This window comes from Argiope bruennichi, chromosome X1 (genome assembly GCF_947563725.1).
Source record: "Argiope bruennichi chromosome X1, qqArgBrue1.1, whole genome shotgun sequence".
NCBI classification, from domain to species: domain Eukaryota; kingdom Metazoa; phylum Arthropoda; class Arachnida; order Araneae; family Araneidae; genus Argiope; species Argiope bruennichi.
In genome coordinates this window covers 123,180,851-123,325,029 of record NC_079162.1, presented here as the reverse complement: position 1 = coordinate 123,325,029, position 144,179 = coordinate 123,180,851, and the positions used below count along the sequence as shown (strand labels likewise).

The 144,179-nt window shown below is 30.3% G+C and overlaps 1 protein-coding gene, 1 long non-coding RNA gene and 1 other non-coding gene across 4 annotated transcripts; all 3 read left to right on the top strand.

Moving 5' to 3' along the window:
- The first annotated feature begins 4,400 nt into the window (after positions 1-4,400).
- On the top strand, positions 4,401-4,482 carry Trnas-aga (transfer RNA serine (anticodon AGA)). The gene has a single exon. It is a non-coding gene; the product is annotated as a tRNA-Ser (tRNA).
- A 41,319-nt stretch (positions 4,483-45,801) lies between these two features.
- LOC129958143 (protein sprouty-like) lies at positions 45,802-110,918 on the top strand. 2 transcript variants are annotated; one of them, XM_056070361.1, is made up of 2 exons: positions 45,802-47,342; positions 110,788-110,918. In XM_056070361.1, exon 1 carries the CDS (start codon positions 46,226-46,228, stop codon positions 46,952-46,954), a length of 729 nt encoding a protein of 242 aa, XP_055926336.1. In that variant the 5' UTR covers positions 45,802-46,225; the 3' UTR covers positions 46,955-47,342; positions 110,788-110,918. The 2 variants fall into 2 exon arrangements, with proteins under 2 accessions (XP_055926336.1, XP_055926337.1); XM_056070362.1 differs by having other exon boundaries at positions 45,802-47,068; positions 110,788-110,895.
- A 2,458-nt stretch (positions 110,919-113,376) lies between these two features.
- Positions 113,377-131,235, top strand: LOC129958144 (uncharacterized). Its single transcript, XR_008783164.1, has 2 exons — positions 113,377-113,633; positions 130,922-131,235. It is a non-coding gene; the product is annotated as an uncharacterized LOC129958144 (long non-coding RNA).
- The last annotated feature ends 12,944 nt before the right edge of the window (positions 131,236-144,179 follow it).

Sequence of the window (144,179 nt, the reverse complement as noted above, 5' to 3'; positions counted from 1 at the left end):
GGTTAAGATGGAACTTATAAACGCAATATAAGTTTGCTTACTAAATCACGCCTCACAAACTAGAATATAATCGAAGTCCTTACATTATTTTAAAATCTTTAAATAAAGAAATATAATTCTTAAGAAATTTTACTTTTTATTTAGAAAAAAAAACCACTTCATAAATAAGAATGGATTTCCTGGTAAGATCTGTTGAGCATTGTTTGAGATTTTTCAGTTGTCTGCTACAAGATGGCGACCGATACCGAAATAAACATTAGTAATCCTGGGTCATTATGCCCAGAGTACACAGTCTCCTCTATATATTTTCATTTAAGTTTTGTTGACTTATAAATTAATTTATGCTATCATAAGTTAAGCACAATATCCCGGATGCATATTAACCAAGGAAGGAAAAGAAAGGACATATGTATAGATGAAAGAAGGGAAAGAAAGGAAGCACCAATGTCCCGAGCGCATATTAACTACTTTAAATTGATACAGAACATGCAGATTTTCAAACTTCCTCATTAATGTTCTTTTCTTACGTCATCTGTGACATAAATCACTACGAGTTCTTTTTACAGCTCTTATGACGGTAATATATTGTTATTTTGCATTCGCGTTGTAATTCCTTTGATAGATAGAAAAGAATTTATAGTCATTTTTCGGCAAGCCCATCTTTCCTTGAATTTTCGAAAAAAATGTGGATATCGATATGGAATTTTTATTTGATATTCGCTCCTATATAACATGTATTGAAGTGGAATTGGAAAAAATTCTTTCAAATAAAAAAAAGTCTGATGATAAAATCATGTATCAAAATTTCAAACTTTTATTAGTTAATAAGCTTTTTCGAGTTTTCGTTCTCATATGGTGGAAGGTTAACAGGTTGCCCGTTGACAGATTTTGTCTAAAGTTTGATATAAATTTGCAACTTTGAAATAAAGATTGATGCCAAATTTCATATCATCCAGCTTGTCGTTGTCACAGACATGCGCGTTCTGCAAATGGCTGGCCTGAAACTTGGTGAAAATTTCATGATAGAATTTTTTGATGATTCTAGTACTTCCATTTCGCATATGAAAATGTGAAAATCTTCAGTACAGAGCTTCTGAAAAGTTTAAAATGCCTTCTTACTCCATGCACTATATTAGAAAAATCGATATTACTCAGATATTAATTTTCTATAGCTTAAATGTTCGAATTTCGAAACACAGGCCCGAGTATGCTTTGTGGTTAAAGGCTGCTTGATACTTCTTTGAAGGGAAATTTTGATGCATATTGAACAGCAAATTAAAATAACAGTTTTGTATGAATTCATTTCTGTTATTTTTGAATCAGTGCCTTATGCAGTGTACATATTTGGCCCCTCTTTTAATAAATGGGTCGACTTAGTTACACTTTATAACACGTGTTTAATTTAATAAACTTATTTAGGGTTAATTTAAACTTAATAGGGTTAAACACATTTAAAGATTTATTTTAGGCTTCTTTATAGAAATGCATATGGTTTTATTAATTATGACTTATGGCTGTACCCACGTCTGTACATGATTAAATTTAAGCAGATTCTAGGTATCTATAATTACTGTAATAATACGATGAAATTGATAAAACAGATTATACTTGACTAGTTATACTTATACAGTCTTAATATTTTATAATTGTTAGAATTTATTTATTACTATTGTAATTATATTTCATCTAGGCTAATACTCTTTTTAATACCCACCCCTTCAAAATCAGTGGTCCTAAGTACCTGCCTAATCGAAACTCCGTCACTGTTTCGAATCACAATAGTTCTTTATGAAATCTTCTATTACAGAATAAATAATGATTAATATTTCAGATTACGGCTAATCAAAATCTCAAATATCTTTTTAAGATGAGCATCTGGCCCAAGAACCAGAAGGGTAGGGAGACATCTTCCTACTTTTCAATTAATTAAGGAAGAAGTTTTGTAGCCTTTTTTCAATCACTTCTAAGATGACTTTTGCCCTTTTTCCCTCATTAATAATGTAATATAATGTTATTATATTCTAATATAAATTGTAAAACAAAACATTGAGCTCGAACATAATATACATAATATTTTTAAACAGAAGTATACCATGAAATACATTTGTATCCTAAATTCAATCTTTTAACATGTTTTCTGATAAAAAGAAGTAAAATTAAATAAATATTTATAAACCATAATAATAGAAATTATAATGCTAAATAATAACAAGAAATTAAATAAAGTTTTAGAAGAGGCTATTAGTTTTAAAATGCATATTAAATAAAAAAATTGAAATAACGTTTTTTTTTTTTTTTAATGGAATCATTCCTGTTATTTTTTAATCATTGCGGATTTAAGCCTTAAGCAGGGCTCATATTTGGTCCCTTTTTTAATGAATTGGACGATTTAGTTACAAATTACAACACATTTTTAATTTAATAAACATAGTTAAAGTTAATTTAAACATATTAGGGTTACACATATTTAAGAACTTATTATAGATAATATTTTTCTTTTAGTAACTTTATGGAAATACACATGGTTTTATTGATTATGATTTATTGCTGTATCCACATCTGTATAGATTTTATTTAAGCAAGTGTTTGGTTTCTATAAAGACTGTAATAACAAAATGAAGGTAATAAAACAGATGATACCTGACCAATTATACTTACACCGTGTTAATATTTTATAATTCTTAAAGATTTTTTTTTATTACAAATGTATTTATTTTTCATCTAGGGAAGAATAAGTAGCATTGAAACGATATTTTTAAAAGTTAAAAAAAAGCAATGAAATGGTGGACATTAAATTTTACAAACACAGAAACAGAGAATCTCTTCAATACTGACAACACAAATTTTAGTGAAAAACACTAACGCATTACAAATACTGGAAATTGAGCATTGAGGTAAACGACTCTTCTCCAAATTTACTCTTTTCATTCGATAAACAAGATACTAATAGCAATTCTTTTTAAACTTTTCGCTTAAAGAATATTACTACTGTTCGTCAACGGATTCTGAGACGACCACATTTCGATGACTCCATCTCATTAAGGGGTGAGACGCGGAACGATGAGTGCATTTTCGGTATTCCCTTTGATCTTGGACATCGCCTATTAGATATTAGTAAATGTAAATATCTCCTCCTTTCATCTTTCCTTTCACCCCTATTTTGAAAAATTAAACCCATCTTAACGCACGCGTAAAAACAGCGGAGGGTTTTACAATCCGTTGCTGAACAGTAATTTAATAACACCGGTTTTTTTTTTTTTTTTTTTACATTTTTATTTATTAATTATAATTATCACTCTGAAATTATTTATTAATCTGATTTTTTTTCTTTGAATTTTCGTTAATTCACACTTTTCCCTAAATTCTATTTCTCTCTTTTCATTCATTCTTTTTTTTTTTTTTTTATTAAAGATAAAGTAAAGTAAATAAAAAATTTTGTGAACAAGGTTGCAATGTAGAAAATTTCCCGTCAACTGAAAAGTGCGATAAACGTTATTAAGATTTTGAGAACCTGTAAATCTTGAAGCACGAGAAAATTGCGTCCAACGTCTTCTCGGATACTGAAAAAAATTCTTTTTCTCTTCTTCTATTTCCAACATCAAATATTTTTTTATTGGTCTCAATCATTTGTATAAGATGTATATGTAGTAAATTGACAAAATTAATAAATTGACAAAACATTTAAATACAGATCTTTTTTCGAGAGTGTCTGTTTCAGTATTTTGCATATAAAAAATTTCAAGACTCTTTCAAAATAATTTTAAACAGAATAATAAAAAAAAAACGAAGGAAAAAAATAAAAGGGGGGAAAAAAACACCACCTTTTGAACTCAATTTTAAAGCTGTTTAATTATAGAATTGGACATATTTTTTAAATGTAAAACAATATATTTTTTATAGAGTTTATAACAAGATAATATAAAACTTGTAAAAGATAATTAATTAAAAGTATTAGAATAATGTTCTAGTATTTAATCAATCCATGACTTTTATATGAATCAGTTCGAGGGCTCGGTTCTTGTAAATTAAACAAAAGAATAAAATTATTATATTCGAAAAAATTGCAAAAAATTTCGGAATGTTTAGGGCCCAAAATGTTGCAGAACCCTTAACATTACCTACTTGACAATTTGCTTCTAAAAGAAAGACGATGATATCAAATAACACCCATTTTTCATCGCTTTATCACTGTTCAAATTATATTATTTTCTCTTTTAAATTACGCATACTTTGATCACATTTTCTCTCGTATCACAATTATAATGAAAGCATGAAAGCAGTGTTTGGAAACTTCATATGAACGCATCCAAACCTAAACTAAATTAAACATGAAAACGTTTCCAATATTTTTAAAAAGAAAATTATTGCCACTTAAACTTCACTATTCTTGGACCTCGTAAGCAGTCGTGGCCGAGTGGTTAAGGCGATGGACTAGAAATCCATTGGGATTTTCCCGCGTAGGTTCGAATCCTACCGACTGCGGATTTTTTTTCCCTCCCCTTCGCGTCTAATTTCTTCTGAAATTTAATTTTCAAGAAGTTTACGTAAATATAATATAAAAAGTTTTCTGGAAAATTTTACATTTCATCTTTACTCCTTTATATAATTTTGAAAGACTGACAATATTTCATCTATATAACAATTACGACAAATTAGATAGTATTTATCATCATTTTTTTTCTTTTCATATCATGAGTATTTCAGTTAATGGAATTACACTTTTAGGGAATTCTTTATTTCAAGCACTTGAAAAATTTATTGTTCCTGTGATTGCGCATATCTTTCGCATAACATGAAAAAATAAAAATCTTGATCAATTAACATCTGCTTATAAAGAATTTATCTTTTCTATGAATGGAATACTGACTATTAATTGTTCTTTTTTTAGAATTTAGAAATTCTCTTTAACGATCAAAAATTAATTTTTATTTTATTTTTACTGATTAATTGAATCTGACTTCATAGGGCAGTTTCTCATATTTGTTTTATTTCATTCGTTGTGACAAAGGCTGAGAACCTCGCATCGAAATTTTTGTTTCAATAACAAGATTTATCTCAATCACTATGGAATTTTTTTTAATATTATTCTCATTCCCCCCTCCCTATAATCATTACAAGTGTACAAAGAGATGAAGGGATAAGAAGAAATTTGGCCTACTCGCAACAGAAGCTGAAATTTCCTAAGAGTGCAAAGAAAACATCCCTTTGATAAAACTCATGGCATTATTTTATTCTGTATTACTAAAATCAGCAAATAAGTTTTGGAATGGCATAACGAGAATGTGGGAGAACAGTAATATATGCCGGGATATCTGTCTTTAGGGTGAATTAAGCGCCGAATGACTCGGAGTGAGAACCAAAAATCAACTGCAATATTCAATGAAATCCGAATTGTTATTCATTTAAAGGATAGATGGCGCCATGAGTCTACCATTTTGAATTCGTTAAAGTTTGGCAGTTATGTTATGAAAGTTTCATTTAATGTTTCTTACACCTGATTCACAACTGATTATTATCTGCCAAACTATTAGAGACTCTGCCTGTACTAAAAGTCATTACAGGTCATGTTTTGTTCTGATATTTGAGGAAAATACTAGGCCTATCGCCGTTTTCTGTCTGCCGCCAAAATATCGAGCGGTCCAATTCCTGTCACAACTTTCATATCTTTACATACTCCTTAATTTTTCAATATATATTGCATGTTTTTTATATATCTTTATTCCCTTCCTCAACCACTTCTTCGGGCAAAAAGTTTTTATTAATATCGTTAAGGGCTTAAGTCAGTTTTAGAATCAAATGAGTAGAATTGACTTAATAACATTTGTAGGATTTATTTTTGATGGTATGTTTTATTCTAGAATATAAAAGTATTAGTTTCATATACTAACAAAAAAAAAAGACGTTTAAAATAATTTTGAATTAATTAATGATGAAACCAAACCGAATAACTACTCGCGTTGCTAGATTAATCTCTACAAAGATCCTTAGGTAATGCTTTTTTACTGAGATCAAAACTTTCATTTTTTTTTTTTTTTCATTTTATATTTTAAAAAGTACATAAACAGTTTTTAAGCAAGAAATAATACTGCAAAATCCGATAAAGAAACAATCAACTGCTGGTCACGTTTAAAAAAGTTGACTTCAGTGTCTCGTATATGAAAAAAAGTAAAACTTTACATTTAAAATAAAATTTAAAAAATGGTAAAAATAGCAAATTTTGTTTGATACAATCTAAGTACTTTAATTTGAAATTTAACTGCCAAAATTTGGACCCCACTGATTTGCTAACGTTTTCGGAAACGTGAAAAAGATCTTTTCAATATATTCTAAATATTATTTCATTACGACATTGTATGTGTTTTTCTTTTAAATTATAAAACAATATGAAACTTGCACAAGATAATTAATTAGGAACATTGTTAGAATAATGTTCTGAAATTTAAATGAAATTTTATTTTAATTTCAGCAAATTCGAGTTTTTGGCTCTTGTAGATCGAATGAAAGAATAAAATTAATTTTCCTTAATGATAAAAGTGGGGAGGGAATCTCTGGGCTCATTAAAGTTGTGCAGCTCTTTCGCAGTTTTCTAATTTGGTATTTGATGACTCACCAACTTCAATCGGCTGCTGACTCCATCCATTCATTCATTTTTGTAAAACTAGTGCAATTTTATTGTATATTTTTAAAAATTTAGTAAGCAATACTTATCAATAATAATATTATACATTTCATCTAAACCCTTCAAATTATTTCTTGAAATTGTTAATTTAATCATGAAGAGGTTGTTTATAAACAGATATATTTTTTTAACCGATAGTTAAAAATATTATTTTTAGTGAAAGATTAAATTTTTTTTTCAAGTCCCTATTGCTGAAACATTAAAAGGCTATCGAAAACATACAAATGTTTCTGTTTAAAAAATATTATTGATTTCAGATATTCTCTGTACATTAATAATTTATATTATTTATATTTTAATTAGTTTAATCAATCTTTTTTGAATAATTGCAACGTTTTAAATTATAAATTTAACATAATTTTCTAACGAATTTATTTGACTTAATTTTTTAAAGAAATAAGAATAATTAAGATTACTTTAAATAATTGACAATTACTTTTTAATTATTTAAAAACTCTGTATTTACTGTGAGCAATGCATGAACCATGCATCCTAAGAAAATAATTATAATGTTTATAAACGAATATTATATAAAACAATAATGTAAGAAAATTTTCTTTGGTTTATCTTTAGAAAATTCTTCAATGATTTTAGATTAATAATAATGTATAACTATTTTTTTTCCACATATAACAATATCATGCTATTTTATTCTGTTTTCATGTATCTAAACATGTTAATGACAGAATTTTTGAGTTTTTTTTTTTTTTTTTCTGCATATGTTACCGTTAATTTACTAATTTTTTTAAATTCTATTTTATGAATAGAAAAAAATTATCACATGATTCATAACTTTAATTTTCTGCAGATGTTTTCTTTTCTTGTCTAACTGATTACAAAAAACTATGAATATAAAATTAACCCTATGTATATGATGTTTGAATTTTTACAAAATTTAAACGATCCCGACACGGAGAAACATCGCTGAAAGCAACTCATCGCCGACCGATATTTTTCTGGTCAACTGGTCAAATGGTCGCTTATTATTACTTGTCCGACACTGGAGGGACCCGCTTTGGGGGGAAAAAGGTCATTAATTAATGTTTGATACGGCAGTGTTTGTGTATCATTTGCAGCGTTGTACTGCAATCAATGCTTCCTGTCGTGTTTCCAATGCAGGACAAAAAATAAACAACTACAAAAAAAAAAAAAAACACTCAGTGGTTTGCATCTGCCAGATACGAGTATCATTTTCCTTTTCTTCATTGTTGAGATTTGGTGACAGAATACATTGAAATGCCGGAAATACTCTTCAATATTTTATTGATTAAAGAAAATACTCTGTAGAAAAAAAAATCTCAGTTGCAGTGATGTATGAAAGAAGTAAAGGATAATTATCGTAAATACTAAAAACATTTATAGTTAAAAGCAAATTTAAAATTTATGAATGAATATTAAAAGGGTTTAGAATTTTAAAAAAGTGTATACTCTCAATCGTAAAAATATCAGGATACAAATAGAATTTTAAAATTACGAGCACTTGAACGCATTCTGGCATTTTAAATAATAATTGAATTGTTATTCATTTGAAAGATAGATGGCGCCAGAGACCTAAACTTTACTTTTCGAAGACTTCCTGTCTCATTTGCCGTCTCTTGCGACTTGTTTCGTGCCATGTCTTCTTAATCACATTATCTATTAGTTTATTTGAATGAAAAAGTGAATCACTGGAGAAAGCTAGTTTTTAATTTTTGGAAATTACACATTCTTGCACGAGCATTCAAAGAAAAAGTATAAAATTCTAGTTCAAAAAATTCCATACATTATTATTAAACGTCGATCTAAAATGTCCTTGCATGCGGTTTTTCTTTATGATAGATTTTTGTTTGCCAATTATTTCTTTTTGAATATATGCTAGTCATTGTGAGCTTACATTGCGTGAAAATAAATTTGAATGCAGAGTTAAAACCTGTTCATTACTTCCTTTATTCCAAGCTCAATAAAATGTTTCGACTTTTTTAACACAAAAAATTTGCTTTAGATTTGCTGTGCTCTAATTCTCAGTTAAGGAATCTGGCAAATATTTTGCATTGTATCAGGCCATGTTTCAAATATTTGAATTTTTTTTTTTTTTTTTTTTTTCAGTTGTTTATTTTTCGGGAAATTGATGAACGCATTCTGTGTCAGAGTGATATCTGCGCTTCAAATATTGTTTTAATTTTAAGAATGCATATAACAATGGCTGTAAATGTTGCAATGGGTTCAAAATATTATCTCCTGAACGTTAATTACTTCGTGAACAGTTTTTAATGATATTAAAGATTTTGCTTAAAAAAAAGCAAGAAAATCCCATTTTAAGTTGTGTTTTTTTTACCTTACAAATAAAATAATTTTCTCATTTTATTTTTATTTTGAGATTTATAATCTTTTTATAATTTATAAAGGAAGGCGAAATGTTGTAAATACACTCGAGTGGCAAAAGCTATATGATCTGTATGAAACTTATAGCGAGGTTTTAAACTCTATATATAACTTCATGATTGGTATAAAACCAGTAGTGACTCGTACATTTTATTGTAACCTTGGGAGTGCTGCAACTTATATATACGACTTCATGGATTGTTGCAACCAATGGTGGTACATGCATTGTATTCTAGCCTTGGAAGTGCTGCAACTTATATATACAATTTTATATACAATTTCATGGATTGGTATAATCAGTGGGGGCTCGTGTATTGTATTGTAACCTTGGGAATGCTGTAACTTGTACTATAATGCGCAGTGATGCGTTTCTGCATAACAAATGTTGTCCTTTGTGAATTCATTTAGAATAATTTGACGATTAGTTTTTTTTTAATATTTAATTTTTTAACTTCGTATAGGTAAGTTTTAAAATGAAATGATAAATAAGTCTTTACAATTTTTAAATAATTTTTATTAAAAACAGAAAAATATTTTTCTTGCAGCCCCTATTACCGTTAATAAAAATTTACCCTACTTTGGTTGAAAAAGAAAAAATCTTGAAAGTGCAAATTTGAAACAACTACATATATTCTTTTCGCATTTATTGATGTGAGAAAAAATTTTATACAATACATTTTATCAATTTTTATTAATCTTCCATTATTCTTCATTTTTTTTTTATTTTCTCGTATACGAAATATAGAAAAAGCATTGTAACTGTAATCGTCAAAAAAAAAAAAAAAAAAAATTGAGCCCAAGATTTTGACGAAACTTCAAGTTTTAGACCCCTCGGAGTTCGAAAAACATATTTTTGCCATTTTGTCTGCCTATGACAATAACAGGATAATTTCAAAAACAGCTAGATGGGTAATATTCTGTGCACAAATTTAACATCTATAGTGTAGACTCCTTTCAGACTTTGAGCCAAATCCAATAAGGAATTCACCGTTTGTCAGTCTGTATTTTCACAAATATGCAAAGGCGATCTCAAAAATGCAATGACTGAAATATATCAAATTTGATATGTGATTTTGTGATTGCAAGTGTAGTTCTGTATAGTTTTTTTTTTTCAATCGGTTGGGAAAAATACGTCTAAAATACAAATTCGATTTTCGGATATTAATCCCTGGCATGCGGTTAATAATTGCCAAATCATTCGCCAAGGATCACACACTAGATTCAGTAAAAATGGCAAACTCATAGTTTAATATTTCGTAACTACTGAGCGCCAATGCCATGCAAGACATTCTGCGGGATAATACCCTTATTAGAGAGAATACGAGAAATTTTGGCGAGATTACTTCCACTAGTTTTTTTTTAAATTTACGGAAATATTTCAACCCTGCACCGCTTCCACCCTGAAACTATTATGTCTACATTACCCTCTTCCTTTTGAGAAACTATACGAAAGAAACGGAACTTCTTACTTATTAGAATTCAGTAATGAGTTAAAGGGGCATAGATACTTTTAGGTTGTTGCATATATGCTCATTTCGGTCGATCGATGTAATAGTGGCCGACATGTTGTCCGAGTTGCGTTTTTCCAAATGCAACGAGTTCGTAAAAAAGAAAGGAAAATATCTGGGTGAAATTTCGATTTAAATATTACCTTCCTAATCCTTTTACACTTTAAATGTTAATTCTTATTTCAAAAAATCTTTTTTTAATGAAAATTGTTTCAAAAATATTTCTTTATGATTAATTATATATCATTTTAAGATTTTTTTTTTTATAGGACGCAATTCCCCAAACACGAAGCTAAAAAATAATTTCAATTTTCTCCAAAAGATCTCATTTTAAAGCATACACAATAATTTATTACTAAAGGGCTTATACACATGCGGAACATAAGAATTGCACGTACACATATAAGTACAAATGATTGCCCTATTTAATTATTTGTGGTTATAGTATCGGATTAAAAAAATAGTATTTAAAATTTTTTGTGTGTATTTTTAAATGGCGTTTAAACCATAGCTTAGGAATCTGTAAGCTATAGCTTAGAAAAAAGTTTTTGAGAACTTTTGATATAGTCTTTAGTACTTATAATTATTAAAGTATTGGATAAAGACTGAAACAAAAATTGTCAGTATCTCAAAATATTTGCAAAGCAAAATAAATAATATACACGTATAATATACACACACAAAATACGCATACAACACAATAATACATACACAAATAAATAATTCATACATAATACACACATATTCAGAGGTCCCAAAATGTTTCAGCGCAATAGGGTTTCAAAAAGTTTTATCTGCTACTGAGACTGAATGAGTATAACTCCGAACGACAGGTTTAAAAATATATTTCCTTGTACGTAACCTCATCATTATTAAATCAATAAAGAATTTTAAGAGTTCAATTGAAATGATTAAAAATACTTGCTTTTGCTTTTAAAAAAAACTAATATTCTTATTAAAATACATTGCTTTAAAAATATCCAATAAATCCATTCTACTTCCATAATAAGCAGCCACTAGATCGACTGCCTACCGAAAGCGGTGAGTGTATAAGGAACCATTGAATTACACGCAGCTTTGGAACCACCGACGCATATAATAGTTAGACAGAAGATCGCTGGACAGGAATCGATGTGTGGGCAAGGGGCCATTGAATTGCATATGCCGCTAGAAAGGCCGACCATTTTTGATTTTCCGGGGTCGGCGAAAGACAGAGGCAAGCAACGACAGCCGGTCGGCATTTTATCGGGGTCGGCAAGTCTGCAAGCTTCCTATCTTTTGTATGCTCCTAAAGGAATTTGGTCAACCGGCTAAATTCCGCGTGCCGCGCAAGGGGCTTGAAAAGGTTTTTCTTAGAAGAAGAAACCCCTTTTCTTTCAGAAAGAAATAAGTAGGGAGGTACATCGTCTCCCCCACCCCTCCCCGCCATTTCTCTGAAGACGGAAAATTCTTCTGAGAAGACGGGGAGGTCTAGATGCTGAGGAATTCAAAGACTGCATGCAAAATTAAATAAATTAGTGGTTACATTGAAAAAACGGGGAGAAGCGTGTAGCAGCTCCTCAATCTCTACAAGTCTATTGGGAATAATGCATTAAGGTGCATTGCTCCCATAGGTCACTTGTTCACGTTCCTTCCCTGCATTAAGATGCATTTACACGGGGCCAACCACTGCGCGCAATAGTTGTCTTCTGTCCTGGTATTTTCCTGATGTGAATAGTAAGGACAACTTGATTAAGACAATGGCAAATAATTGTCCCATCGAGAAAAATATTTGTCAATGTTCCATGGGTGTCACGTAATCTTCCTGAGGTAGGCGTGGCCTTCTGTTGCTCCGTAATAATTTGTCTTAAGTGAACACTGGCAACGCTCCATTTGCCATACTTCAGGTTAATGGCAATAAAATAATTTTAATAGATAATTTCGAATATATTCTTTTTTTTTTTTTTTTGCAAAACTCACATGTACATCTATCCGAGATTTTTGAGGAAATCTTTCGTAAAATTTAATTTCAATATTTCTTCTTTATTTAATATTATCTTTTATTTCGAAATTGTGTGCTTCATTAGAAAAAATTTGCCTATCATTGAAATGGAATGAAAATATGAGAAAAAAGAAAAATTACAAGGAAGAAAGGTTTGCGGAATGACGACCTTTTGTCTTCGCACTGTCTGGAAGATGACCCTCTTTCTCATTGCAATGCTTCCTTTTGGGATGTACAACGATATTCATTAGATTTGAAAGCAATATTTCAAGAAAAAAAAAAACAATATAGGAATATCAGTGTAAAAGAATAAGCTAGAAAGGTATAGTAAAATGAATAAAATTTAGCTCAATAGCTTTGAGATATAAAGAAAAATCACATAAGGAAAATACTTGCGTTTCAATTATAAATCTTTACTTTTACGTTATAACTAAATCGCACTTCTTAATTCTGATCGCTAATAGTCATTTTTTCTTTCTAAGGGAATTCTGGCATTTTGAATGATTGACTTCAAGACAATCTTTTCTATCAAGCAATAACAAATTTAAAGTAATATACGATTGGATCGATTCCTACCATATTTCTGTTTGCTTCTATTATAAAAATTTAAAAATCTTTCTTCTCTTTGAAACCAATGCTTTCTGCAATATCACGTGTTTAGCTGCACTGCTTCAATGTAAAGTTGACTTCGGAGTTAATTGTTCTAAAATGAAGAGCTAGAGTTAAAGAGTAATCTATTCCATTCCAGTTCTTAAACTGTTATTTAGCTTACAGAGAAGACTACACCGTATGTGAATTGTCCTTTTGTTATGTCATCAACATTTCTTGAGAAATAGTGTAATCAGGGTTTTTTTTTTTTTTTTGCGTGTGTGTGTGTGTGCGGTTTTACGAAAGTATCATTTCTTTGTTTTCTCAAACATGTTTATCTAAATGCTGAGAGTTACATTTATTAATATTTATGGTAAAAGAAATAAAGTAAGGTCTTTTGATTTTAGGAAAATTTCAAGGTAGATAACTACTTTAAAACGTCAATTTTGTGCAAAAATGACGAATATATATATTTTTTATTTAATATTTTTAATTTCTGAACGGTCTTCTTGCTAAATCCGTTTGAATTTTCTTTCTAAGTTTATTCTTTGGGAAGCTATATTGATTTTAATACATGTTTTAATGCTCTTTAACATCTTTAAATGTGGTTTTCTAAAATTCTAAATTTTAATAGAATTTTCCTACGAAAAAAAATTATAAAATAAAATCTAAAGCATATTTTTGGTTCAAATTTAATATAATAATTTCTCAATACATTCAGCAGCTCCTGAACTAGAGAATAAGAAACATGTTCATTCAGAAATATTCTATAACTGTTTTAATGCTTTACAATGCTGGGAAAAAATGAAAATTTCATGCTATTTATGAATCGAACCTCCATATCTGAAAATTGGGAACAGAAGGAGATAGGAAATATATTTATTAAGATATCTGCAAATTTTTGAGCAAGTCATTTTATAAACTTTTGAACTGGAAAGTTTTTGCTTTTTACCTCTTTCTAGCCCAAAAATCTGCATTCCCCCCGCCCCCAATTTTCTTTTTAATTGTCTTTTTTTATATATATTTGGATTTCATTGATATTTTTTCAATCTGTTTTATGCAAAAATTCAAAAAATAATATAATCTTACAGCTTTCTTCTACAAGTCCTCCCCAAACCTAGTTACTTACCTTAACCTTTACTTACCTTAAACAACGAGTGATCAAAAATTGTCGAGAAAATAATTTCAGTTTAAAACGCACTCGCAGTTTCTATGCCAAAAGGGAATTTGAGGAATGCATTATTTTTTACCTTCTATCAATGTTTCATTGAAGTATTTTAGCTTATCTATGCATAGGGCTAACAAAATAATTTTTTTAAACAAAGGTTTCCCCTTTTAGAAAAGCTCGCCAAATGCGCCAATTTCTTAAACAAATGTCCCTCACAATGTCATAGCATTTTCGCATCTTTTAATTTTTATAAAAAGAATATTAATTCTGAATTTCCCGTACTTACATTGTGTGTGTGTGTGTGTGTGTGTGTGTGTGTGTGTGTGTGTGTGTGTGTGTGTGTGTGTGTGTGTGTGTGTGTGTGTGTGTGTGTGTGTGTGTGTGTGTGTGTGTGTGGTCTTATATTGAGGATAAGAAATTCCAATTTTGTTACTTTTATCGAAATTTAATATTTGATTCAACTTAAATAACCTTCAATTACAGATTGGTTCAGATTTAGCTCTGAAGTAATCACTAAATTAAATTTAAACCAACTGGTGATAAACTAATAAGGTTTAAACTAAACATAAAATAATCGACAAAAGTGAAGTGGAATACTAAATAAATGTGAAATAGTTTTTTTCTTTAATATTACTTATTTAAAAGTAGCAAATGTATACTATAGTAGTAAAAAAAAAATTAAGATGGATCAATTCCGTATAATTTCATATAAAAGACGAGGACTCAAAATATTAGTTATATAATTTTCAAAGGAAACCTCTTTAACTCCAATGCATTCACTCGAATGCAGATTCTTAAACACTGAAAGATGTTTTAAAGTCGTTTTTCTGAACCCTATTCAGAACTTGTTACAAACACCCCTTTGCTATAGGCCATTGCTCTACGCTTCCTCCCTGGTGCGGCACGGAAAGGGTGTGCCAGTTCAGGCGTTATCCCTGTCATTTGACCGTTGCTCAAAATTACGTGGTCTGTCCCAAAATAATTCTAACTTTGCTTCATAACGGGATATTAAAATAATATACTATAATAAATCGTCAGAATAGATGTACGCATCCTCATAAGCCAAAGAAAATCATTCCTATTTTCAGAATCCATATGCTATTCCAAAATCCTCATCTTCATCCTTTTGTCCTTTGTTTTATCTTTTGGATATTTTTTCTTTGGCCTTTCCTTTTCTATTTATTCTTTCTTCTTGTTTTCATTTCTAAATTAAGTAAGTTGCCATTTTCATTTTTCATTGCTTTTTCTATAGGTGGGTAAGTTAATTAAAATAAATAAATAAATAAAAATTAAGTGGCCCTCTATTAAAACTTCTTCAGAGGTATGATTCGTTAGAGAGAGATTTGATTTTTGAGCAAACGCAATAAAATTTTAACATGAAGCAAACGCAAATGAAGATAAATTTCACGAGTTATACTATGTTACAACTTGCCCGAGGTTTTGTTACAATTTGCTCCATCGCATAGTTTTGAACATTTTTTTAAATTAATTTTGTGACTTAGGGGCCTTTACAAGCCAGCTGACAGTTATCTGTCAGCGATTTAAGCCGAGTGAACGTCTCTTGTTTTTTTAGTAGTGCCAACTAGGGCCAAAAGTACGACTTAGCTACTTTATGCGTCACATTCGCGTGCACAACCTCGTTTTACAGGGGGGCGCTTTCACACTCCTCACAGATAAAGAACAAGCATGCCCGAACCGGGACTCGAACCCGGGGCAACTAGATCATGGGGAAGACGTGCTCCCCCTATGCCAGGAAGCCGAAATCTGGGTAAATACATATAGGAACGAAATGTGTCATTAAAATGCGATAAAAATATATGCTCGAAAATAATATTCGTATTTGAAATGCTATTTTGTATAAAAAGTAGAAGCAATACGTAACTGTTCACATCTCCAAACTAGACCTCTTCTAAAACTTTAAAAACGCTTCACGGTTTTTCTAAAGTCATTGATTTCAAAAGTACAATAATTCATATCTTTAATATTCATGATGGAATCGTCATTATCTGAATTGATTTGCTGCTGTCAAAGACACCGTTCGTTACATTTTGAAGTAGGTGTACAATGCGTCAAGCTGCCCAAAATCATAAAAGCATTGTTAAAACTAACAATTTTGCAACCTTTTCGATAATGGACTACAAACTAATCGATGTAAGTAAAACCCATTGTGTGTAAAGGGAACACAAGTGAAAGGACAAGCGAGAAAAAAAAGTGCACTGATTGTATTACAAAGTAGCTTACAAGTTAAACGTAAGACGAACATTGGACTAGTTTCGCTTTCTAACACTAGCAAAAACAAAAATTCGAGGTCAGCAATTTTAATCCTTTTAATTCGTGCTCTGTACAAAATTGTTCTGAATGTCATGAATTGTTTTATATGAACATTCGAGCTAAGAGGGAGTAGTAAGTTGTGAAATTAAGAATGTCTTTAGCAGTTTCGCCTCTAGCTTCTCTCGTTTCAAATCAGAGAGCTCCGTTACATCTAACCATGTCTCTGACTTCAGAGTTTTTACCGTTTTTTCGTTTGAAAAAAACACATTTTTTTGGTTTAATTGCATTTTTTTTTTTCACTTTTACGTACTTTCGATTAAACAAATGATAATATTTTTATTAAATATTTTATTATTTTTAGATATTTTTTGTTCTATTTTAACGTTAATTTTTTCATCTCATTTTCAGATTTAACGAGAATATTAAGATGTTGTACGTTTTTCAAATTATTTTATAGTTTTTTTTTTAAATTGTTTTCAACATTTTAAAAAATAAGCGTTGAAAAAACCCGTATTTGTTTTATTATTACTATTTCTTTAAGATCATCTCTATTATTATCTCAATCTATATTATTATCATTACAAAGTCAAGAACTTTGTAATATAAAAATTAATCTCCATATCGAAAAAAAAACGCTTTATAAAATTAACTTGCTCAGTTTAAGTTGAAAGATAATCTGTAAAATTTCATCAAATTAAATATAGAGTTTAAATAGGTTGGAATGCAATCTAAAATGTATTCAATTAAAAAATATATATAACAGTCATTTAAAAGAAATTGCGAAGAATCCCGAATCACTTTGGCAAATATATTATTCCTGGACGGAGTTATTTATCCATCCAGGAGTTATTTGTATCTAATTCCCTTTATGACTTTTTAATAAATGCTGTTCTTGAGACCTAGGATCTCTACTCTGGCACCTATATTTCCTTCCAATAAATATTAAATCTTCGAGGCATGAGCCAGCGTGAGTCGTGAATCAATGGGGCTATCAATTCACAGCATTTGCAGCATGGACGAATCATCTGCTTTCATTGCTTTCGGAAAAGTTTTTTCAATTATTTTTCTTAACAGATGATGCTTTTGAATGCTTCCATAAAGAATCTGTATCAAAATCGAATTCTCGTATTGTTGTGGTGATAATTATGGAATTTAAGTTTTTGTAATAGGTCTGCTTAAAGTCAATAGACAATTATGTGGATGAACACAAAACAATGTATATGTAGACACAAGACAATTATGTTGATGAACCGCATTCCTTTGAATTCTTTATATCTCAAAGAATATTTTGTTGGGCAGGTATTTGAAATGTTAGTTATAAAAAGATTCTTGCTAGAATTTAGGAAAATTTCACAAAAAATGCTTTTAGTCTATTTTCTTTTTTTTGGGGGGGGGATAATTTTTCTAGATCTATAGAGAATTACGGTGGAAACTTATTTATGATTTTTACATCGATGAGTTTCTTCCATACTAAGCAATGATAAGGAGTTAAAAAATTACTGCAAATCCAAAGATATCAAGAAGAACGTAAAAATTCCATGAGATATAACAATTAAAACTAATTTCCTTTAAACTGAATAAGTTGCAACTTTCTGCCTTTTTCCTTTCCTGGGACAAAGAAGAAAAAAAAAAAAAAAAAAAAAAAAAAAAAAAAAAAAAAGGAGAAAAAGGAGAAAAAAAAAAAGAATCCAATTTTATTTTTCTTATACCATAACTTTGTCTATTTTAAGGCAAAATCTATGTGGCTTTCTAATTGCCATCCCCAACCATATTTTTACTTTTAACATATTTAAAACTATAATTAAATCAACCTTTTAATTAAATTTTTAGGATCAATGTCTCTTGGATCAGAGCGTCCCTGCACTCCAGTCCATTAGTCCACTGAATAAAATGGCCCTGGTGTTAACAAAAATTTATTTATTTATCGTGATTCAAGGATCAGATGTTTTGATAGTTCATCATTGACATCATCGACTTCTAGAGCCCTTGAAATATTATAAATCTTTAACGCATTTTCTATATAGAAGTAAAACATAAGAAATGTTCCTTTAACTGAACCAATATTCCCTTTACACTTCAATGAGGTTCCAAAAATTTGACTGTCTATCAAAGGCAAAAAGTCAATAGCACTGAAGAGACCCTAGTTCACACAGAGAAAGTGAACAGCAAATGACTCAGAGGGACCTCCTCAAATTAATATAACCCGAGTATAGTTTAATAATTCAATAGAATGGGGGATCCTGACCCTTTATGAATGAAAAAGCGCCACAGACTCCATTTAAGGGTCACAGACAAACGAACCCCTTGAACTCCCCGTAATTGCGATCTCATTCGTCAGAGCCCCCAATTGTACAATGAATACGAATAAAAAAAAAAGCTAACTAAAATAAAGATCCATCTCATAAAATGTCACGACTAGCGGTCCCTTACAATGCCGAGAGCGCCACCAATTGTTCTCAATAGTTCCATTGATCGTTCCAGACGAGTCAACAAGCTGAATGGTCAGCCCCGCTTTCATTGAGACGCTCCGTCCAAAGAAAGTATGCGATAACACAGTGGGACAGCAATTGCCTAACCCTTTCCGGTCGCAGCTCAAAATGGAATTCGAAAGAAACTGTGGACACGCACACGAGTAAGACTCTGCGAGTGACATAAAAGGGAAAGCTGACGATTCAGTAGTAAGGCGACTGAGCAAATGAAGTCTGCAACAGATAAATAAACTTCGGTAAATTGTGTCTGTGTTTATATTTGATTCCATAAATAAAGATTTGTAAGAACCAAAAGATACATAACATAGAATTTTTCTTTTTAAGGATTATTTGATGCAAGACGAATTCAAGAAATGAATGTTTTTTGTGAATATTTCCATAGTCGTCGGGAATCATTTATCTTTTTTCATTCCATCCCCCTTATTTTCATATTTTTAACCGTTATGAAGAAGAAAATATTTGGATATATATATAAAGAAAGAAAAAAAAAAAAAGAAAAAAAGAGCGAGGGTATAAAAAATATATTCTTTTTTATTCCTTTTTGTTGTTGTTGTTGTTTTGGTTCTGGGAATGAGCCGAACTAAACTTGAAAATAAGTCATGAGAAAAATCAAGTAGCTTGAAAAGACAAACAAATATTTTATAAAAAAATAAAATAAGAAATTAGCATTGCAAAATACCAAGCCATCCATAAAAGAAACTTCAAGAAGAAGTGATTTTGAAGATATATAATAATTAAGACAAAGTAGTGCATTGCAGCCAAAAATTAGTTTTGTTTTAAGGAAATATAAAACTAATATCAGTATAAATCGAAAGGACTTTAAAGTATATATCGAAAAGACTCTGTCTAAGTATGAAGATATAAAGTGTTTGCTCAAAATATATAGGGCATTTTTTTTAAATATACTCAAGCAAATACGAAGTAAAAGTTTTCAATTCAAAGAATTTATTTTTTGGAAAGGAAGATCGACACGGAATATTCAGATTTCATATAGAAAAAGGAAAATGAAAACTTCAAAATGATCCATTTTAGTGAAAGGACATCCAGTATTAGTGATGTTGAAAGCTTAATCTAGGAAATACGAAAATGTCGCTTATTTTTGTTTTTAAATCTTTTCACATCCAAAGTTCAAACCTGGCTGCCGTGGCTCTGGAGTAATGAAAATTTGAAAATTTTGAAAAAGGTGGATCATTACTAAAAAAAGAAGGAATGATCAGGACTGGATTATTAAATAGACAAAGCAGGCAATTACTAAGTGTCCTACAGTTATAGTTGTTCCAAGACCTCCAGATTTTCTGGCATTATTTTCAGAGTAACTTAATTTTATGCATTGATTTGCCTTATAAGGACCATCTGCTAAAATTTATTTAAATTTAAAAAATATATATAATTTAATTTGTAATACATTATCCTTAGATTTTTTTTTTTTTTTTTTTTTTTTTTTTTTACTTGCAAATGAATGTGTTTTCTTACTGACTTAGAAGTCAATAGCAATGACAAAATTTTAAACTAAGTATTTAAATTGTGTTTTTAAAAAAAGTTTGGAATTTCGTTTACCATCTTGTTAACAATCACGAGTAAATTAAATTTTTTTTGTTCTCAAGATACTGAAACCCTACAGGAATCAAATTAAAATCAATAAAAAAAAATCTTGTTTTGAAAGCTGGCGACGGTGAAAGAAGGTCCATTGTCTATAAGCACTCACATGTCTTAATTTTGTTCTGAAAATAACTACACCAGTTAAATTTAGACAATGTAAAAAATCCACTTTCACATGACTTCGGTTGTTATTCGGTTAATTATGCATCTATTTCAGTCTTTAATTAGAAATTAAAACAAAGAAAAAATATTTAAGTGTGTTGAGCTTAAGAAGTAAAGTAAACGTAAATTTTTGAGACAGAAATCTTATATATTATTCTTTTTATCGCTTATAAATGATTTAGTGTATGAGATCGTCTGAAACTATAAGAAATTTATCTTACCTATCAAAAATACACCTCATCTAAAGGTTCCGGGTTGAAATACGTTTTAAAAGTTTCTTACGGAAATAATGGCATTTTCAATCTAAAATCACTTTACAAGGATGTTGAAAACTACCATAAAAACAATTATCAATGATTCTGCTTGAAAAGAAATTCGTAACAGAAGAGAATATGAATTAAAAATCCTTTTTTTTAAAGATAATTTCAGCTAGTCGTAGAGAGAACAACTGCTGGTGTTGACCTGAATTCAGCTTTCGAAAGTTTTATATTTCTTTCAATTAGCATTTTCGTCCGATAGTCAGAACAGGAATGCAAATTAAAAAAAATAAATAAATAAAAAGTGGTCGGGACGAATCATAATTTGATTCCAAACAATACTGAGAATTGATTTCTGAAGATTCTGAACATTACACAAAAAGCAAAATGCAACTTTTAACAATTCAGTACCAATAGTTTATAATTTGAATGAGTTCCTTTACAAATAATAGAATGTTTATTATTGGATTGAAAATTAGCTATGACTATAATGTCACAAGGAATTAATATCTTATTTTATTATAAATTTATTTAATATGGGTTTGTAACAGCGATTGAATCATTTAGCGACACGTGTTCACAAATACATTTTTTAATTCGAGAAACGCATTTCAGAGATATTGTACTTGAGAGATTTCAATGTAAAATTTATCTCATACGTTATGTAAATATTATCTCATATGTAAAATTTATCTCATACTCATGTGTTAAAAAATTGTTTTAAACATGATCAAATGTGGTTTAAAGGGTTGCTAGATCTATCAGTAAGACTCGTTGCATATATACGAATTTCTATCATTTTATAATTACTTCTCCAACAAAAGAGATGCGGTACGAAGTACATCGTTAGAAATTGGTTGGAGAACACATATTTTTAATGAAGCTGTGGTATGGTGCAAGCAGCAATTAGCGATAGTTTTACTTAGCAGAGGGTGTCGCTCTATTGTTGTGACAATCAAGCGTATAATGTAATTGAATAAACTGCCATCCCCAACTCCTTAATGGTAAAGCCGGCCTTTGTGATTTGCTTGGACATTCGAAATGCCATCGTTTGTCCCAAAGCAACGAAAAGATTAAAATCAATATAGCATGGTAAAGAATGCACAATTCAGGAAATCAAGTTGAACTTCGAAACATACACATCTTTCTATAAAGGAGAGGTACCAAAGGCAGTTAAAGATGGCTTGTAGGAAATTCCAATAGAAAGAAAAACACCTCAGGTATCTGTTCTTGGTATAGATATCTGCTCTTGGTATGCATTTTGCAATTTTCTATTTCATTTTTATTGACACAAGCTTCGTACAACTAAGTCCCCTACTTGATTCCTCTTTGCCATATCAGTCCGAGAGTAATCTCGTTTCCTGAAACGCGAAGTAATTTGCGGAAATCTTTGGTGAGAATCGGAGTCACGATAATTGGGAAAGAGCATTTTTGAGCGGAAAAGGATAGTCAACTTCCTTCCCTGTCTCTCAAGTGCGATAAGCGATGATTCTATTCAAGTGCATTTCCATTTTACGTGCCTTATCAACAGTGATAACAAACATTTTTGTGGCTACTACTTCTGTCTCAGTTCGAAGCAGGTAAATCCCTTGAAAACTAATAACCTTTCAACTTTCAAGGGCTTGGAGCAAAGGGCGCCCTTTGAGCTCTTTTATGGAATCTTAAGATACTTATTCATTAGAATGGTTTAATAACATAATATTTTTCAGAGGCCATTATATTTTTCAATAAAATGCACAACTAATGAATAACAATTATGAGAAATCGATTCTAATAGATTAAATTAAAATTATTATCTATTCTTGGGGGATTCAAAAACTGCATGAAAGTAGTTTTTTTATATACAATACATTCCCGAGTATCCGGTTTGCCACTCTCCGGTCTAGTTTTTTTTTTTTTTTTCGTAATTAAATCAGGAAGGCAAGACATTGCATTGGCAATATTGACAAGACAATGGAAGCGGCAGTGGAAGCAATGACTAAAATGCAGTAATCTATTAAAGACTTTTTCAAAAATTAAAAGCTGTAAGTTTTGACTCAGGGTTACCTTTTAATATCTGTGTAATCATTTATCAGTGAAAAATAAAATCACTTTGAGTTAATTTTCTTAACAATCAGGCCTACGATGTGCGTAAATGTTTTGCTTATGTTTCCTGCTTTCAAGTTAGGCATTATAGAATTTATGTTGCAATGTGAAGAGTTTACATCTTATAACTTAGTTTCTCTCTAATAAATTCTTAAAACGTGCAGTGCAGTATATAAACTACCAGTACAGAGCCTCCTATTTTAACTCGCCACGTTACTGGCAACTGCTTCATGATTCACCGGGATGAGGACGCGTTCACATTCTACGTAGCTTGAGATAAATGGAGGGCTTAGTACTCAATAAGAACTGAGAAAATACACATTATAATAGAGTTTCGGTATAAAAAAACTTTGTTTTCTGGTATTGATGGGCAAAGAAATGAGTTGATAGAACTCCGGTCTATCCGGCTTTTTTGTTATCAGGACTAGCAGTCCGCCACTTTAGGCCGGATACTCGAGAGTGTATAGTACTTTCAATTAATGTCGATTTATCTCTTTGTTTGGACATAAACAAGACAATTTTCTGAGGACAATAAACGAAGAGACTATACTCCTTACATAAAAATTAATGTAGATATTTTGAATGCCATGATATAGTTGTTGCTGGAGATTGCTAATTAGAATCCAGGATTCTAAAGTTGCCTGAATATCCTTAATTCTGACTAAATTTTACCGTTTTATTTTTTTAAGCATTATTCAGATTTACTCAGAAAAGCCAATGTTTTTTGTAATTACTTGATACATTTTCTTCGCGTCTATTTTTTCGTTTAAAAAAGTATAAACGCGCTTGCGCTTTGTCTCCAAGTTTAAAACTGTCTCCGGAATGTCTCCATTCGCATTTACTTACGAATTTAGTTAAATGATTGCTATGAATGCGAACAAAAAGGCTTGGATAGCCAATGCTTGATGCTTTTATGTTGGTGAGAAAAAAAATATTAAACACAAAACAGAATATCTTAAATTTTCAGAGCGATCCCTAATGGGATAGCATAGAAAAATAATAAGGCTTTGAAAACTGCTTCATGGCTTTCTTTTTCTGGATTCCTCAAAAAAGCTACCTCTATTTAACATATCTCATTAAAATTTGCGAAATAAACATCTATTTATAATTAAATTTCTTTTAAATTACTATTAATGTTTCATTTTCTAATTTATTTTCCAATTCCTGCTATGAATGGAAGTCAAAGGGGGGTTAGTGAAATGCCTGACATCACTACTTTTTCATAGCTTTATCTTCACTCCAATGCATCTATAAATTCCAAATGATTCGCGCCGAAGGTGAAATCAATCAGTGCATCATTTGGGCGCACTTCCTGCCAGCGTTTCCTTTTCCTCACACTTCGTCGAACACTCTGTCAGTGCTTCCGATCCACATGCCTTTCTACTCAAGGAAATTATATATATATATTACCCCGGTTTGAGCTACAGAAAAAAAAAAAAAGCTCATGACAATGTACATAATACAAATGGCAAATACATTTTGCACATGTACTGACAAATACATTTATTAATATATTAATATTACTAAATGTACTGAATATAAAGAAAATGCCATTTTAATTTTCCCAACTGAATTTTCTGTTATCTCAAATACCTATTTATACATGGTAGGACGTTTTTAAATGTAAATCATAAAACCTTGTAAAGCTTCGAAAAATTTCACAAGGACTTCAGTTTTTTATAAGAAAAAAGGGATTTTTTTAAAATTATTATTAAAATATTTTGATAAGAAATATTTCATTTAAAGTTGCTGAAGAGTTTTTTAAAACCAAATGTTACCTTATTCATCAGTCACTTACACTTCAGTTTTTTTTATCTGGCAATTTTAGAACATAGCACAGGCTATTAGGACATAAAACCTTAGTAGATCATAAAACCTCGTAAAGCTTCGAAAAATTTTACGAGAACTTGAATTTTTTATATTTATAAGAAAAAAAAATGTTTTGTTATTATTAAAATGTTTACATAAGAAGTATTTCATTTATAGTTGCTGAAGAGGTTTATAAAATTTTCAAATTTGGTTAAACATTCCATAGGTCTCCAGGATATGAAAACAGAACAGTTACCCCCTGAAATTTCGAAAAAGTAAAATCTTAAAAGGATTGCATCTTGCTCGTAAAGCAAGCTATAACTATATTCTTAAAATACCAGTAAAACTAAACATTTTCGATCAGAACTTTTTTTGTGTGTGTGTGAAAATGGTCGAAATAAATGCTTTTTTAAATAACCATACTTGAAATGTAAAAAATAATAGTGCTTAGTTATACATTCAAAATATCGTACTGTTTTATATTATATTTTGCCAGTGTTGTTCTTAAAAACCAAAGTGGCCGAGTCCAGACTTTTAAGAACAGCACTAATACAAAGCAAAAAACAGTATCATTCATTATACAGTTTAAAAACCAAACTTTACTAAACCCATATAAAACATAAACTTCTCTAATTGAAAATTTAGAACATACTAATAAATTAAAAATTATAAGGAATTTTAGGTTCAAAAATATTATTTAGACTTCATTTCAATATAAATTATTTTATCTTTCAAATCTATAGACATTCGAATTATTTCTATCTAGATAATGCAGAATATTGTAACAATATTGTATTACAATATAATATGATGATTCTTTTCTTTTTCTATGATCAGTATTGCCTCGGCAGTTCTTACATGTCATAAGATAATGCAAGTTTACTGTCATAAACTTGAATTTCTCTCCACAACCTCAATTGATCCACAGATATTTAGAAACAATATTTTAACTGTCGCTTGTCCTTTTTATGGGAGTCAAAGATTTGTTTATTTTCTTTAATTTCCGGGCTGAAGGACCCAAAAAAAATCCTTGGCATGTTTATAGTTGATGGTGCTAAATAATGCTTGTCTTTTAAAATGTATTACATTCTTTCTCTTCCAAAAGGAAATACACGAAAATAGCATGTGGTTGTTGAAACGTTAGTTGATTAATAAAACATTCATTTGATTCGCTTTAATGAAAGCAAAATTATAATAGAAAAAAAATTATATCTTTTCCTGGAATTTTTATTTTTTAGAAAATGTTCGATTAGAAGAAAATGATGCTAGATACTAACTTAAATCTAATTTCATAATTTCTAGAAAATTTAATGAGCTGTATTTAAAAAATAACCATAGTTATAATATCTTACTTTATTATCAAAATATAATCTTTATAAGGTTCAACATTTTTGAACTTTCGGGGGGTGGGGTGGGGGGGAGTGCAAGAAATGTTTTACTTTTTCTGAAGGCTCAAGGAATATTCAGCCAATTTTTTTTAAAACACCCTTTATGATTTTTTTTTATTTTACCTAATTGTTGGATGTAGAAAATTTAATATCATATGAAATCATTATAAGGATGTATGAATTTTTTTTAATCAGAAAATTCTAAGAAAAGCCGTGGGAAAAAAAAATATTTGTTTCATTAGTTCAATATGTAGTTAGAATTTCAACTGAAACCAAAGCGTTTATTCTCTATTTATAATTCTTAATTTATTCTTTTGTTTTAATTCTACCATGAACACATAGTATAGATTCCTATCCTATTACTTACCTCCACATATCCTATTTACTTATCTCTTTTTTTTTCTTCGATATTAAAGCAGCCTTTGACCACTTATGCTTGTAGGATTTTTTTAAAAATATTAATACATCGACATCTCTTGTAAATTTTATCTTTTACTATTTCAATAACAGAATAATGTTTTATAAGGATGATTTTTTTTTTATTTCGGAAGATAAATATTAAAATACTTGTCCACCCATTAATTGTATCTAAAATTAACAGCAGAGATCAGTTATTGTATTTATTATCTGGAATATATTTAAATATTATTTTAATTTTTATAAAAATTTATATTTTATTTATGTTCTTGCAGACGGCTTACTTCTTATTCATTTTGAAAGAATTCAAGATATGCTTGAAAATAATAAGAAGGAAATGCAAACAAAATGTTATAAGAAATTACTTTTGTAAATTAGAATTCTCCATAGACATCTTCGAACCATCAATGTTTAGATCCTTCTGAACTTTAAATTCTTTTTAAGTAAACAGAAAAAAATTACTAGAAAACAAATTTTAAAATTTAATACCATTATAATCGGAACTACTGACAACATTAAACATCTGTTGACCTATGCAGAAAACAATCTAATTTACCCACCCATATTTTATCCTCACATTATAAATCTTTTAAATTTAGATACAAATAACATTAACAAAATTATCACAATCGGAACCTTAATAAAATATTCATCACAATTTGAAGTTCAACAATAAATGAAAACTTATTACTTTCGAACTTACACTCTCACCGTAGAGCTAATAACATTCTACTCAATTCAAAGAGTTTTTCTTCTAAAATACAATAAAATTTACAAAACATGTCTCGCATGACAAATATTTCTTTTTTGCATTTACAAGCAAGTTTTTTAAACACAAAGTTTCAACTCTCGAAAGTTCCGAGCATTATCCTAAAATTATTAAACCAGATAATCCTGATAACTTTGCCAAAGTACCCAAATGACCTCCTTTTCAATGAATAATTACTTTAAAACACAATGATGACGATGATGGCATCACGGATGGATCCAAGACTGATAATGATAAAAATGAAACACATGTAGATATACATGAAAAAATATGTATTAATTTTTATTTAAAATTAATAAATTATAGCTCCTTGCTTGAGACGGGGGGGGGATGAACATTCTTACCTAAGGCTTATCTTCAACAGAAGCTCTAAGGAATGCAAATCAAAATTTATTTCTCGAAAGAATCGTTTTTATTTTATTTTATTTTTTTATTTTGCTTGAATGATCTTGCTTGTGAATCAAACAATTAGCTGACTAACATCCTTTTACTCATTCATAAATTACAAAATAAAAATTATGTCTTGGATAAGGGGGTCCATTCACGTGATGTAAAAGTCACATGACACATACGCCGGCGCATGTCATTTGAAGATGCATGCGCATTTGAGATGAGGATTGGACTTTATTCACATTTTTCGGCGCGTATTTGTTAACATACTACGGAATTACAGAATATTTGAAATTATACGCGGCAGACGGTTAAATAATTTATTATAACTGTACGATAATTACTGTACGACCTATGGCATATGGTGTTCTGACTATGCAATTTTTCTAGGGTTATATAAGTGGAATTAAATATGCAAATTTTTTTCATCAGCATATGTTCCTCTTCCGATCTGGTAAAATTTTCAAGTGGCATTCACGAAAATTTTTCAAAAACACTATCGTATATTTGTATAAATAATAAATTAATAATAATAAAGCTCACTTTAAAAATTAATTATATAATAAAATAATATTTATCATTAGTTTGTAAAACGTTAATGCAATATAAATAATACAAAGTTCAATGATACAAATGAACAAAAATGCTGATTTTATTTTTTTATACTGCAGAGAATGAGATCTTAAATGCATTCGAAACAGATATATCAAGTAGAAATGAATATTTCGGAACTAAAAGTTCAGAATGAATGAAAAAATAATACTTTTATTATTCTCTATAGAAAAGGGGGGTCAGCTGAAAACACCTTATTTTTATAATCAGTGAAGTAAACAAAACTTGTAGTCTTAATGTTACGAACAGTTATTCCGAAACGCGCAAAAGCGTCGATATTTGGGGGGGGGAGAGGGTATTTAGTAATCATCACATGATCGTGAGTTTAATTATATTATTTTCCTGCTTGGAAGTAACAGGGTATTTGGGATCGATCTCGTCATTTTGAGCTCCGGTTGAATGACGAGGGTGACAACTGAACTGGCTTCCCCATTCCAAACTTCCTCACCACACAACCTTCCTCAGAGGGAGGGATGTTTGGCCTTTGAAGCCAGCTTTAATTTGAATCAAACCTGCATACACAACGGATTTTCAATGGAATCGGTTTTCATCCTGGAGCCCTCCGGCCTTGAAATCGAAATCTTACCACTAGGCCACCGCGGCCTCCCCGTGACCGTGAATTGACCCCATTGGCAAGATTATTTCAACTTCTTCGACACAGATCAGATGCTTCGCTTCATGTATGAATTTTATATTTTTAATCAATAATAAATTAAAATTATGCACTTAACTGGCTTTATTTTTTCATCGCTTTAAAGGCGCTTGAATTCCACTGTGCATTTGCAAAAGAAATAAAGATTATATTTTTGGCTACGTAATTTAATATATCATATAATTTAAATATATCAGTTTCTAAATACAAAAAAAAAATATCTTAATAATAAAGAGGCCAATTTTATAAAGGTATAAATCAACTAAACTCCGTGACAAGATTTGTGGAGGACTTCACAGAAAATGGTGACCGAACAATTTTTCTAAATTAAACTACGTTTTTATAACTACACTTTTCCTTGTTTTTAAACTATTTCTATAATCGTCCGTCAATATTTTGATGTGCTAAGTATAATAAAATTTCCAATTTATAATTATGTCTTTTGCTCTGCAAAATTTGGTTTTAATAAAGATAGAATGTGCGATTTTAATTGCCACTACCATATTTGTATAAATGATTTATATCTAATACTTATTTTAGCTTGCATATTTTAAATCACTTGTTTTTGTCCAATAAATTATTTTCAGACTGTTCTAACACTGCAAGGGCAAGCCGAAAAAGCAAAACTCCTCGATTTTACCTGAAAGAAAAAAAAATCATAAAAAAAAAAAAAAAAAAAAAAAATACTTACAAGTCAATTTTGTATTTATAGGCCTTATTTTTCAGCTATCAGTTTTGTATAAATAGATAATTCACTATACTGTGCAAAACTGCGTTGTCCAGTTATTACTTTATGCATGGAAAGAGAGGGTCGAAATGTGCCTAATTAATGTAATTTTATCTGCATTCTGTGTTTTTACACATTCCCATACTGTTTATCCTTGCTTCTTAGTGATTTTTTTTTCTAGTAGGATTATTGTTGTACATTCTTTTCAAAAGATTCAAAAAAGTTTTATAAATTTTTTACCTTTTTACCGTCGAATCATTTTAAGTCTTACCTTCTTATGCTAGGTTAGGTATCCCTCAGAGTGGGGGAGAACCTCAGAAATGGGAATAAGAAGCTTCCGGTATGATGGTTGGTTCTCGCCACTCTAGTGGGTGCAGAAATGGTGTGGGATATTGGAACGTGCCTCTTATGGAGGAGATTGTGCCGTGGTCGGTTAGGACTCATCCATAGTTCCCCCTATGCTGTCGTAGAGTTCCAACCATTCAATATTTTTTTCTGCCTTCGGGCGAGTCGAGTAGCTGTTCATGGTTAAGTTAAGTTAGATCTACGTGGGTTAATATACGCGCGCGCGCGCGTGTGTGTGAAAGAGAGAGTGAGTATTGAAAGGGACAAGAAATCTCGAAAAGTCACAGGTGAATTATTACGCCAATGTTCCTCTCACCCCTAACCAAAAAAGTGCCTCCCCCAGTCTTATGGCCTATGGAAACATACTCGTTACGACAATCCTAAACGGTTAAAGGCATGGGTGCATCCTTATGGATCAGATTCATCAATGCCGAAGCAGAATAGTTACTGTAATAAGGTTATACTGTGTATCCAATCGCATTAAAAAGTTGTAATTTAATGTTAACTGTTAAAATCGTTAACGAATGAGTGGTGATTATTACAAGCAAGAAAAAGCAACTTGATTGGATTTTATTTTGTTCATTGGCGCAAGAGTCATATTTAGGTACATTGTGCCATCAATCAATTTGAAAGTAGCATTGAAGCGAAAATATCTAAAGACACGACAAGGTTGTTTCCAACATGATTATGGTTCTTAATGTGTTGCAAGACCATTTCATAAAACTCTAGAAACATTTCACTGGAATGTGTTGTCCAACTTGCCGTATGTACCAGATATTATTCCTTCTTATTACCATTTATCGCGCATCATACAAAGCATTCTTTCTGGAAAATGGCTCAATTCTTTTGAAGATATTACATATTGGTAAGATAATTGATTTGTTCTAAATCAAACATATTCCTTTCTTCACAGAATCCATTTACTTACTGACAGCTTGGTGAACGTAATAGCCCCTGGTGGAAAATTCTTTAAATAAATCTTTCATTCATTTTGACATTACATTTACGTTTTACATTTACATGAAAGTACTCTTATATGCAGTCCTAATAAAATTATTTAGTTACATGCAACATGCATTTAATACTTTTGGAATAAAATTCTGTGTTTCAGTGTGCTTCTTTTGTTTCAAGTAATCTTAAAGAGTGCTTTTCCCGACTTTGAAACATTCTGAATATTTCCGGAGCTTTCATTCAACGGAGACAGGCATTCGTGGTATAAAGCATGTTTTATTTCATGCTTAAACATTTATATTTAATATCCAAATTTCCTTGATGAATTAATTAGTTCTAGAAAATAAGAAAAACTTTTTCAACATCTGAGAGAATACGGTTATTAATAAGACAAGTTTTGACAAATTCCTGTCAAACATTACTTTTTAAGTGTAAATATATTGCACATCAAATAAGATTTTGTGAAAGGGACCTTATTTGTCATTTGGTAAAGGAAGGTCATCATGCTTACTTTAAAATATGAAGTTTAATAATTTAAAATGCAGTCGTATATATTTCGGCCTTGAAAGTTCCCTAAGTGACGTCTGTTGCACTAAAAATTCATCTTTCGTTGAGTCAATGAAAAATGACAGAAATTTTCACAGCTTCTATAGAATGGAAATTTATGCACTGTTTGTGAGATTCTAGCAATTGCACTATTTTTCATTTGATGAAACAAGATGTACTGAAAAACCGCCATGCACTTTTATAACTTTGTATCCAGGACTACAAAGTTCAACCTCGCAAACGTCATTCGTAGAAGCGACTCAAAATTTCTTTGATTACAACTTTCGTGCTGTTCTCTTATCCTGCTGATGATAACTTGAAGTAGACGGCGCGTTTATCTTTAGGATGGATAAGGCAGTTGACTTTTGCGACTGTTTTTGTAGAGAAGTTTAAATGAAGCTCTCAACGCGAGTGGCTGTAATCCAGTTTCCCTATCGCTTGTCAATCTCCTTGCTCGATCTGGAACACAGGTGGCTGGGGGGCTGCATTGGGGAGCTACATTGCTCCGGAAATCAATATTATGATAAACAAGTCCCTTTGATTATCAGACAGAAAGTTAATATGGAGTGTAGAGATAAGGTGGAACATTGCATTCATTTCAGGTTGCAACGAAAAACGGTGAGTTTACTCGAGGTCTAGGTCTAATCAGACAGTTAAGAAGCGACAAGCAAATTTTAACGGAGACTTTTGAAACCGATTATAATAAGAATTACAGTTATATTAATATTAATTGAAAGAAATTTAATGCACTCTGTTAATGGTTCATTTTTTAAATGTTATTAATCCAGTAGTAAATAAATTTTTTCATACTTTTTACTCGGCCAATTTTTGTATCTAAAATTACTTAAACAGAACCCGAGGATAAAATTTGAACAGACTTGTCTCTTCAGTCATTATGTTTATTAACTGCTATAAGAAAGTTTAAATTACTTTCGCTCGGTAAAATTAAAAGAATTCGAGATATAAGATATATATTTAACAAGATGAAAAAATTGGGAAACATTTTGAAACATTTATCTGGAAAAAAAAATGAAAGGAAAAAAAATAATTTCTTTCCATGTTGTAATAATACGTAAGGTGAAATCGATTATCATAATCGAAGTTAAATGTTTGTGAATCACAATTAGTGTAATCTGTTGCAACTTTAACTTTCTTTCCCAAATGAAACTTTAAAGTAAAAATAGATTTTTTCAGATTGATAAAATATAGATAAACGGTTTGATAGTATTGATTGCTTCAGAAATTGTGACACTGATGATGAATTCAATTCAACTCAATAGCATTGCAACATTGAATATTTGTGTTGCTCAAAGTCGAAGAGTTTTGTAGCTGTTTAAAAGGATGTTTCTCAAATGAATTTATGCTGTAATGCGCATAATTTCGATAAAAAATCTGCTTTAATTATATTAACGCCTAATTTTGAGTCATTACAAGGGTTATTTTGGGTCGGCTTTCGAAATTTTAAAACATGGTCAGAGGACGAGAAAGGGATCTGAGCCAGCGTCCCACCTCTCAGCTTCCATGTCATGACAGCAAAAGGAAATTTGTAACTCGTAAATGAATTTAGCTTGTACTCACCAACATACACGGCAGATTTGTAGTGGAATTAGGTTTCGAATCTATGACTTTTTGAGATCTTACCACAAGTCACTGTGGCCGAATCAGAAAAAAAGTTTAATGGCGCTGTTCAATAAGTTTATCACTCTGATTTTGGACAGCCAAATTGTTTCATGAATTGTTATTAATCAGGATGCGAGGATATTAATCTCAAATTAGGTCAAAAGCTAGTATCAGCTACTATACTATAGTAACATTACATATCTGAAAGGAATTGAAAACACATTAAGTTTCAGTCATATACTGCATGATGGAAGTTTTGATAAATGATGTGCAAGAATTTCATAATTAGTTTTAGGGAAGTGAATAATTAGTTTTCCGAGAATTGTTGCAGTAATGACGTGCTCGAATCTTTTATCATCGAGGAAATTAAATCAATACTATTAATATAGTTGGTGGTTAAAGGTTCTGGGAATGCAAGTATTAATATCTCAGGGGAAATGAGATGTTTAGCAATACCTATGTTAATTAAAGAAAAAAAAATAGTTTTAAGAAAGACTTGTAATTTTTAACTAATGAAGATGAGCTGCATGAGAAACGAATGAAAATGAAAAAGATAAAAACAAATAAAGAGCTGCATGTTATTGCATCCATAAGTAGAGTTAATTATAATTTTTAGAGAATTAATATTAGATATTAAACATTAATCCGCAGTGATAAACAAAATCAATTGGCACAAAAAAAAAATCGGAATGTCTTGAAAAACTTAGTTGAGTCGTAGAAAGATACAAACTCTCCAGTCACAGTAAAATGATAAATATTTATGAAATCGTCGTCAATAATATAGTTCTGAGTTTGTGAGGTATCAGAATTCAAACTATGGAACTTCCAATGTGTCGGCTTATTTTCAACAGGAAAATAGTTTCCAAGCCAATTTTTCGGAAATTATTTGATTCTTCAATTACCTAAATACTTAATAAAAAATTTAATCAATAAGAATTAACACGGAAACAATTATTACCTTTACCACATCATGAGTGAGGTGAGAGCATAAATCAGGTTACGACTAGCCATCAGGAAGATCAGCACAAATCCATTTTGCGGTCACTGAACAGATGAGAATTTAATTCAGCATTTTCAGCTTTCATTTTAATTTATTTATAATTCTAGTTTTGTTGATTAATCCTACTTTAGCATAATTAGACAAGTCAGTGCACCAAGGACTCATGATGAAGAGGAAATATGATAGCCTACGTTCGTCAAAATGGTCCGGATCACCTGATAAAAAAGTCTGTCTTAGCTCCTATATATGAAAGTATTCTGCCTTTCTGAAGGAGTTTCAAGGGAAAAATGCCTAAATTTGGGTTTCGTTTGGATGAAAATCTCCAATAGTCAACCGAAACGCAGCGAGCAATGCGCACCTGAAGCGCATATTGGTCTACTACACCTAATTTTCGAGCAATACTAGTTAAAAGTACTGCTGGATAGAGCACATGACTCTATTCTTCAGATTCAAATTCACCATTCAGAACTTTCCTTAACCCCCAAGAATACTGATGGTCTTAATTTTTATTAATTGTTGTTAAAAATTTAATTTTTAACAAAATTTGAAATCGATTTTAGAAGATATGGTTATTTTTTTAAAAAAAAAGCCTTTGCTTTAAAGAATTTGCCGTAACCGAGCATCGAATTTTGGGTCTGTCTGGTGTCATTTTACCGCAGAAGGATATGATTTCTTTCCTGCATCAGTTGTTTAAGAATCGATGATTATTTGCATGAGTACGTTGAATTTCTTGCAAATCTGTAAATTATGTAGTAATATGCAAATGAATCTATTATCTGAAAAATCCTCAAGCCATTATGTTATGTATATATTCTACCTATGTGGCATGTGTGTATATGTCACATGGTTAGAACACGTGGAATATACTAGCATTTAGAATCGATCCTACTTTAAAACAAAGATTAATAATCATTATGCCACGCTTACAATAAAAATTGCTGATTAATTATACTTAGAGCAAGTCCTTCCATCCGGAAATGCAATCAGTCATCAGGAAATCCGGCACCAATCCATCATTGTGATTGCTAAACGAGGAACAGCTGAATTCAACATTTTATACTTCCATCTGTGGATCTGAACTTCCGGTCCAAGTGGAGGAGCAAATATATGATGTTAATTATAAAAATTATAAATTGCGGCTAATAAATGGAAAATAGAACAAAGAAAGAGAAACCATAAAATTTTATAATGATATTCGGGATTCCGGTCCCCTCCTTTTCTGCCTAATCACAAACTGATTACTCGAACCAACCGGAAGGCACACGGAAAACTGAATGACCGGACCGCCGCAACAGCAACACTGGCGAACCTTTGATTGAGTCCTAAGAGCCCTCACCGGACATGATACTACCCTGTACGTCCTACCATCGCTAGAAGGAGCCAGACACCCACCTTTCTGTGTACCCACCAAGGTGGTGAGAACCAACCACCATGTCGGAAGCTTCTCATCCTCCATTACGAGACGCCCCCCTTGGGACTTTTTTTTCTACCTAAGGCAGCCAAACCTCTCCGGGCAGCTGCCTTAATCGGCTGAGTTCTCCACCTCATCAAGCGCCTACTAACCTAGAAAAATTTTGCAGCAAAGAGGAAAAAATAAAAATGAAATTAATAATCATTCTCATCGATAATCTATTAATGAGTAAATGAAATCAGCTTATAGTTTATAATTTTTATTTTATAATTTAAAACTCAGTAAATCTTAAAATTCTACGAAAAATGCATTAGAAATGAATAATACGTTAACACTTATGTGTAGATTTAAAATAAGCTCTGTATTCTTAGTTTTATAAAAACATAACAGATTTTGGCTTATCTTTTTATGCAGAGAAGCAGATAATTGTCGATAAAAGCAACTATATCTTTCAATTGTGCAATGCAATTTGTGATTTCTTTGGAGGAAGTTTATATAAAGTGCTTTCCAGTTTGTCTTCCTGATATGTACTGATGTTCTCTCTGCTTTTTCGAATATGAAGTGTGCGACAAGAAAATATTATAATCGTCGAAAAATTCGACTTCAAAATTTAGATAAATCTCTACATTTTTGACTTTCCTGAGTCCATCAGAAAAAACAAGTATAAAAAGTATTTTAGAATAATGTACATCTATCTGAACGCGTGCATTTGTACGTTTACTTCGAAATGCAAAGAGCTAGATGGATAAGATTTTGACACATTGCGTTTACACAAAATGGTCGAATTTTAGATACAATTTGTTAAAATAAGATGCAATTTTGGATACTTTTTATGAGATAAGTGTGAGATGAGATCGGAAATATTGCTTATCATCTAGATAAAATGATATTTGGTCCCAAGTTATATATGGCATTCTGTAATGGAAACACATGGGGGGGGGATAGGGGTGAGAGGGAAGATGAAAGGAGGAGATGTTTACATTTAACAATGAAATAAACAGATTACTTGAGGTTTTATGTGACGTAAACATTACAGATAAATAGTAATACGAAGAAAAAAGGTACTAATACACAGTAAAATATTTCAGAGCAATTTTTATTTAATGTAAGGGGCATAAACATTAAATTATGAAGAATAAATAAAAAATTTATGCTCTTAAGATTTGGTAATTACTTTTTTCAAAATAATGACGATCTTTTTTATATTAAAATGTTTCTTTTTTCACATAGAATTTTTTTGGCAATATTTTAAGATTAGCAACAATAGATAATCGAGAGTTTATTATATTTTAAAACATTTCATTTTCATTTAAGGAATTGCTGTAAATATAGAACGTCTTAAAAATATTATAAATATTATTTTTAAAATATATGATATTTTATATATTTTAAATAGGACAGGAATAAATAATTTCCCGTTTTCTGCTTCTTGGTCACAGTATTTAATGATATTATATAAAATTTTCTTCTCACCACTCCTGAAAGCTTTTTTTACCACTTGAACTAGCCATGTCAATACGAAATTTTGAGTTAAAACAAAATGTAGTCAGAAATGACACAACACTCACACACACGTGAAAAAAAAGTGAACTAAAAAGTATCTAATGGGGGAAATCCAAGGTCAAAGGTGAATACCGGAAATGCTCTCATCGTTCCGCGTCTTACCCTTAATGAGATGGAATCGTCGAAATGTGGTCGTCTCAAAATTCGTTGTCGAACAGTACATTCCTTTTTTACCCATATAAATAAAAATTAAAAAAATACAAAATATGTGCTCCGTAGATTTCATTACCGTGTGGTGGATCGAACATTAAATGTGTGTTTATTATTAATAAGTAATTTGTTTGCAATTTGTTGAGCATCAAGGTCAGCAAATCTGTGACCTCCGGATGACTGAACAGTTGGAGACTTCATTCCGATGAAATACCGGTGGCAGTGACTGGCGTTGTTAATCGGTCGATAATTTTATGCGCAGTTTTTGTGTTTTCCTATATAACTGGATTTTTCAATTGAAGGACGCTTCAATGAAAGATGTTTGTGAATGAATGATTGCAGATGCATAGTGACGGAAGGTGAAATCGTTCAGCATGTAAACAATTGTAAAATACGTTTGTAGAAAAGCTAAGTCCTGTTGGAAGGGCTCATAAGAATGGGCTAAATGCTATTAAAGCAACCTTAAAAGTATATTGAACAGCATGAGAATGAATAGAAGTAACAACAACAACAACAAAAAAAAAAAAAAAAACGTTGATCTGCAAATGAGAAATTTAAAATCTCAGCAAAAAAAAAAAACAAGTTGTTTTCTCTTTATAAATTCATTTTAATACGGTTTTATTCATTTAATTTTTAATAATAGAGTGAATTGATTATTTTTTCTCTTGGTTCCTTGCAATACAAAATATCATGAAATATATTTTACAAGGTAATTTGCAAAAACAAATTTTTCTATTATCTAATATTTTCGCTAATGGGACATTGGCATTTCCTATTTATATCGGATAATTCAGATTTTATTACATGTTTACAATTTTTATTTCTGGTTAATTCATCAAAATCGATAATAATACAAGAATCATCACATTCTACGATAGTAAAAATTGGGAAAAATAATTCTCAGGAAGATAACTTTTAAAAAAATCATCGAAACCTTTCTTTTATGAATAAATAACATTATAAATTATTTATTAATAAATAACAATGCGATAATTCTGGTCAAATCCTTTAAAAGAGTTATAATTCCGATAGTACCAGTAAATACACCAAATCAAATAGTTTCTTAAAATGGGAATTAAGAGAAAAAATAAAGTTATAATGGTTTGACAGATGGTATATGTCCAAAAAGGAAGAGCAACTTATGACTTTATTCCTAATCCAGAAATAAAACTAAGAAGATACCATCCACTGGGAGTCCAAATTATATCAGGGCATAGGAGATTTCCCGCATATTTCCAAATATTTGGAAGAATGCAGGAAAATAAATGCATCTGTGGAGGAATCAGCACTGTTTACCATTATTGAAAGGAATGCATAGAGATCTCGGAATTAAGAAAGAATCTGAAAGCTGAAAATGATGACTTAAGTATAGTACTGATGGTACCAGATAATCTTAAAACTCTGAAGGACATGATGTTAAAAAATGTCAGTTTTTTTACCAACTATTTGAAAGTGTTTGGATTTCTATTGTTGTGAAACGAGAATTTGAAGGATTATTGAGAATTTCGAGATTTTCTTTATGTAATGGTATATTCCTTGTTTAATAGGAAGATAAGTGGACGGGAAGATTAGGATAAGATCAGTGATTGATCACTTTGAGGCTAGAGGCTAATTGTCTCGAAGAGAATGTCACTTTGGCGAATCGGTCAATGTTATGGAAGGAATATGCTAAAGATAGCTGTCTGCCACAACAAATTCTGTCGATACTGCTATGTTCAGTGGTGTTGGGATGGTCGGCTGTACACAAGAAAAAGAAGAGTGCCATTAAATAGTAAATTCACGAATCATGTCATATCCATTTCAGTTTTTCCACTTGACAGTGAACACAAGCGAAATCACAAAAGCCAAGCAAAAGATTAAAACAGAGTTCGGCTGATTTGCAGACATTCCTATGAGACTGAAAGTCAGTAGTAAAGCCAGACCATTTTTACATCGATTCATTTCCGTCCTGAATGGAAAGAGACACGCTTCCCAGATTAGTTTACTTCATAAGAGTCGCAAACTTTTTCTCTCATCACCGATCGAAAGGAAGTAGAAAGGAAAAGCAGTGGGGCCTCCTGGGAGGGGCAGACCCCGTGGAGGAGAGGCAATTTCAAAAACTCGACCTCGAGAAAGGGCAACCGGAAGCTCTTCTTCCTTCACTAACTCATTCAAAAGCTTTTGTTTATTGACCTAAGCTCTACTTGGAAATTCTTCATTCCTCAAAAGGATTAAAATGAATACAAATATCCCGATGATTGTTTCTTTTTCCCCGCGGAAGAAACGTTCTCGACTTCGAAGGTAATATTCTCCCCCTTTTTACTTTACGAAATAATAGAGAAAGTACTCAAATTGTCAAAAATTCGAAATCGAGTTTTTGACGAATCTCCACGCTTTAGATCTCTCTGAGTTGAAAAAAATACGTTTTTGGAAAATGTCTATTTGTCTGCGACAAAGATAACTCAAAAATGCCTTGAATTGAACGGATAAAAATTGGTATATGCCTTTACCCTAACTTTACAGAGTCTGTTTGTCCGGCTGTTCGAATATAAGTTAACACGGTAACTACAAATCGAAGAGAATTAGATGGATAAAATTCTATACTCATATTTAACACTTATATTGCAAATACCTATCGCATTTTGAGCCAAAAGTTTTCTTCCAACAAAGGATTGAAGATCTGTTGGCCAGTACTTTCAGAAGCATGTAAACACGATAACTCACGATAATATATCATATTTGGCGTGTGATTTTATGATTGCAATTGTCATAAAATCACATACCAAATTTGGAACCAAATTTTATCCAATTTTGGTTTTAATCGGTTGGAGGAAAAACGCGTCTGAAACACAAATTCACCTTTATTAGAGAGTATTAGAGAGTATGCGAGATAGTTTCCACACATATTTTTTTATATCTAATTTTCATGCCTAATAACCTGAATCACTGCAAGTTTCTAATGCTTCAATTCTTTTTATTTATAAATATATTGTAATTTTTTTGATTTGCTAAAAGCTGAAAATCATACAAAAAAGTTGGGAATCGTTTGATTGGTCTGATTCTTCTGCTTATAACCCATGACAATACACGGTTACAAATACATTAAAACTCTTTTTTTTATACACATATTAATAAATCATTGCAATGACTTTGAAATAGCCTCTTTTCATCAACGTCACTTTCGTTCCTCGCTGTAATTGTGTAGCACAATTAGCAGTTGATACAATGCATTTGAACAATTCTCCTTTAATTCACCGTTCAAATATAGAACTAGTTTTTAGGTGCGCTTGAAACTTGATTCTTATTTGAGTATTTCCAAACCTGAGATCTTTATTTTAAGGCTCTTTTTTCCCTCTCCCTCCCTTTGAGAAGGAAATTTTCTTTCTTCTTCTTTATATTATTTTTTTTTTATTTTTATTTTTGTCATCTTAGCCTGCTCAAATATAAATGTAGCACTTATTATTTATTTAAACACTTGCACATCTTCTCATTTATTTTCTGAAATGTTACATTTTCTTATTTATTTTTTTTCTCTGCCTAATGGAAAAATCTCGCTCCAAGTTCAATTTTCTAGAAAATTTCTTAGAAAAGACAGATTTTCGGTTTCAATTATTCGGCGACTTTTGATTGAAAATAAAAAGAGAAAGCGAGAAAAATTAAGAAAAAAAATGAGAACAAAACATGTAAAGCTTTATACCAAAATATTCCGAAATATAATTATTTTGTTTAAATCTCTTCATTTCAAATTTTATTTTAAACTTCTTTATTAACAGCAAAAAACGAAAGTATGGCTGCCTGTCTTTCAGCACTCTATAAAATAGACCACTGAATTCATAATTAACGAATTTGGCACGTTTACTTTAGATGTCGAATATATGTACTTCGGGGGCAGTATTTCCACATTTTAATGAAACTGTTACTAATTAAAAAATTGAACACATTTCTCACATTTTTTCTCTCTGTTTTTCTTCACTCATTTCGAAAATTACTGGAACATAAATATAATTTTTAGATTCATCTGAAAGAGCAAAATATTATCTTTACGGTGAAATTAATATACACACTGTACATTATCTTTTCTGATTTTTATTCGTTTCATATCCACCCACCAAAGGTAGATGGGAGAGTGACGATATTTGAAATGTGAAGCAAAGGGAAGAGCGTCCCAGATTAGATGAAACAGTCTCATTCTTCGTTTTTTTTTTTTTTTTTTTTTTTTTGTGTGTGGTATTGTCCCGAACTTGGGTTAATTTTCCCGAATTGCGCATTTATAATTTATTATTATATAACTTATTTAACCCTTTGATCTACAAATTAATTTAGATTCTTAATGAGATGAAACATCCTATTTGGTATATTTATTATTATTTTAATTTCTATTAAGGGCATTTGAGATATTGAAGCCTTTATAATGGATGTTTGCATTTTAAACTCTTTAATACTTTCACTTTATTGCAGATTTAAAAGTAAAAAATTCAGTCATTCGAGTCAAACGCGTCGTTGTATGGGAAATGGTTAATAAAAACCGGGGGAAGTGCTCTTCTCGGGATTCTCCCGTATACTTAGACAATATAACACTTCTTTTCCGGTTCTCTTTCTATCCTGCTTTACATCCCCTGAATATACTGCAAAGGGTGGGACGGAAACGGAAACCCCTGGAAGGTCACGATGAAGTCCATAAAAGATAGTGCCTCCAATCTGTGCATGTATAGGGGAACGACGGCGGATTCTGCGTTTAGTAATATTAGCCACCTTTAGCGACCAGATGGTTCCTAGACCTAACGTTAGACCAAAATGACTAACTTTTTAGACTGGAAATGATTCATTTAAAACGCATTTTTTATTTTTAAAAATTAACCTTCTTATTTAATACGATTTAAAAACATGAATTCAATTGAATTAATTTATTGCAAATTAAAAAGTATATATATTATGAAATAAAAGCTGGGGCAAAAATCCTACTACGGAGTTAAAGATTGACAAAACACACGATTTAGTGTTTTGTTGGAGGAGTTTGAATTCCAGTATAACATTTAAAAACATCGCGTATCAAATTAAATTAAACAATATTATTAAAATGAAGAGAAAATATTTTACGGAAATGAAATGGATTTCATTAAATAGGTAATTTTTTTAATCTTAAATTGATACAAAGACAATTTTTGTAAGATAGTTGTTTCAGAAGATAAGAACACTCATTTCCATAGACAAGTCATCCATTACCATCTGGTGATGTTTAAGCCTATTTTTGCGCTCGATTAAACATTGTTTGAAGTTCATTTCTTGATTTCTTTTAGTGCTTCTTTCCTCTGATTAAACGAATCTTTTAATGATACGGCGAACCCTTTCCAAAGCATTTAATAATATTAATTTTAATTTTAAAGAAAAAAATTAGTCATAATGTCACAAATATTCCATAGAGTGTCTACAATTCCAATACAAACTATTTTTCTTTTTGATATCAAATGAAAACAGTTCTATTGTTCTCTTTTTCCTCTTACTACAGAGTAGGGTCTCGGCGGTCTACAGCTTCAGGTTCGAGACCCGATTCCACCGAAGAACCATCGCGTAAGTGGACCCGGTGCACGTTAAATCCCGGGACCAAACGCCTTCCCATTGATGTGGTGTGGAAGCTTGGAAAAGGGGTGCCAGCTCAGGTGTCGTCCTCATCATCTGACCGAGGCTCAGAATTATGAGGTCCGTCCCGAAATAGCCCTAGTGTTGCTTTAAAACGGGACATTTATATAACTAAATTAAACTTACTACAGCGTATGCCAAAGGGTAAGTTTTTATATCCATCATAAAGTTTGAAACTATTTGAAAGTACTTCAGAACTATTCATGAATACTTGAATTGCAATGAAAAATTAATTAATTCATATTTTTCATACCTGAAGATTTGAAATACTTGGCTTGGGGAAGATGACGAGAAAGTAAAGAAATCATACCACCATCTTCTAATTGAAAACGGATGCCCTAACAATAAATACTAAGAAATTCAAATGTAATTCAGTGCCTTTATATTTATTTTCAGAAACGTTGAAGTACCGTTTTATTCCACTACTCATAGCACATTTTTTTTATGGAAATCAAATGGATTTGAATGCCTATTTTAGAATAAAGACTTTCCTAAAGTATATTTAAGCTTAGCTCGCGTGCAAAATATTTATAACAACGAAGGAATAGATTCGGAGAATCTAAACATCCCGGAAATATAAGGGCTGAATACATTGCCGACAACATTTTGAAAGGCGATGTTTGTATTAGACATAAGGATAAAAATTGACTATTCTGGTCGAGAGTATAATAAATACAGGCCAAGAGGAAATGTGAGATAGGGAAATATAGTTTTATAAAATGAAAATAAATCAAATTATTTAAGAAATGTCACGCGAAAATGCTTTTTTCCTGAAGTTGATTAATGGTTGAATTTATTGGACATGGGTGCCGCACAATTGGGAGAAGATAGCACCTGAACCTTACTTTCTACCTTTCGTGACATATAAATAACATGGTGAAGAATGATTGTAACGATAATTTCTAGATTGATTTTCTTATATTTTTATTGCTTAATTTTGATTTTTATGGAGATAAAAAAAATATCATTGCATAAAAATAATTTTTAAAAAAGCCACTTGCTTGTTTTGTTCGCGACTTTTAACCTATAATATTAAAATAAAGGGAATGGCGCTTACATTTTTTTTTTTCATTTTAAACTTTGCATGCAATTTTTTTCAATGAAACACTAAGCGCTTAGTTGTGTTTAGTTATACTAAAGCCCCGTTCGAAAGAAACAGGATAATTGTTTTGGAACGGACTGTGTAGTTTTCAACTGGGATCAGACGACGAGGAGACTCCTGATCCGTTCTCCATTCAAATTTTCGTGTCACACCAACGGATTTATCAAGGGAAAAATTAACATAAAAAAAACTTAAACGTATTGATATGAAGAGAAAAAACATCTTTTAGATATTTTGTTTTATTATAAAATGGTGACTTTTGGTCTGTCTTTACATTATTTTATTTAACTTCACATATTTCATATTTGTAAAGCTTGAATTTTATAATCGATTTTTTTCCCACTCATTTCTGATGTTTTAGAGTTTTGAAATTTTGTGATTTGTATGCTTTCGATGATAATCCTCTATTTTAATATTTTTCAGAGTATAGTCCATTAATTTAATTAAATTTTGACATTTCTTTGTTGTGAAATCGGGAACTAATTGATTTCAATATTCATTCATAATATATTTATAATGATGAATTGTAAACTAAAAATCAGAAATAAATAAATAAAATAAAACATTCTATTTTTTTATTGCAATAATAAAAATCTGTTTTCAAAAACTTTTTTATTAAACTTATTGATATTTTTTAGTGACCGTATTCATCGAGCAATGAACAGCTGTTTGTAGCGTAGGAGAAAAAATCAGTTTCTTATTAAAATGAAAAACAGAATTTCTAATAAATAATAAATAATGAAGACCGTTTCCGCCTTGTCAGGTTTAATATTTGTGAAATCATTTCTTATCATGAAGAAATAAACCATTACTGTTCGAAATTTCATTTTTTTTTTTCTATTCAGAAACAATTATGCAAAGGCAAAAGTATTTTTGGTAAAGTATACGATATTCACTGAAGCAGATTTATGTTGAATCGTTGTCTTGATTATTCCGTGAGTTAATAAGAAACATTATTTTTGTAGCATGATATTTTCTAATAGATAAACTGAAAAGAGTCCCATAGTCTAACAAATAAATAGCACAAAATTTCTAAAAGTAAAAATTCCGTTTCATACATCTATACTTAAGAAGAAAAAAATTGTTTCGGAAAATCATAAACGGATGTTTAATAATGCTATTGATTTTGCATGAAAAAGTGACTTTACTTTAAAATATTCTTGCTATTTAAATAGCGGCAAATTGTAAAACAATCAAAAGAGACCAATAGAAAAGTTCGTTTTCTCCAGAAAAACTTTTCGGAAGCACATTAAGACGGAAACGGCTAAATGCTCCCCATGAATGACTGAGGAGACGCTTCCACACGAGGTTTCTATTCCAAAGTGTACGAGAAACGCGCTACCCATTGTTAAATTCCTATCAGACTAAACGGGAAACGTAAATTATAAAAGAAACCAAAAATAGTTTTCTGATGATTCAATTCCAAGCCACTAGATGTCGTGCGCCCATTCTACAATCGGAAATTTCCTTGCGAAAATCAAGCCACTTCTGACTCCATTGATAAAACTACTAAAGCTGGCTCGAGTTCCATTTCCATATCGGACTCTTTGAGCGCAACTCTCGAGCAATGGGAATCCACGACAAAGGTAAACCCGGATGGGCAGTCTTATTAAAATAGAGTAAAAAACGGCGTTTTTTTACGTTTCATATTAATGAGGTTGGCAGCGAGTTTCATTCACACAGCGAGTGCCCATGTCATCCATTCATAAAAACGTCAGCAAGCGAGACGGCTTCCCGTTGGTCGATTCGTGAGTGGAGCGTAAGCACTAGGGGCGCTGCTAGTTGCAATCTCATTCGAGTCAGTGCTGTGCTCCGTGGTGGTTGCGTCGATTGCTCGTGCTCCTGTTTTCGTCGCATGGATAAAGTGTACGAAATTTTGAGTGCCCCGGTTAAGATGCAGGACTAACCGATGTCGAGTCTCATTGCGTGGGTCATTCGGATGGCTATTCTGAGCTCCGACACCATGTAAATAAGACGGCACGCGAGCGAATTAGCACGTCGTTGGCTACATGGAACAAGATGGCGGAGAGACTGACAATATTGTGGCCGGCCAGCGCGATTTCATAACTCTTGCGCAGCCAAGGCCCGGGACGGCTCGCAGGCAAAATGAATACATTGAAACACCGCTCCGGCCCGAACTTCCGGCAGTGACCGTCAAGATAAGATTGAAAGATGAGAATGACCTGTGCCGTGGCAGGCCGCCCAAGACCCGTCAACCGCAGGCCATCACTGCCCAACCGACGGTCAAGAAGGACAGTACGGTGGTCAGTGACGGAGCGGCGGACGTTGCTGACCACAACGACTCTATTATCTGCCGGCAGTGCCGTCGCTGCAAATGCGAGGCCTGCCGTAACCCCAGGCACTTCCCTTCCAAGTGGATTTGCAATAACAAGTGCTTGTGTTCGGCTCCCAACGTTGTGGATTACTGTTCGTGCATGTGCTGTGTCCGAGGTCTGTTTTACCATTGGGCCAAAGACTATGAGATGGATACCGATGTGTCGTGTGCCGACCAGCCGTGTTCCTGCTCGCCACACAAGAGGCTCCTTAGGTGGGGCTGTCTCGGCTTGCTCGCCTTGCCGCTACCGTGTCTCTGTTGTTACTGGCCCTTACGAGGCTGCCTGAAAGCATGCGAAGGCTGCTACTCGAAGTGCACTGGCCATGGGTGCCGATGTGCCCCACCGCACAGGACTGAGCAGGCGCCCGAAAAAAGGCTCCTAGACTCCAACTCGGACTGTTGACTCATTTTTAACAGCTTCGTACCAAAGAGTTTTGCCTCGCAAACGACCGGTGTCGTTATGTTTCGTGTGCTTTTGTTCGTGTGCGAGTCAGTGCATCTGGATGAGTGGGAAAGCGTAAGTCAGCATTCAAATCTCTTCTCATTGCTTCTTCATTCATAGAGGAAACCTTCTAATTTATTTCCAAATTTTGATTCAGAATTGGCAGCTGAGAATCATTAAATGCCAATGTTCTTCTTTTCAAAATATAATTGACAGCTATTCGGAAAATTCGTCCATTTAAAAATGTTTCAAGTAACAGTTTATTTTTTGTTAGTAAACATTTCTGAAGAAAAGTGTGTTTTATGTCTGGATCAGCTAGAAAAAGTCATGGGATTGCATTATCCTCGAAGTAATACCTTCTCTCTTTTTCTCTAATATCTAGTATTAGAAATAACTAGTGTAGTGTATAAATGTTAGATATAGTGATATCAATTCTATTCATATACACAGTAATCATTTTAGGATTGAAATTTTACTTGATTATTACATGTTCAAGTTTCTTAATAGTCTATTTCTGTTGAGCATGTATTTTGTCCTTTTTTCATACATAATTTAACTTGGGAACAAAATTGAAGTGGTGGCAAAATCTACAATTTGAATTTTGCTTTGTTTCCTATTGAATGTGAATGGTAGAACTTCTTAAATAGCAAATTTGATCCTACTTTCTTTCGCTTTTATGTACTATGTGCATAAAAGTGTAAAATGAGAGAATAATTTTCAATGAAATTTCTCGTAACTTGAAATAATAGCAAATAAAATGCATTACTAAATGAATTTTCAAGAAATATTGTGCTACAATTCATTGTTTAATAAGCATAATTTTCCTTCAGTTTTTGTAATCGAATAATTTTTTAATGAGAATATCTCTGGTATGTGCCAAAATATTTATCTGCAAATATATGTATAAGAATATCTAGAGAATACATTTAATCTATTTCTTTAAAAATAACAGTATAGCTATCAAACAGTTTCCTACTTTGATTTAAAAATTTTACATTTTAGAAAATTGTTTGATAGTTGATTTTGGTGTAAATGCAATTCAGTTATTTTTAAAATGAATTTCCCTTCATTTCTTAAGTAGATAAGAATTGCGTGTTAAAAGGAAATATCTTGACAATTGCTATTCAATTTTGAACTGGCATAATTGTGCATTTATTATGGCTAATTTTCATCATTCAAATAGTGCGTTGTTTTGTAAAGATAAAACTAGATAACTGGCTCGACAAATATTGGAATTTTATAAAAAAGATATTAATTAGTTACTAATTCCTTTTCATTCAGAATAATTCGGAAAGTTTTTGATGCTACAAATATTTTTTTTGTCTTGACCTAATTTATTTATTATTATTGATATCAAGTTCTAATTTGTATCCATCATTCTTTTTTTTTTTAAATTAACTGAATGACTGAAGTTCCTAACTAAATGTTTATTCAGTTCTTTACTTGTATATATGATTACTCTCTAATTACTTGAAGATAAGCAAAGCTTCCTGTGTTGTGTAATAAGTAGGAAAATGTCTTGCAGCTAGTTTAAAATATAGTTACAAAACTGTTTCTGCTGTATTCAATTTTCTCAAATCCATTAATGCAGATAATTTTCCTCTATCTCTCTTGAGAAATAAAAAATTAAAATTGTTTATTCTGTGCCATTATTTGCCAATTAATTACAAAGTATGGTGTTAAATGTCTTTATTTGAATATCTTTTTGGTAGGAACATGGTAATTATCGTAAAATTACAAGTCAAAATTTTAAATCGCGTTAAAATTTAATGATCGATATTTGTGTGGCATGCACAAGAAATATATTCTCTGAACATACCTTGTAATGTAGTTGTTTGCAAATAATTTTGACTACTGAATTTTAAGTGGGGAAAAGATGAACTAAAACAAGTTACTTGCACATATATTAGACTATTCAGCATCAAATTAATTTTAAGCCTGTGTTTTCACTAGGATGCTTATTTCATGATAGGTTACATTTTAATTTTAAACATTAAAGTGTTTTTTATATCTTTGTAGAAGGAATTGATTATAGATAATTTTAAACATGTTAATTTAGTTGAAAATTGTTAAATTGCAGAATAATTTTTCTAATATTGAATTTATGCAATTTTTCTGTGATTATCATGCCCACTTATATAAGTAAATTTAGGAGTTTGTTTAAAAAAAATATTTATCAAAGCATTTATTGCTTTTAATTTTGTGCTTAGCTGAATTTTCTTTTAAAGTAATTCTGTGATAATTTGGCTTTTATTTATAGTTTAAATAAACTGTTAATAAAAACCACCAAAATAAACTGCAACTATAACCAAAATAAAAACAATGTGTATTTTGATATTTCTTAATATTTTTAGCCATATTTTTTCATTTTAAGTTATAGTAATAATTTTAATTGTAGACACTTTCAAATAGATAACTTAAATAAATTTTTAACTTTAATAACAATAAATTTTTATGTCCAATTATCTCTTAATTTGAAATGATTTGGGCTACTTTAAACATTATTATGGGGGGGGGGAGATAGACATTATTTATACATTTATGAATATATTTGTGAATTTTTTTCTTATGAAAATGTATTTTCAGAATTAAGCTAGTTATACTTCATTATTCATATTATCTAACTTGAAAGCTTTGACTCCACTTGTTTTAAAAGTAAATGATTATTTTAAAAAGTAATAGAGATTACATATAAAAAAAGTTTCATCAACTTTGGCAGCTTTCCAAATGCATAGAAATGTTTTTATTTAGTCTGTTGTATTGGGCAGATTTGGCATTCACCCTCCCTCATATTCATTATCCATAATTAAATATCTTCATTTCATCATGCTTTGAATCTTTATTCAGTAATTCAATAACAGGATTGTTCAATGAATAAACTGCATATTGGTTTCTAATTGATATCATTTTCGCAATTATTAGATCTTAAAATGTTATATTACTTGTTATTGAAGTAGTGTTTATTTAAGGGATGTTGTTTTGCTTCTATCGTTTAATTACCACATTTTCATTTATAGAGATTTTTTTTTACTACACCCTAATATAAACACAACTGTCCAATAGAATAGTTAGCTAGTTATTGAATATTAAAAAAAAATATTTACGTGCTTTAAAACAATTTTTTTTTTCTTTCTTTTCGGTATTTGGCATGTAGCAATGTGTAAAAATTATCAATGTTGTAATCGGCTAAGCATGTTTGGATTATTGCGGTATAGCGAGGAATTGTTATATGTCTCATATTTTAAACATTGTTTTAGAACCAATTCTTCCTACCATCAGTTGGAATTTCATAAATGAATATTAAAATATATGAAATATTTTTTGTTGTTCTTTGATCTTCAATCACTCATTGAAAACAATAGACATCCGTGTGTTCATCAAATAGGAATTATTTCGATTTTAATACTAATAATTTTATTTCTGAGCGATAAAAAAATAACCAGTAGATTGAAAATTGTATGTGTTTATAAAATCTTATTTTATTCATTAATTTTCGTTTTAACATATGTCATTTTTTTCTGTTTTAGAGTTTAAAATATATTTACTATGAAAAACTTAAAATTTAATAACATAATATGGTAATATAGATTTATTTTATATGAATAAATGGTTAAGAATTTTTATTATACCATGCGTTTTCTTAACTCGACTTTTCTATTAAGTGTGCGAAACGTATTTAGTTTAATAATAAATGCTCTGACCAGGATTCGGACCTTGGGTTTTCCAATTTTGTAGGCATATTGTTTATTCATTAGTTATTGACACTAGGCAATTTTTACATCAAATTTGAATCATGACTATAATCCATAAATTGTGAAATTCCATATGTGTACTTTTCTTGGCCTTTTTTTTTTTTTTTTTTTCTCCCTATTTCATGATCACGACCTTACCTCACTTCTGTTATCTCCTCTAAATCATTGATTGTAAGGGGCTAACCCTTATTGAATTGAACATAAAAGCATCTTATGTTCCATTTGAGTTTGCTTTTAATTGCATAATGTAATTTTTTTTAACATTAGTTCATGTCATAGCATTTAATTTGAACAAAAAATTTTTGACGGTTTGAGTGCGCGCGCGCGCCGTCTGCGAATGCCGCTGAAAAAACAGTCATGGAAACCTTCATGCTTTCCTGATGGCTCGCAATTCCGTCGCAGAATATTGAGCATCTGGCTTGCAAGAACCGTAAATCTAGACTACTTCAGTTCTTTGACTGCAAATGACAAAAACGCGGAGGTGAAACAAATGCGTTCAGCTGTTCTGTCAGAACCGATTTTCGTTAAATGCGTACCTTTTCGTAATAGTTTCGAAAACACCCAACATCATTCCCACGCAAAAATCCACATCCGCTCAAATACAGTGCGGCCGAAGGTTGTTTGCGTAACTTTGTCAAATGGTCTGACCTGATGTTAAGAGCCATGTGAATTATTCAAAGTTTAATTGTATCCACTGCAGTAGCGATCATTGCAATCTGTGCTGATGCTCACAAATGGGCTTTCTGTTTGTTATGAACATTTTTACTCTGATCGCATTTTCATTGTGACGGATTTCTCAACTTTCATTAATGAATACGCTTACTACTACACGTACGCTTCGACTCGAAGTCCTAGTTTTTTCTTTAAGAGGAGAGTTGGTTGGCTTTCTTTTTTGGCTGATTGCGGGTTTAAAACATGGCAGTTTATGATCGTTCGTGCAGAGGTGGTTCTTCGTGCGTTTTCTAGTTACTACACTTTCATTAGACGGATTTTTATTTCTTATTGTAGTTTGTAAGAATTTTATCACTAAGACTTATTCAGATGCGCGAAGTGGTGGCAGTTTGATCCGTATCAAATCATTTAATCAATTCGTATATTGTATTGTGGAAAAATTTTCAATAATTATGTTAAAATATCTAATTTTTTATTTGATAGAAATTACAGATATATGAAGTATTTCAAAGCAAAGAATGTAATATTTTTTCTTCAGATTATGATGTGTGCCATTTCAAAATTTCGAATTAAACTTATGTTACATTTCTCAACATTAATTTTTCTCCGACCTTCTTCCACTTGCCTTTTTTTTTTTTTTTTTTTTTTTGTTAACGTTGTTTTTAAATATCCTCGTTTGTGTTCAGTGTTTAAATGAGGAATGTAGCGCGTTGTAAGATGCCAAAGGAAAATGCTTCGTTTAAAATAGAAACTAAAAATATAATTTCGCAATAATATTAAATACAGCTTAATCCTGAATATTATTGACAGCGATGTGCAAATACTTAGCATGCTTATAGTTTGCAAATAATATTAATATGCATCATAAAGTTTAATAATCGTCATGCATATAAGCAAACCATTCACACTGATGAAACTTTTACTTTAATGCGTTTGATTTGTTTTTTTAACGAAGATTCAAATAAAATTTGTTGACTTCGGACTGGCAGTGATGCGTTTTTCATTAATTTTCACTGTTTAGACGAAATACGCGCTATTTATTTTTAATGGATAATTTAAAAATTCTTTTTTGCTGCAATTTTTAAAATTCACTCGCATTTCTGTAATTATTTTAATTTTTGAATAATATTTCATCATGAAAAGATGGACTGCACGTACATTTATTTTCAATTAGAGATCACGTAACATAAGTGTGATTTTGGAAAGATCCCCTAATGACTTCAAACAAATACCTCCCTAAAATTATTATGTTTTCCTCTTTCATACCTCTGTACATATTTCTTAATAAATCTTACCATCGATTGTGAATGGTTATTAACTTAAAGAAATCTCAGCTGTATAATTGCTAATAAAATTTACATAGTTTAAAAAGATGCCTTGTTCACATTATCGTTTCCGCCCCCCAATCAAATATGTCACAGTTTTTTCAATATAAAGAAGATAGTCTTTTATTACAGAAAATTAATATAATCGTTGCTATACAATGTGCAAATACAATACATTCGTCTATTTCACTGTAGTATGTAAAATGTTTTTTCTTTTTCAATTTTTTTGCATAAAATTTGGGCAAACATAACGATTAACAATTTCTACAATTTCTAACTTTTTTTGGTGTTATAGAAGGAGGGGAGGTTTCATATCGTTTACTTTTAGATTACATCGGATTGAAAATGTGGCAATTATACTATTTTTCACTTAACCGTAAAAAATTGTAATATGTTTTCTGGCCTTCTAAATAACCATTTAAAATGTGTTTACATACCCTTAAAAATAACACATCGCCTTATCCGTATTGTTTTGTTGAGTTAGTTTACTAACTGTATTTAATGTAGGAGACATTTATTTTAAATTTTGTATGATGAAATCTCTATTCTGAAATTGTAGATGAAGTGTGATTGAATAATCTCGCAATATTAAAGCATTATTTCAATATTTAATTCGTAGTATTTTAATTTGTTGATCCTTAAGCAAATGTGTCTGTTTGGGGGGAGGGGTGAATGCTGAAATTGGCCCCTTCTTATGCAGTAGTTTTGGAAAAGTATGATGTTTTGATTTTGTTATCGAGAAGCGAAATACGATTTTATTTTGTATTGCTCAGTATTCTCATTCTGTGTAAACATTTTCCCTCCGTGCAGCAATCTATTCCCTGAGTAATGTATCCAAGACTCTTCTAAACATGAGGCTAAATCGCTACAAAATTTATTTATATTCGCTATGTATTTGATATTGTATTCGAATTTTTTGGGAATGATATTTTTTTGTTTAGTATAAAGCAGTGTTTCATATATATAAGAAATGTAGAACGTTCAACTATGCCAGTACAAAATTTAAGCTCTTATTTACTCTTATCCCTGTAAATAAATAAAATAATTGATTTCATATAAAAGTTTTTTTATTTGGTGTTCATACAGGAAAATAATTTCTTTTTAATTTTATGATAAAATCATAATTAATATAGCTCTATTTCATATCAGTCATGCTACGAATAAAATATTTTTGTGCATAATTTATTTTTGATTTTATTTGCTATTATGAGACTGACTGAATGCGATTCAGTCGTTTATGTGAACTAGTCAAAATATTTGATTTTTTATAAGCATTTTTTTTTGTGTTTTTTTTTTTTTTTAACATCATGAAATTTTTTTAGAAGCAGATGTTTTCCCTCTGAAGTTCTACTTTACACATAATTGGTAAGCAAGTACATTTTAGATGTGAACTTAAAAAATTTGATCAGATTAAATGCGACACTGTCACATTGACGACAACGAAATTTTCGATTATTTGCTCTTCAAATCAGAAACTTTTTTGGAGACTGTTTCTGTGTATTTTGCCATCACTTCTTCAAAAAAGGTAGATTGGAGGTCTCCTTATGGTGTCTTCTTATCTAGGTATACTTGTTTTTTCTTCTAGTCTCTGCGCTATCAGCAGTGGGCATAAATCTCAAGTGACTGGTTATCAGTTGAAAGGGCACAACTTGGGTTAAGTGAGCACACTCCAGGACGGTGTGCCAACATTTGAAAAACTCGGCGAAGACATTGTAATTTGCTTCAAAGTTCCTTTTCTTAATCATTACAGCAGAAATAGACTATTTAAATCTTTTTTGAAATCTTCAAAATATGTCAAATATTTGATGACTTGTGTATGAACAAATGACACAAGTTCTTGTTAGAAATTAGGATCCCCCTCCTCCTTTCTTTTTAATATAACTGTGATTTTAAGAAATGAATGTTAAAATCAATAGACTTAATTACTTTAGTCTTGACTTTAGTTTTTTTAAAATAATTTTCTTGTATTTTCAATATTAATTTCTGTGTTTTTTAGATTGACAGTAATTCTTTTATTAGAGAGACTTGTGTTGAACTCTGGTTTGAAGCTTTCATTCCAGTTTGTTTCTGTAGATGCTTTCCTTTTATAGATTTAATTTTATGAACTATTTTTGAAAATGTGGATACTTTCCAAACTGTGTATTGAGCTTGTGAAGTTTTTTGACTGAAATGTGAGCATATATTTTTCATTTGTAGTGTCTCAAAATATTCATTGACATTTCTTTTCATTGTTTCATCATGCTCACCGTCATCTCATGATCATTGATGTTCACTAATCATTCATTTTGAATATAAACCTCATTCAAGCAGCTAACATGTGTTAACTATTACATAATTTAGATTTGAAATTTAAAAAAAAATGGTGACAGTCAATGGTATTTGTATACTTTGAACTCAGCTTCCAAGTCTTGTACAACATGCCAAAAAATTGCCTCTATAACATGTGATTATTAACATTCTTAATTATCCATATAGAGTACCTTGCTACTTACTTCTTTACTAATGTTTTCAAACTATTTTTGAAAATGCTGGAAATATGAATGAGAAAACAGCTCTAATTGTAGGAATATAGAACAGAGAAACTTCAATTATTTTTCTAATTTCAGAGTACTATTTTACAAATTTGTTCTAACTTCGTGACTAACTTCTAGAGTAAACTTACTAATTTCTATTTTTCAAATGTAAATAAGACCTTTTTAAATCCCAATGAGAGAAATTATTTTTAAGAACATATATAATTAATCTTTTCCCTCAAACATGTTGATACATCCCAGATAGAGAAATAAAACCTGCATGCCATGTGAAAAAGTATGTCTTGTAAATTGAGTGTTAGAATGCTGATGCAGAACCCCCATTGTATGTAATCAAAATGTTGTAAGTCATGGTTCTAAATCAGTTTAATGAGAAAACCAAATAAAAATGAAATGATAGCATCGAAGCTATGTCGAAATGTAGTCAATGAATGTGTTAATACATTATTTAATTGTATATATTAACTAAATTGAATTATATTTTTATAGAGTGTGATTTCACAAGATATTCTATTAAGAAGCACCATTGTAATTATTTATTGATACTCATTATACAAAGCTATGAAAATTGTATTTCTTTTAGAAAGGATGAAAAAAAAAAACTTCAATTTTAGTGCAAATATATTTTTGTATAAAGTCATTCTACATATTTCTGGAAAAAAATTATTTGGAAGAAAGTGAAAATATTTGCTGAACCTTATGCTCTTTTTACGTTGAACTTTTTTTTTTAATAATCAGTGGATTTTAGTTTCAAACCATTCAGTGATGACTTGAAATTATTCAATATGGAGAAAGAAAAGAAAATTATATAATTCTTTTAAACTCATCTTTAACTCATTTTAACACAATACTGTTTAGTATCCCTCCTTGTCCCTTGATGTTCATTGTAGATTAAAATAGATCAAGTCTTTGTCTTATGCATGCTGATCAGTTGATGTAAACTTATATGTATTCTTTTTTTCTTTCCAATAACTACGACTAAGTGGCTGCACTCTAAAAATCTGTATATATGTTATTGAACAGAGCAAAAACATCTTGTCAAATGATATTTATTGTGTAATATTTGCGCTATATTGCAGAACTATTTTATATTAAAAAAATGTTATATTTATTTCCAGTCGGTACAAATGTTGCCTGATGGGCTTGAATTGTCAATAAAATCCACTGTAGTCTTAACTAAGTGTATGCATTTTTCTTTTGTCTCCTATTACAAAAAAAAAGTTTTTATTCCAAAAAAATTAACATGCAGTAAACCCTTGATTAATCGCCGTTCTAAAAAAATGCATTTATAGTATAAATGAAACCTGTATTTTTCAGGTATATGTAAATTAGTAAATCTGATATAAAGTGAGCTTTTTCATATATATTTTAAAGCTATTTTTGGTTGTGTATTTTGGATATTTTCTGTTTTTATGATGTTTTGTTTAAAATATGTCCCATGAATAGCAGCCATTTTTGAATTTTTGTTTATTTTATAAAAGTACTATTTAATACCATAACAATGTGTTTTTGAAGCGTTTAATGAAGAGTTTACTGTATATAACACTTTTCCTGCAATGTGTGAACACTTGCTTTTATGTTAAAATCATTGTTATGCTTACAGAGTTTGAAAAGACTTCTTTGAAAAATTAACCTTATTAAACGTTTTGTAATTATTTTAAAAGTTTAGTTTCCATAAATATAATGAAGTGTCTTTTAATGATTAACATTGTTTTATTATCTTCAGTTTCAGTTAATTCAATTTAAAATTATTTCATGAAAGTAATTTTTGATTTATTACATTTAAACAATAGAAAAATGACATTTAGATTTTAAAAGTCATTATACTTAGTATTTTGCTATTTTGTTTTGGTAAAAACCAAATTTTGAAAAAAAAAAAAAATGCTAAAAAATACTAAATATGTGGGCAAGAACTTATGATAGCTTAAGGTCACAGACAACATATTGTTATTTTAATGTTAATATATTAAAAAAATTGACTGTAGACAAAAAACAAAAAAACTTGATATATGTTAAATTGTAAAATTACCATTTCAGTCCATGTACAAGAGAGAAACTCGCAGTATATATACTCGATTGCTAAATAAAAATATATTTAACATTGGTTTAAGAAAGTCGCAAGATTTCTGAATACATAACTCTATATTTATAACTAATACTAGATGAATGTTACACCATTCCCATGTTTATAATCCGCATGGGTCAGCCTGTTTAATACAAGAAATTTTATTTACTTGCTAATCTGACTTCTGTTTGATATTCTTGGCTCTATCAACAATTATAGGTAAGTGAATTTTCTCATTATTATTTATAAAAATTATAATCTGCGAATAAATTTTATAAAAATCATGCTAACCTTAATACAATTATTTGAAAATTTTGTTATGTAAAAATACTGCAAATGCAATATCGAACTACCTCAATAAATATAGGAAGAAAAGAAAATAAAGGGGAAAAAAAATTTCGTAAAAAACGTATGCTTAGTGACAGAAACGATAATCGTAATAGTATATTGTATGCAGTGTGTAAACATTGCACTAGATAAGTAGTTTTTAATTACATTTTAAATTTTTTTAACTTGTGAACTTATATTACAAATAGATTCAATGCGCCAAAAAGAATATTTAATAATAATTTCAATTTGCTTAGTTTTCTATTGCAAGAATCTTCCTCTTCGCTGCACTGTACTCGGATATTCTTCTCATGTGAACTTTAATGGGGAAGTAATTTTAAAAAATGCTATCAATGCAAAAATTCAAAATATTTCCATAATCGCTTCATATTACACAACGTCGCTTTTAAGTACAATTCAAATCGGTCTTATTTAGGATGCGAATATTATTTCAGGTAAAAGGGAGAAAAAAATTACTCTATTGAATATTTTAAAAACTGACTCAAATCTTGAATGCTTGCTTTACTATTTTATTCATTGATGGCTTTACGTTGTTAAATGATTCCGTTGCAAGATGATTTGTCTTTTGAGAGCTCGGGTGCTGACTGAAGAAATCAAGGATAACAGGTAAGTGCGAAATTAATAAAAATTGGAATTCCGTTTTGCTTCGGATGGTTGCTGCTATTTCAAGTTGTGTAAGTATTTTATTTTATTTTCTTTCTTTTTAATTGTATGGCGAGGTCTTTAGTACTTAATAATGATAATTCGTTTAATTTACGCAAAATTTGTACATATTTTGTTTATTTCCCCATGTTATTTTTGCTTTAATCAAATTTTTCTATTTTGAAAAAAAAATTAACTATTAATTTTCTCCATTATTCATGACTAAGGATGAAATTTTATTTTCCCCCCTTTTTCTCTTTTCCCCCACTTACCGAATTAAAATTTGCATTTCTAATCGGCCATTCATGGTTACTAAAATCATGGAATGTAACAGGCATAATAAATTTATTTCAGTGTTATTGAATTTTAATATAGTTAAGTGAAAACATTCGTTGGTAGTGGATTAATCTGAAAAACGTTAGTTTATTTTTAACAGATATTCCTCTTGCATGTTTTGATACCGGAAGTATAATCGGAATGATGTAAAAATTACTAGCGGTTTTGGTAAGTGATTTTTAATTTTTCAGTTTTCTGTGTGTCTTTTACTGAGAATCCCGAGCAGAAGTTTCCCTTTTTCTCGTGAAAAAATTTCGACCAACTGCAGTGAAGCCAGGTATTTTCGAAGCGAATCCTTTTGGAAGTCGTGCGTAGGCTCTCTGCGTCGCAGGCAACTGTGATCTGCACAGGAAGTCCTGATGAGCCGTACTGCAATTAGGCTGCATTGAAAGTTCTCTCACGCCAATATGGCGTACAGCTGCGTGGGTTGCGGGGGCCGACTCAAATCTTAGATTGGATCTTCCTGTCGTCAATTACAAAATGGGACTTCCTTTTGCACTGTCTTTCTTTGTCTCTCGCTATCATGATACTGACCTTTTCGCGTACTTTTTCACTCCCTCAAGTCCTTTTAAAAAACTTTCGCATGATTTTTCGCGAGACCTTCGGCTTTCATTCAAATAAAATTGCGGTCGTTCCAAATAGAGAAATAAATAACCTTTTTCTTTCTTTCTTTTTTTTTTCTTATGAACTCGAATACTACTATTCTCGTTTTTTTTTTTTTTTTTTTTTTTTAAAGTTGGATAATAGATTTTTGATAGAATCTAAAGTTTATAACAATAAAATGCGATTTCGTTTTTAATATTTATTTCTTTTAAGAACTGCTTTTAATGTGAGGTTTTAAAAGATTTCGTTTAGATTTGCTATGGAGCACTTGACCCTACTGTCGGTTCTTGCCCTCATAAATGAATGAACTTTTCAGGAAACTTTTCCCATTTTAACACCATTTTCCTCTTCTTGGATTCTTTGAATATCTTAAGAGGAATTTGTAAACTCATTCCGCGTCACCCAGTATTGAATATTCTGTTTCCTTTCAAACCACTTGTTTAGACTGAACATTTAAATTTGTTAATTGATCAAATCCAGTCAGTTTGCGCCAAATACTTACACGTAATAGCTTTTACCCATGTTTAAGAAAGCACACATATTTAGGTTAATGAGTCGATTGTTATGGTACATTGACTTAAATCTCTCCCTTCTAAAATGTATAGCGTAAAACCTTTTAATTGTTTTCTACGTAAAAGGCACGAGACGGAAGGTTTTCAAACTCTCTTCGAGCTTGAGTACAAATCAAAGAAATTTAATTGTATTATGAAAAGCTTAGTCTAGTCGTTTGTGAACATGTATGTGATGTATGTATTGTTTTTCCGTATCCACAAAATAAAATTTTCCCAGCCAGCTTTAAAAAAAATTTCGAATTCAGGTAAATATGCAAGTGTCTGTTTTATATGTGTAATAAATAATCGAATTATATAACATCTTCATAAGATAACTTAAAACCCATAAATCTAAACATAAATTATAAAATAACTTTAAATGCTACCGAATTTACTGATGTAATGCTTAATGCTTAAATGTATATCTAATTTTGTGTACTAAAAAAAATCTTGCAACATTTGTTTTTAATTGATTTTTAATACCTCTTTAGATTTTTTGGAACAAAAAATTTTTTTGATTAATTTGTTATAATTTTTTAACATTTCTAAGTAATCAGCAAATTGTTTCTTTATAGAGATTGTAAAATGTAATAAAACCTCTTTCACACAAAGTCTGTTTTCTGTACTGAATATGTATATCCCCCCCGGGCACATGATTTTACTTTGAATGCTTAAAATTCACTTAGAGTGCCACTACTTAAATAGTGTTTCTATATCATAAAAAACTGAAGATTTTGATTTTAGTTTTTTTCCCCCTTTAAATCAGACTTTGTTGTTTGAGGTTTTAATACGTATCCTATTTATTTATGTTTGAATACAGAGTCATGTTATGAATTTATTAAAAGATGTTGTGTGATACCACTATGTAAATATGTAGAAAATGTAAAAGTTGTAAATATCTGCACTATGTAAATAAGTCATGTAATTTATGGCAGGATATGCTTGCCGTGTGTGAAAGACAAATGTGTCGATTGGCACTGTGTTAGATTTCAATTGATAAAAATAATTTAAAGTAAATAAAAATATTTTCACTTTTATGCGCTTTTATTTTCCTTTAGTTTTCCTCTCAAAATTTTTCTTTGTCTTTGTAGAAAGGTAAAACTTTTTTTAGGTGTTGATTTTTAAGGTGCCAGTGTTTAAATCTATTCTGAATTAATATGTTGACCTGTGCCTAGTTACAACATCAAGTTTTTTTTAGTTTTTCTCTGCTTCCAAAAAGGACTTTGAATTTTTTTTGATCTTAGAAGAAGCTGAAAGTGATATATTTCTCCATTCTCTGAGAATTTTAAATTGTTTACCCTGACGCAAAGTATAATAGCATCCTAAATTGTGATTAATTGAATAGAAAATCTTAGATTTTGAACTTCTAATTTTGTTGAAAGTTCGAAAGCGGTGGAGAAATTTCTGAAGAACGAATTTCGAACTTCACTTTAATTCATTCGAATCTGACAGTACAGATAAGAATATTTCTTGAATTTTTTTTTGCAGAAAATTTTATTAAGCATGGCTTGAATTGTACTTTTCTTAACTATTCTATTTATTGTCGTATACTTTGTAGATAGTGAAACTTGACGGTGATGTTTAGTTTTGTGTGTGTGTATCTTTGTTGAATTTTACTGTTTCATTTGTTTCAATCGATCTGTGATTTTATATTACACACCAGTGTATTTATTATTACTTCCAGCTTGCAATCCTTTTACTTTCTCGCATGTAAAGTATAGATAAAATATTGTAACCGTCAAAAAAAAAATTCGAACTCGAGATTTTGACGATTCTTCATGTTTTTAGACCTCTCTGGGCTCGAAAAACACACTTTTGGCATTATGTTTGTTTGTGACAAAGATAACTCAAAAACTGAGTAGATGGATGAAAATTGGTAACGGTCTTTACACCAAATTTATAGATTTCTATCTTTTTTTTTTTTTTTTTTTTTTTTTGAGGAAGTCTGTTTGCTGGCTGTACAGGTACAAGTTAACACGGTAACTACAAAACAAAGAGGGTTAGATGAATAAAATTCGGTACCCGAATTTGATATCTATATTGTTGACATGTATCCAATTTTGAGCCAAATCCAACTAGAGGTTGACTATCTGGATCTGTCATTTCAGAAACATGTAAATAAAATGACTGAAATGTATCAAATTCGGAACATGGTTTTGTGTCTAAAAGTGTAGATTTGTTTATATCAAATTTTTGTTTCAATCATTTGGGAAGAATGCGTCTAAAACACAAATTTAATTTTCAGATGTTACTTACCGCATGCCAGGGATTAATTCCAAAAATCTTGCCAAGAATTAACGATAGTTTCAGTAAAAATGCTAAATTTACGCCAAAGGTTAATATTTCGTATCTATTGTACGCGAATGCCATGCAAGATGTTCTCTGGGGTATCACCTTTATTAGAGAGCATGCGAGAAAATTTTGTGGAGACCACCACTCTCACTGGTTTACTTTTAATTTCTGCTGGCCATAATGATATTTCTTTGCGCTTCATCTAAATTTGTGCGTTTTTGGAATTCAAAAAAATTATTTCACTAGCGGTCTTTTAACCAAATAACGATTAGGGAGCTTTTTGCTACTTTGTAGCTGAAGGTGCTACTAAGCTATTACTTGCATCCTCTCGCCCACCCCCAGAATTCAACGAGTTATAGAAAGCCCGACTAGTTTCCGTTTTGTAAATATATTACAAATTCGAAATATGAATGATAAAACCTTCTGATATGATATCATGGTCACCGTAGTACTACAACAAGATTCGAAACTTCAGAAAGCTTAGTTTGAATAGGCGTGCGCAAATTCCACATAAAGTAATTCAACTCTTTCGCTACCTCATTCTTAAGTATTTATTTTCCCTTATGTTTGGTTTATAATGGAGGATTATCTATGCACAGTGTCAGTGTTTGACACTGATTGAAAGGTGATGAAAAAAAGGCCCATTCAAAAGAATCATTGAGAAATAAAGTTTGAGAAGCAATTGACCTCATTGCCACTTTGTGAAAGCTCAAATTTAGCTCTTGAAGTTATTTACCGTTCTCATAGGGTTTTCATGCCCCCTTCAAATTTAATAGGCATCTCTTTTCAGTTCGAAGGCAGGTAGGTGATCATTGCCGTTACATCTTATAAATGATCGGAATGCTTTTATGTGAACGTCATTGGACTTCGATTCGCGAGATACTTCCCAAAATAACCCTCGTGATGCTTCAACGGACTGTTAAAGTAACAAAACTGTGAATTTTTTTAAAACAAAAACTATAAAATGGAAACTAATTTAGGCATGCGTAAATCTATTATGTCAACCTTATCTGTAGTTACAAATGCTCATTTTTAAAGTAGTTTTATTATAAGTTCATTTCTTAGTTGCATTCGCTAGCTGATTTATGAATGATCAAAAATAACTAAGAATGTTGTCTGATGAGGACTTGTAACATTCTTCATAAGACACTTAGGATTCAGATTATTTAGAAAAATTTGTTTATGTTATATTAACCAGTACTAAAGGGTTCAATGAGTGCTTAAACTTGATGTTTCTTAACCTCCGGATATAGCTATTCTTTGGAAAAAGTTGCCTAACAGTTCAAGTTGTAAATATCTGAATGCCTTAAAAATATAAATGAATGCATATTGCTGAACAAAAAATACTCACGGAAACATGAATTGTTTCGTGATCCGCCCCCAGTTTTTTTGTATATTCTTGACTTTTATGCATGAATATACATGAAAGTGTTTTGTAGTTTTGGAGCTGCCTGCACCCAATTTCTAGTTTATCAGCAAGGTGTTAATGTAAATCTTACAAGAAATGCTGTCTCGGATTTTATACAAAAGACATTTGCATGCAGATATTCCTCAATAATTTCAATATGTTTTTCTAGATAATGATAATTAATTTAAGAATTTTGAATCCACAAATATTTCAACATTCTTTTGGTTCCTTAAAATACCTTAAATCTGTCAGTTTGAGGATGCCTCAACTGACAGATTTAAAACTAACTAAATGCTTCTTGAATGGTTTGAGGCCTTCTCTTTTGCGTGTTTAAAATTAACAAAAAGCAAGATCTTTGTAGCAATATTTCTATTTATCAAAATAGAAATATCTTTGGCAAATTATTGATATAATTTCATGTTTTTCTCAAATTTTATGATGAAAAAAAAAAGGAAAATCCTTATTTATCTCTATAAATTTGATCCAAAATGTAATACAGATATATAATTTTGATCACAAGATCACATAATAAATTTCCAGATCAATTTTTAAGTTTTTCATGTTTTCATGCACGCGAATATACAGACCGATAAACATTCAACCTATTGACAGATTTGGTCCAGGAGTTGAGACAATGCTGATAAAATTATGTACCAAATTTTAATCTATTATTAATTATTGCATTCAGATTCTTAATAATGAACAAATGACATCCCTTTGATGGATTTTCTCTCAAATTTCATAGAAATATACAAATTTGGCGTGAAGGCTGTATGCCAATTCTCAACGGGCTAGCTCGTTCCCTTTCATAATTATCATGGTTCCTGACAGATGTATCCCTGAGATTTCCGATCGCAGGGGGGTGGGGTGTATTTTTTGACAATTATGATATTTCTATGTACTTCGTATATAAGTATAGTAAGGTAGAAGTAGATGGTCTGTTGCTAACATTTTTTTAATAAATTTTATAGTGTGAGAACACCTCTAACAGTGAAAGGTGGTTGGTTTTCGGACATATGGTAAATTTCTAAACATTTATTCTTGAAACCGGACATTTATTGTAACCAACAAAGTTTTTAATTTTTCGTTGAAGTTTTTTCAACTGATTTTTCATCTCGAGTTTCTTCTTTTTCAGAAATAACACCCAAACTGCTTGCATTTTGTCGTTTTGAGATACGACTATGAACTTGTCGACGGCTTTTACTGGTGTCCTGATTTTGTGTCACGAATCAGATCGTTGAAGAGGATATGAAAGTTTCCAAACAAAGAAAATTCGTCTTGCGGGGGAGGTGGCTTTTTGTGTCGACTTCTGCATTTCCAAATCATCTTTGCCAAGGCGGGCTGTTTCCCTTCTTTCTAAAATTAACTTCTACTTAACATCTCAGCAAAGCCCAAATGCTTCGTTTGGCGATCGCCAAAACACCCAGGTGTTGAGGTTCCTTTATTGAAAAACTTTTACATTTCATTTTTACGATGAGTGTCTCATTTTAGTAGTTTAAAAATCGAAACGAATCAAACAAATTCTTTGGGATAAGATTTCAGTTTTTTTTGTTTTTTTTTTAAATCTATAATATGAATACGTCTTAATTGTTACTGGATTCTATCTGGCACAAAATATGTTTTTAATCTTGTATATTATAATTTTCATCTGAAAAACTCTCCAGCCATTTACAGGCCATTGCATCTATTGATCCGTTTTCAGCATGCTATTTTAGTTGTCTTATGTTTTTATTTCTATTGAATTTTGTCTGATATTTCTACTCGTTGTTCTTTAATTCATTGCTTCATGACACAAGAGATTCACCAGATGATTAAAATTACAAGTTGCATACGTTTTATGAGTGTAATTAGCCATTACGTATATTCAAAAGTTAAAATAATATCGTAATTTTAATTATAATTATTCTAATCTTAATATTAAAAATGTATTCTGTTTTTCATACATACATTGTTCGGATATTTGGTATATTAAACAAAATAGTTTGGGATAGTTTTGAATAAGGTTTTCAACCAATGGAAAAGCAATTGAAAAGTTTTAAAAATATTAAACTGATTACTTTAATCCAAACAGCATTTTTTAAAGCTAATTTGTAAACAGCGTTTCACATAGGTAGTATTTTATATGAAATTATTACACCTGATTGTACATTAATTAACATTCCTTAAGGACAAATGCTATTTTAATTGTAAACATTTCTTACTTGCATTGACTTCAAACTACAAGTATTAAGATATAATTGTTGAAAAACCGAAGATTAATGACCGAAATTAATATTCCTCTCGTATTTTGAATTGTTTCTAAAGCAGCACGTATTCCTCTTTATCCGTAATATGCTAAATGAATTCATTTTGCACTTTCTTTCTCTTTTAAACTTATTCTTCTTTGTTTTATTCTTGGCCTATGTAAGCATACCTTTGAATAGTGCCAAGTAAATATAAACGTAACCGATATCCTCTTATTTCTCACCAATATTGTCTCGGATATTTCATTCTAATATAAGCTTTTACCTATCGCATTTTCAATTGTTCCTCTTCATCAGTTCAAATGTTGTATTCTTAACCACTTCATGCAGTGTAGGCCGAAAAATCTTGGATGAAAATCAATTATCGTGTTTGTCAGTCTTATGTTTTGTAATGCTTGCATGTGTTTCTGCCGTTAAGGAATTATTTAAGGGCTCATTCTATAATAACCAAGCTTTCATTTTATGTCAGATTTTTAAATCGATTTAGTTAGTGAGAAGTGGATAAATTATAGAACCTTTTCATTAGTGAATGCTTTATTATATCTATAAACATTTTTTATTGTTATTACTTTTTTATCTTCGATTTCGTAAAGAATTTTATATACTTTGAAAGTATGCAAGCTAAAGTGGTTGATTGTAAATATTAATCAGTCTTTTTAATTAATTTTTATTTTTCTATGATTTCTTTTATTTTATTTCTATTTCAGAATAAAAGTTAAATAAGTAAAACTGCTTGAATTTTTTTTTTCATTTCTCAAATTATTTAGAAACAAGTCAGTTAATTAGAAACAATTTTTTTAAATGAATAATGAAATTTAATTTAATTTAAGTGCTTTCAAAAAAAGATTTGTGACGTGTAAATGGTATTGCATTATTTCAAATTTGATTTCTGTTAACTCTGTCCAGTTTTCAATGCTTATATCATTTAAGTTATTTGCAGTAATATATATATTGCGTCATTCAGAAATATTTAATAGACAGAGTTGGCACCATTTCTAAACTTAGTCGTGGAATTATTAATTGGTAGCATGAAATAATTTATATTTTACTTGAGCCATTTTTTTTTTATTTATTTATTTCAGCTATCATATACTTATCGATGCTTTTTCATTTTTTAAAAAAGTTTTGAAATCCTAGTTTGAATCGGTTTTTGATATTTCTTTAATAAAATCGTCTTTAAAGTGAAGTAACATTTTCTGCCATCTCCCAGGTTGTTGATTGTTTGTTTAGGCCGTTACTATCGAATCGAGCTGGTCTGCCATCCTACCAAGTTGAACTACCTACTGAGAGATCATTTTTTTTAAAAATCAATTTCAGAATATCCAAAAAATGCATCTGTAGTTAACGACAGTCATTTTTATTATATTTTCCTTTTCCCTACTTTTTGTTTTTATATATTTCGGTCTCAATGTTCTTTCGGTCTTGTCTGTTAGATTTCAGTATTTAGAAAGCAAAATTATTCTTTACAATCCATTTTATTAAAATGACGTTGGGCCAATTAGTGAAACCATTCTTGAGAATTCTGGAAAGTATTCTGAAACATTCGGCCGTACTTTCACATTAACCTGCGTCCCCTCCATTGAACTTGCGAGTGCAATTCCATTGTAATCCGTCGATTGGGCGAAATGATTGTCCTAATGAGCGTGTGATTGTGGCTGAGTTAACTCTTCCTCTGTAAGAGATTAGGCGGAGCGGAAGAGCGGACTGGCCAAAGTCCTCTCCATTGTGAGCAGTAGGTGAGAGAGGTCAATTCCAACTTCCTGTCCAAAGTGGAACTGCAAGGTCGCCTTTTTTGCACTATTGTTACAAGCTGGAGTCGCTTGACAACATTTGTATAAATGCCTTGCCCTTTGCTTTAATCGGGCTCTCGCAAGGTTGTCAATATTTTTTTCAAAATTAGAGGTGCTTCATTTGTTATCAATCGACCAGAACTTTGAAACGGGGGTTTCTTATATTATGGATTCTAACTTCAAATGGTGGTAAGTTAGAAAAATGGGTCGTTCCTATAGCATTCGTTAATATTGGTAAGCAAAAGTAATTTTTTAAAAATTGGAAACGTATTAAAATGTTCGGAAAATAACATTTTTAACTGCATTTCTCTTTGTTTAACATTGTTAATTTCTGCTTAATGAACAATGAGCGATGAATAATTTTTTGGGGTCATGACGGACTCGACCAGAGTTAGAATTGCACGCTGGACACGATACAAGACCATGAGCGGCGAAGAGCAGGTGGTCTTAACTTTTGATTACGATAACTTACTGTATTTTTATTCTCTAACCTTTTAACTTTATTTTTATTTCATATCCTAACTGTAGAATTTTTTATATCAATTAAATATCTGCAATTCACTAATCGTGCTTGTCACCAGCCATCCTGCACATAAATTTAATTATAAAAAAAAGAAACCAATCAATATTCTAAAAGTTTTGTTTTAAAATTGGAGAATCCGCTTAATTACTGGATTTCTAAAATTAATGCACCGAAGAATTTGTAACTTACTGTAAAATTATCTGTAACTGAAGCTTTTCACATTTAAAATAAGATCAAGGGACAAATTCGAAAAAAATAATGCCCCATTTTACTTTTTATCACCAATTTCCCTAGAGTAATTAAAGACCAAATCAATCCTTGATCACAGGGAAGGCTTTATTCTGCCTGAAAGATTAAAGAATAAAATAAAAAAAAATTAATTATCGGTTTTTGTTTTTTTTAAATCCATACTGTTAACTACTTATCTTAGTTGTATGAAAAAGGGAACTTGATCAGGCTACTCTAAAAATTGTGTATATTACGTCATTTAAGTAGTAATTTATGCATTTAAAATTAATTTAATACTTTAGAAGGAACAACTTATCGTGCATTGTTATCATAAATACAATTTATGATTTTCTGCGCGAGTTACTTCTGGGTTTTAGTATATTTAAATCTAATTAAAATTTCATAGTCCTTTTTGATTAAAAAACTGCAAAGTCAGTGGTGTGATGGTCAGTGAATATATGGGTGATTCATCCCATTTAACGTGTGGCTGGAATATTGTCATCTCGCTACAGTTGAGAATCACTAGCTGTTTCACTCCAGCTTTTGTTTCAAACCAAAATGTTAATCGATGTAAAAATAACCATAGCCAAACATATAAAGTACCATTCTTCATACAGTCCATATCGTTTAAGTGTCACAAGTATATTACGAGTAACCGAATAATATTATCGAGCCAAAATCTTCCCCCTAGTTTCGCGTAAGGATATTTTTAAAGCAAACATGCAGGTAAGTTTTAAACGACTGCTTTGTCCTTAAAAGTTTCCCCTCCTTTCCCCGTCGAGTTGCAATTTGTCTTTCTACTACATATATGCTTTTCTTCATCCTGTAGAATCTTGCATGGAATATTTGTTGTTTTACTTCAAATAGTGTTTTTCAGGCGTTTGAGATGAATTTCTGCTTTATGCCATTCTGTGAAATGCTCATGGTCATTCATTCTTGACTTATAACTAACTCCAAATGCTATACGAGCAATATCTTAATGGGAGTATTCACCATAATCTTAATTAACGAGGGCTGGAATGGTCTAATGTTCGGACTCGCAGGTTCAAGCCTCAGAAAGCTGCATGTCATTTTTAAACGCACGAGGAGCTGTTACAAAGTATCTTCTGATTTAGACGAACTGCGGACATGTTCACTAATATGAATTATTTGATTTGCTACTTAAGATACTTTCGTAGATGTGAACGACTCTATAATGGCACCTCCCGTTTTCTCCAATACTCATTGAAGAGCTTTTGATGCTTGATGTGATTAAATATCCACTTAGGCAACTGCTCGTGGAATCTTAGATGAATACAATTCGAACCCTTTGATCTCGAAACCGAAAATTTGCCAATATAGTTTCATCGTTTCTTTCTTATTATATAATATTTTGATTGGTTAGTTATAAGAACAGTCATTGTACATGCATTATACAAAACAGTTATGTACGGTATGGCTTTTTATTAAAACCATGAGTAACCTCATTCTAAATTATTTGTGGAAATTAATACTTGTTATATAAGGAGAGAAATTCATATTTTATGGCTTCTTATCTTACGTCATTTTTCTTTGAAAATTAATCGATATGCTTGAAATTAAATTTTTAAATACTGATATTAATTCTGCAATTAATGAAAGAAATGTACGGTGTGTGTATATCAATCAGTATACGGTAATTAGAAAGTTATAGCCTTGAAAGTTGGGCTGACCAGGCAATATTAGTCGATCTGTATATCAACCTAACTATATAATCGCCCTACTTGAAGTGAATTGTGTTACTTTTACTATGATCTGTTGGTATATTCAAGTATTTTTTGAACTAAAGAATTTAGTGTTTTTAGTGTCGGTTCAATAATTTATTTTGAACTTGAAAAAGAATTAAGATTTGTTTCAAATCGTTTCATATAAATTTCATAGTCAAGATCTGTGAAATGGGAATCCCATACCTTCCCCTGTGAATGATTACCTAGGTTTAACTCAAATTGGCATGAAATTTGAGAATATTTCTCTGTGAAACGGGGAAATTAACTAAAATCAAACGTAGTATATTGCTGAAATAAATAAGTAAAAATGAAATGCTCGTTTGTGACCATCCCTTTTTTCCCTGTTGATGAAATTTTAAACTCTACAAAGGAAATTCTGGTTCATTCATTGCAGTTGATGTTAATTTATTTCAACATTCTTTATAGTATAAAATATTATTTGAAAATAATGGGCTACCTAAGATCAACAGCATAGTTTTACCTTTTCCTTTATATTTGAAATTTTATATAGTTTTATATTTCGCCGTCATGGCACTGTTCAAGAAAAGCAGATGCACTTCTTCTCTCACTGTTACAAAACTGCTGTTACAAAACTTTTCATATTTTTCAGGTCGAGTGAGCTGATTTAAAGACTAATCAATATTTATGAAGAAGAAAAAACAACATCGTAAATTTTGTTCAACATGTTAGACCAAAAGTATTCGAATTTCACAAAAGAATCTTCATTTAAAATGGGAAGGGAAGGAAGGAATGGGAATCGTGCTACTTCAAAAAGTGTGCGTGTCAAAAAACAAATTAGCAATCAAATGGAAGCTTGTTTTTTTTTTTAAGGAAGATTTGTAAATGAATTGTATGTTATTTCTAAATATTAGATTGGTTTAATAATCTTGTGTGCTTGGTAGAACATTCATCAAGTTGGTCGCAGAACAATTGTAATGCGAATCGTATTTGTTTCTTACGGCCGTCGATATGTTGCTAATCTGACAAATCAAAATAATAGCTTTCATTGTCATCACTTTCTCGTATGCGAAGTATGCAAAGAGAAAGTATTGTAATTTTCAAAACATTCGACCTCGAGATTTTGATGAATTTCCATATTTCAGACTTCCCCGAGTCCGAAAAACATATTACTTTAGCTTGACAAATGAAATTTGGTATAGGGTCCTTTACACCTAATTTGTAGATTCCTGTCAAATTTGAACGAAGTCTGTCTATCCGAGCAGAGTAAATCGGATAACTGCAAACCGTAAAGAGCTAGCTAGATTAGTAAGTAGATTTTCCATCTAAAATTAAATCGTTCCTCTCAAATTTTGAACCAAATCTGTCAAGAGATTGACTGACTGTCGGTCTGTACTTGTGTATGCATGTAAACGCGATAATTAAAAAAACGTAACAACTTTGGTAAATGTAACTGGATTGAGTGATTTACCATCTATAGTGTAGATTTTTATCGAACTGCTGGTGTGTACTTTCTCATGCATGTAAACGCGCTAACTTAAGACCGCGACGATTGAAATAAATTATCTGTAATTGTATGCGATCTTGATGATATCAATGACAGTTCTAAGTCAAATTTGGTTTCAGTCAGTTGGAAAAATGGCGCTCAAAAATGATTCGATGATTCTGGTAGTTGTGTTATTAACCACAATGTCAGCGATGAATCGCCCAAAAATCACTAATGATCGCCTATTAGGTTCGGTTAAAACGCTAGATTCAGACCAAAAATCAGTTTTTCATAACTATTGTTCGACAACAGCATGTCGTTAATACAGAAGTATCGTTTTCTTAACTATATTATGAAGCACATAATTCTCGTGTATGAAAATAAAATATGAACACTCTTGACTTTCACGACGTTGCCCAAGGCCCACAATTTTATGCGGAGGATGACATCTTTATTAGTGAGTACGGGGGAAAGTTTGGAGAAGACTTCTTTCGCTGCTTTTAATGCGAATTCTCTGAGTAATTAATATTTTGAATGACGAAATTCTTGTGTTATTCTGGATAGTTCTGCATGAGCGTTTTCTGCTGTGCGTACTAAATTGCTTTGGGGTTGCAGTTTTATTTAAAAAAAAAAAAAAAACGTTTGTTCTATTGACTCTGTTGTCATAAAAATGGCATCTGAAATAATAATCACAACTTGCATTTCGAATGAAACTTCTTTTCCGTCCAGGAAGATAAAAATCTCAACTTTCTAAAAAAAAAATAAAAAATGAATAAATAATTAAAAAAAAAGTTGTTTCCTAAATTTCTTAACCCCTTCCCAAGTCGGTATTTTTAGATAAGATTTTGAGAAGAATCTTTCCCTTTTTGAAAATTTTTCAATACACCTGTTATGCGGAAACTCTTATATATGAAATACTTCTGGAAATGAAATTCATCGAAAAATACAGCTCTAAATCATCATAAAAAATTAATTATTTAAACGGGATCAAAAATATAAATTAAATAACTTAAATTTTGTGTAATTATACTTAGTATTTAATTATATAATTAATAGGGTGATGGTAATTTATTACGTTCTTGTATACAATCTATCCAAAGAAAACTCGTCGAAAAATGTTGACTTCGAGATTTCGAAAAGTTTATTTATCTGAACGATCGCTTTTGTGAATCTCCCCCCTCTAAAAAAAAATAGAATTTTGGAATTTTGTCCACGTGTATGGGGGACATGATTACAAAACAAGCTTCTCTAATTATTATGATATCTTTACACCAAACTTCAGGTCTTTGTCAAATTTTATATGAAATTGGACAGCTGATATATTGCCCATCTTTTTGTGCAAATAAAATTACAATAAATCGAAAACGGAATGGGCTATACTAGTGGAATGAATTGTTTTTACAACAAAAGTAGATCAAATGTCAGATCCAATCGGACAACAGAAATTATTATCGTTCCAAACTGCATGCTCATTTCTTTTCTATATAACGAAACTAAATCCAAAACTAACGACATTTTGGATATATCCGAGCAAGTCGAGTGGAATTTTTCCCTTCCTAATAGATTTCAGAAACTGCCATGAAATGTGTTAAATATTGTTTCCCATAAATTGAAACTGCTTGGAACTTCGTTGTGACATATCTGCAATAGATCAAAAATCGTTGTTTCCAACTATTCTTTCGAAATGAATCGGGTGTGGGGAAAAGGGGGGTGGGTACAGGAGAGAAGACTGGCTTTTGAAGCATACACCGTACTTCATTAGAAAAAAAAAAGTCCCAGGATACAAGATAGTCTCTTGAAATAAGATATGTCATTCATTTATATGCATGATTCAGATTTCATTGACTTCTTGAAGTTTCCTGTAAGTATGTATGGAAATTATTCCGACAGGTTGCCGGAATTATTTGTCTCGGGTGATTTTTGAATCTATCCATGTATCAAGATAAGATTCTACTCGCGAGTCCGAAGGTTCAAGTTCCTTGTCAAAGAGGGAAGTAATATATCTTGGTAGGAATAATTTTTGCAAAAGAGCGTTAGTTTTGATAAGAAGCGAAGCAAATCTTAAACATTCCAGAAGATGGTTGCAACACTTTAATGAAAGGATGAGAGTTATAAATCTCTACTAAAGTGGGAATTAGTAGTATCCTGTTTTTCATATTAATACATAACGAATCAATTGAGCTTTTAATTAGATGTCGGCGGAGTCGATAAACACTTTTATGGTTTTTTTCGTGATTTAACGGAGAGAGGAATTGCGTATTCGCTTTCCTTGCTCGAGTTTACTGATCTTTCAGAGCAAGGGTGCGCAGGCTTTTCCAGGGTATGGGCTACTTATAATTTTTTCAAGGTGTTGCGGTCCCTCGAGTGGCTTAAGTGTGGTGAGCTAAAAAAAAAAAAAAGGTCTATGATATTTATTACTACTTAATAATAAATACGGAATATGTACTTACTTGCATAACTACAAACATAATAATAATAGCCACCAATATAATAATATCAAAGGACGCATTTAATATCAAACATTTCAAAATACATTAAAAAATAAATCATTTTTATCTAAAGTTAGTTCTCGTAGTTATAGAAAAAGACTGAGATGGCATACTGTCCGCCAATCTTGAATATCTTAGTATATAATTACTAATTGGTAATCTTGCTGTGGATTGTAAGTGGTTGTCTGTGAGACGGGAACAATAGGTTGTCTTAATTACATTCATCATTGAAAATGCAGATTCACACATGTAGATAGAGCCAAAGAACGATGTTAAAAATGATATGGAACTTTTTTTTAAATTAAGATATTTTACTTCGGCCATTAGATTCCAAAAAATATTCTTAAGTTCTGAACTACGTGCTTTTAAAATTTTGTCATTTTAAAGGAGAAAAACTTCGTTTTCCTCATGAGATAAAGAGAATATATAATTTTATTTTCAGTTATTTTTTCCGCATCAACATTGTCAAATGGGTAATAATTGAGTTTTTTTTTTTTTTTTAGTATGCGCGTCTTAGGTCTTAGTAAAGGCGGTCACCCTAAAATGTCTTGGTGGTCGATCGCGATCAACTTAATGCCCACCCCTGTTTTAGAGTGTAACGATACTGAAAAATACGAATGCATAAATGTGAAATGGACTCTTTACATCCAGGTAATATATAATTATTGGGCTAAATTTTCACGTAAACTTTTGAAGAGTTTCAATTTCGAAAATTCAAAGTTTCTTTCTTTGGCCTGTTTTAGATTTTAATGCTGCTTGCATAGCAAAATTAAATTCTGCAAAAATCTGATGTTGAAAGATAAGCTAAAGGGGGGGAGGTTCAACATTTTCCCCCAAGTTTATTTGTTATATTATAAGGCTTCAACAACCGCTGGGATGCGCCATTAATGCATGCACACATGACGAAATCGCTTTCTACAAAGTAACCTTCATAATCTGAACTATGCCCAACATATTTTTTATTGAAATGAAAGTTTGTATAATGTAAGCAAACCTGAATATTATTTTTAATAAAAGGGAGAATGAAATAAAAGTTAATAGAAAAGACTTTATTACTGCTTGATAAGTAAGCACATGCACATACGATTTCTTCAGGTTTATTTTCAACTAGCCGCCTTTGGCGACCAGCCGGTTCGCCAATCTTAATGTTCGTTAACATTTTAATAATTAAATATTTTATGCAATTCCTACTTTAATAGCTTCTTCATCAAAATATTTTAAAACTTCAAATTTTGATTGTCATATAATTCATTCATAATATTATAAAGACCTTCAGTTATAACGTAATATGTATCTCTCTAATTTTCTGTTAGCACCCGTAGAATTTATGCTTTAAATTAAAGTGGAAAGAATTAATCTTCAATTAATATAATAATGTTTTTTACTGAAACAAAGCATTTTTTTTATAATCTGATTACTGAAAATAGAGTCACTCAGCGTTTAAACTTTATGGGCACTAAAGAATATCTTTTTTAATTTATGTAATATCTCAAGAATTTGTCAGCAAACTTTTCTCAGATTCATCATGAACAGATCGATTCATTAACAATGTTTAATTTTAAATGCATCAAACATTAAGAAAATAAACAGAATCGTTTGAAATAATCCGCCGAAAAATATTAACCCTAGCCTCATTACTGTTGGGAGAAAAAAAAACTGAAGCCTTACTCATTTGGCGGTGGGGAAAATGGAAGATTTTTTTGGCGGAAAAGTTGGCGGTGGGGAAAATGGAAGATTTTTTTGGCGGGAAAGTTAGTTTTTAATTAATAATTAAAATTCTAATTAAAAATTCGAAAAAAGGAACCCCAGGTGCACATTCCCAACCTCCAAGATATACATGTACCAAATTTGGTAGTTGTGGGTCAAACGGTCTGGCCTGTAGAGCGCCAACACACACACACACATTGAGCTTTATTATAAGTATATAGATGTGATAACACGACCGACAAACTGCATCATACTGCTTATGAATACAATCCTTGCATTGGATAAATTAAAAATAAATTAAAATGGAAATAATTCAAGTGAAACGTCTGTGCGAAATCGCTTTCTGCAAATCCGTGCCTGGCAATGATTAATTGCATTCTCTTTTGAAAAAACAGCGTAAAATCATTGTATGGCATTAAAATATTTTCTTCTCATTGTTTCTCCAAATCTATACATTTTCAAAAGTATTACATTGTTTTTAAATTTGAATAGCAATCGTAATTTGGGATGTCCATGTTTTTCATTTCCAAATGGGTTTGTTTGGTGGTGGCAAAAGAAATTAACCTTTTGAAAATTTTCTCGTCGATTTTCTCGAAAATTTGATAGTGAGATATTTTTTTTTGGGGGGGGGGGGAGCAAGAGACAATCAATTATTGTACCTTTTTCTGAAAGCATAACAATTGCGGCATTTTAAATTTATCGTTAGCTTTAATTTATTGTATACAGAGTAAATAAAATCGAAATCTCCTTAAAATAAGCTTCTCGGATGAATTGTAATAGAGACTGACTCGAGTAGAACATTCGGAACTGCCAATGCCTCCAAATTTGGATATTTTGGATTACGGACCTGATCAATACTCAAAACCCCTTTTACTTTGGAGATTTTGCTTAAGAAAGTGCTTTCCCCTCCTTAGCGGTCAAACGTGGATGACTGACCAGTTGAGAAAAAGGAAAAGCAAGCAAAAATCCAAATTTTCCTGGAAAAGGATAAGGATACAGAATAAATAAAATCGAGATTCCCACAAAGCAATCTTCTTAGCGGAATCGGTCTGTTCTGAACATTTGGAACTGCCAATGCCGCCAAATTTGGATCTACATTCCACTTACTGAATGGAGATGTCCTTTAATTTAAAGAAAGCTTAATCCGAAAGCGAAATGTCTTGAATTGGAATTTTTGATTGCGAACGAGAGGGAGAAAAGAGAGAGCAAATGACCTTGATTCTGTGTTCATTCATTAGTTGAGTTGCCGTAGATGGAGCCAGTAATTTAGGTCGTTGGCCTTACCAACGGAGAAGTGACAGATTTCGGCCGGCCGTATTCATTGTTAGTTCGGTCTCAAAACTGTCCTTTTAACTACATCCTGTTGACGTGACTCTTGGCTTTGTTCATTAGACTGGTCATTTCCGACCACTCTTGCAGATCGCTTGAACTAGAACAGTCGTCTGCCAGAGTTGGTGGAAGGGTTTTCCTCGGCGTACTTCCTCGTTGGGAGATATTATTACTGAGCTCTCAGGGTCGGCTGATTTATGTTTCGGGCCTGAATATGTGACATTTCCTTGCAGTGGCGTTAGCGTACAGCCCGATTGATGAGATAAAACTTTCCGACTCTGCGGCGTCGGGCGAATTTTCTCGTAAATATAATGCCAAATTAGATTACGAAGTAGCAGTGGTGTTTGCACAAGGGGAAAAGAATAGCTGTGAGCACCATTATTGATAACGAAACTTTCTTTCGTCATAGTTGTTGCCGGGGTATTTTCCACAATGATTTAAATTCACTTCATCTATCAAAACATCACTTAATATTACAGTTAGACTCGATAGTATAGTTACCTATCTCAGAAAAATAAAACGTGTAAGTGATTGGCGCAGTGGCGCTCTGAATATAGTCATTATTTATGGATATAAATGTACTGCTATTTTTTTCCGAGGCAGCTACTTCAGTGTTATCGATCGTATAACTTAATATTAAAGACATGCTATAGCGTTTGCAAATAGACGATCAGTAGAGCAACAGGGGCGTAGAGATATCGTTTTCTTAAATCTAATTTTACGAAAATAGAACTCATTGAATTCTTTGCCTCTGATTCTAAAAATACTATGTACGTCTTTCAGTTACAAATACAACTGGTATGAAAAGTTTTGTCGCGGAGCTACTGTTGGAAAGTGAAACATCCGTTATAATGATCTGTAAAATTATTCCCCACTGCTCTATATTATGATCGATTTGGGAAGACGCATTATCAAATATTTTCATACAACTCGTAGATGAAATCTACGCCATCAGTTACAATTGACCGTAATGTCGCGCAATGGTAAGTTGCTTAGCTAAATAAGACCGCAACATCAATTTTCAAATTATGTATGTTTGTTTTTAAAATCCATTCCTGAAATGTAAATGATCGCTGTATTTTTGTGAGTGGAGGAGTTCTTTGTGTTATTTCCTGTGAAATTCAAAACGGCTTCCAAGAAGATAATATTTATATCTAAATATAGACAAATAAAGTTAATAAATAGTGAACTAACTGCAACATGTTTGCAAATTATTTTATTTCTTTTCGCATTAATAGTGTTTGAAGAAATTCTGCGCAGTACCAGTTCATTTGAAGTCAATTATTTTCCTCTAAGGAATTCAGCCGACTTCTAGAAACTGACTTATATTAAATATAACGACATTTTAATAAATATTGAATACTCATTTTCAAACAGTTTAGTTATTTAATATACCGCTTTAAAGAAACTATTTGGGGACGGACCTCGTGTAATTTTAAATCGCGGTCAAATAAGAAGACGAAGCTTGAACTTCATTTAACTAGCTTCTCGGAAATTGCACTGGGTTTCTGAGTATCCGTGATTGAAATTCGGAAAATCTGGTCATTTTAGCTCAAAGAACTTATGATGAATCTTAAAAATAGTCTGGTTCGGCAGATAATTAATTCAACCTCGATTTTGAAATGAAATTTTTTGCTGTATGTATAAATTTAGTTTAAACGTCTGATTGCATTTGCAGCATTTATTCAGTAGTTCAAAGAAATAAAAAAAAAAAAAAAAAAAAAAAAAAAAAAGAGTGACTGAGTTCAAGTTTATGTCAAGTAAAAATAATAAATAAGTACGATTTACAAGGAAAAAAAAATTCAGATTAAATTTTTATTTAATGTAAACCATTTAAAGTTTAATGGTAGTTTTTATGTCGTACTTGATGATAATTCTTTTTTTGAAAACTCGTTTGAACCAGCCAAAATTTTTGGAAGACGGGACAATTGCGAATCTTGCTCTTGAAAGAGAATTTTAAATGCCATCTGTAGCATGAATTAATTACTGTAAACGGAATGACGATAATCAGATATTTATTCTTTAAAAAAAATAATTGTATTATAACAACCACTTCACATTTCTGTTATTTTTCAAAGGATTTCATTACAGTTTCTTAATTTTACGTGAAAATTTCTCGAAATGCAGAGTTCTGCAAAAGACGCGCTCTTTTACCCAATTTCCTAAAACAACACTTCACCGGAAGTCGTGCTACTAAAATAACCGCAACCGTAGCTTAAAATGGGTGGATTCTTCAACTGACATCCGCTAGGTGGGCAGCTTGCATCTCCCCTTTTTTCCCCTCCTACCATCCTTTTGCGTAATTGAGCAACCTCATTGAAATATAGGCTGGGAATATGTTCACATTTCATACATACTGGCTGTTAATTTTCGGGCATGGTCGGAAAGAGAAACAATATGAAATGTTGAAAAAAAAATATTATTCATTTAGGAGAGCAATATAGAGCATTGCTCTCCTAAATAAAAAACTAAAATGATCTTAAACACTCTGTATAATGAGAATGTCTCATCATTTTTTGTACAAAACTATGCATGACAGAAAAAAAAGTTCAAAGAGAATACAATACAAGAAGTTATTCTTGTCTTCCATAACAGAGGGGAAAATCCTTAGTAAATATTTTTTTTTAAACTAAATAGAATCTTTTACTTGTAAATGAACTATAGGACAATATGTAATCCAGGATTCTGATCACTTTAATGTTTCAAAGTTTTCTCCTCAACATTTTGCATAATTGAGAAAATAAGACAGGTGGCCTATCATTTAGTCATATTCATAAATTTAGCGGTCTCAAAAGATTGCTATTTCAAATACAGTGCGGTCGTTTTATTCATGGCAGATTTGGCAAGAATTGTCGAATCCACGGAAATGATCTTTAACGTTTAATATGAAGAAAGATAAATTTGAAAAACTAATTATTAGATCTAAAAATAATCAAAAGTACAAAAATGCCATGCTTTAAAAAGTAGCCAGGTTTACACAAAATATTTGGCATTAATTGTTTAAAATTCATATACATAGGATGAATTTTAAATTGATACATTCCGAAATTAGCGTCGATTCACAACTCCCCATCTTCTAAAAAAATGAATGCATTTGCTACTTGCTACTAAGTTTTGTTTCAGCCGTAGACTCCGATGCTTTTCAATTTCAAAAGATGATTGAAATTATTTCAGCTTCAGCAGAAATGCGTCTTTGAAGAAATCCCAAGTCCACTGCGAAATAATTGCGCGCTGTTTTAATCCATGCTTGAAGCAGGATGGATTGTGATTTTGGGTAATGAACGCAAAACGTGCGATGTGACCGAGTGAAATGACGCAAAGCGGACACATACGTAGTAAAGCCTCTCCGAATGAGTGGAGAGGAAATAAAAAAAAGAGAACCAGTACTCTACTACTCAGTACTGGTTCTGAATGACCTTGAATGACTTTATGACGCTCGGAGCCTTGGTTGGCTGTGTGTGTGGGGTATCCATCCTTTTCGGACGCATGCATCCACATCCTATCAATGATAAAAGTGTTTCCTGCCACGCGACGCCAAACGGCGCTCTTTTTGGCGATCATTTGGCGTATTACCTGGCGACCGGCCTTGAAATTATTAAGTGTGAAAACGCTTGGTGCTTGCTGGCTGGGCTAAAAATAAGCCGGATGCACAATAAAACATTCAAATTCGGATGTCATTTTTCTTTCGATTTGAATCAAACTAAATTAATTTCATATATAAGAAATGCTTTTTTAAGCGTTTGGAAATTAGAGCTGTAAAAACGTATGCTTTTAAGCCTATGTTACGTTTTTGATATTATAATAATTTCAAAAATGACAAATTCATAAAATAGATTTTTTTTTTCTTGCCTGAATTTATTTTGAAGATCAGAGATAATGTAATAATCTTCCTTTTAATCTGCGCTGACTTTCTCTCAATAAGATTTATTTTTTCTGCTTCATGTATAGAAGAATTTTGAATAGTCTCCCGAATTATTTAAGCATTAATTCTAAATGATTTTTTTCTTTCAATTACTATTGCATGTAATCCTTTTATCTATGATATGATCCCAGAAAAATGAAAACATCACATTTCCCTCAAAGCCAGATTAAGCGCTGTAGACGCTCTTTGAACTTGAAAAAATCGGATTTTTTTTTTCCTTTTCATTATTGGTTTTAATATCTATATAAACTTTTTTTAAGTAGCAAATATTATGAAAATTCAAAGTAACAAATTTGCCTTCATGAAAGTTGGCTTCTATATGGGTGTATTAAAATTTTAAAAGTAGTTCAAATGAAATGGTTTTTTAAAAAAATAACTTTTAACGAATTGCGAATAGTTAGCCAGGACTGTTGTTGTTAGTCGTTCTGCTAAATGGGGGGGGGGGAAGTTAGACCTCAATAATTTGTAAGAGAATTTGAATAAATGTGATCTAAAATTAAAAAAAATACATGATTTTAATTTGAATATGTTCGAGTATAAATTACGAACTGACTGGATTTATCATAAGCTAGATCATCTTAAACTGAACAATGCAACCTCAGGTTAGATATAAAAACAAATAAATATATCTCGAAAATTTTTATAGTACATATTTTTGTCTGATTTTTCAATAGAAAATTTATTTATTTAAAGAAAGCGTGTCATAACAAACGAGATATTATTACTTTTTATCTATTTGCTTCAGAAACTTCCCTTTTGAAGTAAAGGGTGTCGTTTCCCAAGTTTTAACGTTAAGGAACAGTTTGTGTGTCTTGTCAGCAGCGATGGATGATTTGAAATCGCTCAGAATCCGTTCATAGAATTTGCTTTGAAACTGAACATTTCGTGGAAAAGAAAAGCTTGTATATTACCTACCTGCTGATTCTTTGCGAGTCTGTGAAACAGTGGATTTCCGGATTGAAATAGATTGTTGTATTAACAGGTTCTGGACACTTACTAGTTAAGATATGAAATGACTGAATCTTTCGAAAGGGTTTCAATCTTTTTCAACTAGTTAGAATAATAGTTGCTTTTAATAGCAACTCTCATAGCAAGCTTTCGTCGAACTAGTTTCTGTTATATAACAGCTGGTTTTAGTCAAGTTATTTACTTTCTTTCTCCATTTTTTGACATTTCATCAAATGATGAATAAGATGTTAGAAAGAAATGCAAAAGGGGATTAAACGATGCCCTGAATAGGCGGTTGTACTATCTCAAACAATACTTCTAAAAAAAATCCTTCTTCGGTCCATTTGGATAAAAATTCACGACCTCATTCTTGCTAGATTAATCATGTAGTAAATCGAGCATTAATTAATGATGCAGAAACTTTGAATGAAATTGAATTGTTTGACTATTTATATTGAATTGCATCTGCTTCAGAAAACAGATGAATCGGATTTCATAAAAGATATTTCTTGCTTGCTCGCGGTCTGAAAGTTTTGAGACTAAAATCTGCTTTGAGTTTGCATTTTTTTTAAAAAATAAAAACTTTGATTTAAGGCAGAAGACAAAAGGTGAAATAATACTTTAAGTGTTGAATTTTTTAAAAATCTCTTATTTAAATTAGTTAAAATGAAATCGGTCATTGCTGTATAAATGGTTTTAAAAGAAATAGCTTGTTGCAAAATTATTAAATTTCCACGTAACTGCTGAATTTATATGAGTTGCTTAAGATTTAAGATCATGATTTTGCAAGAGATTAAATGGTAGATGAGTGAGTGGGTGAGAAAAACTAAATGTGTCACTGAATTTTTAACATCATCATAATATCAGTCAATAATAAAATCATCACCAATCATTTGGATTTGTTCTGAGTTTTCATTTGGAAATTACGGACTTGAAATTAAATTTTATCCAAATATTTTCTCTAAAATATTGTTTAAAACTACTGCGATGGGGAGTTTAAACTTTCGATTTTTACATTCTCCAGATGTATGTCATTGTTTAATACGAGGAGTTTATAGATTGTTTAATGACTCGGAACGAATTTTCTTTTACGAATTTTTCCCTATATTTCACTCATTCATAGATTTTGTTCAGAAAGCGGAAGTTTAGTCTATTTATTATATTTTTCCCTTAAGAATTATGATTCGGTTGACTGATTTTGAATTTCGTATTGTTTAAACTCCCCATCTTTCTAATAGAATTCGTCGAAATTAATTTTCTTTCTTAATTCAGTAGATCCCTATTGGCATTATTTCAACTTTTGATTCATTTTTTCATTTTACGTCAGATGAACGCGGAAAACTTTTCAAAATTTTTCCAATGTTCTAAATTTATGCGCTATCATTTATTTATTTATTTATTTATTGTTTCCTCCTTATTTCACAGCCGTTTCTTTCAATTTTCTTTGTGCGAAATCTGTTTAATGTAAATTTGGCTTTTTTTTTAAAAGAACGGAATATTTTGATTTATTTACCTTTTTATTTCTAAGTAGATAATTCATATTTTACATGGATTTTTTTAAGTGAACTAGATTTAAATTTTAAAAAAGAGCTTTTGAACGATTTCTTCACTATGCGTCAATACAATCTACTAGTGACAGTTCAATACCTTTATTTTTTTATTTGCTTTTGGTATATACAGATTTGTGCTATCACTTTCAAAGTTGGTACAATTTTATTTCGAGCAGAGATATGTAATAAGAGAAACCAAAAAAAGTTTTGGAACAAACAAAATTTGGGAAATAAAGAATATTATTTTAAAAGAATCCTTAGTACAATGAATACGGTTGAGGCTGCATTTCTAAAAATTTCACATAATCTACCTCAAACTGGTAATTACTAATTATTCTATTACGCCATTGTTTTAAAATCTGCGACTGGTCGGATAAAACCTCTAAGCTGGGTGTAGCTTACTCTTGTTTTGTTTAGATCCATAGTTAAGAAACAATCTACATTTTAACTGAAGAAATAATTTGTAAAATAGTATAGTTTTAAAATCTGCGACGGGCCGGATAAAACCTCTTAGCTGGTGTAGTTTACCCATCGCTTGTTTAGATAAATAGTTAAGAATCAATCTACATTTTAACTGTAGAAATTACTTGTAAAATAGTATGAATTTATCAATTTTACATTTAATCTTACAAAAATAAAGGATTTATTGTACTTTATTTAAGATATTTAGTTGTAAAGCTTGTTTAAAAGGTTCTTTATATATTTTTTATAATTTAACAATATTTTTTTTAACTTATGAAGAGAAATAAATTATATTATTGTCAAAAAAATGTCCTGTTTTGTAGAATAGTTTAATTAAGTTTAACCATCATAGAGTGAAATGAAAAATGTACTACTGTAGTTCTTAAATACTTTTTTTTTTTTTTTTTGTAATTGTGCTGGTATAACAAAAAATTTATCGTCGAATAAAAAATTCCATTAGTTACTTAAGTTTGAATACCTGGAAATAGTGACCTTGTAAAACAATTCATCGATATCATTGTTGAAACCCGGCCTGAATATATCCAAGTCCACAACTTTCTGCAATTCACTCTAGATCCAGTGAGGAAATGACGGTTATTCAATTTCATCGTTTTCGAAGGAAGGAAGTGTAAGGTGCTAAATCTGGCGACCAGAGTGGGTGTAGAATCAATAACATGTTATGATTTTGTGAGAAACGACAAGAAAGTGCTCGCTAACAGGGTACAAGAATCCTCACACCATAGTTCCGATATTCGTGGCCGAATATTTTGCCTCAAACGAAGCAGTTCGACCTTCTATCGATGGTTTCACTATGATAAACACATTTGCAATGAATCAGGCCACAAATGCCGAAGAGGGGGGAGGGGCATGCTCTTTGTCTTTTTTAACTCGAAATTCATTGTCTAATCTGCATTTGATTACTGAAGACTTGTGTTCCTATACTAGTTGAAGGTTGTAGTTACTTTTCTGTAATAAATTCTCACAACCGCATTATAAGCTCTGCATTTCTATTGTTGTAATAAGTTTTTAAATTCCCGCAATAAGCAAGATTATTACTATTCAGTACAATCACAAAAAGTTAGCGAAACATAATAAAGCGTTTTGAAATTTTACAGATTTTTGGCATCGATGAAAAATTAATATATAGTGCTTTAATCCCATTTCACTATATCTTTTTTAATTTATAATTTCATTTTAAAATATGGTAGATTTTATGAATAAAATTATTAAAGATTTAATAGAGTGCTATTCATAATAAATTGTAACAGTGTTAACATTATACTGTTTGTAGTTCGTTTCCCAATAAATTCTATTCTATAACAATAAATACCATTGTAGTATAGAAAAAAAAAATATAGGAAATAAAAGTGGTTGTTGGTATTGATTTATTACATCGAATATTTTGGGAAATATTAGACTTTTATTTTTTGTAAAGAAACAAATTATGATGTAAGAAAGAAATCGACAATTAGAATTCTCAGCAATATCAACTTCAACAATCTTGACAGAAAATTTATCAATACAATAGACTACATCTGGTAATAATTCTTAGTCTTTAACTCTAGTTTATCGCTGAATTATCACCTCTAAGCTTTTCGTTGAAAAGTAATAATGAACACTTTCAAAACGGTTTTAGTTGTTAACTTATATTTCGGCACATAAAAATTTCCTTCTAATTTCAAGATCTTAAGATACGAATTAGAGTTCGTTTTCTTATTTTCATTGTAACGTAAACTACTGCAGTTAAAATAACTGACAGGAGAAATAAAATCTATGCTTGTTACGTAAATTAATTCAACTTTCATATAACGCCCGCACACAGAAAAAGGTCTTCCTCTAATAAATAACTCAGTGAGACGCATTAAACGCCTCACTAATATTTGTAACAAATATGCCTATGAAAGCTTTCTGCATCTTCCAGTCAATACTCAAACATAGGTATGTCAGATGTGATAATCAAAAAGAGAGGGAAAAAAATCGATTTAAAATGAGCGATGCAGTGAGACAGCACAAATTCTATAGACCATAAAAGTAAATTTAGTTGCCTATAAAGCACACAATAGCATTTGACGAAGCATAATAGTAAATTCTTCAATCGCTGAGTCGTACTCTAAGTGAAAAACTGAAGTAGATCAGAGAATCGCCCCTACTTTCTTCAAATTATAGGAAAAGAAACATTCTGCTTAATTTTGTACCAACAAATTTAAAATAACACACCTTGATACATGTAAATTTTTAAAAATATTTAAGGCTCTGGTATTTAGGTCACACTTAAATCCTGCAAATTTTCTGTAATGTACTGAAACTTTTAAAAGCGACTTTAAAATTTATATTTTTCTCGATATTAGCTTTATAAAAGAAACTTCAAATATCTTCGAATTACAAAAGATGTATACATATAGATACAAAGATGCACACACTTAGAAAAGATAGTCTTATTTGAACTACCTATATATTTTTTAATATTCAGTAATAGGGAAGTAATTTTAATAAAAAGACAGGCAGTAGAATTTTTCTCGCAGTGTTGCAAAAGATATAACTAATTTAAAAAAAACACACACTTTAAAGTAGAGTAAAAACTTAAAATTGCATCTTCGGTGTAATTAAAAAAATTGATTGACCATATTGGATCACCTACCTCTTTAAGCACTTATATATATATATATATATATATATAATTTCACATCAACATTTATGAATCAAAGATAGACATTCTATCTGCTGCATCATTTCTTCCTTCTTTTTTCCCTCACATATCATACAAAACAACGTAACCAACGTTTTTGTTTCTTCTGAACAAAAATATGATATCTTTAACCTTTTGCAGTCGGAAAGATAATTCGATATATAATTATTCACTTAATACAGGGACCTGTTCATTACACCAAAAAATAAATACATGCAACTGCTTTAAGTTGAGTTTCCCTGAAAAATGAATCTACATCATTTTAACATTCTGTAGGTATTTTTAACAATAAATAATTAAATAAATAAAATGCACCGTCTTGAATGGTGGCTGAGAGAAGATATTCGACTGCAAAGGGTTAATATTGTCATTTTCAATTTCTAAGAACTGTTGGTTATTATATCTGCTTTCTGGCCTATTCCTCCAGTTCGAAATTATTGTTCCCTTGATTGGACTGTTTGTTGTCCAGTCGGAACAAAATTTAGACAGCGACAACAACAACAAAAAAAAAAAAATATCGCATAAACCTATTTTATAAAATTATCAATATAAATTGTAACCAAACAGGTTTCCTGTCTGATAATTTAATTCAGTTTATGCTATTTACTTGAAAACAATGTAAGGACCATTAGTCTTTTTATTAAAATATTTAATTAATGATATCTAAATATAAACATTAGTTATTGTAGTCGCGTAGCACTTTTTCATAAAAAGCAATCCACAAACCTCATTTACATCGTTTCAATATAAGTTGACTGTGTTATGTCCCAAACATTTTATAGAATGGAGGTAACAGCAAAGGCAAATATACTTTTACTGTCCTTTATTATCTTTATTCTAAACATTAAGGACATAACATTTTCGAAATTTCTTGTCGGCAAGCCGAAAAGCTTCCGAAAACAGGTAGATAAGGTAGATTCCTTTTTAATCTAGCTTAGTCCGCATGTCTACCAGGGATTCTTTTGTTCGGCGCCGGTAGAACTGGCTCAGATCATTTTAGTTATCATTAGATCAGATAGTTTCTGCGGGACACCAACGTGGTGTCGCCGGTATTAAGTGCACGTATACTAACTACACATATGCATGACGAATCGTCCCTGGAATCAAGTCTCTAACCCTGAACCCTCGGGTCAAAATGCGAAAACTACTAATACAACAAGCTCGCTCTACCTTCGGCGAATTAAGAACAACAAAAATTAAGCGCACGAGCGGCTAAAAAGCTCATATACTGCTATATTTTATCGACTCTTAAAGTCTAAGGAGTGGTAGATATCAAAAAAATTTCTATTAAAAAATGTATTATGATGAGCCAATTATTCGCCTGATTTGAATAATCTTTCTACTTTTAATAGATAAACAATTACAAGAAATTTAAATTTAAACCCATCACCATTTCTTTTCCCTTAGGGCTGATGATCTTTTTACAAACTCGCCTGAGATTTTTACCTTCCCTACAACATTTCCCTCGCTGTTTCAAATCCAGTCAAAATTATTCTAATTGTCGTGTTCCCAAGATCATATGGACCAAAACGTTATAAGCTCATTTATAGAAATGAAATGGAAACTGCCTTGGATGAACTTAATAGTTACATGCAAACTCAAATAAAATCGCGATAAATTTCCTTTTGAAAGCTATGTATGCTCTGAATGCAATGAATTGCCACGTCCTTTTCCCGGCTTTTCTATTCGTGCTGCTTTCGCAGCTTGATCACGGTTCTGACAACGAAATCTTGAGAAATTGAACTCATTATAAAGAAAAGATTAGAAGAATAAAAGGTATGAAAAGCTAATTTTTTAAAAACTTAAACAGATTTATAAATAGGCTTTGTGAAATATTTTTAAAGGCATTGCGGGAAAAACGCCAAACTCTTGCTTAATTTTTAATTTATAGAGAGGCTTTGAAAAGTTTACAGTAATCTTCGAAGTCCACGTGTGTGAGATTTCTTCGAGATTGTAAATTTGTATATTTTCACATTATTCAAAGTTCTATACATTTCTCAATTACAGTATTACTATTTTATTACTTCGCCGGAAAAGATGTCCCGAGATTTTAACTGTAATATTTTTTTTAATGTAATGGTAATAATTATTCTGTAGATTTCCTTTAAAACCTTTGAAAGACTTTGCAAAAAAAAAAAAAAAAAAAAAAAAAATAGAGTAGTTCAAAATTTCACGGATGCACAGCAGCGGAATATCTATTAATTTTCTTGTTTCAAAGTCACCAGCTTGTTCTCAATTATTTCGGAAAGTTATTACAATTTGAAGGAAAAATTGCACGGAAAGGAAATTGATATAATTGAAAATGCAAAATTTTGAATTTTTACAAGGTCTAAAAATATTTCTTGCAAAATAATTTATTCCGATATTATAAGGAAAAAATGACAAAATTTTAGTTAATCCCTAATTAATAGAATATTTAAGTAAAAGTCACAAATTTTATTTTCAAGGGAAAAAGTTTTTTCAGAGATAAACTATGAAAAGTTATTTAGTGAAGTGCAAGAAAAGATTAAAAGTCAATTTCATAAAAACATTTTCTGAAAATAAACTGTTATTAGCCTGCTAAAAAGTAGAATTTTATTTTATTTTAAGAATTATGTAATATTAAATAGGTTCTATTCAGTGCTAGGCTCTGCCATCGACATTGAATCAAAATTTAGTTAAATGAATCGATTAACTGATAATTCTGAAAATATTAGAATAGCGTATTGCCATCAGGAACATATAAGTGAATAAGATTCCAAAATTTTACCGCATTAGGAAGTGTGAAAAACCAACTGTACAATTCCCTTTTTACAAACATGAAACTAGTGAAACTAAGTAATTATTTGGTAATTATTATGTGAAATAATAAACAGTAGACCACGAATGAAAAAGTATCTATCAAGAATCCTGGAAACTTTTTTGATTTAAAAATTTTCATTGCAGCTTCTCTGTTGCTATAATTATCTTATTTGTTAAACATTACTTAAGTTTTCTGTCATTTATTTTATTTTCCTTTCTGGGTCTTGAGAGTGAGAATTTTTTTAAAGGCTGACGGTTATAATTAAAAAGCCTTCCTATGGATCGAACTTTTTAAAACGAATAAATTTTATCTAGGTTATTGGGTAACATCTCTCAGATGGCTATATTACATAGCATAAAATTCTTTTGATGCGCATTCGCAGCGCGTTGTAATAATTCATTTCATTACGTTTTAAGTTATGCTATATGTCCACGTAAAATGTCTTTATTACTCATAATTTAAAAGTAAATATAAATAACATTTTATAATTTTGTAAGAAAATGTGTTTCTTTACGGAAAGCAAAATAATATTTAAAAAATACGAATCCTTGAACGTTTTTAAATTTTGATGGGATAGTTAAAAGTTGCAACGCTATATCCATGGAAATAAATGTATTCGTACACCGAGTATCAGCATAACAAAATTATACGCAATAAGAAAGAAATGTTGATCCCCCGTGGACTTCTTTGTAATGAAAACACACCAGTCATAAAAAAAGAAAGAAATTTCCTTTAAGAAAAATAAACTTGACGATAAACAAGAGAAAAAAAAATGCTCATCAAACACGTTTTGAAATCTCCCAGAGTTCGTTTCTAAAAAGTGAATGTGACACTCTTTGCCAAGCTCTCTGAGATCTTAGCTGCAATTCAAGATGCCTCCTTCCCGTCGTCCTGAATCGCAGGAGGCAGAAAAACACCGGAAGCATCATACATCCACACATGGACACCATCTCCTCAAGGCCTCCCTCTAAGTGCATTTCCTCTGCCACCCAGCAGCGCTCGGCGGAGAAATAATTGGCCAAATTTCGATTGTTTTTTCCCAGATGCTAATGAAAAACTTCACTTTCCGTTCGAAACTCACTTTAAATTATGAGGTTGGGAAACAAGATCGTAAAAATGCTCTTAAAAAAAAAACTTTTTTTTTTATCCACTCTGTTAAGGTATGTGGCTACGTTCGGGATGAATTTTTTGAAAAGCGATCTAAAGCAATTATATTCTTGAATTTTTGCATAAAAAAGATTGAAAAAATATCTTTGAAACCAAAATATACCAGTTAAATGCCAACACTTTTTTAAAAAAATAGAAGGGGGGAAAAAAGTTTTTGCTAAAAAGAGGTTCAAGCAAAAAAAGTTAGCTTTGAAATTTATCAACTAATTTTCTTAAAATATTGCAGATAACTTTTAAAATATCTTACCTAGTTCCTAAACTAAAGAAATAAACCTTATTTCTATCCACTCTTTAAATTCTGGTTTTTGAATGATAATTAACATGAAATTTTCTATTTCTTTCGCATTACGAAGGATTAAAACAACTATAGAATATTTCTAAATATGCTGATTACTTATTCTCTAATTCAGGGACTACAGAACTAGAGATTATTAAACCAAATAAGAACAGAAAATATGCATTCGATTTTAATTTATGAGGTTTTTCGTAAGAAAATTCTACGAAGATTAGAATTTGAGAAAATCTCATTTAAAGATATAAAATAGCATTAAAATGTATGCAAATCTAAATATAAAAATCTGTGGAACCTCCCAAAAAAATGGATTTAGAAGAAAAATTCAAACGGTTTTATAAAGAAGACTGCTCAAACATTATTAGAAAATTCACATTTTCTCAAAAAATTGACTTTTTTATGTAGTCACTTACTTTAGGTACTCCTAACACTATCAATAATTTTTTAAGACGACCTCCGTCTATAATTATTAGTAATAATTAATGTTCTAAACTTAAAAGTGCACGTAGTGAAGTTTTATGCCATATCGCTGCGATTCTAATTATTTGTGGAATCTGATTGCAGCGTTGATTGGAATAATGTGACTCGTGTTCATTGTAAGCTTCGAAATGAAAAGAGGGAAGAAGTTAGATAAATGGATAATAAATATAAATTATTCAATAATTTTTTTAAATTATGTTTTGGATTCAAGAACGGGAAAAGCGTATTCGGAGACATTCCAGAAATGCTACAGGATGAATTGAAATCAACTAATTTATTTTATGTCTCATAATGTGAGCGTATATACATCGCTTTTGATCGGTGGGGGCTGATTGATGAATACGATGCTTCAGGAAATTTCGCTGCTCAGACTGCGGTTGCAATTTGGCTTTTTTTAATTGTTTTTGAAATGTTTTTCAACGAATTCAGTCATTTTGAATTTGAAAAAACGTCAAATAAGGCATAAAAAAGATCGTTGCTTCAAAAAGCCTCGTTGCTCAAGCTGTGGTTAAAATTGGCTTTTTTCAAAAAAATTGTCATTGAAATGTTTTTCAACGAATTCAATCATTTGTCATTTGGAAAAAAAGGGCCAAATTAAGGCTTTAAAAAAAAATCGAAAATACGTGATGTCTGAAAGTGTGCAGTTGTATAATGTATTCTACCTAAATGTGAATAACTATGTTAAAATTTTGTAATGAAATATTTGTTTCAAAAATCTGGTACCAATTTTGGCGTTTCTTAACATCCTTGTTTAGGCAGATAACATTAAATAAGTTTGTCTGTTGTAATGGTTCTCAGATTACGGCTGCCCGAAAATTTTTGTTTATCTCTCTTTATCATGGTCCCTAGAATTAAAAAAAAAAAAAATCGTTCAAAAGCTATATATACGTATAACGTTATACCGTATTGTCTTGCAAACACGATAACTGTAATAATTTGTTTGGATTTGAATCAGCGAGGTATATGTTGAAGGGAAGGAGAAAATCTCGGATGACTTCATAGATGGGTCATCCAGCTCAAGGAAGAGGTAATGGTGAGGGTTGAAATTTTCATTTCCCTATAACTTCTTTACTATTAAGGATAAATTATACGAATTAGCTATTAATTGTCTCACTATAATGAACATCTTTCATATTAAAAATTTTTTTATCTGCCTCCCCTTCGACTTGGTAGACTTGCTAGTACTTAAAAAATGGCTGTATATGTTTCAATTTTGTTGTTATTAATTCACTGTTAGGAGAATTTCTGCTTCAAAACTGGAACCTAAGGAAATTCGATCGTGCATACGAATTATATATCTACACTTAACTTAAGCAAAAAGGTATTTACCTTCACATTCCGGCTTGCAGACAACATTTTTTTTCTAGTCCGCTGAATTCATTGTAATGATAAAAATGAGTGATTTTAAAAAGCGAATGAGATTGAATAGCGCTCAATAACAACAATAAAAAAAAATCCCCCGTATGAAACAAAAAATATATCAAAATTGAATAATCAAAAATGCAAAAACGAATTTATACCGTAAACGAAGCGATTCTTCAATGTCTATAAACGAATCATTCACGATCACTAAAGACCTTGCTTAAACAATGGTGGCACTTCAGAATCTATCATCAATATTTGAAATTGGTCAGGGTATGGCTTGTACTGGAAGGTAAGATATCCAACCCATTTTAATTTTCTCTCAGTCTATTTTTATAGCGCCATTTGGATTGAACTCTCGCCAAATGTAACTAGAGAGACAGAAGCTTGGACTGCAAACGGAGGGGGGGATTTTTTTTTTTTTTTTTTTTTTTTTTTGTACTTTAACAAGCGGTTTATTGAGGGAATTGGAGTGAAACTGGCTTGAAGTGCTCGTGAATTACCTGTTTAACAGTTAGTCCTACACCCTGAACTCTGTTTTCAGTGTTGAGGGAGTGAGGCTAACACACTGACTGTCAAGTGAACACTTTCATTTTCACTTCACTCTGGAAGGGGGAAAGAAAGTTGCAGTTGTGTTCTCAACAGCGTGGGTTTGTGCAACAAATCCTTTTGATGCTGCTATGTTCCGTGGTAACGGGGTGGCCGGCTATACCTAAGCATAGGTTTATGTCACAAGGACTGGGTAACCAATCCATCCAACAAGTATTATCACTTTCAAAAATTCGTCGAACCAGAGGATGAGCATTGTCCCCAATTAAAATAAAATCAGGGCCAACAGCAAACAGCACTCTTGAAAATGCGAACATAGGGTTCGAAGATATTCCTGTACTTGATAGCAGTCACTCCAAATGGAGTTCTGTACCCCTGATCAGGGAATCAAACCTCCCCTGATTATAATGCTCTTATTCAGGTATTAAAGAATAGTTAGCATGTCCCTGGCTCTTTCCAGAAGAATGTACGTAGAAAATAAATAGTTAGGTTGAACTGTGAATGAAACGTCCTATGCCTTATGTATAAACACATCTTCTCATTGATGATGATGTCCTGTTCAATCCGTTCTTTTATAGATTTTCATGATTTTTGCAACGTAATAAGTAAATTACTGGTAAATGACCACAAAATTCTCTCTTTCTGTTTTCGTATTATTCAAAATCTCATAAATAATGAACGGTTCTTTTTACAACTCTCTTCGAGACTATTTGTGTTTAATGAATGAGTCTCGCAAGGTAAGCGAGAAATGTTAGTAAACGTACAATTTCTAACAACCCTCTCCGAACATGAATGAGTGTAGCGACCTTTTCCCGCCTCTTTCTTTTGGCTGCTTCCAACCGAACCTGTTTCTTGGCGTGACTTCTTTGGCGCTTTCGACGAAGGCTAGTCGAGCATAGTTCCTGCTTTCAAAGACGAACGCGCTGAAGGATGGCTCGAGTGAAAAACTGCTCGCATTTCCTGGAACATTGTGGACCAGTCGTTGACTGACGACCACTGCCAAAATCGCTAATGATATCAAAGAAACAATACAATTTTGAAAATAAAAATAAATTCAAATTGCTTGCATTGCTTTATCGGAGTTGAAAAATTTTCCTGAAAAATTAATACTGACATTCCTATTAAGATGCTTTCTAAATTAACAGAAAATTTTTTTAGTGTTAATATTATGGACACGAAATATTTAAACCCATTCATTATTATGATGAGAAAATCTTAGACGACGTTTTATGACGCGATACTGAAATAACATCGCTAATCTTGTTTTAAAATCTAAATTTGCATTTGCATTTGCATTTGCATATTAATCTTTATCTAATATTGGTCAAACTACTGAAAAATTGCTCTCATTTTCTTTCTTATAGTTTCTAATAGTTTTCTAAATAGTTTTAAAGTTTGACTCAAGACATCTTTGGAAGCAGCCACATTTATTGAAATCAGAGTTTATATTTAAAATCAAATTCGTTTTTTAAAAATAATTACCATCTTTTCCGTCATGACTTAACCTTTTGCGTCCACATTTGAATTTGGTTCGTCACTCTAAAACATGCATCGCATTCACATTCTTTTTGATAATAATTATTGTAAGCATCTTATTACTTTTCGGAGTTCAAGGGGTTAATATGTCTGCCTTTGACATACTTGCTTTAGGAAAACTGAAGGGGCCAGGTCTGGATCTAATATTTTTAGAATCTCGGAAAGGCTTAAAATTGAAGATAATATTCTGTAGTTTAAGAACGCAAGTGGTCGAAATGATTTTAACCTCAACTCATTAATATTTCTTATTCATAAGGTATTTAAAATAAAAACCAACAGTAGCAGGGCCTAGTTCTGACCTTTTGAAGTCTGATTTACGATATTTGTTGAATTATTATTTGTTTCTTGAAAGTTCAAACATGTTCTTTTTGAATTTGAATTTGAATTTTATATTTACAGATCATGAATGATGTTTCTTAAGAGCCGCAGATTAAAGCTATTTTGAACTCTTTTTGTTGAAAGTAATGATCAATTCTCTCTCTTTCTCTCTTTTCTGATCGACGAAAAAGAGTTGACATACTGTTTAAGCGATTAGTGCGTGAACTTCTTACAAATAAATTTAGCATTACTTTTTTTTTGTTGTTTTTCAGTTTTTTGAAGAATGTTGTCATTTTTTTTTTTTTTTTTTTCATATCGGAAGAAACGAAGCTCTTCCAATAAAAGTATATCATTATTTTTTTCTTATGAATTTTTAAATTTGCTTTATTTTTAAATGGATAATCGTACAATAAAATCTTCAGAACTGTGGATCAGTGTGTTTATTATATTTGCTATTTCTTGCGTTCTATTATCTTTGCTATACCTAAGTCCTTTTTCCTATCAAGTGGTGAGGTATGAATAGGGAAGAATGAAAGGCGTGATCAAAGTTCCCGAAATGAAAGTATGTATAATCATAATAGATTTAGTAATTCTAGAAACACTCCAAATTTATTACCTGCAAATCAGATGTGAAAAATGAATTCAAATGGATACGTGTATAATAGATTTCAGGTGATCAGATATTCACTTTCATCGATTTCAGAAAGAAATCCACTCACAGTAAAGACCTGTTTTTCTCACATAGTTCTCACTTTAATATTATATTAATCGTCTCTACTAACTGCTGATAAAAAGCAAGTATATACTTTTTTGTCTGACTGTTGATGCTCTACGCCGGACTGTTAGCTTTAGAGCTACCAAATTTGGCGTCAACATACTTTGGAAAGTAGGAATTTGTACCTTTGAGCGATTCTTTAAACTTTTGAACCATTTGAATTTTTATGAAACAAAATTTTAGCATTTTACCACAATGATTTGCAAAAATATTATTACCAAAAATAATTTTTGCGTTTTAAAATTCTACAAGTATCTTTCCAATAATATAAAATTATCTGTTGTTCAATTTCTTTTCTAGTTTTAACAAATTTTTAAAATGTGGTGTGCCACACTACTTACCGTTGTTGTTGTTGTTGTATCGTTTTTACTTATCGTTGTCAACATTACTTTAATAATATTATTACATAAAACACAATATTCTAATTTCTTTTAATTTCCATTTAAAGTAATATATCTTTTTTATGTTTAAATTCATGAAATATTAATTATTAAATATAAATAATATAAGTTTCAAACGTGCTCTGCTCTTATTTGTTGTGTTTGCAATATTTATGGCATTCCATTACTAAATTATTTCTGTACATTTAATTTAATTAAAATGGAAGTAATGAATCCATGAAACGTATTTTCTTTTATAATGGCATTCATCAAGTAATATCTTCCCGCAATTTTAAAGCGAAAACTGGTACTAAATGGTTTAAAGTTTTATGCTATCAGCAAGTGATTTTAATTTGATAATATATACATATTTTATATTTACACCAAAAAAACTTTTTTTATATTGAATTTGTGTATTTTTTACCGTTTTTAATGTTTTTATTTTTAATACAAAAAGATTCATGTTCCATAGAAAAGATTTTTATGTATTAGTAAATACGATTCAAATCCCTTTAGTTAAATTTCTGGCATTAAACTGTAATTTTCCTATTTATAAAAATAATTCTCTTTTTCAGTTTTATTATTCATTGAACTCTGTGCTAATATTGTATTTATTCATGAATAATATCCAATGTCATTTTGAGCGAAAAAGTTATTTGCATTTTCCTTTTTACGTTGTGATTCTTATGTAAATATTATGAGACCGAATTTCGTAAATAAATTTGAAATTGTTTCAGAATTTCTTAATTATTAATCAAAATGAAAAAAAATATCATAAAATCTAACGTAATAATTGTTACTATGAGGATAAGAAGTCGAGGCAGTTCCACATTATTTTCTGTGGAAAAAACAAAAGATTTTTGCACTTACTGTGTGCCTATTTTTATTAAATGCAGCAATGAATTTGAAAAAAAAAAAAAAAAAAAAAAAAAAAAAAAACTCTTTTATTTGCATTTTAATTTGTTATTAGCTTATATGTTTTGCGTTGTTTTGGATGAAAATTTGTAGGTATTTTTAAAATAAAATATTCTTATATAAAACACTACAATTCATACAATCCTCCTATCTACAGAAAAATCATTTTAATTAAATAGAGAGCATCAGCTGCACCAACATAATGCCGAACACCAGCCGAAAGCAAGTTTTCTCCATAAGTTATTAATAACTTATAAAGAACGAAATAAAATTTAAGTAAGCATTGCAACTTGGACGTTAGCGTATAAAAGCTGCAGATAATTTTAATTCTTTTGTTCTGTCTGTGCTGAAAATGTTTTTCTAGTTGATGAAATAATCTCTGCACCGTGTATCCTAAAACATACTGTATAATATATCCATTACTATTGATACTCTTTTATCTGAATCATGTAATTATTCTGTAACCAACTGCTGACGCAGAAAGCTTTTCTTTTACACACATCATTATAAGAAAATACTTTTTTAAAAAGAGCATCCAATGACTGACTTTCTTCCTCTAAACATCAGCCATTTCTAAATCAACTTTCTTTAGTCCAGATCCGAGTGTTGAAATGGATCACTTAACAATTCACTCCATCACCCAAATATCGACCCTAACATTAGGATTGGAAAAGATCATAATATTTGGTTTACCCCTCATGTGCGCACGGAGATCACTGTTTGAAAAGATATGTTACCAGTAAAATGTCCCGATTCAATGAAGAGGTTGAAAGATTGATTCATACTATTTTTGTCAGTTCAGACAGATCATTTGCGGGAGATTCTTAATACAGTTTAGACGGAAAACATAGTTACCATGATTCACTGAATGAGTGTTATCGCGATTCTGGCTATGCACTAAGATATCTTTTTTTTTTAAGTTGATTTCTTTATCACCGTTCACTGATAAAGAAATAAACTTAAAATCGTGGGAAAGAATTGTAGGATAAACTACATTCTTAATCATATCTAAACGGGCATTACGGAAAGCATGAAGGTTTTTGACCTTTGCTTTGTGTGAAAAATACTTTTTAAATGACTTCTTTTACACTAGAATGTTCTTTGCAATTAAAGAGTTAATTTCATTTTGCCTTCTTTTTGTGTTTGCCTTTAAACATTTTCTTTGTCTGATTTTTTGGAATGTGTGAAAATCTTCAATTTAAGAACAGACATGGTATAAGATATAACAAAAAATTTTCCTAAATCGAAGAATAAGTGAACCAGCTTTTCCCGTCTAAAACTGTGTCATGAAATTTTTGATTTTCATATTCCAGATTTTTATTGTAAATAAATTATGCTTTTGGAAAAACTGTAATCAATCTGATCTAAAGTATTGCTATGTCTGTATATATTAATAAACTTATATTAATAAACAATATTAATAAACTTATCACTTGACTTACTATTTTTAGAATCAATGTCCTGAACTGTAAAGCATCGCTGAATTCCGTTTTGAATGACTCAATAAATATTATATTATTAATTTTTTCTGTCTTTTATTTTTGCTTAAGGTGAGATTTGTGCGGGATTCTGATTTTCAGATCTCTTCTGACAAGTATCATAATCTCTGTACCTAAATGGCTTGGAGGCATTTTTATGTATGCATTTTTCGAGAGTATCTGCTTTCTCATTGGAAATTTTTTTAAAAAAAATCTAGACCATGAATTTCGAAATGTTTGAAAATCATGAAAAAAGTCTGTCACCTCAATTATTCAATATATATATAATATTGTAAATACAAAATTGGTAAGTTAACTTTTTCGATTTATATACGTATAAATACATACATACATGGCATAACCGTTTAGCTCCAAAAAGAAATCCAGTTGATTTAGTAATGTCAACTAACTACGACAAACTAAAAGATCAACAACATAATGCACTACCAAATCAGTAGAATAAATATTGTTAAGATTTAATTTCAAATAATTTATGCTAATTATTTTCAAACTTGTTTTGCATTTCATTCGGTTTAATTTACCTGTGCCATATAATTTTTAAGTCAATGCCTTTCCATTCATATACAAGAAATCGAATATCCATTCATATATAAAACATTTATATGAGTTGTTTTTTTTAATGCATCACAACTCTTATTGGGACGTTCTACTGTAGATATGATAGTTGAAAATAATTAGTTTTTTAAATTAAAAAAAAAAATCTTTTAGATTTTTCTTCTAAAGAGAGAATCCCACTTTCATTTATTTAGCTAAATACATCTCTCATTCGAAGTATAGAATGATTTGTTTTTCATAAATTAATGCAACTTTTATGTTTCAGGAAATAATCCTTGAAGGAAAATGCATTTTTCTTGTCCATGAATCAATCTCTTAAATTTAACAAATAATTATTCGTAAACTTTCTGTACATTTTCTCATTTAAAATCCTTTTGACATAAAAAAAAATGATATATTCGGGCTACACACACCTTTTCCTGGTACAACACATTAGAACAACTAATATTTATTTTTCATTACCATAATATATTTAGAAAACAGAAAATAGGAAGTTGATAATGCTGCAAAGAAAACGAGGGAAAAAAAAATCGGAAACACTTTTAGTCCTTCTTCCGGTAAAGATGCCTTGAACAAAAATAAATTAATGAAAAATATCTAGCTTTGGCTTTAAAAGTAGTGGCTTCTCAAAGCTTACTACGTTTTCACCATTCATAAATCTACACAGCTTTAGTGTCTTTCTTAACCGAAAAACAACACAAAGGCCACACACACCGTGTCTGGCCCATTCTGTGGTCTACGAATTTCGACAGATAAGAACTCTGTGTCATTTAGTCACCCTCTGCCTGCATCTAAGCCATAAAATACCTTTCAGATATTTGCGATAAAAGCATTCTTCCGTCATTGTGGTCAGTGTGCTTTTGCTTTTAGTTCGATGCTTAATTGCAAGTTATCGGCGGCTAAAAATCCTTTTATCTGTAGTGAGCTAACCGGGAATGAAGCGACCCGGAAGAACTCCCCTAATTCTTATGATCTGCAGGGATAGTTTAAAACCGTCCGTGGACGACAAAATAATTCTTGCGTTCGTATGGCGCCCCTTAAATGTACCGAGTCTGGCGCTCAATAGAGACTATGGCGTCTTTAACGGAGAGGTAAAAGAAAAGCCTAGATAAGAGTTGTCTGATGCTAAATCTATAAAAGAAAAATGACTGAGTACCGCTTATCTTCGGTACATCAACTGAAAGCAAATGGAAGAAGAATTTCCACGACAGGAAGGAGAATTTCCATCCTGAAAAGTAACTTTTAGGTTGGGAAACATTTAGCATATGAGAATACAATAATAAATCTGTCTTTGTGAAACAATAATGACTTTTAGAATTGTGTTGCTTGTCATACATACAATCGAACTGATGGGATTTAAATCGTATATTAGTATGGGAAAAAAAACTATTTTGTGAGATAGTATTAATATTAAATTTAATGTTGGGTATTTTAAAGTTTTTGGTAAAAGCCATTGGTTTAAGGAGAATTTTTTGGAACGAAACTTTGATAAAAGTATTTTATTGTCAAGCTGATTGATAAATTGCGTGATAGACAATCAAGTGATGAACAAACTAGTTAATTTCTCTGATTTTTATCTTTGTTCTGCGATTATTTATAAAGCCACAATAATTTTTAATGCTATTCCTCTCTCTCTCTCTTTTTGGAACTTATATAACAAACATTTTCTATTGACGCTTGTATTATTATTAAACTGTACCGCAACCCTAAAATAGAAATATATATATAGTATTAATTAATGAAAAATAAAATGACATTGTTTAAAAATTATTTAAAAAGATAACTAATATATGTTCTGTCATTCTGATTATCTTAATTTTTGCTTACAAATATCGAAAACGTTACATGCACAATTTATAACATCATATAAACACTTTTGCTCACAAGAATCTGAAAGAAGCCCCATCTCTTCAATATCCCATTGTATTTTTCAGCGAACTGCAAGTGGGATAATGACACGTAGGCTCAGAAGTTTTAATATTGGATAGAAAATCAATACATAATCATACATACACAATAATTTTGCTGCTACTAGCGTACAATTTTTCTTTTATAATGCCTTAAAGATGTAGGTTATATGTAAATCGTGGATTTGATTATGCTTCATTTTAAATATTAATCATTTTTTTTTCTTTCGAGACAATGTGATATAGATAGCTGAAAATTTAATCAAAAGAAGAAAATCAGTTTTTATTATTCCCTTGCTGAATATTCGTAACTATTGTCCTACTGTATTTATCTATCCAATATTTCGTAACTATTTTACACCAATGCCATGGAAGGCGTTCACTGTCTTATCCAAGGTCCATAATTTTTTGCTAGGGATGGTGAATAACACCTTCATTTGAGAGTATGCGTGAAAGTTTTTGGGGAGACGAGTGGCTTTTACATTGAAACGAGAGGGAAAGTTAATTGATAGCTGCACGTAATGTATGACAAGTTAATGAAGCAATTAAATGAAGGAATATTAAGCGAGAAGTTATAATAATATACAAATATTAAATTCCTATCCGATCCTTTAATTGCCAAACTAAACTTTCTAACCAGTGTATTTTCATGTGCTCCAGAGTTGCAGCGGTTTCTAATTACAGTTTTCTGAACTGGATAAAAACAAAAGCCGCTATAGAAGTTTTAGCAATAAGAGTTCCTTCATATGCTTATTTTCTCACGAAAGCTGGATTTAAACCGTCATTCATCCATGCAGTTACGTACTGTGTTTGGTATTTATGTTTTTATTTTTCTGAAAATTCTACTTTTTATACTTATTTGAATCCCACGGAAATTTACTATCATTTACACACAGGAGCTATTATTTATTTTATTTCTATTTTATTCTCACAGGAGCTGTGTCATTTACTTGATAAAAAATCACATGAATCCAAAAATAAAAATTGCATGAATGGGTAATTTTTTTATTTTTTTAACTTTTTCTCATCATTAATCGACGTCGTAATGCCATATGCAACACGTTACATTCATAAAGTGTTTTTAAAAATCTATAAAACAACATAAATGTTTATTTGGAAATGTTCTCCCTTGCTTGCTCGTTTAAAAATGTTCAATTTTTTTTTTCTTTAAAAAAATTTTTCTTCTGAATTCATATCATGTACATAATTAAGTTTTCAACAAATAGAAGTTCCAATAATTTTTCATTTTGTTTTTAAATTTATTATTAACTAAAGATATTTTCTCATGTATTTGATCTGGGAATGTATTTTTTACTCTTTTAAATTAGGAACCATTAAAAAGTTTAAATTTAAAAATAAAGGGTCTACGGAAGCGCATGGTTGTCCAAAATTGAGAAAGTTTCACTAACCCAGTATATAGAATTGAGAGCACATAAATGAAAATTTTATTGAAAAACATTTTCTTTCTTAAAAAAAAAAGCGTAATAGAAATAAAATAATTTTTAAAAAAATACATCTTTATCAGTGCGCTAAATAAAAGAATTTTTTATTCTAATTAATTTCAGTAATTCATTATTTAGTGTCATCACTTGTATGGAATTAAAGTTTAATTAAATTAATCAGTGAACTGTTCATAATTAAATTCTGAAAATATTATAGTTGTGTATTTTTATACAGAACACACAACAGTACAAAATTTTAGAATTCTGGCTCATCAGGAAAAGAAGAAAAAATCGATTATGAAATTGCATCTTTATAAGCGCGAAGCATGTCAAGTTAAATAAAAATGCATTAGAAATTAACAGCATATTTTTGTTCATGTTAATAATTCTGTGATATGTATGACCGCAAAATTCACTAAAATACAACAGGCATTTTTTATTCTCAACTGATTCTCATTCCTAAATATCAATCCACTAAAGTAAAATTTTAAGTTCATCTCTGGAGAAATTTTCTTTCTTTTAATTTCTTGTGTGGCCATTTTTTCTTACAGTTCCCTAAGAAATGAGAAGTCTCTTTATGGCAGTGTCGAAAATCGTATAAAAATTTCAAATATACTTTTTTTTATGTATATGTTCAGTGAAAATTTGGTGCAAAGTAATCCTTGAAAGAAATGATGCTAAATTTTTATAGTGCCTTTCTAAGATATTTTAGCAAATAGGCTTATGTTTAAAAAAAACAACAATGCAAAATAGTAAATACTCAATTTTGTTTTTGGGATTACTGCTTCGATACTGCAAACTTTTCTTGCTTTGTTTAATGTAATGTCATGTCGACTCTTTTTCTGTTTATGGCTCTCGTTTCAGATCTTTTTGATCTCTAAAGAATATTCTGTATTAAATAATACAGTTTAAAGCAAAGAACTTCTTACGATATCACAGTGCTCACCCGCTAACAAATAGATCCCATCCTAAGCAAAAGGCATCTCCGTATACAGCTTGTATATTCTACCTAATTGTAGATAAAGAGTTATTGCTCGAAATGGCCTAAAGTTAGAGAAATAATATATAAATTTCGCTATTAGCCATCCATTTATATTCTGAATGGGAAATCATAAATAGTGAGTACATGCATTAACACTTTTCGAAAATAGCTGTATGTCATCTATTTATTTTTAATTTATTTATTTACTTGTCCCTGGTTTTTTTTTTAATCCTTGGTTTGCGTGGAAACTATTAGGAGTAACTACAAAGAATTGCAAATATTCACCACAGGTGGTTGGTCTCAGGGGACTTCAGTCTTCCTTGCGTGTTCCTGGGCATTAAAACTTAACCAAAAAGCGAATAAATTTGTTTAATCATTCAGTGGAAATAATGTTTATTTGATAAAGATGGTAAGTATATGAGATGAATTAACATGAAAATGGTTTCATTGCGAAATACGAGTCTTTTTGTTTGAAAAAAAAAAGATAAGTAATAGGATAACATTACGTAAACACTACAAATTTCGAATTGCGTGAGGACAAAGAAGTGTTGAGTTCACGCGTCGTTTATAAAAGATATGCCGACTTAATTGGTCTTACAGAATGTTGGTCGACAATTTGTCGGCAATGTGTTGTTTGCACACTCGTCGATTTCAGACGAGTGTTCATTTTGTCATTAATGAGTATTTTACAGAAAGATGGGATATTTGGGATAATTTTGAATTAAAAACTCTTCTTTTCATGGATTCACATTTTTAATCTAAATTCTTGTAGAAAAGTTTGCTAAGTCAAAAATTACTGTCATGTGTTTTTAAGATTGTCTGTTATTTTAAGTCTGTCTGTCTGTTATTTTAAGATTTATTTTATCGAATTACTAAACAGGAAATTCATTTAATTAGAAACCAATTTCAATTTTTTCAAAAAGATCTCAGTTCAAAACATATGCAATAATTTAGCACATAAATACGTGTACTATACATAAGAATTATACACAAACACAAATGAAATTATTGCCATAAATGAGTCATTATTTTAACCTAAAGAAATTTAATTCTTTAATTAGCACACATCTCTAAATTTCGTAAGAAGTTTTTTATAATGTTTTTGAAGCAATATTTTTGTATTTTTAAATGATATATAGATGAAAACTTAATCATTAATGCAGAAAAGTTAATATTTATTATTTAAAAATTTTTAACAAATATTTTAGAAAGCTTAGAATTTTTCTCATTGAATTTAACCTTTTTCAACTACTCTCGGTCAATAAGAAATGTTTAGATATCTTCAAGTGCATTTAATCATTAAATCATAGTTTAAGAGCTGAGCCAAAAGTTTGACAATATTTCAAAATATTTGCAAAATATAGGAGTTTTTACTTAAAAAACTTTTTCATTAAATTTTAGGCATTCAATAATTTCTAAAAGCAGTATAACTTCATAGCGTATTATATTCATACAGATATTTCGCTCGTTCCTTTCACAAGATTATAAATAAGGCCTATACTAAATTTTGGACAGATATTTTAAACAGAATTTCCATTATCGTGTTCAAAGAAGTGAAAATCTAGGAAAGCATTATATTTCTAGAAACACGAGTTTCAAATTTAATTATAATTTATAAGGGGGAGGGGGGGGGGAATTTTTCTTCATTATTCTCAATTTTTTAGGCTTTTTTTCCTCAACTTAATTTATTTTATTTATTTATTTAGCAATTTTCATTTTTTTTTTTACTTTGATAAGTCTTTATTTTGATTCGCCATTCAATTTGTATCCACAGTTTTAAATATTTCATTTAACAAATTTGAAAATACATATTAGCTGACTTAACGCTATATTTAACGATTATTATTTGGTAGAAATATCATTTATATGATTTTCCATACGTCTATTGTCAAATGTTATAGCTTCAATAGAAAACCAAAATACTGTAATGATTCAAAATTACCTTAATTTTCAATAATGCCATGAAAAATAAAGACATTCATACTGAAAATATTTCATATTAATATATAGTATATTGGAAATAGCACGAAGCAAAAATGGGCATTAAACTTTATATAGATAAAAACAATCAAGAATACTTCCTTGTCATATTGTTTACTATTCCCTTTTCAGCTGTTAAATTCAACTAAGTTCTTCTAATAGTTAACTTGACAGTTCAACAAACTATTAAGTTTTTGGCGTTGGCGGATACCTTGAATTTTTAATGATTTGGTTGTATAAACAAATCACAATGTGTTTGTTATCATTGAAAATCATTGGGTCATCAACCAGCGTCACAGTGTAGAAAGAAAATACTTCAAAACTAAACAGAATTTCACTTTTTTTTCATCACGTATATTTTTAGTATGAATTATCACTAAACATATGAGAGATCGCTTTCATTTGTATTATTTTTAATGTCAATATAAAATTGATATAGTTTTTTTACCAAAATACATAGGTAAAACATTCTGCAATCTTTCTATATATATATGTATGAAACTATCCTTAATATATTTAGTGCGGATAAATTGGTTAAATTGTATGGTATTATTATTAATGGAATAAAATAATTATGTATTATTTTTGATATATCTGAAATAATTAAATAATTTCTTAGCGTAAAATCTGAAAAATGTTACTTAAGTTTTGTATAGGATTTGTTTATAAAGAATTATAACTTTTATTCTTTCTATGCAATGTACATGAATCTGTAGCACAAACTTTTTTTCTGCACTATCGTAGTGAAAATCGAATGGCACCCATCTTGCTTATTTTTAATTTTACATATTTTAGTAATTTTCGATGGGATAAATGTGAAAAAACTCAGATCAGCTAATTCAAAAAGGGATTTTATACTAGAACTTCCAGTTATTTTAGAAAGATATGGTCAACAGTGTCCATAATAAACAGGATATATGATAAAATGGAAAATTCAACATAGAATACAATTTGCTACACATTTTAGAAAGATATAGTTAACAATGTTAGTAATGAACGGGATATATGATAAAATGAAGAATTCGACATAGAATACAATTTGCTACACATTTTAGAAAGATATTGTTAACAATGTCAGTAATAAACTGGATATATCATAAAATGGAGAATTCAACTTGGAATACAATTTGCTACATGGGCTATGATTGTACAAAGGTTCCGTTTACACTTAATACTCTCTAAGTTTGCCCACCCGAATATACATTCGTCATCTCATTCTCTTCCTCTAAATTTTGACTATTATCGTTGACAATTATCGGCTTTTCTTACTGAGCTCTGAAATTGATAATAGATTCAGATGCTGATAAATAACCGGCTTAATTACATCAATCAAAATTAATAATAGCAAAACTCTTTCATATATGAAACGCTTTCAAGAAGATATATATTTTACCTCGTAATAATTATTTAATCTTGTTTAAGCGTTATGTTTGAATATAGTGATTATCTTGGTAAACCAAAGAATTTTCTGTAAAGGTAGCTGAGATTCCAACAAAAAAATTTCTGACAGGGCCTAAAATGCAAAGCAAAAGTATGAGGTCTTATTTTATTGATTTAAATCTAGAGACTCGCATTCGTTTTCTGGTCCGTAGTAACTATCCAAGTCGAAACAAAGAGCCCAAAACAAAGCTCAAAACTGCTGAATTACATTCACGAACGGTGAAATGCAATAAAAAAACAAAGCCTGCGCTTGAACCGAGTTTATACATAAGCTTTCAAAAATGGTTTAATTATTTAAATCTGTAATTTGATGTCATTTTTAAATTTGAAGTGATATCAAATGACATGCTTCATTCTATAAAATTTTTCATTTCCATTAAAAATTACTGTATGTACATGGAGAACAACTTTGGGTTAATGAGTTTTAATTGCAATTTTTTCCGTCCCCCCCTCCCCCGAAAGCTGGCTCGTTCCAAAGAAAACTGTAATTGGGAAGAGATTAGAACATCCGGTGCTGTCAGTGAGTGAATTGCCTTGAGGGCTCAGAGCCTTCTACTACAAGGGATCTTCCCCCCACATCGCCTCCGGTCTGCTTGGCTCACTGATCTGACAAGGATACCTGCTCGTAATTTCTTGAATGTACCTGGCGATATATTACACAGTCTCCCGCTGTCTTTCTGAAAGGAAACTTTTTTTAACCTGATGTCTAAGAAGTTAGACCTATCTTGAATATATTTAGGAGACTGATAACGTATATGGCTTTTAGTTTCCGGAGATATGGAGGGGATGCAGGCGACTATTTTTTTGTAAGAGAATAAAGGACAGTCTAAAAATGCTTCGGTATGGGAAAGGAAACTCAAACAGGTTTCTGAATTTTTTGTATTCGAAATAAATATTATCAATGATCTTTTGATATTTCGAAGCTTATTAAATTATTCTATGAATAGAAAATAATCTTGAGATTAAAAATAAGTTTTATTATTTAGCATTGCAACTTGTGTTGAAGTTAAACTTCTTAATAATATCAAAAATCAAATAACGCATGCATTCAGTATTCATTATATAGACAAATTTAATAAAGTATAAACGGTAGACAATTTATAGGCATGTGATCTTTATCGTTCAGTCGATTTGGTCTCTAATGAAAGATGATTAGTTTAAAAATGAATTGTTGTAATTTATAGAAAAAAAAAAGCCGTTGCTCTAGGATAAAAATTTAATTCCAAATTGAATAAGGCGTGAAGGATACCCAACTCGCTCTCAAATCTCGCTAGCTTTATCTTGCCTTTCAAAAAAATCAAACTGAAGTTTTTTAGAAAAATCCTCTTGAAGAATGTAATTACTTTATGGAGTCAATTGTAATTTCGTATTTCTAATGTGTTTCGAAGCAGGGCAATTAAATATGCCTCTGAAGAAAGGCAGTAACGGACTCCTAGGATGTCCTGGAATTTCTCGCATCACCGCCTTTCGATGAGGAAATGTCTTCTGTTCAAACACTACTAGCTTATTCATTTTTTCTTTCCTAAGTGTACATGATTAAAAAATCAATGCGATAGGAAATGAAACGTAAGGCGTGGAAAACGTGAATCATTTCCAGGACCTCCGTTAGCTGATTGCATTTTAAATCCTACCTTCGTTCTACTCTTTGTGTCATCGTCGGTACATCAGAAGTTACACAATTTGTAGGCGGGCTCTGTTTCTGCGATCCAACGGAAGTTCTATTTATTTACTTACTTTTTTATGCACGTTCGCTCTGTAATTTAATTTGAATTTAAATATCAAGAACCTTTCTCTATTATCTGCTGAATGATTACATGTTTACACTGAGACTTGCTCCATTGCAATTTATAGATGTCCTAGACGTCCTTTCGCACGCTATTGTTTTAACAACTGCAAAGGTGAAAAAAACTATTTTTTTCGGTCTCTTTATTTTCAAAATGAAAGGCTACATTATAATAACTTTCCCACTGCGCAAATTAAAATTTTCAGGCCAGAAAGGCATCTGTTAGAAGCAATTCTGAGAAGAAAATTGCAAGGCGAAGTTGCAAAAATTAATAATAAAGATAACATTTGTCTTTTATCTCTAAAAGAAAATAATGACAAAGGTATCTGAAGTAATATAAACTGTAGAGTTTTTGAAAGCTCCAACGATTTTTCATTTTAATTAAAGGATTTGAAATCCAAAGGTTTCAAAGTTCTGAAATGAAAAAGAGAAACAGCTGGGGAAGTTTAAAAAAATTGGAATATAGAAGAAACAAATTTTTTTTAAAAATAGGTTTCCTTCTCAAAAATAAAGAATATTTAGCAGAAATATGATATTGATGTCATCTGTAACGCAATCAAATGCATGGTAAATTTGTAACGTTGAACTCTCTTGAATTGTACAATGATGTTGAAAGAAAATAGGTGTTAACGATTTTCATGTTTTTTTACATTTATTTCCGTGATTTTATGTGGATTTTTTAGATTGCGAAGACTGCTTACATTACATTTGAAATATAAATCTAAGCAAATAATATCTCGTAATTATACAGAGCTAAATAATATTTATCAATGATTTTCTCACTTTTTGTAATAGAGGTAACTGAATTATTCCAGATCGGTTACGGAGTCCAGTAATTATATCTGAAAGGCTGTTAAGCGTTCAGGCAGAGGCGGGTAAGGATTGTTGGGGCCTCTGGCGCTGAAATTCTTAAACGCCGTCTAAAAGCATTCCACATAAAAAATTTTATATTTCAACAATAGTTAAAAAATTATTTGTATAATTTGAATCATTTTTAAATATTTTATTAATAAAATATATGTGTTTTGAATTGCTAAATTATTTAATTTTTTTCATTATCTTAATTAATATTTCGTAAATATTAAGATGCTTAAATAAGTAATTTAAAATTTATGTCCGTTTCAATTAATTCTTACACAGATAATGCATAAATGTTGTTAAATAAAGATTTTGATATGATAGAAAATACGATTGGGATTTTTCCACTATGTTTGATTATCACAAAGGAATAAATAACAAAACATTCAATGAGTCATAATTCTCCAAAAGAGAATCAATTTTATTTTAAATTTTGAAATATAATAAAGTATAAATGAGAACCGTGTGATTTAATATTACCAATACATTCTCGATGTATCAACTTTTTTGTTTCCAACAAATATAAGTCTACAACAAATAATAAATAATAATTTTTATATATACAAAAATTCTGTAAAGAAACAAATCTTTCCTTACAAATATTCTGTGAAGAAAGGAAATATTTGTCTACAACAAATATTTCTTTTCTTTACAGAATCAGTCTGTTATAAATGACTCAACCATTTAATGATTTTTTAAAAAAGAAATTGCAAATTTGCACCCAAGTACGAAAGGAAAGTGTTTTTCCAATAAATATTTTCAAACTGAAGATTGATGCCAAGTTTGGATCATTCTAAAACTTTTACAAATTATTTCAGCCTACACATTAGCTGCTAGTTCAGCTATCAGCTTTCACACTAGTTGTTGAGCCAAAATGATTTTACTAGCCATTCATGATAAATTTTTTAGTTTCGGATAAAACAATTAAATTTCATTGTTTTTGCTCTACATATAGCAATTCCACGTTGTTTTATCCGCCTTTTGTGGTGGTTTCAAAAAGTGGCCTCACCACTTTTTGAAATCTTAAACATTAAAGTTTTAAGAGAACAAATACATTAATTCCTCTTTCTGGTGTCATAATTAATCACACCAGAAAAATGAATCATGCAACTGTAGAGGAGAAATTTATTTTTAAAACATCACTGCTAACTTTATGATAAAACCAATATATATATATAAATGAACTATTTTCTCTTTTCAGGCGGACGATTGATCTTGGATAAAGAATTACAATAGTTGGAGCTGCTTGGAATAACTGATTTTACCCACTATTCGTTCGAAAATGTGAAAAATCTCTCTGCCTTCCACAAAGCAATTAAAAACCGAAGCAAGTTTAGTACATAGAGTGAAGGACTGATTTCCTTCTGAATGCATATTTAAGCTAAATTTAATATCATAACACACATTTTGCCTCTGCATTCTTTCAATTTTATTCTTTGCAGGATGAATTTGAAAAATCCAGTGAATCAGAATTCCTACATAAATGGAAAGGTTTCTGTATATCTCCCCTTTTTAACTCATAAATTTCATCATAAGCCTTATAAATCTTAAATGAAATAAAGTCCAATATATTTCCAATTACGACTGAAATAATGTTTTTGAAAAATTAAGTATAACTTATTTTATATTCAGATAACTTATTATTTCAAACTTATGTGGAGTAATGTATATGGGCTTTTTTAAATTGACAAATTTTTTTTAAGGATGTTCGGATTGCACCTTTCTTTTTTCCTGTCGCAATAAGCGAACGCTTTCATTGTGGTATGTCGTTTACTAACCAGTTCAAGGAACCATTCCAAGGCAACTTACCAACGAGAACTAAGTCCAATTAAATAATGGTTAAACATTGGATCCTCTGCATTGGATTAATTACATTGCAGAGGATCCTCTAGATTAGATTAATCATTGGAGCCTCTGCATATAATGATATACCTACTTTTCAGTAAGGTTTCAGAATTATTTTCACTATATTATTATTTCCAAACTGACATAATATTAATAATTTGTGAAATATTTTTAAAATTTCTATATGATGAAATTGAATTCAGGAATTATTATTCCATTCATTACAAGTAGGATATTAAGCATTACTCTGAAATAATTACATTATCGCATCATTAAAGCGCTTTTATTGAAATGTCCCTTTTACAGTAATAACCATATATATATTTCTTTTCATTCTTCAATAAAAACTGAAGAATGAAACACCTGAGCGTATAACAATAAAATGGTATTTTATTGATGTTTATATTATGCTATTTTTTGAAAAATTTAAGATGAGAGATAAAAATTTAAATAGCAACAAATTTTAATCTTCTTAGTACCCTTTAGAGAATATTCTTCCCCTCCCCTTTTTCTGTGCTTATTTGGTTGGTTTTAAAAAAGATTTCAAAGAAATGCTGAACTTTTAATTTAATTTCGAAATTTTTTTTTTAGTTTTGCTTGCCGGACATTTGATTTTTTTCTTTGATCTATCTTTTCTAATTAAAACTCCGTTGATTGATTTCATATTCTTAAAAGCTTTTCCTTCAGTGTCATGGCGACATGTTAAGAAACTCTTCAATGTTTCGCAGTTATTACAAGACATCTTCAAAAATGGAATAATTTCTTCATTATCACCGCCGCGTGCATTTTCGATTTGCAAAGTATCCTCCACAAAATCTTTAATTGTGCTTATTTCAGAAGTAAGTAATTTACAAAATCATCAACAGTAGTACTTTTTTTTATTCACATATTTCCATACATTTTTGTATAGAATAAGAATGCTCCCATTTACCAGATTTTTTTTGTTTTTTTGTTTTGAGGAAAGAGAGGAAAAATACAATTCAGTTCCAAAAACAAAGATCAATGTATTGAAAGTTTTATTTAGGTAATGCTATATATATAAACAACAAAATCAATAGAAAAGAATTATGACTAGAACAAAGTGATATACATTTTTCACTATAGAAGCAAATTCAATAATAAATAATTACAGAGAAAATGAAATATCATAAATGAATTATATGGAGGAGAGATCCTTGTAGGCATCATAGTATATTCGAAAGCCGGAATACGTTTTTCTTTTCAAACTGTTGCGCGAAATAAATAAAAACATTTGAGAGTTCTAAAATTAAATAACTGTCTCAATTTGATGGCTAGAGATGTATTCAAACATACATTATGGATGTCTCTTTAAATTATCCTCTCATTAAAAATATTCCTGAAATCGAAAACACACACACACACACACACACACACACACACACAAATTAGCAAAGTAGTGACATTGTGTTCATTAGTCTTGTTTTTGATCCGCCACTTGTTGAATATTTATGTAAAATTTCAAGAAAATTTACTGGTATACATAGATTTTCATGCAGAGTTAGATGGGAGGATACAAATTTAAAAAAAAAAGAAAGAAAGAAAGGGAAAATAACAACGTTTATAAAAAAGATCATAATTATCATTATATTATTATCTCTTTAAATTATGCGGATCTGAGCTTATTTATCTAATAATGTCACACGCGACACTCGACATATATGTTATAGATTCGATTTCAAATTGCCTTTTCCATTATTAAATCTTTATTTCTCTCTTTCTCTCCCTCACACATACACACGCAAATGATACAAACATAAAGAAGGAATATTTATCATAGATCACACATAACATGCTAAGATAATCTACACATTATGCCACAGGTATGTTCTGTTGCGATCTGAGAAAAAAGGCTCTTGAGATGGAAATGTTAATTTTAATTTTTCCTTTGCTCCTAAAAGAAAGTCACAAGAGAGATTCTCAACTACTAGCGCAAACGATTTCTACTCCAATGAATTCTTCCCGCCAAAGTTAAAATTGCCTAAACCATTTTTGTTTTGGCAGCTGTGCATAGCAGCATAATCGTTTGACATCAAAGAATATGTACTTAACTTAAAAACACCTGCTAGTCTTAGAGCGTTCAAGAATTCCCTGTTCACAGTGTTCGAATTCTTTAGGAAGTCATCTGACTCAACATCAAACCATTTACAAGATGCGAGTCATGATATTCTGGTTGCTGTTAAGGTAAGATATTCATTACAATTGATACTCTTTTTTTAGACAATTTAATTTTCGCTCCTTTTTTTTTTCCTTCGGGAGGACATTTATTCACTTTCACCGATATTTTCTAGAGAGAAAATTTTAAATAGCACAATGTAACCTTTAAAGAAAATGTTTGCTTTCTGTATTGTTTTGATTTGGTATCAACTCATTCCTATTCTTAACAATTAACTTTTCATGAGTTCAACTTTTAACTGAAAATGCGTCTCTTCACTTCCAGAACATCGATTTTTTACTATCTGAGGTTAAATAATAAAAATAAAATAATAATAATAAAAATAAAATGAAAAGTCAAAGGGCTTCTTACTTCAGAAAACTCGAGATCTTCTCCATCTTACGTAAATTAAAATATATATGAAATGAGCACAATTTCGTTTAAGACATTTTGTAGTAGTAAAGAAAATGAAGAAATCATTCCGCTGTTTTTTCAATATGCAAAGAAAAACCTTCAAACATTGGACAAAAGTATTTTCAGGGTTGACAATGATTTAATTACAATCCAAAGCGGTAGTGGTTTCCTAAATCAATTTTATTTTCTGAAATAAGAATGCGACAAATACATATTTTCTCAGTTATCTCACAATTGACGAGCCCATTCGGTGTCTAGAAACGTCATTTCACTGATTTATTTTTGCAAATATTCGGTGTACAATAATTTTTACATATTTTGAAGTATAATTTCAGAGGGTATTCTGTTTCTTATTTCATAAATAAGCAAATGTAAATGGTAAAGTTTGACTATCAAAAAACGACTTTAAAATAAATTATTAGGAATGACTAGAAGTCAAAATTTGTCCTTAGAACACGTCTTGCACATATCTGATTTTAATTTTACTGTAATTATGTCTCTTACGACAGTTTACAATTCATAAATTCTCTTATATATTAGAAAATTGCACTAGCTCATTAAAACATCTCAAATATCCATTAGATTCTTTTAAGAACGGAAATATCAATGCATTTCCAGAACAGTGGACTTTATTAGATAAGATAAAAATATTCGTGAATTAAGAGTCAAGAAACATTCCAAAGAAGTAAAGCAAGACTATTATTTCTATTGTTTTAAAATTTGAAAATTTTGATTTATGTAAAAGACTCAAGAATCGTGACAAATCAGGTGGAAAGGTTGTGTAGACAAAACACATTGAACTAAAATTGACATGTGTGTGTGTAATAATTTCAATTTATCATTGTTCTTAAAATAATTACTTTCTAATCAAGAGAATTGAAACTTCACTTTCACTTTTAAGTTGTGGGCGTTTTGTTTTTCATTTCAATTCTTCATTCTTGACGGACGGAAAATAAATACTATCTCGGTTAAATATACGGAAAAATTACCTTTGGAAGCTATATAAGCTCTAAATACATCTCGACACTCTTTCCCGTGCTTTCTGCCTTTCTATTTGAAATGTGTTGTCATAATCATATTCTCATCATTATTAATCAGGAACTCAGATCTGCTATTTTACTAGAAAAGGCATTTCTTATACAAAATTAGAAATTCAACGTGTGTGTGTTTTATAAAATCCATAGGGAGTTAGTTAAAACATAACCATGTCTTTACATTTATCCTTCGATAAATGCATGCTCAATTTTAGGATAAGATTTTCTATTTTATAACCATAATGCTTATAAATATTGCTTAACAAAATGTGGGTAATCAATTTGTTAGATAATCCAGAATTATCCCAAATAAATCTATTTTATTCCGTATTACGCTTTCTTCCTTTGTTTTTTATTTTTTTGCAATCGGTTAACAAAACAAAGAGCTCGTCACGTTTGAATAACTGAAGGGATCTATTTTTTGAACGAAAACTGAGATCTACTGCATTGTCTCGTTGGAATCTCACGGACCACTGGTTAGGCATACTGATGGAGGCGACACGGTTTATACGATTTCAATCGCATAACTGCGAAAGAAAATAAATATGTTTGATAACTTCCGCGTTGAGTCGCTGGGCAGTGAGAGGCTGAATGAAGAGATATGTTACTTTTCTCTCTCTTTCAGCCAGTTAATGAAGACTTCCTGTGAACCTTTTTATAATTTATTTATTTTTGTGCTATCTGAGCAACGTATCAAGAAAACAGTTTTTTTTATGTTACATTTTCTTAATCCAGCCTTTTGTTGGTTGTTTCTAATAAATGAGTGAATAATAGCGAAAGTCTGTTTGAAATATTCTGCAAGAAAATATTATGCTCTCTCTCTTTTTGAAGATCGCATATTTTTATTTCAGTTGCTGTTTCTTGGCTTTAACTTTTGACTGGATTTAGAAACGAAATTCATTAAGAAATATTGGAAAGTTTGAATATGATCAGAAGTGCGGTATGCGTTAATTTCATTTCAATAGATTTATTGCTGTTTTGCTTAAATTTGAGTGTTAATGAATGTTGTTTCAAAATAAAGGGTGCTTAATGTATGCGTATTTATTTTTAGTAATTGGAAATTTAAAAAAAAAACAAACATTTTACACTTGTTCTGGGTGTAATTTTTCTAATGTTTTCCACTTTATTAAATTTGTTCAACTTTAAATTAAAATGATGTTTAAAAATACAGCTGTGTTACCTAAATAATAAATTAAATTTTATATATGAACGTTTGGCAAATCTAGTAAAGCTATTTTTGCGTCATTTCTAATCATAAAATTGAAAAACTCGCCGAATTGATGACATTCTTAAATTTTTCTTATGGTGTTATGAATCTAATTTGAAAGTATGAATTAACTTTCTTCTTTCTTTACTTTCATGTCAATTTCTTTCTAGAGAGCACCAGTCAAATTAATCGTTTATCTAAAAGAATTAAGCAATAAAAACAAGAATCTCAAGGAAAAATTTCGACAGACGTTTCAAAATGTTTGAATGATAATGATTTCTACAGTGATTTGTTTGAAATGGATCACCGTTTCCATTCATAAAGAATGCCAATCATCATATAAATAAAAGTTTTTAGCAAAAAAGAAAAGGAAAAATTTTATTTATTGTATTATTCTTTTTTCATCTAATTGTCGAAGGTGATTTCAAGATGGGGGTGAAAAAAATGATTAAATGCATAGTTTTTAAAATTTGTATACATGTACTTAAGACTTGATATTCTGGCTTCTTTTAAAAGACCTGGGGTTTCGGAAAGTTGAGTGTGGAGTGTTTGAAGGGAAAACAAGTCATTATATACAGATGTCTATGACCAAGTCGCGACATAAACAATTTGATTTTGAATTATATTTTGTAATATTTATTTTACATAATATAATTTTCTGTATTATTAGATCATTTTGTAATATTTTTTTAAAAATAAACATTGTTTTCATTATTAAAAGGAATTTCTACTTAACCGGAAGTCCTCTGTTTGATATCTGTCGAATTACTGAGAATCATAGGAATTTATTCGTGATAAGGGGAAAATGGGATTTCATTTTGTGATATTTATAATACATAGCATAATTTTCTGTTAGTGCATTTTATAATATTTTCTGCTATAAATATAGTTTCTATTATTAAAAGAAGCTTATACTTATCCGGCAGTTCTCTGTTTGATATCTGTCGGATTACTGAGAATCGTAGTAATTCGCGATGAGAATTATAGTGATTTATACGCATGAGGAGCCATACATGACTATAAGTACCCTGTGCTGGAGGATTCTCTCACTTCACCATCTTATATAAGTCTTTTTTTTTTAATACATCTTGAATATCTCGAAAATATCTGTTTTTCCAGAAGTATCAACCTGTAACGTATTAAAGAGCGTAGAATTCTTGTTCATTTTAATTCGAATTTCAAAAGTAACTAAAATAGTGAAATAAAATTTTGAGGAAGTTTGTTTTTAAGGTAGCTGGATGTGCTACCAGAAAATTGTCTTACTAATTTCGTTCACCTATTTTTGAATTGAAATAAACTGATAAATACTTCTGGAATATGTTTGGTGTAGCACCTCATTGAATTTAACTTGGCTGTTGTTATAGCTAGTCGTTGCAATGTTGCACCCATAGAACGGGATTTGATCTTTGAGTTTACATTTCTGTAGTTCTTATGAGATGCTCTTCTTTTGTAATTGCTATATTGTCAATGCCTGATTCCATTTTTATCTTTTCCATCAATTATGATCACGACGCTGATTGCTATATTGCCAATGCCTGATTCCATTTTTATCCTTTAGAATCAAGGTTATTGGATTTGACATCATCAATTATGATCACAATGCCGATTTTTCTAAAATTGGTGGCCGACTGTTAACGTCACCATTACACACTTACCTTTACCTCAACAGAAAATATCTTTATCAATATAGTTTTGTATTGATAATTGGACAAGAAGTTCTCTTGCGATATAGTGACTGCCATAATTACTGGTAAATCTTATGCCAATTTTTTTTTCAATCATGAGTGTCGAAATTGTTTCTCAAGTTTCGTATTGTTGGCACTTTTATAATCATTACAAACAAAAGTGCAATCGTTGTTCCCATACTTTTCCCGATTAGTTCTTTAGCATTTTTAACTCTCTGAAAAGTGATATGGGATACGAAACTTTTTTATATTGGAAAAGCTTTTCCAAGCCTAATTCATTTTCTTTCATAACATCGATTCCTTAAAAAATTAACAGAGGATTAATTGGTAGTCCTTTGTGTGAACTATTCGCTAAAGCTGATTAAAGTTATTGGTTTTTACTCTCCAAATTAACATCACTAAAATTCCTTCTAAACATTTTTTTTAATGCAAGATTGTTCTATCTGTAGAACTTTATAACTATTAACTGAATTTTCTCCTGCAACTACGGTGGCTAATATTTTGTCTGAATTAAAAGTAAACGGTGAGTGGTTATGACACTATAGTAAGAATTTTTACACTCTTCATGTATCTCTTAATACTAGGAAATGGTGAATTCAAGATAACGGAGCTGGTCATGAACGCCGTGAAATTTCCATATATTTAACTGGAGCTTTCTTAAATATTCTGAGGAGAGCATGTACATTTAAAAGGATGTCCATGTATGGAAGCTGCATGTTTGTTCTTGTCAAACTATTTTTTGCATGAATTATTTATCGCATGTACAGTAATCATGCATTAGGAAATTTTAGATCATTCGGAAAGCTTTCATTGAATTTTAGGATAAAATTAAAAGATCTATTCTTATACAAATAATGTTTATTCAATATGTTCACTGTTTCATTAGATAATGATCCTTCATCTTTTGGAAAGTTTCGTTAACCTATTTTCATTGAAAGTCCTGGCTTAACTTTAAAAATTGTTCAAGGTTCTGTTTACAATCCCCCAGTTAATTAAATTTCCCCCCTTTAGAGAGTTTTTTTTTATGAGCGAAATGATCGGTAGACCAAAGAGGTCAAATCTGGACTAGCCAAGCTACATAAACTTTTGCAAGTTGGCTAAAAGATATGTAGGAGAATCTTCGTGAAAAAATACACGTTTTACAATTAGCCAGTTTCATCCTCTTTGGTCGATGGCTTACTATCATACTTTTCAACTATTCAGTTTTTTTAAACGAATTAATTGCTTCGTTAAGCGCCGGAAACTAGAATTGGACAATGCCATTCCAGCATCACCGGTAACATTGTATGAACTGATAGTGGTCTTTGGGGTGTTTGATGGAAGCTCATTAGAATAATCTCATAATCGTTTTCACTCAAAATGATCACAGATATTCCAATTCTCATTGCTCGTTGTTATCCCTTTCAAAAATAAATCGTTTTCGTTGCTTATTAGTAATAAATTACTCGTCGCAGTAAGGTTATTTAAAATTTTCATTTAATTTGTTGAGTGCCCTAATTTCTGCGCTAAGACACAAAAATATGGATTTAGAGATTCTGTTGTTTTATGAGTGGTGATAGGCTGATTATTTATGATTAGTACCTTAATTTGTTCGAAATCGGCCACAGATGTTCTACTGGAACGTTGCCAGTTTTAAATGTGCAATTTACTGTAATTAAAACTATCTATTCCAAAATGGTGGAAACTTTCCGACTCACCCAATACTACCATTCGCTCATTCTTTGAATGCTTTTGACATTACATAAATTGAGTTTAAACATAATTGTTTTGCGTTTTAATTGTCTAATTTATTGCCCTTGTTCTTAATAAAAATTCGATATCTTTCTTTCTATGATAATGGTCTTTTTTTTTTTTTTTTTTTTTTTTTTTGTGAAACTTGGAAAACGATGGAATGTGACCTGAGAAATATGATGAAAATTATATTAATAGGATTTCTAAAGACACAAATAATTATTTATTGTTTTATTTATAACTGAATTTGAGCAATTGAATGATTTACAATAATGTTTGAGTTGTTTGATTTTATTATAAAATCAAGGATATTATCTTAAAAAATGCACTGAGAAATTCGGTTTTTTTAAAATTTGTTTTTAGAAGTTTTTTAGTACATTGCAAATTCGTGCATATTTCCCCTTTATCATTAACAATTATACTTATTCTGCTTGTATGTATATTGATCTTGTAGCTTTAATAGAATAGCATTTTACAGAGTAGGAATATTTTACTTCTGATACAAGAAAATTTTAAAAACAGTTTTAATTTTAAAACAGTTAACACTTATAACTAGTGAACTAGAAAGTAAGATTTTTATATCTTAATTATTTTCTACATCTTTATCTTTAATTTATAATTCATCCTTATAAATATTACGGAATTTCGAAGTCAATTATTCCCATCCAGGAGGTGGAATTCTATGGAAATAAAATTTAATGAATCATCTGATAATTAAGTCTGAAAACATTAAAATGATGTATTGTCATCAAGAACATATAAATATACAGCATTTCAAAACTGTAACCTATTAGGAAATGTTTCTAGAATCTGTCACAAATTGCAATTTATAAACGACAGGCCAGTCAAGTTAAATAAAAGTGCATAAAAGAGAAACATAGCTTTATATTTAATGTTTATTTATTTTTGCCATTTTACAATCAAAGAAAATATAAAATCAAATTATAAGTTAAAGTTTGAGAAACAATTTTTGAAAAAGCAGAAAAGTTTTTAAATAAGCAATTATTGTAGAAAATTGTCATTCTGTCATCTGCATATACAACACATTTCTACTGAGGAATAAATAGGCTCTTAAAACAAAAACGTTTTTAAGCTTTATCCCCACATTTCTTGGAGGTATTTAAACATTTTCAAAATTTGATTAATTAAATAAGTGACGATTTTATCATTTTTATCTCAAAAATGAGATTAGAATTTTACCAGACAGTTATATTCAGTTTAATTGATTTGTTAGATTCAATTTGACATTAGCAAGGCTTTCTGACGGGATTTTGAGATGGGGTTAAATATGTGCACTAGTACATTACTAACAACAGTGAGAGGATGCTTGACCGGCATGTAAGATGGACAACACTTGGTGAAAAAGACGTTTACAGCAGTAAAGATTTTGAGTAAATTCTTCGCAGTTTTGTATCTCTTAAAGTAAGATAGTTTATTTTAGAAATATGTAAGCTTTTCTTCCTTTCTTTCCTTTTCTTTTTTTATAAACGACGCTAACTGTGATTTATGAAATGAATAAACGAATTATGAATGACGACTGAAAATAATTTATTGATGTAGGTAACTTCTGAAACTAAATTATGCTTATCTAGAAGGCTTTAAGAACGAAAAATTTGTTGTTTTTTTCTATATGGTGGACTGTTGCTATCTGTAACTTTTACTGTTCGTTTTCGCTGAATTAACTATAATTTATTCAAAGTTAACAGGTTCCAAAATGATAAATTATTATTTCAGAAATAAGAAGAGTGAAAGCAAAAAGTAAAGATAAAAGTCAGTAAAGGAAATTCGCCCTTATCTATTGTTTAGTTAAATTTGACTCTCAATGGCATATTTGCAAAGGAGAATCACTTGCAAGGGAGAATCCCTTTACTGCATCTAACGGAAATCAGACTATAATGCATCTAACCTATGTTTTTGTAGGAGGAATCCCCAATAATCTCCCAGTGCATTGCTCCTCAACTGTTTTGAAATGGACGCAAGAGATACCCACGAATAAAGATTGAGCGTTTTTATAAACTCAAATAAAGTTCTAATTTTTTGTGATGCTGAATGTTACAAATCAGTGTATTCGCAACCTCTGTAAACGAATGATGTTAATTTTCTTAATGTTTTTGGAACCAGACAGGTCATTAGTCATTTGTTTCAGTCATTAGTTATAAAATATGGTTAAATACATTTTTCTACGCTTTCAAACTCCAAAACATGCCTGCGATGCATCGTTTTCAATAAACAGCTTTCATTTCATGCATTCAATAGTAGTTACTTAACGCTGTATACAAAACTGAGCTTTAGAGGGGGGGATATAAACTAAACTCAATATTATGAAATTTTGGGAAATTTCCAAATTCTTCATGTTACATTTATATTGCATGTCATAATGAATTATTTTATAATCATAACTGATTAATTTTATTAGTACCTTTATTTTTTCCTTGGCTATTGTTTTTAAGTAAATATCGTTCTTTTAAACCAGCAAGATGAAAGAAAGAAATTTCTCGAGTAGTGATCTTATATAGATTTTTTATAAACGAGAGCATCTTTGTCCAAGAAACAAGCTCCTCTCCGGTATTCGCAAGTTCAAGAACAGGTGACACTCCCTCTGAAACTGGTTTCTCTCCCTTAAAAAGTAGAGAAGGAAAGGTAGCCTAGACCATCCGGACGAGGCGCGTGCCGAACTACGTGCCAACCAGTAGGGTTACCAAACCTTGCCAAAACTCGCCACCATTTCCTGCAAATGTATATAGATATATATACAGTGACTACCTGTTCTCAAAGAGGCTGGTTCCTCATCACGCCGGTTAGGCCATGGCTTTGGGCGACAAAAATTGTGGAGGCGGTTGAAGATAGGCGGATAGTGTGCTCCAGCCGAGGTGCTGGAAAAACTTAATGCGGGGAATATCTGTCTCCGTAAATAATGTCGTTCTTATCTGTTCGGAAGAGGACATTAGTTATCCTGAAGCATTCTTCGGAGATTCTTTGCAAAAAAAAAAAAAAAAGTATATGTGTCGCATATGATTATTCATTCAGACCCACTCAAGTACACCGTCTGCTAAAAGAAAGAAAGAAAGGAAAAAAAGATTCTTGGTTAGAATTAGAAACTTATTTAGGTTACTCAAATGGATTCTTTGTTATCTGGCGGGATCCATTTGATTGTTTATGCCGCAACGACATTCGCGAATGTAGTTCTTCGGTATCGGATACATATAAAACTGTCAGACCACTTAGTGAACGTAAAAGACTAAGCGGTATTTCAGCTGCCAGGTGGAGTTTTCAGTGTGATAACAGTACCTGAGATTACCATAGGAAATTTTGTCTAAAAGCGGGCATTATTTCACCACTTACATTAAAAAAATACAGTGGCAATTAAGTATATCCGACTAGGTTCGGAGACGAATTTTTTAAAAAATGATATATAAAATTTTTTTATTGCACCAGATAGCTAAAACATACTTGAAAGGCCACTATTAGAAGGGGGGAAAAATACACTCTTTGCCTTTAGTTTTTGAAAAAAAAAAAATGCTTATTTAACGAAAATTTAGCAAAATTTTCAATGTTAAGAAAAGCAGAATAAGTTAAAAAATAATGTAACTATTTAATTTTCATTTCACCTATATATAATTCAAATTACATAAAATATAACAGACAGCAAGATAAAACGTAACAATAAATAAAAGTTTTATGAGCATTTGAAGTTGCTGTTAATGATTTTTTATCAATAGTTACCTATGTTTTGAACTTCAAGAGTCTGTAAAACATATCTAAATGAAGCTATCTTAAAATCCGCGGTCTATCATACTCTCAAAGGTTTTGATACATGCATACAAAATTTCATGAAATTTTATTGATTTCATTTTCAGATATCATGTTTTTCGTGGATCAATTACAGTGGTATTATATATTATACTTGTAAATTAGTTCATCCAAATGTGCTGGAAACAAATGTAGTTTTCACACTTTTTTAATAGAAACGCCAAAAATAAGCAAACTATGGCTGAGTAGGTAGAGAATCAATATAAGCATATCAAATATTATTTTGAAGAATTTTATGGTAAAAATAAAATAAATTATTCATTTTTGGTTAAAAATACCACTGTTTCCGATTTCATTTTTTTTTTTTATTGTGTGTTATTGAAACTACTGTATCTATAGTTCTATTTTGCATATATTTAAAGCAAAGTCTATTTTAGAATCTACGAAATTTAGACATTATTTTCAGATAATAAAAAAATTTCAAATTTTTCGGGAAAAGGTATCTTTACAACATAGTCGGATACCTTATAAAACATGCTGCTTTTCATTTGGATATGTTTCAAATGATGATTATTTTCCACATTTTGTCATTAGACTATTATATATCTATTTTAATCTATTGTTGGGATTTATTTTATCGTGTATTTGTTACATTTGTAGTAACAACGCAGGAAAATCAGGACATCTTATCTAAAACAATTTAAGCATACCGAAACGTATTCATGTTTTATTCTTTTACTTATGATTCAAAAGAAGAGATATATATGTGTGGAACATTATCATTAATCTGTTTATATAAATACATGTTATTTGGGAGTGCAGAAAAATAGTTTTCTAATGAAAAGAATCATTATTTATAAAATAAATATGAAAAACATTTGTTTAGAATTTTTATAATAAAAAAAACTTGCGCGAAGGACATAATCCAACAGATTCAGGATAAATGATTATTGACCGAGCACGCTTGGGAGATGAATATAAACTTTTGGAAACCGAACTATTCCGATTCGTTGCAAATTATAAAAATCTTCTTAGCTGTTTTTCTGTCTTTTAAAAAATATAATTCAAATTCACATTTTCAGCCCGTATCTATGGTTTCATAAAGATGGCTGCAGATTTAAATTGTAAACTACGGTTAGAAAAGAGGCGTATATGCACTTTCCACTCACTTAAAACAGGAATATGGAAAACTACAAAAAATTTTCCTGTCGGCATGGGTTTGCGATTAGGGGAAGTCTTAAAAGTGATGAAGAAGGAATTTGCATATTAAACTAAGAGTTAACCAAAATGAAGGATCGAAAATTGCAATTATTAGAGAATCCCCAAAAAGAAAACACTTCTGATAAGCGTTTGGAAAACTTTTTTTTTCTCTGCCATTTCTACCTGGAGGCCTATTTTCTTTCTTTTAGGTCATATTCTAATGAGCGGATGATATCCTATCTCTTCGATTGCTGGACATTAATGAAAGAGTGCTATCTGTCCATTCGAAATTCTAAAGCACTCATCAGTTTAATGCCGGGAGAACTATCGCATGAAAGAAGCTAAGTATGTCCTGGAGGAGAAAATCACGATAACTCCTCTTTCCAGATGTCTTTGATAGAGCACGTGGCGCGTCTGTCGGCAACTACGATACACAAATCTCTCGTCGCGTAAATACTCTGATGGTATATCTAATAACAAAAAGTATCAACTTTTCATCAAATTCTGCTCATCTATTAGCTCTCTAAGATTTGATTTCCAATGAATAAATGCTTTTAAACTTGGAGGTATGACTCTCAAAACAACAACACACTGTTGTTACTGTATCACAGCACATTGCTCTTTTCGGATTCTATTACAGCTTTGTACTACTGTAGTTTACTATTTTTCGACTTCATAGTGGCTATTTTTCAGAAATCTGCTTTTAAAGATGCCGATTTATTGCATTATATGGATTGTCTACGGCAGCTATTTTATTAATTTATGCATAATTATACGCAATTATTTATTTAATTCAATTATTTAAATATTTTTATTAATTTAGGTGTAATTATTCATAATTCTTTGTTTAATTATTTCTTATTAATTTATGCGTAACTATACACAATTCTTTATTTAATTATTTTTATTAATTTAATTATTTATAGGGACCATTTTTCAGGAATCTGGTTTTAAAAGTGTCGATTTACTGCATTATATGAATCGCCTACGACAGCTATTTCTTTAATTTATACATAATTATTCGCAATTATTTAATTATTTTTATTAATTTATGCGTACTTATTCACTATTTAATTCATTTATTTAATTATTTTTATTAATTTATGCGTACTTATTCACTATTTAATTCATTTATTTAATTATTTTTATTAATTTATGCGTAATTATTCACACTTATTTATTAAATTCAATTATTTATTTAATTCTTCATAGTGGCCATTTTTCTGGAATCTGGTTTAAAAGGTGTCTATTTACTTGCATTATATGGGTCCACAATGGCAGCTAATTTATTAATTCATGCGTATTTTTTTATTTTGTTTATTTCACTGTACAAGAAATAATGCAAAATTCGGTTTGAAAACCTTGTTTAATACTTCCAAAAATTCCATAGTAGTATTTTTTAGTAAAATAATACAACATATAAGTTTGAGCTGTGAATAGGGAGGTATTCAGTATTCGTCATTGAAACTTTTAGTTTTCAAAAATGAGCAGTTCGAAATTATTTTGGAAAAAAAATTCTAAAATGTTTCTTTGTATAAAACAAACTTTTCTTTCAATATTTTGACATTTCTAGCGATATATTTCTAGAGAGAGAGAGAGGTAGTCAATATTGAGGGAAACACTAACTGAAAACTAATATATAAAAAAGTTTTATTATTTTTCCTGCTTAATTATATTTTTTGTGGAAGCATACAATTTTTAAATTAAAAAACGAATCATGGCTCTTGTGTTGTAAGGGTAGAACAGGGTTTGAATCGCATTTTTCCCTGATAGGAGTCCGCTGTAATCCATCCAAAATTCTGCTATTAAGGCACTGCAACCAACTTAAGATAAAATAAAACTTAATGCGAGGTACGAAAAGCAACATATTTTACTTAATAAGGTTTAGATCTCACTATTTAGGATATCTGAATACAAATAAGATAGATTTAATATAATTCTTTGTACTTATGTATATATTTTTCCAAAAGCAGACGGGCACTTTCGAAATAGATTGAAACGAAGTTTTATCTATTAATAAAACTTGATGTTTCACAAAACTAATTTTTAATAATATCTCTAATAAATTCTTAGAAAAACTACGCTAAGCATTTTAAATGCAATGCAAAACATATACTATTTTTGATAATCAAGAATCAAAGTGTAACAAAAAAAAATTACCTCATAAAAGTCATTTCAATAATAAACGTTACAAATCAGTAAATATGTTGACATTTTGCAATTTTAGTACTTGAATGGATATCCTTTAGCTCTTCAACAACTTTCAAAGTCTGGTCTTGGAGTACATTAGAGTATTTTTTTTTTTTTTTTTTAATTTTAGCTTTAACATTATTTGGGCGACAGTACCGTTTTTAATTCAATTTAGTGCCGAATTTTTTAATAGTAATCTCCTGTTCTTTTAAAATGTGCGCAATCGGGTTTAAGTCCAATGATATTTTTTAAAACTTCCGATCAAGTAGAGAAAGAGAGATGTATATTGTAACCTTTGTTGTCACGCCAGAGATGGATATTGTAAGCAATGGTGCAAAGGATCGCTTATCTTGATAAAAACATTCTTTTCAATATGCTCATAATTTTAATAAAGTTATGCTAATAATCTTAAATTCGCGTTTTAAATATTTAGATAAAGACAATGATCGATTATACCATAAATAAAAACCAAATTATCTAGTCCTGAAGCTGACAGGCCCCTCCCCCTCAACCCCTTCCCCCCCTTCTAACGGCACTTTTCTTTTTTTCAACTAAATTCTTAAAGTTGCTTGTTTTTTTCCCCCCACACCAATCTAACCTTCCAGTTCTTCGCACTGCAAAAAAAAAAAAAAAAAAAAAAAAAAACTTATTTTAACCGAATGTTTGTGTAAGCCAGCTGATCGTCGTATTCTGGTAAAAAGAAAATAATAAAATAATCTAGAAATTTTTGCAACACTAAATCATGAATTGTTCACAATTTTTTTTTGAGTAAAATCTGATCATGTCTAGTGTGGTTTAGCGGACAACCACAACTTGTTTTGTTTTCGATCCTGTTTTCATTTCCAAGCGTTTTTATCACGGAATAATCAGTTCAATACGATAAATTTACAAATTTAGAAAAATTTTGATCTGATTTAACACTATTATGGTAGAAATAATCAGATTTCGAAGATCATTCATTCTTCCTTTACGTTTACAAGTCCTTTTTAGATAAACGGATTTTTTTTTTTTTTTTTTTTTTTTTAGCTAAACAATATTTAAAATGTTACAACTATTTTTGTTACAACTATGTAACAAACTTTTGATACTTTTTTGATAGATTTAGCCGAAAATATGTTACACCCTGATTACATTTATGTCTTGTTTTTTCCTTGTGCGTTTTCATTTTCATCTTTTTGGGAGGGGGTGGGCTATATAATAAAATATATATAATAAAAAATTATATAATATAAAATATATTTTATATTATATAATAAAATATTATAGATTTGGTTTTATTCATAACTAAGTTGAGATGTTGTGAAAAACTGTTGAATACATATTTTTGAATTCAGTAATACTTTTTCTACTTTTGAGCAGTTTATTATTTACTAGCCGCCTCTGGCGACCAGTTGGTACGCTTATCTTAATGTTCGTTTAAATTTTAATAATTAAATATTTGACGCAATTCCTACTTTAATAGATTCTTCATCAAAATATTTTAAAACTTCAAATTTTGATAGTCATATAATTCACTCAAAATATTATAAAGGCCTTCAGTCATAACGTAATATGTATTTCTCTAATTTTCTGTTAGCTCTCGTAGAATTTATGCTTTAAATTAAAGTGGAAAGAATTAATCTGCAACTAATATAGTATTTTTTACTGAAACAAAGCATTTTTTTTATAATTTGATTACTGATAACAGAGTCACTGAGCGTTTAAACTTTATGGGCACTGAAGAATATCTTTCTTAATTTCTCAAGAATTTGTCAACAAAATTTTCTCAGATTCATCATGAACAGATCGATTAATTAACAATGCTATTAATTAATCGATTAATTAACAATGTTATGTTTAAATGCATCAAACACTAAGAAAATAAAACGAATCGTTTAAAATAATCGGTCGAAAACAGGTTTTAAAAAACTACTTAAAAAACGATGTACTTAAAACTATAAGCATATACAAAAAATATATAACTAACATAAATACAATTTAATTACAAAAGCATGCAACTAACCTAAAAATAATTTAAATCAAGAATCATCCGTTGATAATCTTGTCAACAATCAGAACACAATGCGCATGCGTGAATTTTCAACGCCAGTTACGATAACGCAAATGCGTGAATTTTTCTACGCCAGTTGGGGTAACGCTATGCAGATTAGACATCTTTAATTTCCTTTATTCGGTGTTATTTTAATTCAAAAGTACTTCAGAATGAATCTGAAAGATCGATTAATTAACAATGTTTAATTTTAATTGCATAAAACATTAAAAAAATAAACAGAATCATTTGAAATAATCGGCCGAAAAATGTTAACCCTAGCCTCATTACTGTTGGAAAAAAAAAAAAAAAAACTGAAGCCTCACTCTTTTGGAGTTGGGGAAAATGAAAAGAATTTTTGGCGGGAAAATTAGTTTTTAATTAATAATTAAAATTCTAATTAAAAATTCAAAAAAGGGACCCCAGGTGCACATTCCCGACCTCTAAGGTATACATGTACCAAATTTGGTAGCTGTAGGTCAAATGGTCTTTTCTGTAGAGCGCCAACACACACACACACACACATTGAGCTTTATATATAAGTATAGGTTATTGGATGATATTTCGGACAACATCGATTCTTCTGTATGTGTATATATATATATATATATATATAAAGCCGTATCAAAGAAGTTATTTACTCTGCTATATTACTTATAATTCTCCCTCTCGCTTCCATCTGGGACTGCTGTGGCCTGATGGTAAGGTCTTGGCTTTGGATCCGGAGACTTTCAATTTTGTAACCCGATTTCACCGAAGAATCGTCGTATAACCGAGTCTGGTGCACGCTAAACCCGTCGGGGCAAATGCCCTCCCACTGATGGGGTGCGGAAGCTTAGAAAAGGGGTTGCAAGCTCAGTTGTCGTCCTCGTTATCTGACCGTGGCTCACAATTACGAGATCCATCCCAAATGAGCCCTAGTGTTGTCTTAAAACGGGATATTAATGTAACTAAACTAAACTCTTTCATCCGATAAAAGAAATAACAAGAAGAAATAAAAGAAATAACAAGAGAAGAATTCTGGACCTGAAATTAATTTGACACTATCTGCATTGCACCCATATTGAAAAACTCGGATATCTTTTTTACTCCTGAAATCGCTTCAGCAATCAGCTAGATTTGAAATTTTAATTTTAGGTCTCCCTAGTTGATACTTCTTGTACTACCATTCTTAGTATTTTTGAAAATGGAGAATTTTTAAAAATACCCCTTTGTTTATATAAAGATGACGACAATGTTAACTAAAATAAATAAAAAGAAGAAAAATGATCCCATACCATTTTATTAAATAATCGAGCCTCACTTTGTTTATTAACTAGCTTTATTTCTAGAACTAAAAATTCAAGAGAACTTTATATTTTAGAGCTCTCTAATTTAATTTATAACTTATGTTATGTTAGCTAAGGTAAATCATACGAGCTTTGTTCTCAAAGAAAACTAAGTAACATTTTGCAAACTAAGTAACCCATTGCAAAACAAAATAATTTTTTAGGAGAAACAACATCATAGAGTGTATTTTTATTCCACGAAAATGTGGGCTAGTAAAATGTATTTCACATTTCAGTCGAGCGACATAATAGTTAAAAGCGATGTACGTCAGCAACTCTAATTGTCTATTAATGCATGAACACGCATGAATAGTTTTCAGCGGGGAAACTTTCTATCAAATATGTTAAATGACGTGTAACGACGGAAGAGCTTCGCCATTTCTGTTGATATTCAATTGACCGAAATAGCGGAGACATTCATTTCTTTCGCCTGTAGGGGACCAAAGCATGGATTTCGTAAAAGAAGGGTTATTCAATACAGATATAATATTATATTATCAAAACAAAGAAGAGTATTAAATAGCGATTCTTGAAAACTGAATTTGAAAAAAGTGGAGACATATTTTACAATTGTGAATATAATTTTACATGCAAAATTATATTCAAAATTTATTTAAATTCTTTGGTAAGTCTTAATGTCTGATATGAAAAATATTATTATAATTCAAAATATTTGTAATAATTTTTAATTTTCTTGATGTTATACTTAAATCATTCATGAAACTTCCATTGCTTTTTTTTTTTTTCAGGTATGAAAAGGGGATCTGGTAAACCTGTAACAGAATTGTTGGCTCAAAACCTGATTTCCCGAAAGATTCTCGATGTATAGGAGCTAAATGCTTGATAAATTCGTCGAGAACATTATGTTATGCTATACCTCTGGTATGGTGAAAAAGTTTGGAGAGATGGATACCGGCCTCGTCATCTGACCATAGTTTAGAAGTATGAAATACATCCCAAAATAGCCGACGAGTAGCTTCAAAGCAACACTTTCATTTAATTAAATAAATCCGAGTGTGAAAAACGGATTTCATTTCAAGTCTTTAAAAGTTCTTGTTCGGAAGAGTTTTTTTTTATTTCTTTTGTTTATCTATGCTATTATTTTACATAAAAAGGATGAAAAGATGGACTAAGAATACAGCAATGGCAAGGCACTAAGAGAATTTAAAATTTTTTTCAAGAAATTTCTAGAAAATGCAAAGATGAAGGCTCATTTCAATGATGTGTCCGAGATCACAATCGATATTTTTGGAAATCTGAACTTCATGTAAAACATGATTATAATATATTGATGAAAAATGAATCATTTTCAAAAAGAATATGCTGCTTTGATAGCCTTATTTTGGTACCCTAAGTCCCTTTTATACGAATTTAAATCATGATTAGTAGCTATAGTTATAGAATTTATCCGAATTTGGAAATCAGCACCTTGAGGTGTCTTTACACATCATTATATATAATCGTTCACCGTTGTCTGTAACGCTGGGCGGAATTAAAAATATCCCCTCCCTTTCAGTCTGCATCATTATCGATGCGCAGACACTTTTTGTCCACAAGGAGCATACATGCGAACATTGACTTTTATACATATATTGAGATAAAATGGACGGAATTTTTTAAGCATTGAAAATAAAAATATTTTGCGGAGATTAGGAATCAGTGTTCAGCTAAATAACGTCTTTGGAATTTCCCTTTCTTAGATCATAGAGGTAAACAGAAATTTGCAATCGATTATAAATTATGAATAATAATTGATAAATGAAAATACGTTTAATTCAATACAGTTTTGTGATTTTAAATAAAGTGCTTAAATAAGCACTTTTTTTAATATTATGATCTTTCTAGAAATGTTCAAGAATCCGAGAATAGATTTCCAACATCTTAATTATTAATTTCCTCTTCTTTTCCTCAGTAAGATTCAAAATAGTATCTCATAAAAAAGAATTGTTTGGAGAACGTGCGTTTTCGTTAGATTTTTCAAAACTGATAAACAAATGCAAAAGGGAACACATTTTATAAATATATAAGAAAAAACTTTCATTTGATTGTATTTATTTCAGTTTTTAACTCTATTATTATACGATGGACATTCAGCTGGGAAATATATATACATAAAAAAAATCTCAAATGGAGTCTCAAGATGAAATAATGACCAGAATTATTTGTTCGCAAAATTATTCCCAAAAGGGGGAGGGGGAGGGATCTGAATTTTACCTTTGGATTCCATTTCTTACTTTTTATGTTTTCTGTATCTTGGTTTTTGTTAAAATGCTCTTGATTTGTATTCATCTTATTTAAAGACGGCTTTTCGATCCTCACATGTTTAAGGGATATACATGGGAATAAGGAAATATTTATTCCTTATTCCCATGGATATAAGGGAAATGGATATAAGGGAATGGATATAAGGAATGGATATAAGGGAAACCAATAAGTTTCGAGTAATGAAGTTCTTTTTTTCTACATAAATAGGACAATTTTAAAGTATACGCGGCTATCTTTATGGAGATCATGCAACTCACGGCTTGAATTTTCGATTTTAAAATTAAAATTAAATACCAATGAATCAAAATGTTTGAATTTCTTTAAATGAGGAAGATGAATCATAAAAGCTTATTGGATTAAATATCTTTTTATTAATCATTCTTCAACGCTTGATTTTTTTTCACACACATTTAAGTATACATGGTGTGCAAAAAAAGAGAGAAATAGAAGAGGATCTAATCATATTCATTCCAAATATATTTAAATGTAGGATATATCTGAAAATATCTAAATGTTTCATCAAACAGTTTCACTCTAGATCAAAGTTTTTTGTTTTAATATTATTTTTTTTAAACTTTTTCCACTTTTGATGGCATTTTGAGTAGAAACTTTTTAGGACTTCATTTCTGTGACCATAATCATGCTTTGAAATTGATTTAAAAAATGGGCTATTCATAAATAACAATTACAATTATTATTTAAAAATCTTTAAATTATTTAAAAATCTTAAATGAAAATTATTTCTATTGACTAAGTGTGATAAAAATCATAATCCACGCCTGTTTTGCAAGCTCCAATGGCTACATTCCCCATTTCACTCCTTTATTATTTACAACTGAATACTTTAAAAAATTATATAGCTTAATGTAAGAAATGTTTTAATTTCCGAATGTACTCTTCGGAACTTGTGAGTGCCGCATGCATGGCAGAGGCGTGCCAAATGGCCCAATGACCATCTAAACATTCATATCATTTTCACACTGACACTGGTTACATATAATGTCAGATCAAAGCATCCTCAGCTGAGAGAAGATTATTATTATTATTATTATTTAGCTAAGTCATCTCATTGAAATTCCTTTTGTTTTTTTAAAGGAATCCTTCTTTTTTATTTTTTATTTTGGCGATGCATTAAAAAAAAGCAGTGATAAAGTGACAAATAAAATGTTTTCAAAACGAAAAAAAGTGATGCATAAAATTTATTGTACGTGTTATCTTGTGGTTTTCAAATTCTTTAGCCTGCTAGTTTTAGAAGTTCCAACGCATAGTTTCAGAGGATTTGAATTAAAATATTCTGTTCAGTCAAGGTTTTATGAATTATTACACAATCCTAATATAATTGAAATGGTCCCAACAACTTTTAGATTATAGAATAATTTAACTTTTAGGAAGATGTTTAGAAAGGAAATTAAAAAAATAATAATTATTACATTCAATCGACTCATTTATGTATTCTATTCTAGAACAAAAGAGTCGAATCTTAATTAAAGCATTCTGAATATAATTTGAAAACAAGTCCGTTACCCATCTGCTTTATATATTCCGCAGGATATCAGTGAAAGCGATAACTCGCCAAATCAGTTAAGCACTTTATAAGCTCAAGGAGCATAATTTGTTTTTTATTCCTTTATTTTTGCGTTTCTCTTTCTTTCTTTGTTTTTAATTCTGTTTTTCACGAGCTTAATGAAAGCTATGTATGAGCGCCTGTGTTTGCTTGTAGTAATAGAAGCAGATCGAGAGAGCTATTGTTTACTGAAGTAGGAAGACAACGACCTTGGAAGGTCACGAGGGAAGGGACCCCGCCTCCAATATATTTGTCGATTGGATGAGGTCATGAAGACGATAATAAAATGTACGATTAAAAAGGGGAAAATATATGATGCTTTCGGTGTTCATGTTTTTTATTTCACCATTCGTGTTACGCGCATAAAGCAATCTTGGAATTCGACAACATTTTGACGAGCAACAACGATTCGAAATTTATATAATTTAATTTGCGCAGTATGGCAGCATTGAAAATCATTTAGGCTATAAACTGTGATCGGATTTGACACCCTGTTAGAAATTGTCACCAGAAAAAAAAAGAGGAGAAGGTATGCAAAATCTTCGAATGACCCGTCTGTTTAGATCAGCAAACACAACAATATTTTATATTTTTACTGCTGGTAAACAAAATAAAATGTTATTAATTTAATATAATCATCAAAACTAATAAAGATTTCATTCCCTTTTATTTTTGTGACTGATAGCAATTTTTCGAATAATAATTGCTGTAGATTTGAGTAAAAGTTGTTCTAATTGGAAATTTTTAATTATATTTATTTAATGCAGATAAGAAAAAATATATGGAAGACACTTGCATTTGTGACATGATTTTGCTGAGAGTTTTGAAGAAAATAGCGAAAGCCTGCCCATGATTCATTATTCTTTAAATATGTGTAGGAAGAATCAGGTCTGAAATTGAATTAAAGCAATACCCATGGAAATATTTTGTTTTGTGCACGTCTAAAGGCTGTAACTTTCTGACTTTTCAAATTCATATATATTTTCGTTTTTTAGTGACGATGAAAACATTCTTAGAAGAAAAAAAATTATGTTTTTTTTAGAACTAAATAATGATATTTCACTACAGTTGAAGTACTTTCAATCAAGCAAATATACGCCAGTATAATTTTGAAGTTTATTAATCACAAAAATGTTTAAAGCGATACTTCTACCACCACTTTACGTTAAGTACTATGTATTTAATTTTTTTTATATCTCAGAAAATTCTCTTCTGAGAATTCATTGAGGATTCACTCTCTGTTTCATTCTTAATTTTAGGAAAATGAGATTACTACCATAACAATTTACTAGGATTTTTACCATGAAGCTATAGAATTTCTAACAAGTGAAAACAGATGTTTAACTGAATTAAATTTTGAACTCTATTTAACATTTAATTTGATAACTACACGAAGTGTTACGCTACAAAAAAGTCCTATTTATTATTTATATGATTTAATGTCTTATATTATTTTATTCGTAATCTTTATCCATTTTTTTTTTTTTTTTGTAGAGAAACATACTAAAAATCAAAAACTATCATTTTGAAGTATTCGATACACTTAAAATGAAATAAAAATATGTATCTGAAGAAAACGTTATCTCATCAATGATATTTATCGTGTTACAGAAGTTAAAACTGAATATAAGTTCAATCTATATCATTAAAAATACTGAAAAAAATAATTCGGATGTAAAACATGTTTCGCATTTGAAAAACCTTCTAAACTCGAAATCTAAAAACAAACAGCAATCATTAGAAAATCCTGTTAAAACATAACCACGCATCAAATGCTTAAAAGTCTGTGAAAGTTTGGAACAAGATACGGAAAAGTATGTTAATAGAAACATACTTTTTCGATGACGCTTCAACGTTTGCTAAAGCATTACAACTATTATCTGGACCATTATCTGATTACTTGGAGATATCTCTTTTGCTATGGGATCTTGGCTTCAGCTTGATGGGTCTCTAGCTCAAGAATCTTTTGAGCCACCTGCTTTCTTGACTAATACATATGCAAATAGCATTACTGTATACGGAGATCTTTTTCAGTGACTCCAGTAATTCCCAGATTTCAGTCCATTAGATTACGCCATTTCGGATTCTTAAATTATAAAATCGTTTGAAAAGAATCTACGAATAGAGCCGATTTGATAACCGTATTATTATGACTTGATATACTCACAATGCTGCATTATGTGCAAGAAGAATTAATTTCGTAGATGCATTTCTGTATTTCAATCGAAGAAAACCATCCCGATTTAATATTATGGTAATGTAACTTTTATTTCAAGTTTTAAAAAATTTATTATTTCACTTTATAATGAAATGATTTAGGTTTTTTCATCATGTTGTTTAGTGTACAAGCTGTGCTGATTGCTAGCTTTCATTTATTTATTTACTTAAAAGCAGAATATCGTATTATAAGATTTTCTATTTAATATTTAGACAAATAAATGAAGTTGCAACAGTATTTTTGATTTCGTCCAAACTATTTATTTTTTTCAAATTTTGGTAATTATTTCTTGAAATAAATTTGTATACGGCCTCCATTTACTTTAAACATCTATTACTCGGACAGCTTTAGTCGTAAAACTTTGGAGTTTTCTTTAATGAATGTTCTAGAGCGTCAAGATTTTTTTCTACGTGCTAATAGAACTGGAAACCTCTATAAAAATTATAATTAGAAAAATCTAGATTTTATTCGCTTCTACAACTTGAAATAAAATTTTTTACATAATTGGAAAAAAATTTTTCTCCGAAGTATATGACTACCTCCAATGGTTTAGAAATTAGAGGTTGGTCTACGACCTACGAATAAAGTGAACATCATATGTATGGGTGAAATAAAAAGAGAGACTCGACTTTCAACAGTTTAATTTAGTCACAGGGACCTCTTTTAGTTTTGTTACTTTGATAAATTAGCCGAAATGCGGAAACAAAATGACAAAAACAAAATTTACGACATGGTTCAGGAAATCTGTGGTTGCGATGATCTTGAAATTTTTGTTTAATAAATTTCGCATTTTGTGATACATTGCTTTTATATGAAACTTGTGAAAAATACTAAATTTTGAAGTCAAATAGTAACAAAAAAACAATTATTTTTGAGAGAATAAAAAAATTCTCATGATCTGGAGTTTCTTTGCAATATTTCTAGGAATCTGCCTTTTACTGATTAAAAAAAAAAAAAAAAAAGAAATTGTGAAGGCAGTTTTTTATCTTTCCCTAGAGATGTGATTTTTCTTTTTTCTCATCTTTTTTTAAAACATTATTTTTTAGCTTCACAATATGCTGTCAAAATTAAGTAAACTGTGTATATCTATCGTTTGGCAAACATTCCATTGTAGTGTGGAAAAGACAATATGGTAAAATTCGCATTCTTTCGCTAGATCTGGGCATTATTTTGGAATATCTAATCAAATGTAAGGGGAAGTTATAGTAACATATTGGACTAAATTATCTGTTTTAGCATCATAAGATATGCTAATGAAATATTTTTATAATCAAGAGAAATTTGAAGCTGCTTTGGAACGTTGATAATTTTTAAAACACTGATAAATTTCTAATTCAGTTGTAAGATTGATTAATTGTTTAGAGTTACCACGAATTTTTAATGAAACTTAGCACAAGATCTTAGAAGCAAGTACAAAAAAAATGCTAATACAAAAGTACAAAAAAGTAATAGCCACCAAAATTAATTCTATACTCATCAAAATATTAATAATTCCATTAAAAACACATTCATAAATTAATATCATTAAATAAAAATAAATAATATTTTACCAAATTAATAACTGAAGCTAACATAATTCATCAGCTGTATAGAGATTTATTTATTTTATTTTCTAGTGATGCAAAAGTAATAAAGAAAAAACAAATGCAAGGCGTTACAAGATTGAGGATATAAAATTGGATAAAAGAGAATATAGGTTTAAAAAATTGTTGAGAATGCGAAATCAGGTTTAACTAAAATTAAAAATTTGCTATGACATGTGTTGAAAATATGTGAAAAGAAAGCGATTGCTCATTTCTCACAGAATTTAGAGGACATGGAACATCTCTTCTGTTTCTTAGATCCAAAACATTTTTTTAAATTAAAAAAAAATATTGTTATATTTCCAGAGAGTTCTGTTTGCCTTTTTTTTTTTTCACTCCATTCAAAAAGAGCTATGCATCACTTTGCATTTTCAAGAATTTCAAACTGAATTCGACTGATATTAGTACTGATTTTAGTTTTAAAAAATAGTGATCGATCATCTGTGGGGTCAAATTGCATGTTTTAAATAAAAATTGTTTCATTTCATGGAACTCTTTCTTCGACGTGTAAGAACACACATTACATCATCATACCAGTTTCAGCCTCTGGTAGCATTCTAGGTCACTGACACTAATCAAAATTTTATGCATCCAAATCGGTCTCGTGACAGTATCATCGAAGTATCTGTCATCTATATACCTTCTGGTTGCACAGAAACATGTATATTCCCTTGACTTTAATATTCCAACCGGTCATCAATACATGGAATTCTTTAAGGGAAACATTATAGACATCAGACAGATCCTCCTTCTAAATGACTGGAGGCCTTGCACTTGTACCCATAGTAAGAGCCTTAAGTTTAAATTCAGGACAGATCCAAAATATTGCAAGCATATCATTAAGCACATTTCTTTGCAAAAACAAAAGAGAATGAGATGGCTTTAATTTTTTTTTAAAAAAATGCAATATGATGAGTAAAATTCTTTTGTACCCTGCTTCTTTTTTTGATCCTAGCTAGATTTGAGAAGTAAAACAATCTCCTTACGTGCTTCACTTTATGAATGAATCCAATGAATTTAAAAACAATTTCGTACACTTGCGCTAAGCATTTATAGACATTTTTACTTGGAAATTAATCTGCCAAAGTTAAAAGCCAGTTCCTGTGGAATCTTTCCCCATGTTTTAAAGGAACTTACATTATCCTACTTACGTCTCTGTGAAGGACGGTTTGGATTATTAAAAGGGAATTCTATTATTATTATTATTTTGAAAGAGAATGAATTACTATTACAAAAGTGAATGAATACATACAGATAAATAACATTGATTGGTTGATTTTTTTCTGGCGTAAAGGCCAATACTCACCAAATTGTGCCGAACTCGTTTTAACTTAAAATACAAAAATACAAAAAAAAAAAAAAAAAATCATTAAAATCAGCAGTGCAAAGTTAAAAGAACAACGTGAAAATAGAAATTAAATATTACACATGAAATTGATGTCAAGTAACATTAATAACGAATCATTTTTTGAAAATATTTTTATGAAATTAATTTTTATCAGATATCTATAACTTTGTTTCATAGAAGTGAACGACAAGTAAGTCTTACACGTGAGAATTAAAACACCTAAGATTTTTTAATTTTTGTAAACCAAAAATAAAAAAAAGCTACTAAATTGCTACGTATTTCTCTTCGAATAAACATTACCTAAACATAAAGTTTCTTCAATTCTGAACATTTTTCTCTTTTTTCAAAACTATGTAGGAATGATAAATGAAGATCTTCTCATTATTATTTAAAGATCAAGTATGGAAAAATCAGTATGAATTAATAAGCACCAAAATTATTGAACGTACAGTATAAAGCCAACTAAATAAAAATAATATAGCAAAGAAAAGCCACTCAAAATCAGCAAAAGATTTCAACTTCACTCCATTGTATTATGTAAGAGGCAATGAGAACACTCCTTGACATTCAAATAGTGAAAATGACACTTCATCTTTGAAATACCAATTGAAGAGATCTTTCATTCTGAGCAATTTTATTTTTAAATCGGTTTCTTTTATTGCCCCTAAAAGAGTTCTAAATTTAGTGACAAAATAAAATTTAAAAAAGTTATCTTTTTATGTCCATAAGCCCAGATCTATGAAAGCGAGTATATAAATACGTATTTTATTTCAAGATAACTGTAGAAAAGTATCCATTTAGACAAGTGAGTAAGAATTGAAACACTTGACTTCCGCTTTTCTTTTTTGGATAAGGGGAACGCCTTAGCCAAGAATTTTCCACTGTCATCTTATAGCAATTTGTCAATCTAAGATCATCACCATAATCGACGAAGCGGTGATCGTTTCCTTCTTTCATATTATCTTCCTTCTTTTATTCGATTCAGTACTTGCACTTTTCATAAGAAGACATTAACTATTGTATGACATTATAGCATGAAAATGGAGATGCTATATATATATATATATATATATATATATATATAAAATAGAAATGGATTCTACCTGCAAGGGTTCCATCCCCTGTCTGATAACATTTGTTAATGTGGGGCAGTGTTGTTCCAATCAAATACAAATACCTTCCTGCTTTTTGCTTTTTCCATGAAGCTCAGGTAAATAACATATGTTAAAATTTGAAATAAATCTTTCTTCAGACTTAAAGGAAATGGCGCATTCTTTTTTAGTTTTCGTATATCTCGGTATTCTCAATAGATTTGAATAAAAATTAAAGGATATTTCATAAGAAGAACGGTCCTCAATTATTTATTGACATTTTCTGCTACATTGCCGTGCAGTAGACACGTGTGTGCTACACAACACATAATTATGCCGTCCACACACGTTTTCATTAGTGCGTGGATGGCACGATTTTTGATCTCCACAGGAAATACAGAATTATCCTCCCTTTAGAGAAGTGGAAATACATATATGTATATTTATGTACATAGAGAAAGGTTTAAAGCATCTCCATTCGATATCGAGATGATAAAATAGCATACGTTTCGCAGCCAAATCTCCTGTCAGTCAGTATCTACTGCTAGTAGACTTTCTCATTGATAGTGTCACTCCACAAAATGAGTCATTTCACACAGATCTATGTTTGAATGTAAAAGTTCTATTTCTTGTGATTTCAGTTTCCTCCCGCTTTTGGAAATGTCAGGTAAAGAAACGAAAAGTTTTTGCTGCAAAATAAAAAAGTGCAATTGCAGATGCATTTTTCTTCGTCGAATCTTCCAGTTACTATCCAAATTATACTTAGCTAATTGAGGGAGGGACTACTTTTGCTTTTGATTCTACCCTGTATAGTAATACATATTTGAATCACTTACATATTTGTATTTAATTAATTTTCAATATTTCAATACTTAATTAATAAAATAGTTAACTCTTTACATTTTATTTGAAATTAAAATTTGATTTTTAATTAAAAATTGAATTTTCTTGTACTTAAAATTACTTATACAATTGCGACTGAAAAATAAAATAAATCATACAATGAAAAGTTAAAATAAATGCATACTTAGATTTATTATTATTTATAAAAAATAATAATAAATATTTTTCGTATTATGATTATTTTCTTAGTCATTTACTTGAAACATTTTATGCTGTTTCTGTAAAGTATAAATGAGATAATAGGACAACACTTAAAAATCAAATCCACCCTTTTTATTTTTTTTCTAGCTGAAAAATAGAAGAAATAAAGATTTATATGCTTTGATGTTCTGGTGATTGTTAATAACATATTTAATCCTTTGAAATCATTGTAAATACGTGCAACTATTCTGAATCATAGTGTGTCTCAAAGAATTTTTTTATTCTTTTATTTTTCAGATAAAAAAATATAAATTCGTGGCTCATTCAGGCTCTAATGTTGTCACAGCAATTACCAAGATGAAAAATAAATTATTTATTCATGGTATTTAATCTATATTAGTGAGTTTTGTGATGTTTTTGTATGTGAGTATAGTTTTTATTATATTGTTTAAATGTTTATTATTTCAAAATTTTAATTCCAAACCTTGAACTTTTAAACTGTGACTCCATTTATGATATAACAGAGCAATTTTCGCGGATATCAAAAATATCAGACTTCTGCATTTGAAAGTAAGTAAAAATTGTTGAAAAAAAAATCATTCAAATATGATTAAAATGAATAGCTGTTTAAATCATTTTTTATTTATCAGTAAGTAATTTTTATTTTCGTATTAAGCTTAAAATTTTGAATCGCAATGCTGAGTACATTTAGTAAGCAAAATACCAGGCATATAAAAAGTAGTTTCGTTAATGAAAGTATCCATGACTAAGTTTAAACTGTAGAGGTGTTTAAAATATTGTCCGAATATTTCATATTAACTGATATCTTTCATAATTTATTGCAGTTTTACTTTATGATTCCCACTTTATAATTACATCATTACTTTACAGTCCTTGATTCCAATTTATTTACTAGTTTTGAATGCATAAAATTATTTCCATAATACAAACGTTTATTATGGACAGGAGCAAAAGAATCTGCTGTGCATTATAACTTATAAAGAAATTTAGCGACCTCATACAAGTTTTTTTTTTCAGTCTTGATTGTGTTTTCATGGCATTGTTGATTTCACCTATATTCATATTTACAAAACAAGAAAAGCTTTTGAGGAATTTCAACTATTTCGCATTATATAGTTGAATAACTTGATACTTGAAAATTTAGAATCTGTTTCTGCTGTTTTTTTTCTTCTTTTTTTTTTTTTTTTTTAAATGTATAATATTTGTAATTTTGCAGCAGTTAATTTTAGAATAAAAAAATTACCAATTGTTATAAAATCTTTCTTGAAGAAATATTTAATATTAATTGAATAATTAAAATATTGCCATATGTAAATAATTCAATTCCTCAAAATTACACTTAATTTTACTCCTGCCATTTTTACCTTAAACTGTTGTAGTTTTACTTGGCTAACCAGAGTTACCATGTTTTTGGAACTCTGTTTTGTTTTACCAGACTTCTGAAAACATGGAAAGACTGGTTTTTTAGGGTAAAACTACAACCATTTGATGATGACAATGACTTTCCTGTTTAGAGAAGGACTATAGGAAATAAATTCATTTCCTGTGTATATCAGTCAATTGACTGTGAAATCTAATGTCCCTAACACAAATAACTCATGGATATCCATCTTATTTTTCTATATCGTCAGGGAGCAAGCTCAAAGTTCAAGTATTGGTCCAACGGTTTTCGGCATTTGTGCTATCGAACTCAATAACGGTAGAGCTATTCAATATTTACTTTTGTATCAAATCAATAATATTATGGTGAACATGGTGAATCCCTTCAATATTTTCAGTGCCAAATAATATATATATATATATATACATACATCCCTGAAATCCTTTCGAACAGATGAATATCTGTGAATTTTTCTAGAAAGCATATACGATATTCTATGAGAAAAGAAGCGTTGTTTATTATGTATCGTAGTAAGACTTGTGTTTCCTCTGTTTAATCTCTTTACCAATGGACCAGTAAAATTGAACCAAGATGTCAGATTGGCGGGGAAAATACGTTCTAACTTCAAATGGCTTTATAAATAAGAAATTGGGTAGTTGAAAGTTCAAAGACGATAAAAGATATGCATGTCTCCATAAGGTCCACAAGAGCCTGGAACCTCAAATAAAGATATCTGTGATAAATTCAGGAAGTCGAGAACAGATTAAACATGTAACGTATGAGCCTTCAGTATGCTTACCGTGGACTGATAGTACTGATTGAGAAATACGCCTCAATAAGTTCTTACTTTACATTTTATGATAACATTGTAACGTTGATGTCAAGTGTCAAACAAAAGTTCACTGATTATTGTCCTGACGCCTAATACTGGGTGTTGTAACATACAGAGAGACTCAAAGAATCTTGATGATGAAACGTAGCAAGAAAATTTATCACAGTGTAACAAAAGAATCGAATTTATTTTGTATAAAATTGCTATTTCCATTATATATACATACATAGTTGCATGAACAAGATGGACTATGGAAATAAGGTTTAGCCCCAAGGTCTTGGGACAATGGTAATAAAGTGTATCCGTGTTTCAGCGATTGAAAGGTTGCTCCTATGTGTATCTTAAAAATAAATTTTAAGTATTCAACAGTGTAGGTATCATGCGAATTCCCGAAGTCGTTTGTCTATACAAAGAAAACATGCAATTCAATTGTAAAAAAATTATTTTATCATATTACCTTTCATGAACTTTTTACATATTTTAAAAACAATATTTTTTTTTATTTAAAATCAGACGCTTAAGAATAGCAAGTGGGGTCAATAAAACATTTAAACAAAATATGTTTCTTAAAAATACTTGTAGAGATTTCAGATTTACTGTTTAAGACTAATTATGGTATTTTCACATTCTAATATATTAAGAGCTAAGAAAGATTGAAAA

Excerpts from the sequence above, each read along its gene's own strand:
- LOC129958143 (XM_056070361.1), top strand. The coding sequence starts at position 46,226 with ATGGAACAAGATGGCGGAGAGACTGACAATATTGTGGCCGGCCAGCGC.